Below are 128423 nucleotides of genomic sequence, written 5' to 3' on the forward strand. Positions count from 1 at the left end.
GATTTGATTATTTTATTAAAATACATCACCAGGGACGTCCCGGTGGCTCACACTGGTAGAGCGCTTACCACTAAGGCTGAGTCCTGCTGCAGCGGAGCCGGGTTCGAATCCGGCCTGAGCTCCCTTTGCCGCATGTCTTCCCCTCTATCACCCCCTTTCACTCTATCACTTTCAATAAAGCATAAAAATGCCAAAAAAATTATCTTTAAAATACATCACCAATTAAATGTTAGGGCCTGTATTCAGTAATCCGTAGTGGAATGTGTTTCTATATAGTTGGGCTCGGCTATGCACATAGGGTGTCAAGGGTGAAAGGCTCCTGGTGGGTGTGGGGATACTCGCGAGCCAGCGGCTAAGCGCTGATAGGTTGCACTTCTCCCCGGAGAATGAGAGGGTTGCCTCAGTGCAACTACGAGTCTGTGAAAAGAAAGACTCTGACTGCTGTTTGTGCCTACGCACTCCTTAAGAGTTGGTTTGCTAGTATAAAAAAATCTACCCCTTCTAACACTGTGGTTTGAATATTTTGAATTCATGAATAAATGAAATCAGAAGTTTTGTGTCTTGCACTAGTGCACCGTGGCCTCCTAAAGATGAAACTTTAAGTAAAATATTGTTGCTTCATATTTGAAATATAACACCTTCCCAAGATGATGAATCAAGCGCGCACACTATTAAATGACTTGACCCAATTTCAGCTTGGACTCTGCTAGTTGCTGTTTGCAGTGTTATTGTTTTTACTCTCTTTATGTATTGTGTTGTGTGATTAACTCGCTGTCAGATACAATAAGGTATTGAGCCTGAAAGTGGGTCTTGCTATTCAGGTTAAAGCAGGCTTCTTTATGCAGTACAATACTCGTGCACAAACATCATGTGTACGTACAAACAGATACACGCATGTCCATTGTAATGGTTTCAATGTTTATCTGAGCCTAAATAGGTCTAATTTGTGTCTGTATCATCTCTGTCTTTGTTATTTCTTCTGTTATCTCTGTGCATGAATATACAATGAGGTGTACGTGTGTGACATTTTATTAACACTGTAAACCACATACATGTGCACACTCAGCTGGAAGCAGAGAGGTGATGATATAGGTGGAAGTGAGAGGTTATAAAGGACAGGATTTACCAGCAGGCTGACGATTACCCTCACCATCACCCCTCTAACACATACACACACACCTCATTTAATCACTCCCACATCCCCATCTGTACTGAGAACACAGAAATAGATGCCAGCTCTGTGTGTGTGTGTGTGTGTGTGTGTGTGTGTGTGTGTGTGTGTGTGTGTGTGTGTGTGTGTGTGTGTGTGTGCATGGACTGTATGTGAATGCATATGTAAGTGTTGGGCTACATTTATACACGTGCGTCAGGGTGTTGCAGAAGCCTCGGTACATGCGGAGGCTTTGGAGCTGACATGCTCCTCCTCAGAAATGTAAACATGTTTCGACCACCATGTCATGAGGAATCCACAAGAATTGTGATTGGGTTGGATGCTTGATCTGTGGCAGAGAGATCGGAAGAAATCCTAGGCTGCGGTCGAATAGTCAAATTTGCTTAGGAACCTTCCTAACTGAGTGAAATGACCCGGAAGTATTATCGTAGCCGCCATGATAAGAGCTGTTCGAATTCTCTAACTGTTAAGGAAAGGAGCTTCAATGCTTCCTTTAGTATCTCCTTTAGCATAGGATACACCGGACCATCCTTTACGAAAGGAAAGGAGGTAATGCCGTCCCACAATTCCTTGCGGTAGCAGCATATAAGGCCGACATCATCAACATTCGCCGTCGCGTGATGACGTAGACTAAGTGTAAGTGCAGCCGGATTCTCTAAACACCGCGATCGTCTTCTCCTAACTCCTCATGAATTCTCCTTCTCATCTTTCCTTGACCTCATGACGTTTTCCATTGAGGTTAAGGAAAAGTGGTTAGGAAAGGACTTAGGAGCTGATTTTTTTGACTATTCGACCGCAGCCCTAGTGTGCTGCTAACATTTCATGCTAGTTACAGCAGGCTAACTGATCAAATGAACTGAGACCGTTGATCACTGCTGCCACCATCTGTAAAAAATTAAATTGCATTATTCAGGTTTCAAAAACAAGAAACAGGTGTTTATTGACATTTATTTAACATGCTGATGCTAAGCAGGTATAATGTTTATCATGTTCATCATAGCTTAGCAGTTTGACAAGCTAACATTTGCTAATTAGCAAAAAAGTCAAAAAACAATGTACAGCTGAGGCTTGAAGGAATATCGTTGGAAGTAATTGGTCGTAAACCAATGTTGGACAAATTAATGTTGGACAAATGCTCCAAATACACAGAAATGCTGATTAACTGTCAAAATTCTGTGCAACAGTTGTCCAACATAAGTTTGTATTGATTGGCTCAGTGGAGTTGGAAACTTAATTGCATTACGCAAAGCAAATTCAAATAAAACTTTATTTTTGGTTTGGTTTTTACACCAAACTCATTCAGAAACTTCAGAAAATCAGCAGCTGTCAAGAGGTGCATCTTCTCCCTCTGGATATGTGAGCAATCGATGCAAACTGCCCATTTTATTCTTGTATTCAGTTTTAAGGTTATGTATGTATTGTAATTTTGATGAATAGAGTTATGCCAAGGCAGTGTATATGAATGTTTTTCTTGTGCAATGCAGATAGAGAGGCCACTTGCTCAAAGGGTACGACTCTGTTTATGCAGTTGCAGAATTGATCGATGGCCTTTAGAAGTGAGTTAACATTTCTGAGATACCGAAACTTCAATATTTTTAAAATTAGATTTCTTGGCAGCACATACCTATATTTCTCCTGCTGGAAATTTAAACTCACTCAGTTTTGTGAGGCTGATTGGATCATTGCTACAGGTGGGATAAAGACGAATGAATTGGATAGCTAGCTGGAAACGTGACCACTGCTGCTGAGAAGTTACAGTATCTTAGGAAAAACATTGTCTCCTTTTATTCTCCGCTGGTCATTTCGGTTAGATATTAAAATTTGAGCAGCTGCAGCTTTTTGCTCCAGAAATGGACAAAAAGAAATGTGACAGTGGGTTCCTTTTATTGAATATTTTCTGTCCAGATAAAATAAACATTGTTGTATCGTCTCTCATGAGTAACTGTAATCCTCCTTGAAGCCCATATCATTCCTAGCCATGGCGCCAACAAACGCCCAGCACGTTCTAGTAAATGTTGTAAACATTATTGTGAAGACACTTTGCTTCTCTTGACACTCAACTTTTAAACTGACTATTGATACAAATGCTGGTTTGGTTATATGCTAAAGTCATGCTGGTTCAAATTCATAGTTATTCCTATTTTCTGACAACCCTTCTCGTGCCAGAACATTTTCATGTTTTTTCATAATTTTTCATGTTTTCTCAAATTTTTTTAAATGTCCCCTTCATGGAATGGATGGCTGTCACGAAAAAACATTTTGTACAGCAAAGCAAAGCAAAAAAAAATCAAATGAATCAATATACTGATTCATTCCAGATGGAGAATAAAGCCACTCCTGTTGCTTGGATTTAGTTTAAATGTGTTCCCTGATAGCTCAAAGCAATGAATATGATTGAATATCAAAATGTATTAAAATAAGCTGTCAAAGGCAGAAGTTTGACAATGACACCTTTTTAAAATAAAGTTTCTTTTACTGACCTCTACTAACATACTGTACCAACATATATTAGTTTAAGAAACTTTGCATAAAAACAAAATAGCTTTCCAATAAATCAAATGTGTAAAGTGAGGACTAAAGTGTGTGTGTGTGTGTGTGTGTGTGTGTGTGTGTGTGTGTGTGTGTGTGTGTGTGTGTAAATTACGCCCCTGCCAATTAACTGCATCCAGGAGTTCTTTATTTAGTATTTATTAGTACTTTGACTGTCTGAATCAGCTGTAAACACTTCTGTCTTTAGACGACGTGTCGTACTAAGTGGTTGTTTGCAGCGTACTGACACCTTTAGGCAAACGGGACGATTTAGGTCAGTACAAGCACACTGCATAACAGACCGACTGGCAAATAAATATTGCAAAATAACAACATATAATATTGTTGTTCATTTTATTTTACTGTGGAAAAAGTAGGTTATTGTAGCTTTTAATCAGTGTCCCTTTAGAATATCACCATTATAGTGAATGCACCAACTTGAATAAAAACAAGTCCCTCAACAACCTTTAAGCTTTTAACCCATTCTGAATATAAAGCTGTTCTACACTCATAAATAATGCAGGATGTGTAAAGCAGATGCATTACGTAGAGCTCTATTGTTCAGACACTCTGTTTAATGAATAGGCGTTGCTAAGAGCCATTACCTGAAAGCAAAGCCTTCCCCGATGTCTTCTCTTCCCTTGTGCATTAGTTGACCAGGGTTGTTGTGTTGGGAAGGCAGGGGCTCTGGCCTGGTTCTGACAGTCTAATGTTCATGCTCAGTAAATTGTGTTGGAATTGCTCCCCTGGGAGACATAGACGTGACAATGGTCTGTGGGTTATAAGTACTTGTTCACAGACAATATTGTGAGTCTGCTTGCCCTTTTCTTTTGAATAAGGAATTAATTATTCATCCGCCGATGGGAAATAAAGAGTGTGGAGGAGAGAAGAGGAGGTGTTTTTGTACACAATAGATTCTGAAATCTTTTTAGGCGTCAGTAAAGCTGAAATTAAGGCATCAGGATAAATGTGAACGGTGGAAACAGACAGAGGAGAATCTTTATTTTAAATGAAAATGTCCTTGTAACTCACTCCGGGAACCACATCAAAGCCAGCTACGGAAATTAAAAATGCCGAGTGTAAGCATTCAAGCCATCATTTCGCCCAATCTCCCTTCTGTAACAATAATCAGTATCAGATCAGTCACCTGTTGGATGTGTACCATATTATTTATTATCATCAGAAGCCTGAGGCACTACCGGCAGACCTCTAATTTTTGTGTTTGTTTTTTTTTGCTATGGCACCATGGAGCCATCTAAGTCCAGGGGTCAGACAGTAAGACCATTTATCTCTCTAAATCTGTGCACTGCTAAAACTCATCACCTCCCCTGTCTAAGACATCAATGACGTCAATGCTCAGAGAGGTTTGACTCATATGTTGAATCCTAAATCATCACAATTTAATTTAAAATGCACTTTACTTATCAAGAACCAATTAAATGCCTGTCATATGTGGTTGTAATAATTGTGTCTGGATAGAGGAAGCAAGATTCCCCCACTTTGCTTTTCCAAAGTGAGATGTGAGATAATTTCAGTTTATAAATGTTACCTTATCTCACCTGCATTGTAATCAGAAACAACCTTTTATTTTACTGGGACCCTTTCCAGCAAAAAAACAAGACTTCATTTCACCATAGCTGAGTAATTCTGACTGCGGGAGAAATCCCAATGAAGCAGAAGATAACTCACAAAATTTTATATCAGCAGAATCATTGATTTGCTAGCACTTTTCTAAATAACACCTAAAACTGCAGTAAATACAATTTTTGGCCACTTGAGGGCACTGCAACAAGCTGTAAACACAACCTCGAGATATTATCAACTAATAACGTTACAACGTATCCTCATATAATGGTTTGTATAATATCTTACGGAAACGTTTTCACAATGGTTTCGTATAACTCTATAAGATATTTTTTATTTAATGTTGTGAAACAGTTGCTGTTTTAAACACGTTTCAAGGCTTAATAGTATTTATAACTATTTAACTATCTAAATATTTAACATACAAAAGTTAACTTATTAATGTAAAAACTTTATACAATGTCATGTTCATCTACCTTTGCTCCTATCATAATTACTAAGGCCACTAGAGGTCGCCATTCGAAAAACAATGTCAGTATGGATGGTAGTACCTAAAAAATTAGATGTAACACATTAAAAAAGTTGGGGAGGACAGCAGAGTTGGATCATAGTTTGCATCACTACTAAAATAGAAACAGTACACAGTGATGTTTTTTTTTTCATTGTTTGTATAAAATGACTGGATGCAACTAATCCTAATAAACTAAAAATGAATTTATCAAACGCTGCATAATTATATCCTTGATCGCCACAGTCCTGAACACAGTCTTGACAAATTTTTTTGATCTTGGCCCCTCAGGACTGTACCCCCCAGGCAACACTTAGTGCACCAGCAGGCCATTTCTTGCGCTGACAGGAAGTGGTAAGTCGCCAACAGCGCCGTCCTGGAACACTGCGGATGCCAGGAACCAATTGTAGGAAAGGAGGGGCAGCTGTGTATGTGGGTGGCAGGATATCAGATGTAGGATCATTGAGACCAAGGGAGGTGAAGAAGGATAGAGAAGACAAGGCTGAAGAAGAGGAGGTGGAGGAGGAGGAGGAGGTGTGTGTGTGTGATGGTGGTGGTAGGGTGCCAGAGAAATTGCACAGCGAGGTGCAGGAGAGGACTATAAATACAAACCTGCTGCCAGCACGGTGGGCAACCTCCAGCCAGGTCGGAGTCGTTTCCATAGCAGTAAATGCCATTTATCTAATGTATTGGCCTATTACGACCTCTCCTTTATGTGTTCCTGCTGAGGGATCCCCTGCAGTCTCACAGCAGGGCCACCGACGCACAATTGATTGGGGAGTCGTTCTATTTCTGCAAGCAGACCCTCACTCATGCTTCTGCCTCATGCTCTTCCTTTATCCCATCCCTTCCTCTATCAGTCTTCCTGTTCCTCTTTATCTCCTTTCCTGCCTCCCTCTGTCCCTTCGCCTTTTTTTTCGCCTCTGTCGCTTCGCTCTCCGAGGACTGGCTACAGGCGCATTGTCAGGCCGCTCTTGCAAAAAAAAAAAAAAAAAAATCAATAATATCATTCTAATTCAAACTGATATTAAAAAGGCACAGGGCCAGCAAAGCATTTCTCTGTGGACTTATCATAAGCTCATGTTTTTCCATGCCGTTTATTTTCTGTCATTTGGTCCCTTCGATCTCCTCTTTAGAGAGCTCCTCTGGGCTTCACTTGCCCAGCATGTCTGAACGGAGTTAAGATGTTACATTTGACGCCGACAAATTTGGCAGAGCAGCCCTGAGTGTCCATGAGCACCCGTTCATGAGATATCCGTTTCTGTGATAAGTACCCCAGATATTGGCATACAAAAGCACTTGTGCATCAACACAGGCAGAAGTCTGCCTTAAACGTAATTTTAATCTTTCATAAGCTAGGCCAAGAATAAAACAAGTAATTATGAATTCTCAGAAGCCCAATTTCTTAAGAACAATGCAAGGGGGATGGGAAGCATAATGTAGGGGTGCATTAAGCACTCATGTTTATTCCATTTTAAGTCAGCCAGTATCACTTTCTTAATGTAATTATTGCAAATAACCAATCTCTCTGCCCCTCTGGCAATACCAAACCACTAATGGTATTCCACATCCCCCCCGAAAAAATGCATATCAGCATGTTTTGTCCAATCACAGAGTCATTTGTGAAGCTAAAATGCAGTCCAGTCAAGTGAGGAGTTGTTTAAAACCTCGAGGTGCTGTTACAGTTCAATATTAATGAGATAATTTGATCAAGTTAGCGCCAATGCAGACATTTTGTGGTTGGATAATTCACAGTCCATATGGCTTGTAGTTGGTTTACTAGAAGCCTTTTGGAAATGCTGTAAGCTGCAAACTTTTTAATGGGCAACGCAGCAGAAGAGCACTCTTAACTATTTATTATCGTGTTAGATGCCAAACATTATTTCTTCTAAAAGCATTTAGAATAAAAAAAGTGCTAATGGAGTCAGACAGTTTCATATTTCTTTGAAAATCGCCCTCAATGCAGTTTCAGAATGTTTTTTTTTTAGTCTAGAGGCACAGAAACCACATTATTCCACCTGTTTTAAGATATTGTCCTGTATTTCTTGAAAGCAGAGAACTCTATTATAAAATGATTTGCAGTTAACTGCTGCAGTTATTTAAAGAGTAGTTGAAATGTTCACAGGCAGTCACATATAATTCATTTTATAGGGAGTGGGTGCTGGAAGAGTTGCCACCTATTTGTCATTGTTTATATGCACCAAGTCAGCCTGACAGTCGGTCAGTATCAGTTTGTCACACTGTGAGCGCGTAAGCTATAAAAGACAGTTCAGTCAGGAGGGACTGGTCTACTTGTTTAAAGAGCGATCGATAAAACAAAGGTGATTTTTTGGCACAGACTTCATCTCGGTGTAATGACCAATTTGTTCGCCAGAATTGGTGACTGATTCAGTCTGATTGTTAATGCTGTACTTCTTAATGCTGGTGTTCAGATATCCGCATCAGGAGTTCACACAGGTGCATCTAATTTGGATAATTAAGAGAATTGCTGAATAATTATTGCCTGCTGTCAGCTTTACTTAATATATTGTGAACCACACTCATGTGATAATATTTATAGGCTGATGTGGAACGATATATTAATAAATAGTAAACAGAAGGACTGGCCCAGAATACAAACCCAATTCAAAAAAAGGTTGGGATGCTGTGTAAAATGCAATTAAAACAGAATTATTAAATAATGTGATAATCTATATGAGATATATATTTAATTGAAAACTGAACAAAGACAATATATTTAATGTTATCTTACCAGTAGGACGGATTTTTGTAAATGTATGCTTTTTCTTGCTTTGATGCCATCAACATGTTTCCAAAAAGTTGGGACAGGGACAACAAAAGGACTGGGAAAGTTGTGGAAAACTCAAAAAACACCTGTTCAGAACATTTCACAGATAAACAGATGAATTAGAAACAGATGATCGTATCATTGTTAGGTATGAAAGGTGAAAAGCTGTGTAGGGAGAGAATGCAACAGTTTATTTATCAGAACATTTATCAACACACAGTTGCGAGGAATTTAGGGATTTCCCCATCTACAATCTATAACATTAAAAGATTCAAAGAATCCAGAGAAATCTCTGCACGTAAGGGGCAAGGTCAGTAACCAACACTGGAAGCCTGTGACCTTTAACCCCTCAGGCAGCACTGCATTACAAACTCTCAGTACTACAGTATTACATGGGCTCTGTAAAAGTGTGGAGAACTGTTGTCGGTAAAAACAGTTTGTTGCTGCATCTACAAATGTTAGAAGTTAAGACTCTACCATGCTAAGTGGAGAGTGGGAAAATGTGCTGGGGTCTGACGAGTCTACATTTCAAATTATTTTTGGAAATCATGGGCATCATGTCCTCGGAGCTAAAAAAAAAAAAAAAAAAAAGGAACATCCAGATTGTTACAAGTGCAAAGTTCAAAAGCAGCAGCATCTGTGATGGTATGGGGTTGTGTTGGGTATCTTGCACATCTGTGAAGGCACTATTAATGCTGAAAGGTACATACAGGTTTTGGAGAAACATATGCTGCCACCCAGCCAACGTCCTTGCTTATTTTAGGGAGAAAATGTCAAGCCACATTCTGCACGTTACGACAGCATGCTTTTGAAGAAGAGTGCTCTTTTAGACAGTGTCCAAGCATTTCTGGAATTGGAGGTTGTACAAAAAACATATTTTGCCATACTGTATTCACACAGGAAGGCAGGTTATCAAAAGATTTTAGATTACGGTGTTTACATCCAATGCAGTCAGCTGGTTATGTTACATTTAGCTGGTCAGTAATCAGAATCCTACTAGGTCCTTTTATTTATTTTAAAATGAGACAGTAAGACAGTAAGACTGTCTCATTTTAAGTGAATTAGTGACAGTGGGAGTCTGCAGCCTTTTTGTTGGAACATTTGGACTGACAGTGCAGTGAGAGGACAGGCTGTGTAGTGTGACAGCACAGTTTTTCCTTACAGTGAGCACATGTCTGGATTCTACAAATGCTCTACTATCCAGACGAAGAAACAAACTGATTTTGATTTATTTATTTCTGTTTTAGTCAGACTTTGGTTTTATTTATTTTTTGGACATAAGAACACACTACTCAAGTAGGTATTTGTACCTCACCACACTGAAGCAGAAAAGTAGTTTGTTGAGTGGCTTTCTGAGGGGTTTTCACTTTGCCAGCTGATAAGACTTCTGCACGGGTTACCTGAGGCCACCAAAATACAAATCATCAAGGTGTAGCTCTTCCTTTCAGAACATGTGCCACAAAGCTAATGCGTTGGTTAGACAGATTTCAGTCTGTGCACACCTACACAGTCCTCCAAGGTCTAATCAGGCGTGATAATTAACATCACCTGCGTGGGTGGATCGTAGGTGCAGAAAGCCTTTAAGAAAACCAGGTTCCTCATTTACATCAGATTTCTGCAGAAAACCAATAATAGTAAGGTAACTTAAGTGCATGTAAACATTGAATGGGGTAGTTTCCTTGACACAAAGTCAAAATATATAAAATATTGGCTAGTCAATCTCTCTTCAAAAGAAATAGAAGAAATGAGAATAATGAGAAAGTTACTCCCTTGAATTCCTAAAAGAGAGGTGAGTCAGTGCAGTATCAGTCACGCAGCATCAGAATGACAGAAACCATTGCTATGATACCCAGACAGATCACAGTATACAGACTACAGGCTGTTTGACAAGCACACGAGACATTTGAACTGAGCTTTAGTCTGGACTGAGTTAATGCTCACCTAATGGTGCCAATATTAATATTATATCATATTAAAATGCATTGCATTAGTATTTACCAGTCCTTTGAAATAAAATGAGGTTTCTGTTTTAAAAGGAGACGATTGGTTTAAACTGATTTTGTGCCCTATATAGATGATCTAAAGCACATGATACTTTCGTGCATGTCCAACTCCACTTTTGCTAGTTAAATGGTGCACAATCTGGGCGCACTTTAATTAATCAAAGGTGTGTTTTGGGCGAAACATGAATTACACCAATCAGACTTTCATCTCCAATTCCCTTTATAAGCCAGGTGTGCCTGCACCTGGCTTATTACTATTTATATGGCAGATTCTGGCTGATAGAATTGAAGTAGTGAGTGGCTTTACCACAGTGACTTTGACAGTTAGCATTAGTCTTCAAATCATCTGACAGTAGATTTTAGATAACTGCTACAGCCTGGCGGGATAAACAAAGTTTACAGCCCCCATTGATCTTCGCTGAGAGACGGGTATGTGGTCCATGGTCAGTGGTCAGTGGACCCTCTAGGTCTCTTGGTCCAAAGCTCTTCAGTGTGTTCTGATGGACCACTGCACACTGATTCAATCCGGGCCAGACTTGGGCCATTTCATTTCAAGTTCTTCTCAGACACGATGTGCATTTATGTACGAGGCATAGCAGCTTAAGTTCATTGACTATTTAAATCTCCAGACACCAGTGGTGGTTCTACACAGGGGCCTCCAGGGGCCACTGCCCCTGTGAAGAAGCCCTTGGCCCCTGCTGTGGCCCCTGTGTTCTTACCTATTTTTTGTTCAAACAATATCTCATTGTACACAAAAGGAACTCATAATGTGTACATTGTATAATAGTTTAATTGTGCAATAAAAACTAAATATAAAGATCATTTTCACTGTACTGCACTTTCAAAATAAAAAAAGTAATTAACCTCCCCTGTTAATGTTGGTAAGTCTCAGTGTTTCAATCAATGTAGTTCTTCCAAATATGAGAATTTTTTCTTAAATATCAATTTTGACTATATTTAATGTGCCCCTCTGATTAAACACTGGCCCCTCCTTGGCCCCCACAGTAAAATTGGTCTAGAACCGCCACTGCCAGACACACCAACAATATTGGTCATAAATAATGTTTATTCATGTTTTGTGTATAGCTACACATTCATGTCACAAATGGAAAAGACGCATTTGACAGTCTATATCTTTTTAATAGAATAAGCTTAAGGACAGTAAAGTCTCTCCATTCCTACCTGACACTTTTTTTGAGGGATTCAGATGAAAGTTCTACATAACCACATCAAACACTTCTCTCCATAACTATGTCACTGATGTTTATTATTAAAAAACATGATATTTTCCTAATCCTAACCAATTAATTCCCTTTCACAATGTTAGTCTTTAAAACCGCGACAGTGTTACAACGCTAAATAGAACCGTCACATACCTTGATTTGGGAATCATTGGCAAACTTTCTGTCATTAAGGTATGAAGACGTGTTGCTCTGCAGATACCCGTCTGACATCTTGCTGTAAAGATCCTGATTCTTCTTCACCTTATCTGAGATTTTTTGCTTTGGAGAAAAAAATCTACACATCTCCTGAATAACATTGTATTATGTCCAGCGTATTTTCGTATCTTAATATTAAACAAACAATCAGCTACTACATCCTATAAAGAGAAGTTAGACCATTAGGGAAAATTGCTTTGAAGCTTGGGCATGTTTGTTTTTTATGTGTTTTCATTGAACTGCCTTGAAATGAAATCATGAATGTAAAAGTGAGAAGTACAGCAGTAGTTAGTGACTATTAGTAAAGAAATGGTTTTTTTTGAATGTCAAAATAAAGTGTTTATTTTCCACCTTGTTTGATGGAGTCGAGGAGCTGCCTGTGAATAGTGAATTAGCGGTCCACTCTGTCAATGTGCCTCTGTCTTCATATTGATAGCATCAAAGAGTCCCAGCATGTTTCAGGAAAATTTTTAGTTTTAGATGTGGCCACCGTTAATTATTACTGACAGTAAACATAGCACATTCATATGTTAATGATGTTCCTGTTTTTCCACAAACACTCGCCTGTGCCATTAGTTTGGCTGAGAAATGAAGATGAGCTGTACTGAAGGAAAATGACCTGCACAGACCATCATCATCCTGTAGACGACCCTGACGAAACAACGAGACAGACTGTTTATCTATTGTTTTACTTTTTAATCGTCATTTGCTGGAGTTCTTAGACATATTTTTCTTCATATTCCACAATAATTGGCAACCTGTTTTTAATTTGCATCAAGTCTCTAAGGGGCCTCTCTGAGGAACAGACAGGTTCTTTGGTTTTTGATTTTAAAAATTTTCTGACTGCTCACATTTGAGACAGCTTCTGTGAAAAACAGTCAATTTACTAATCTACAAGGAGCAATGTAACATCACTTCTACTTCAAAACTAGAGGGAATGTCTCTTGAGAAACAGTGGAAGCAGTTTTGCCATTAAAGCTATCAAATTGGAAACTCAGATGAAGTATGATTGGTTTAATTGGACCCAATATTATAACCTCTCAAATCTCACATGGTGTATGAGTGTTTGTATTCTCATGACTGGAAACTAAAGAAAAATATTCATTTCCTACAGTATATACACAGATATGAGGATTCTGTGAGTAGGTGGAATGATTAATGACTTGTTTACTACTAAGTAAATGCTACCTCACCTCCTTTTTAACCTTTTATTTTAACCTTCATTTAAATAGAATTATTGTGCAAGTCTTTAAAAAGCCATAATAATAATATCATAATTTAACATTTGATTACAATGAGATACTGTATTTTATAGCGTGTCCAGCGTACTGTCAATGCAAGAATTGTTACATGTGTTTTTGGGTGCATGTGCAAAATATAATATATGCTCCAAGGAAAAACAAATAATGACCAATCACAACATATTGTTTGCTAAGGTTCATTCAAGCAGCAACCTGGCAAGTGAAGACAATGGAAAAGTTTCTTAAACCTGCATTATTTCTACTGACCAGCAGGGGGCGACTCCACTAGTTGCAAAAATAAGTTGGTTTGTATATATGTCTATGAGAAAAATACTCTACTTTCCACTTTTATTTATTTTATTGATTTATTACCTCAGCAAACATTTTCCTAATGAGTTTATGATCTCAATTGCTAGTTTCAAGTCTTCCTCCACACAGCATGAGGTTGATTTTGTAAACGATGGTCCCATTTCGAGTTAAATAGACAATTACTCAGGGTATGCTTTAGATTGTGGCTGGTTTGAGTGTTGTCCATGTTTTCATCTTGTATGGTTTGTTTTTTAGTTCAAAATTAATTATATTATATTTCTGAAATTTGGTTCCTTAAAAAGGTCTTGTTCACGATGGAGACGGCCAAAATACCAATGGTAGGCTAACCTTAAACAATGCTGTGTTCCAATACCCATACTTTCATGAGTACACTTAAACGCAGTACACTATCCGCACTTACTAAGTATGCAGATTTCAGCAGGTGAGTGTTGTTCCAAATCTAATACTCCGTGATGCACTTACCGGAAATTATGCTCGCGACAGCCGCGAAAAACTTCCTGATTTGAACGGCAAAAAAAATGACCCTTTGTGTTGCTTAATCTTTACTTCTACAATCCGGCAATATGGCTCCATTAACACAGCAAATGTGGAGAATGCGCCGGCGTCGTCAGCAACGTTACCTACCGCTCCGCTGTTGTTTCGGCCGCCATTACAAACATTTTTTTCAAGCTGAGCGGCTCTGCCTGGCTCCGCCTCTTCCGCTACGTAGACAAGATGGCAGCCGTTGAGTGCGTATAGTGTACATCGTTCCACACTCAGCGTTTTGACCGTTATGAGGGCAACATCCGGGTCCTTTAGGTACACTTCTTTTCGCCGCGATCGGAATCGGAACACCCTGCGTATTCAAACTAAGTATCGTAAGTACGGGAAGTATGGGTATTGGAACACAGCACTTGTCATTTTAGTGCCTAAATCCTACCAGCACATAGTGTTGATCAGAAAACATTTTTATTTTTGCAACAGTCATTTATGACATTGTTGAATGATATTCCAATTAAAATATATTGTGCTGCCAATAGAAGCTGCTTATGTGTCATTCAGTAGGGCAGCAAATAATTCTTATTATGTATGTATTAATATGTATTTTGTTAATTAAGAGTTATAAAAATCTAACTTCTCTTTGTCAAGGAACTCTATTTCTATCCCATTGATGAATTATTTATTTTCCTCTCAGAACAGGCAGCTGTTGGTTTACCGGGCCAGTCAGTGGAGGTGAGGTGTGTGAATGATGTCAACACACACCCTGTACTCTCCATCCACATGCATGGTGTCTGTTGGATTATCTCTGCTAGCAGCCACCTCACATCACCGTTAATACTAAGTTAAGCAAATGCAGATTTCTTCCAAGCAATTCTCTCACGACAGCATTAGTTTGTCAGCATTTTGATGCTCTCTTCAGGCTGGGATTAAACCGAGGGATTAGATGTTACATTCACTCTCTGTGACTTTAACTCCGTTTTACCTTCAGGTTAAAATGAAGAACTTTATCATGTGTTTCACCTGAGCCCTTTTTCCCCCTCCCAACTTTCCCATTTATGCCATCGTGTGCATAAACATAATATGACTAGCCTATTTACACTCATGTGACATGTTAGGAAATGACAGTCGTGATGAAATCCTGCATGTCACGGCAAACTTCTCGCCCTGCCTCTGAGAAAAACTATTCAGAAGTATTAAATAGGTTTTCATTTTTTAGCGACGGAAAGGTGCTTACAGTCACGTCTTACAAGAGGCAGTTTGAGATATTTGAGTTTAATGTTCCAAAATTTAATTCAGCCCACAAAATCTGATAAAAGAACAGGCTCCAGTGACGGATGTCTGTCTCTCCCAGTACTTGAGTACCCTGCCGCCCCTATCAGCGATATGAAGAGCATTAACATGATAAAAGACTCCCATCTGCACAACAAAGCATGCTGCTGCGATACCACATTATGATCTACACATTGTCATGTCAGAGACCTCGAAATGCACACATTAGAGCCCAACTTAAAACAGATTCAGCCCATATGGGAAGTTTTTTGCTATAATTTAGCACTGATTTATATAACTGTCGTATCTCCCAACACAGATTTTTTTTTACCGCCTTTCCAGATCAATCATACCTGTGCTGTAACCAGCTACAGGTGTAGCTCTGGGCCAGTGGGCTCTGCGGTTACCATCTGTTTGGCTTCTTCTTAACCTCACTGCAATTTATTCAAAGAAATAAGCCTGTGCCCTTTACAGTGACAGTGTAATATCCATCCATGTAGCACTTTGCTCATACTTACAGATTAACACAGATGGCCTTAAAGCTGTAAACAAAAAGGAACATGGTCTCTTCCTTTCACACTGAATGAAAAAGGATGCTGCTTTAAAAACCATCTGGCTGATTGGATGCTGTTGATAATGACTACGCAATAAATTATGATAACCAATCACCCATCATGTGTTCAGTGATAGATTGCCTGGTTTCGAACTTATCAATAAAAATTGAGAACAGGTTTTAAATTGGCATGATGATAGCCCAAAAAAATCTAATGGCGACAAATGTTTGAGATTACTGTCCGTCCCCATAAGCGAAGTCATCAGGCAAGAGAATGGGTATGAGACTGCAATGTATGTGCTGCTGATGAGCTTTCTTTAATGGTCCACCAACAGCCATATGCTGGTTCATCTATCATCTGCAGCCCTACCTGACGGTCCTGACAGCCTCCAGAGTGAAGCGGCTGTTTAACCTGCAGACCTGCTGTTAAAAACCTCGAGCCGACGTAATTAGCAGCCCTGACTGCCTCTTCGTCTTCTACTTCACCCGTCTTCCCCCTGTTTCACCTGCCAAACCTTTACTTTCTCAAACCTCTATTAAAGGAAAAAGCTGGCAGTATTCTATATTTTTGTTATTGTCAACAAACCCCATGAATAAACCAAGGCAGTTTTAAAATCCCTGTCTACTCATTCTGTATAATAGACACTTGCCTGAAAGTGCAGCCAATATAGCAGTGCCTTAAACCTGCATTCTTTCTAATGGCCAGCAGGGGGCGGCTCCACGAAGTCCAAAAAAAGTAATCTTGTATTTAAGTCAATGGGAAAATGACCCTAATTCTCACTCTCACAACCAAGTGGTTTTGGTGCCTGACCTTCACCAAAGATTTAAAAAGGGCAATTATCAAATGCTTAAAATAACAGTTGTCAAATTTACAGTGTGTTGCGGTTGTCACGTGTTTGTAGCCTTTAAAGCAGAGGTCTTCATGTGTAAATTAACAGCTTGCAGCAGTTCACAAACATTCATATTCAACATATATATGGTTCAAAAATGTCGAAGTTCTACAGATCTTTGGATGCAGAAACATAAAATGCCAACTATTTTGGTGACGGTTGGACACAAACACTCTAGACACAAATGCTGTTATTTACACATCACACCCATTTTGCCTCCAGAATGACAGCATGCTATCTAAAATCACACACTGGGTCTGCATTATGCCGTTTGTTTATGCGTGTTTAGTGTAAAACAGTAGAGCAGAGAGTGTAATGGCGGATCTTTTTTACAGCAGTGTTGTTGAATCTCTGTGTGAAAGGGGCTTATGGCACCTTGGCAGTATATGTGGGATTGATTCAAAATAAGCAACCTGTGTGCCTATTTTATAAGATGAGGTATTGTTTCACCTGCACAAAAGAAAGAAACAAGGGGTTGGTTTTCATGTTACTGTAGTTTTCTGTTACAAATAAAGGTAGGAATTTTTTTTTTGATAATTGTGAAGAATCAAAACAAAAGTCAGAGTGAAAATGTGTCACGGTCACTAAGACTAAAGTCTTTTAATTGAGTAAAAATGACTCAGGCTTAAGAAAGAAAAACAAACAGCAAAGATTCAAATAAGACACTTAGGAGGAACTTAAAGTCAAACCAATCAAGCAAATTAATTAAAACCTCCCCCCTGTCCTCTGGGCTGCACAGTGTCATCATGTGGCCTCTGCTAATTCATGTAATCAATTACTTTGATCTAACACTTACGTTTGTCACTTTTGATACCCATAAATGCTAAATCACTGTCGCAGCGCTAGGGGACCATGAGCCCTGGCCATCTTACTAGTACTTGCTTGTATTGTTAAGGATCCACAAGTTTATTCTCCTCAAGGGACGTCGCTCTGGATAAGGGCTTCAGCTAAATGAAATGTGAAAGTAAAAATGACGGAATGCAGTTAAGTCTCTGCGCAGAGGGGCTTGATACCAAAACAAGCGACATGCTCAGTGGATTTTAATGCAAGCCACAATTTAGTGTGCATGTAATTGCTGTGATTATGTGGTGATTGGGTTATGTAGATTACACACCTGTTTTGGGGCCTCCCACAGGCAACTCGCAATTGACATTTGAGAGATGGAAATGATTGACTTTGCTTCAGGTTTAGTTAAGCTTTCTTGTGACACACTCTGGGATTGGCATTCTGAGTCTTTGGGGTGTTTGAAAACTACAATAAGTAAATCTTCAGAGGGGGGGATCAGTGGATGTTTTCTTATCTTAATTTAAAGTCTTCCTATTAGAGTTGGTATTTAGATTGTATGTATTTACCCAGACTGAATCAGTGAGTGCAAAACAGAATAAGATGAAAAATCACCAATATTACAAGTAATGAGAAATGCAGGCTGTTTAGTAGCCTGACAATATTCCTGAGACAGATGTTCTATGAATATATAAAGGAACAGCAAAGCTAGGTTAGGCTATTTCTTCAGTGAGTTAGAACAAGGAGGAAGATGTGGGTGGGGGGTATGAGATGCAGTGTGGTGATTCACTGGTTTGCTGACCCAGTTTGGAGGAACTTCAGCATGTGTTTCAACAATTCACCCTGACAACCAACAATATGACCAGCTCCAAACTGGTCATACTGTAGAGTTTAGCTGTCAGCGCTTTGAGTGTAATAATGTTCTCTGTCTCTGGGTTATGATGGATGGAGCAAGGCCAGGTTTTGGCGCACACACACACACACATACACACACACACACACAAATTTATGAACAGGTCCTTAAAAGTCCAGTTTCCAGGCAAGATCGGTGTTGTCAGTCCAATAGGAATTATTTTTACAGTTATGCTGTGTGTGCTGAGGTGGCAACATTGAAAAAGAGCAGAATGTTGCTGACGGTGTTGTGCCTATTTGGCCATACTGGTCATCATCTCAACCACTTCCCAATGGTGGTCTGAAAGAGGTTATTAAGCCTGGACCACCCTCTGGCCCAGAACAAGCCTGTCTTCAACAGGCTGTAGCTAGATTGATTTTAAAGCTACTGTGAAGATACTGGTGTCCTGTGAAACTAGAAGATCTAAGGCTTTTATTGGTAATCAGGTCATAATGTTGTTGGTAAGGGGGCTAAATAATGCTACAAAATTTGGCAAGACTGGTAAGGACTTTCACAAAGGGGACCTCTGACCTCTGACCTTAAGATATTTGATACCCATTTGCATCCCTTTTACATATGTCCACTTTATGACCCAATGCAGATTTCTGCATGCAGTATAAATGTGTTATGTGCATTTGATATAGCAACGTGATGCTGAGTACGAAGCCCTGGTCAGCCCAAAGACTGGCACTGTGAGATTCATTTGCATGTCCTCATTAAATAGGCTGTGATGTAATTTTGTTAACTGATGCATCTCAAAGTCAATGAAGGATCCTTAAACGGCTGAAGATGTCAAGGATTCCCAGAAATCTACAGAGGACAGAGTCCTTCTTTCCACGAATTTCCAAGGATGCTTGTGTATATCCTCCCTGTGCACCCATAATGCTTTGTGCACTTTGTGTCTCCCGGGAGTTTTAAAAATGGCGACAGACGAGGGGCTATGCTGGTGGCGCAGTCTGCTATTATTAAAAAATGTTTTTAAAAAATGTATTTCTTCCTCAATTTCAACAAAAATGTTGGAATGGAATGATGCCAAAATATCTGTGTTATTCGCTGGTTTTGAAATTATAGCACTGAATTGAACTTCTCCAATTATGCAATGACACACACCTGATCACTCGCAAGAACCTTTTTATTTGTGTGTTATACTGATAATTGGAAGGAGTCTTGTCTTGGCTCTGTATCACCTGACCCAGAAGGACCTGTCCTATCAAGGAACCATCCTTGTCTTTGAGAAGCACCAACAACAGTGACAACTTGCAGGGCTAGTTGGCTCAAATATGTGTCCTTTAACACTGAGTTCCTGCTAATTCTTTGTCCAATCACATATTTATAATCACATATCATAAGTGACACAGTGAACCCAGTGCACACTAAAGCTATGACCTCAAAGATACTAATCTCTTTTAACAGACATCTGCACATGAATACAGAAGTAGTAGGAAATATGAATAAATACATATCACAGTGAAGTAAGAGGTGTAGCTTTTTATATACATTTGGCACACCTTATTATGTATGAGCTTCTTGGTCCAAATACCAAAAGGGTGTGACTCAAAACTAAAAAGTTTAACTAAAGGTTTAATTATTAATATCAAATGATGAAATATTAACTGGGGGGTTCAACCTCCTGAAATTGACTTGATGATGAGCGAGAGAGAGGATACTGTTACTGTCACTGTGATAAAACTACATTTCTGATTATACAGTTACTGAGAGACATTTCTTCCCTCACAATTGATCTTTGGCTGAGTACAGACACCAGTTTGCAGAGAGCACCAAAACCCAACAACAGCCAAGCTTCATTTGGCCTATCATCAAGCTACTCCTAGAATTAACATTAATTAGCAACAGCTTGATATGACCTGCTGCTGGTGACATTTGGCAATGATCACTTTGGTTAAAAAAAAAAGAGAAGCTGCTGCCTGAATGTTTTGCACACTGCTATTTGCTCATAAGAGTGGAACGGAAATAATACATTCAGTAACAGATTTGGCACAAATTCTCCACTTTCACATTGTACTCCGCGTCTAAAAATACATAATATATTCGCCAAATACATCTATTAAATATATTATGTGTAGAAATTGTTGGTTCTTGTTTGGAAACAGACAGCATTCAAAGTTTGTCCCTCCTCTCTGTCTCCACGAGCTAGAGAGAAACAGAGCGGAAGGGGTCGAGAGAGGTGGACAGTAAATGAAGAGAGGGAGCGGTGTTCATGAATCAGAGGAATAAAATGATATTTTCTGTTTCAGAGCAGTTATATTGCAAATACAAATAAACACACACACAAGTCGGTGAAAGGGACACGCCAACAGAGCACATCAGCATGCTGATGGAGAGAGATAAGGAGTAGGAGACACTGACAAACAAACAGCGATGTAACAACCTGTTTGTCACCAAATACCGCTGCTGTGTATCATACAGACGATGTGGTGCTGGGTGTGCAGTTGCTCCAAATTAAACACGGCAACATATTAGGGTATTATACAACACCAGAGGATGCCACGGCAATGGGAAGAGAGTACAAGAAGGATGAAGTCACAAAAGACATGTAGGCCTAGCTATCATATTCTGACAAGTTGTGACTGATAACGTGGGAGTCTGCGTCATCAGATCCAAAAGTCTTTGTTTCCCCGGTCCAGACTAGTCTACATCATTTAAAACAAAGACAGTTTCTCCACAATGTTTTATTTTAGGGGACCGGAAACACTAGAGTAGTGTGGACTATAGGGATAAAATAAAATGATGCACTTTAACCTCCTGAGAACCTGCATCCTCATATGTGGACATTACATTTTAGGTTTGCTGCACCTTTATACTTCATTCTGCTTAACTATGACATGTTGTCCTCAGCAGTACACACTCTAGAAAATACATCAATGAGTGAAAAAATCAGATAGCAGCATCTTGGTAAAGTCAATCAACAGCTTATGCCCAGAAAAAAGTGGACCAGGTACAAAACCTGATCAGATTTTATGGTTAAAACTTGTTTATTTGTGCTTAATAATGTTTGTAGTTTGAGATTTTGTACAAATTTGAGTATTTTTAGCAATAGCAACAAGCTGCGACTCTGCTAATCAGGAAGTACTCATTTGACAACGAATAGATTTTGCTATCGTTCTTTCAAAGAGAGACTGTAAATGTATGGAAATAAACAGATTTACACACTGGTGAATTAATTGTGTTCCACAGTAAAATAAAGCTTAGTTTTTAATAATGCTCTGTTTTTAATAACGCTTAGTTTTTAATAATGCTTAGTTTTTGTACTTTTCATGTCCTTCTAATCCTAAATATCTAGGAGAAACTAACAATACTTACCAAACTAAAGCTGGGTCTCAGGAGGTTAAAATGAAAATGTATTGTGTGGATGTAGCCTCTGTAGGGTAAAACTAGTCAAATGAAATGACAACGAAACTGATTGATTCAGGGTTAACATGTCCTACAAATTGAGTACATTGAAAAAAAATTATAAGACCTACCTCTTTCTTCAATTTCTTGTTCATTTAATGCCTGGTACAACTAAAGGTACATTTGTATGGACAAATATTATGATAACAACAAAAATAGCTTGTTGCTATTAGCTTTGTTGTTATCATTATATTCGTCCAATCAAATGTACCTTTAGTTGTACCAGGCATTAAATGAACAAGAAAGCAAGGAGAAAACAAGGGTGGGCTGATAATTTTTTCTATGACTGTATATAATAGGGCTTACACAGTGGTGTAGTTGTTAGCGCTCTCGCTTCACAGCAAGAGGGTCGCTGGTTCGCCTCCCGCCTGCGGCTCTTCTACGTGGAGTGTGCATGTTCTCCCCGTGTTAGCGTGGGTTCTCCCCGGGTACTCCAGTTTAAAATTAACTGTTAGATAATGTAACTTCTTTTGTTTTTATTTTTATTTTTGATAAGGAGGAAAATAAAACATCTTTAGCGAGTAAGAGGATTTAGCAGAAGCCCGGCTCATGAACAAGAAAGCATTTTGAGGACCTTAAAGTTGCAGTCACTGATGTTTCAAAATAAACATAATGTAACAGATTTTGAAATTTCTGAAAGGCACAGCTGTATATTTACTGGAAAAGCTCCACTCTCCAGGGACCTTCGAACTACCAACTATGCACTCTGTAGTGCACTTGGTTAACATAATTTGAATCAGACAGAAAGGGAGAAAGAAAACGACATAGGGGAAAGAAAAGGAAATAAATGTAGGGAGAGGAGAAACATAAAGACACTAGAAAGATTAGAATGGACCAAATGAGACTAAATACAGATATGTTAGCATAGAAAAAGAGATGGGAGTTCAGGGGAATTGCAGAGTGCTGTTTACTCTCTCTGCCGTAAGGGCATGATGAAATATTGAAATATTGAACCAGATATTTTGCATGGCCAACAGGCTTTCATCAGTGCAGAATCTGTTCCCTGTAATGAGGCCAGAGTTAGTCCTCCATGGTAACACAAAGACAGGAACACAAGACTGATTGAGCTTCACCGAACATGGTCCTGTGTGATTGTGAGGTGCTGTGATGTGGGTCTTTGCAGGTTTGTTCCCTCCATGGGCTTTCTGCTAAAACAACGGAGACATATTTCCATAATTAGCAAGTTGAGTTTCCTGTCAAAACATTTTTTTCAATCATAATTATGATCACACCCACTCACTAGCTTAATTCCTTCACTTGACATTTATCGGCCACAACCAGAACACCACCAAACATGCAGCTATTGTAATGGGCCATTGTGCATCACTGGATATACTACACCTGTCCACCTCCTGCCCTCACCTCGTCCCACAGGTCTGCATATGATAATGGTCATTGTGAATTTATTTGCTGAAGAAGCGTTTGCAGCCAACAGTGCATAATCACGTCTGATTACAGGCGGAGAGCAGAGGGGTCTGCTAGCGAGGGGAATGGTACATTTGCATAATGTCCCACAGCATGTAGCACAGGTGAAAGAGCCAGTCATTTAAAATGGACGGAGCTGCAGTTCACGCCTTTGGAGTGCTGGATACTGTGGTTGCAGGCTGCAAAGCAAGAAAGATGGATGAGGGCTCATTAGGACCTTGCCTGTTATGTGCTGGCGACCACAATAAATGAACCGTTTTCTGTCATAATACAAATAATAATGCTTTGTCCCAATTCTCCCCTTAATCCTTCCCTCTTGTTTCAGAGTTGGCTTTAGTTTGGAAGATCCCTCTGGAAAAAAAAAGTTATGACTGGTGGAGATAAAATAACTCCACTAGGACTTTAATACATTTTTAGGAGCCAACAGCAAAACAGAAACCTTGTTTAATCACGAGTGTGCAGAATGCCATATTTGTGTTATGATCAGCCGCATCGTCAGGTGCAATGGTGGAGGAACACGTTACGTTTTCTTAGGACACTTTTTACATTATCATAAAAGATAACACAGATCAGCAGCAATAAGATACAATTAGTAGAAAATACAACTCTGGGAGAAAAAAAGGGGGGAGGGGGTGCCCAAGACTATACTTCATTAAATAATATTTAAATTATAGGAAGAATGGAATGGAACAGAACTTTTGTAATGAACTTGACTCTAAAAGTAAAAGTTGTTTTAGTGGGAAATTAAGTTCTGAAGCTGTCAGCTGCTGGAGAAAGTCTACAACGGGAATGTCCTTGCAGTGTCTTTAAAGCTTGTTAGAAGCCTTGCATCTTGCTCACCATTTGGACTTAGAGAGCAACCTTTGATTTAACCCCAGCTGCAGTTTATTGCAGTAGTATAAACAAGATGGGATAGATGTGAAGATGACAGTCTCCAGGTAACAAAAGATAAAAAGGGCATTCTTTCATCAAATATCTTCAGCTGCAGAACACAAGACTGAACAGCCCTATTTACTGGAAATGGCAGTTACAGCAGATGTATTTTTATTGACTGGCTTTTACTAAATGTGCCTAAATATGTGGTAAAAGAACAAACAAACATGACTTGTTGCGTATAGTTTTAAGACGAAACAGGGCTAAGAATTATTTCTAAAGGGAATTAATATCAAAAGCTAAAGATGAATAAAAAATGTGGTAAAGATACAGCCATCAATTGCAAAAAAATCTAACCTTTACAAGTCTGACAGGATGAAAAAGACAGTCTGCAGCATTGCTAGCAGCTCTGTGAGGCTGCCCTTAGGCATAGTGTTGCTTTGAGCTAAATGTTATCATCATTAGTTGTGTTGGGACAAATTTGGTTGTAATTAATATCTGTATCAAATTTAATTTTCCATCCAACAGCTGAAAAGATATGTCACTCAGAACCACGACTGTGAACCTCAGATAGTTAGATTGGTTTGCACCATAATGTGGTGTGGAAATTTTTTTGATTTAAGATTAAGAGTAAGATTCCCTTATTAGTACCACAATGGGGAATTCCACCTCTGCATTTAACCCATCCTTTTTATACACCAGTGAACACATGCTTAGGAGCAGTGGGCAGTGCCTTGCTCAAGGGCACTTCAGTCCTTGACCAGTCAGAATCCACCACTAGGGCAACATGAAAGTCTGTAAATATATAGCAATTTCGAACCTCCAGGCGGTCTGGAAACCAAGGCAGTTTCTTAGCCCTGTTTTAGGGATCCAATCACAGAGCGGGGAGGGACAGCAAGACGATGACGCGTACTACTCGGCACTTGGAAGCTTGTAGTTTTCTTACGGATCCAACATGGCTGCTGCAGACGCGAAACTCTCTTTAGCTGTAGATGGTGTTTTAAATAGTTTAGAGCGAAAGTTGAAAGGCGAAAGGTCTCTCGGCGGCTCCGCTGTCCCCCGGCTCGTAGCGAGATCACCGGTAGCGGGACTATTAGCGCCGCTAACACCGCTAATCACCGGCAATATCGTAACGGCGGTGATCTCGCTACGAGCCGGGGGACAGCGGAGCCGCTGAGAGACCCGCAGCAGCTTGTTTATTGCCCATAAAATCAGTGGATGTGTGTGGCTGAATGACATGAGGGGGAATAAAGCGTGAAAATAAATCTTGCAGAAAGCGAGAACTGGAGAAGCAACGCAGCAAGCAACACTCTCTCACAGACACACACACACACAACAAACATCCATTTCTGTTGCTCTACTACGTCATCTGGTATAACTGATCTGATTGGCTAAGAGCTACCTACAGACGCTTTGATAGACATTCTAAGCGCCCAATAAACGGCTCCGGAGGATCGTAAACCACGCCTCCTCTACGGAGAAATGAATGGCTGGTTTCCAGACCAAATCTCATTTGAGATTTGTCTGGTGTTAGCCAGGCTAGTATGCATGTGGCATTGAACGTTCAAATGTACATTAGTTATGTAGTGACATTATTAGTTATGTTGACAGCAATCTCTTGGGTCAAAATCTTGTGTTTGTTAGACCATCTATCTACCCTGTACTCCTCCATGTACGGATGTTCTTTATACCTGGCACCTGACTTCCGCCTTTGTTCACATCATAATTATTACAGATACAAGAGGTTGACGTTTAACGATAAACAAACAAATGGGTCTTAATAAGCTGCTTGTATAAACAGCATACAGTGTAAGGTTGTATTTTAGGGGGAGGACAGTCTCCATACATGTTTGTTGAAACATTTCACGAAAAAACTAAAATGTCAACCTCATCATGGTGGCACTACAGGAACAGTCAGGGATCACCAAAGAGGTTTCATCCTCTGGTGACAGCGTACAGAATTTCATATTAATCCATGTAATAGCTCTTGTAATAGTCTGACCCAATGCGATGCCACTAGCATGGCTTAAAGTACAGGACATTGGCAGTAGTGAAGGAGCTGTGTGTTATTTTAAATATATGTACGGCAACTGTATTAATGCTTTACTGGGGATAAAGTCCAATGGAGATAACAAGGATTTTATTTGAAAGATGCACTCTGTGTGAGATACACAAAGGAATAGTTTGGTGATTTATACAGGATAAATGCAGGAGACATTAAAGTGGAGCCACTGTCAGGTATGTGCACTGAACTTAAAATTTCAGACCAAAATGCAGTGTCAGCCAAAATGTCAAAAAAGTGAAAATAAAAGTAAGTAAAACGATAGTAGGGAGGAACTTCTGGTTTAATAGTACAGCACAATGATTGATGGTTTGATATCTCAACTGAATCAAAAAAAACACAGGCATCATGGGGCCATTAGTATACAATCTTCCCTTCTGTTCTTCAGCCCTGTGGCACTAACAACTTTCAGGATTTGTGAGTGCAATAAAGAGACCATAGATTCAAGGTAATTTGCTCCACAATGAGGTGAGACCCAGAGCGCTCGCGGAAGGCTTGCTACAATGCCAGGGCAGTTAACCTGTTCATCGGTCAAAACAAACAAGCCTCACCGTCAACTTTTATCAGCCCTTTATTTCATAACCTTGGCGGAGAAATGAGAGGCTCTCTGAGTGGTTTATGGGGAGGCCGTGTTGAATGCTGGGAGATGCGGTAGCCCGCCTGAGCAGCAATCGCTCTGATCTACAGCAATCTATTGATCCAGCAAGCTTGTCCAATCAATACAAGAGAAGAGAAGAGGGGAAACAACATTAGAGGAGAAAATAGCCTATTTAAGGAGGCTGAAGAGTGGGAGAGGGGGCTGCATACACATTTTGATAGGACAGGTACTGTATGTGGATTCTGCACGCACACATTGGGCAAGATGAAAGGAAATGTATTTTTCCACGGAGACCAATAGAAAAGCTCTTATTTCCTTAGGAGTGCCAGGAATGTAATGAGAAAACTAGCAGAGGGAAAAAAGCAATGGAGGGGCTGGTTGGGATGAGATATGAGATGAGGCAATGAAGCATCGCCGGCACGCTGCGATTGAGTTGTCTGAGTTAGGCGGACATTCCAAAATGCGTTACTGCACCAGCTAGAACAAATCAGGTCTGTCAGCTCTGTGTTCAGATCTCTTCATACTGGGCCACAGGATAAAAAGATATATAATTGTAACAGCACACATTTGACCCATGCAGCAGCAAGTGCTTCCATAAACAGCCATGTGTTCTGCCAGTGCAACCCTGAGCTACAAACAGATCCCCTTACTCTTCATTCCCTGTCCATTTCTCTGGAGAGGAGCATTGTATCATGCCGAAATTGTAACAGACAGATGCTGAGGATGGATGAGATATCACACCAATGTAAAGATTTCCATGTATCCTCAGACAGGCAATCAGATGAAGGATGGATGAGTTTTAGAGCACATGATCATGAATAAAGATTTTTATATGTGCACAACCTCGTGTTACTACATGCAGGGTATTAATATTGTTTGACTGCTGATATAAAGGGATTAACATAGTCAAAAAGGTCAAAGCAAGACATGGACTACAACTTTAAAATTTTATATTGACAGTTATCTTGGTATGGGTGTTTATATTCAGAACAACAAACAAATTAGGTTCAATTTCCTCTACACCATGCAGTGCTTTTTGTTTTTGTTTGACTTCTTTCTGATGGTACTTTCAAAAAACCTTAACCAAACCTTCTTTGCTAATTGGCTGTAGGTGACAATCATCTGTTTTAAATTTGGGTATGACTTTGATTTGACCCATTTAGGCCAAAAACACCTGGAAAAAATGCCTGGAAACCTATCGGCGATTTTGAATGAACCCCCTAAAACCTGAAGTTTTTCTGGAAATTCAACAGAAGTTTTGAAAAAAATCAACAAACTCAGCAAATGTTACATTTGACTGAATAAAAATCCTATGCATAATACAAATACATGCCCATTAGCAAGATGCAAACATGATATGACCATTGGAAGAAATAGACATAGTTATCATTAGCCTACTGTAATTAAAAAAAATCATAATGATAATCATAATAATAATAAATAATAATACATTTCATCTATATTACACTTTTCAGGGTACTCAACGACACATAAAGTCATGTAAGACATAAACAGTCATGACTTCTTATATCATCATCACAATCAATTAGTATTATTACTGTTATTATCTCCAGATGGCCACAAATCTGTCTGTTCTTCTGTGAAAATATGTCGTCTAAAAACATATTCCTCATCCATAAATCCCGGTCGATTGGTTCCGAGGGTTCAAAGTCCCGGCAATAAAATCGCTGATGCCGTTTTCATCAAGATCGATCTTCCATCACTTACTTCTGAGCTCCCTCCGCTATAGTCGTCTTCCGCCATGATTTCAAAGTTCTGGAAAAGTTCCATGTTGCATTGCAACACTCCTGCATGTATTCTGATGCATTTCATTGGCCAAGAGACGAAAATAGGTGGAAAAAAAAACTACAAATACTAAGAAACGACGTATCCGCTGTCCCGGCCTTAATGGTAGAATAACACAACAGCACTCCCGGTAGAAATGCGGTAATGCTTTCCTGGCTTGAATGGGTTGAAGGGAGACATCATTCTATTACCAAACACTGACATATCTGTCATGAGATTCTCACAGAATTGCCAGACATTAAGATAATTAAGTTTAGCAAAGAAAATGTTTAAGGTGAAAAGTCTGAAAAACTTGAAAGCATCTTAATTGATTTGACTTCACTCTATAATTTACAGTTTGAAAAGAAATTGGGTTGGATTGAGCTAAAGCTTGGGGCGTGCATGGGCAAAATTTCCCCAACAACCTTTCAGCATATTGTTATTCACGGTCAGAGAAAACTAGACTGCTGCACCATTTTAAAGAGGGTGTTCCCATCTGCTTCCCATCAAATGGTGAAAGTCTGATTCAATAGTGGAAAATCCATCAGGAAAAGTTATTATTAAGCTATTGAAGCATTGTCAACAACTGCCTCCACTGCAAAGTGATTCAAAAAAGGAAGACAGACCTCTAAAAAAAGAGTTAAACAAGGATTCTACTGATAAACTCATTAAAAGATGTGTCAATATCACTGAAGCGTTTCAGAGAGACAGAGAAAATGCTGTTAATAGTTTAGCCTTCTGCTAACGATAGCCAAAGGCTCAAGGCTGCGGCTTATTCAACTTCTTGTTTATGAAGCTTGACCCTCACAACACGTCATTTCAAAGTGTTTCACAGGCTAAACAAAGAAATAAAGATGCTTATTCTCATAATCAGGATGAATGACTACTACCCGTTCAACTCACTGTATGATTTCTTTGTGAGCGAGCTAACAAGCTTGGGAGCTGACATTTAGCAAGCTAGCTAACTTGTGCTCAGCATTACACAACCTTGGAGTTTAGCTTGTGTAACGGTGGTTGGGTGCTTACATTACAGTGACCAGAGAGCCAGTTTAATTGTGCCGCTTCCTCACATACCCTTAATAGTCTACCATGACCAGACATAAGCAATGCTTAACCTGTGCCATCCTTGAAATGCAGTAGTTCTAATATAGAAACTGTTGCAGTCTGTCTAAACATCCTCTAAAGAGAGCTTTTGAAATGTAAGGTACGGATTAATAAATGTTATATTCATAACATGGGTTTTTCAGTCTTTGTCCTCTTACAGTGTTTGATAATCATTAGTTATGTGGGAGAAGAAGAGCAGCTATGTCACTCATGCTGATTCACTTCCTGTTCTTCATGGCAGACCGTTTTCTCACTATTCCCCAGCTTTAAATGTGTTTTCGACAGTCATGCAGTTCAGTAGTAGTTAACTAGTCTAAGGAGAGCAGTGTTGCAAGGCATTGTGAGTTGTCCCCTTTAAAGCCTAAATAATTGAAGTTGATATATAATTAACACAGCAACGCTTAAAATCAAAACAAAGAATACTCTTGACACGTCACACCGATGCTGTTCACCCGAGAACCTGTGGAACTGGCACAGTCAGGCGGTGCACTATAAAATCCAATCCAACATGCTTTCTGTCTAGGAGGTCATTGTCAGTTCCAATTTTTCCGTATTTCTCTCTGTTGCGGGTAGCAGCGTGTGCAACAGAGCACGTTTTTCCATCTACATCACATAAAGGAGTCTTATCTGCTGGCACTAAGTATCAAAGTCAGCCGGTAGAGAGTTCAGGGCTGGGAACTTGTTCAAAGAGTTTATTTCAAAATGAATTACATAGAAAATGAATCAACACTCGTTCAACAAATCACTTTTCTGAAGGCTAGTTACTTAAGTCCTTGGTTGGCAAAATTATAATAATATTTTTATTATACGAATAGGATACTCTATCTTTTAGAGACATAAGATGGAGTATCCACTGAGCAATGAACTTAGGGTAAAGTAACTACAAGGAGTTTTTTAACTGGTTATGAAACAGTCTCAGTTTAATATTGATGACTCTATATGACCTACATAAGCAAACAAGACCTTCAGTGAGAATATTGGCTGATGCTATGCAGTCATTCTTAATGCAGGAGAGCAGCAGTGATTCCTCCTCAGTCGAGAAACAAAGCTTCACATAGCTGCACTGTCAGTAGCAACTGATCCTGACAGGACCGGCCAAAGGTCAAAAAGATCTTCAACATGGTCCAGGAAGACCTGTGCATCGTCTTCAGCTGCAAGTTTCTGTAGTGAATGCCAGCAGACATAGAGAAGCTGCATTGGGGTAGCAGGGTCTGTCTGCGCCTTCAGGACCTGGAGCTCACCACCCAATTCTGACAGCCCTGCAGTACACTGCTGGGTGCCCATGCTGGGCCCACTGGAGAAAACGGAGGCATGGAAGAACCAGAACGAGGCTGTCAGACCTTCCTGCACTTAAATGTGAGGTTTTCTAAATGAAGTCTGGCAGATGCAGATTTTTATGACATGAGGCATGGTTCTGATGGGAAAAACTATGGCTTTTTATGTCCAGAGGGGCCGCAAAAATGGATTCAAAGTGAAGTTGCTTGAACTGTCTTAACTTCAATGCTTTGATACATAGTATTTTGTAGAATTATACTACCAGCCAGCTTGGAAGGATACACACACAGGCATTTATAATGATGCAACATATGCTATCTAGGAATTGTTTTGTAACGCATTAGTAAGGCACTTTAACATTTGCGCAGCAGTTCATTTTCCATGCCATCCTGTTAGCCCTAATTTAAGACACACAATAAGGTTCCAATTCCACCCTACCCAACTGTGTTTGTCATTTTTAATAATTCATTGAATGTTTAAGCTCTCCAAAACCTTTTCTATTTGACATTTTTACCCTCTCAGTACAAAACAATACGGAGGCTGAAAATGTCTTCCATAAAAGCTTAAAATATTACATATAACTCTACAGCAATTAGCTCCCATTCTATGATGAGGGCCTCCATATTTTACATTGTCTGGGACGGAAGAGATGCAAAGCAGGCCATTGTATGAGGATCTCATTAGGCTACTAAGAGTTTCACTCCATCTAAATCATGCGGCTGACGCGTCTAATAGGGTCCAAATAAAGTCAGCTCATTTATGAAGCAGTTAATGTGTTCTGCAGAACTCCACTTGTAGGCCTGTGTTTATGGCCATTACGCTATTCAAGACAATGTTTCTCATTTTTCAACATGCTACGGGGAAAATCCTCTTCACCGCAGTTAGCTGGAGTCTGTGGAATAAAGAGGAGCTGCGGCTCTGAGCACATCTCAACACGAGTTTGGGAAAAAATATTGGCGGCAACTATTTATTTGGAGGATAAGGCATTAAACACATTTGCATAATCTGAGCAGTGCTGCAGCTGGCCCGCAACAACATCAACTCATACGGCCCTAATTTCACTCTTATCATTTCTCTGCTGAAAGAGGAGCAGCAAAAATCAACTATTCATCCCTTTTACATTTATTAGCATGACTGCATCCAGCGAGTCTCTCAGCTGCCACTGTTCATTTAGAGTGCGTGTCTTCTGGGAGAGATATCATATGTTGTTTTACGAGTGTGTTAAAAACCAGTGGCCATGAAAAAGAGCAGACATACTGTGGAGGCAACCTTTTAGATAAGGTGAGACAAGGCCCTCAGGAGTGCTTGTGTTCTCACAGTGGGGCTCTATAACGTCATAAAGACATAAAACCACATCTTCCAGATATGAGACGTGTATTGATGCAAGGTGCACATGGGCTAAAAACAGAGAGATCTCGGTGACCACAGGGCTGCATATGTTATTTATATAATTGTCAGTAGGATCATTAAAAACAGCAATGATCTGAGAGAGATGTGGTGTGCATTTGACAGGGGCGGGAGAAGTACTTAAGTCATTTTATTCTGGACGGATGATTGGATTCATTTATGTGTGAGCATTACTTCTATCCTGCAGCTGGTAAAGGTGGTGGTAACTGCAACTACTTTATATACTGCTGGATAGCTTAATGTACAATACAACAGTACAATACAATACATCAGAATTACGAGTTGATTATATAGTAATCATTTAAAAGTAGTCTGTCTCTATGACCTATCCAGCGTGTTCTCCGCCTTACGCTCAATGTCAGCTGGGATCGGCTCTAATGAAACTGTCATATATATATATATATATATATATATATATTTGGACATATATAACAAAGGATTGAAATCAACACAGCAGAACCAGAGATGTCTTTGTAATTCCATGCATTCTTCTTCCTTGTCAAAACTTCACTACTACATTACCCACAATGCAATGCTTCACCAACAGTTGGGTGTTTGATTTAGATGTGCTATGCTAGTAGCTAACTCCAAGCAGAAATGACTATTAACAATAAGCTTATAATTTAGTATACTTCAACACAATTCACTAAGACAACAACCCCTTCCCCAAATTAGTACACACACACACACACACACACACACACACACATACTTGTTTTCAGGACTTATCAGTACATATGACAAAGATGTGAAAAATGGGAACATGCCTTTCTCAAGGTCCTAGAGGCTGGGGAATCAAAGTGTTTCTTCCCCATGCTTCCAGGAATATGCCCATCTGTTGAGATTTTGGCTAGGGCTATCTTTTGGTCAAACCTTATTTTAATGCTACTTGTTAGGAAATTGTCAGGTTTATGTGACTTATAGGTGCAATAACATCACACACAGATATTTCATGTTTAGGTGAATTGTGAAACCCATGGATAAACACAAAATTTTCATGTATACATGACTTATAAAGACCAGGAAAGGGAAGGGTCTGTATTTTCACCTTGACTCCTGTTGCATACGTTTGAAATACCTATATAAGATATGTTAATAGTCATGCTCATCAGTCAGGTAACCTCTGACAGAAATGTCAGATATTCACATGTTAATACAACACAGTAACACTGAGCTCTGTAGAGACTTAAAATGAGACATAGCTAAAAATGTGGTCAGTCTACTTTTTGAATCTTATTATTGTATTGCATTAATGAATTTTGTAGTACATGTTCATGTGAATAAAAACATGGAACACTTTCTGCCATTCTTTCTTTTTTAATTGCTGGCAAAATCTGTAAATTGAAACAGAACAGACCACAGAAAATACAGAAATCTGGCCTCCTTCCCTCATGGATATAAGGCAGTGCAGTAGACAAGGCATGTTTGAACTGAACCAGTTTTGTATCTTTCTATAAAAAAAGACAGTTAACTCTCTATTGAAGCTTACAGCTTCTATGAAAAAGTATATTCAGCTAACCTTTCTAAATAAACTCAGAATTTACATAGCTCCCATTCCAGTGAATTGTCTAATACTTCAAAAACCAGATTCAACAACTTATGGGTAAGAACAACGCAATGCTGAAAACTTAGGAGATAACTATGGAAGAAACGATCTCTTTTAAGAAGTTTCAACAAGCAATAGAGAAAGTACTTAATCTTCTTAAACCCCATTTTCTAAAAGAAATTATGGCAGGTACTGTGAATAAAACCAGGAGAGTGGGGGTTGAAAGAAACATGCTCATTAATCTGAACATTTGGCAGGACTGAGCAACTCAGAACAATCTTTTACAAACATCGAATAAAAATAAAATTCAGTTCAACTGACATAGAATAGTACCTTGGCTACAGTTTGCATTATCAAGTTCTATCTATTCATCTTCCTTTTTAATGCTATGATTCTGTTGTGAATGTAGTATTTGATGGCAACCCAGTCTCTGTCTTTTAGAGCTACCGGCTCTGCTTGGAGGCAGGAGTCACAGTCCCTTTTACCTGGTACTCTGCAGCTCGTTATGAAATGCAACATGTGCTGCTCAACAGCCCTCACTTCGTCACCTGTCCACTTGCTTCTCACCTTCCCATCTGTCATAAACAGAAACAAAAGAAAATAATTTATCAATGGAACAATGGCTCTGCTAATGTAAAAAATGCAAGATAGGATAGAAAATATTCTAGTTAATAATGTGAATACAAAATGCTCTTTAACCTTGCTTTCCATTGGAGCACTTTGAGGATGCTTGGGATGTACCCACTTGAAGTGCTGTGCTCTGCTGGGAATCTAAAAGGATGAAATAGAATATGTATTATGATAAAAGCACACATTCACATACTGCCATGCCTGAGGAGACTTAACTTTTCATCACATGTACATTCACTTCAAACATTCTGTATTTGGCTGCATATTATATTTTACCATTTCTTGGTTCAGTGTTGCCGTTTTTGTTGTCCGATGTGGCTGAAGCAGAAGTGCCCTCCATGTTGTCCAAGGTAGTTGAGTCAGAAGTGCCCTCCATGTTGTCCAAGGTAGTTGAGTCAGACGTGCCATCCATGCTGTCCAGGGTGGTTGAGTCAAGTGCATGGCTTGGATCCCCAGGAGTCTCAGTTCTTGAGCCTTTGAAAAGTAACAATGAAATGTGTTAAATGGATCCCTATGAAAAAGGCTTTCCTGACTTGCTACCTCCTCTTTACCTTCCTTCTAAGTTGCTCTGCCCTCCAGTGTACTGCTAACTGACTTCTTAGCTATTATTGCAAAACATAAATTCCCTTTTTGTCATCTAATGTTGCTCCATTGCTTTCTTATGTGTCTTGTATCCTTCACTAATTTCTCTTTTTCTTTCTGTTGTCTAGACCTAATAGGCTTCAACCTGTTCATCTTTCTCTCAATGTTTCCAGATCTTTCAGTACAATATTCAATATTCATAGATGATGTCTCCCATCCTCTCTAATGAATATACTGTTGTTCCTTAAGCCCATCTAACAAGATTATCACAGTACCTATTAACAGTCTCCAGTCTCATAACTTAAAGATGTTACCACATACTGTGCGAGTCAGGATACCTTTGTGTTGATGTCGGTCAGCAATGGTTTCTTCGCTGGAATCATCATCACTCGTGGTTACTTCATCTGGTTGAGTACAAAAGTCAGGCCAAAGTTTTTAAATTAAAAGCCGAACATGCATATATGTTACATTTAAAGCTTTATAAACCATGTTTCAAACTAAATTTTACCGTCAGGATTGATCTCAATGTCATCCAGCCCTTTCCCTTGCAGATCAGACAGTTTTCCTTTTTCCATTGCCATCAACAGTTTGCTGACTTTTGCAAGCTGCAGGGTACTCTCTGGAAGCCGGTAGAATTCTCTGTGGACACGGATGTTGTGTCCGAGGAAGGTGGCAAGTTGATCCATTTCATTTTCTTTAAGGTTTAGTACTGTGGACAAAGTGGCGACTTGTTTCCGCAATCTTGTTGAGGTGAGGGCCTCTGGGTACTTTGCACCACATTGTTTAGCATACTTGCGAAAGCAGTCAGAGCCTCTGTAATGGGAAAGGACACCTGGGCGTGCAAACAAGTACACATTCTCTGTGCAGACTTGACAGTCATTCCTGTTTGTCATGAGGAGGTCCATTGCAGCGATCATGTCAGGTGTGAGAAGCACAGGTACCATTCTTGACCCTTTACCACGAATCTCAACTCTGTCAAAGTGCCTTGCAAGCTTCCTTTCAAACTCAGTAAGGCCGATCATAATGTCAGGATTCAACTCTGTGCGATTCCGGGATGTGAAAACCTGGAGCTCCATTTTTGAAACTTCCCCTTGCCTTTTTCTGTTAAATAGTACTACCTGCGTTAAAGTCACTTTAGCAAGATTTCCGAAGGTTATGCTGTTGCGGTTTTCCTTCAGGTCCTTCATGCACTTAGCAGATTCGGTGGCAAGAAACTTGTGCAGCAGCGACACATCCTGTGTAAATGGTAAAACCTGTGGTTTATTCCATTTGGCTTGTTTAAGTGTACCCAATGCAGCAGCTGAAATGGACTCTGTCCACTTTTTCTCATACAGAGTGGCAAATTGCTTGGCTAACTCTGCAACATCATGGCGATTTGCAATGATGGCATCGCACTGCACAATGCCTGCAACTTTGGCCAAACTGTGCCCCAATTTCAAAGCCAAGGATGGGGTTTTATATGAGTTGCTTTCCAACTCATAACCAGCAACAGCTCTGACTGCTTGTATGACCTGGGGAAAGTTACTCGGCATAACAAGGTCTTCTGTGCTCTTCAAAGGTGTCATAGCTCTTGCCGTTATCAATAATCTTGCCATCTCTCTCATTTTTTGCCGTATGTAATCATTCCTTCTCTCATGTGGTTTCCTGGCATTGTACAGTGACTCACCAAGGCTTAGAATGTGTCTTTCACTCCTTACTACCAAGGAAATGTCATCCTGGTTCATTTCACAGGCAATCTTCCAAACAGCTTCATGAATTTGATTAGGTTTTGGTAATTCCAGTTGGATCCGTTTTCGCCCAGCAGGAGGCTCTCCCTCAATGGGCTTCTGAGGGCAGTTTCTCACATGTCTCCAAAGGCAATCTCTTGCATATAGTCCTTGACAAAACTTGCAATGACGATAACCATCAGACTCTCTTGCTGTAGTGGGTCTTCGACAAGCAACCATTTCTCCAGCACCAGAGGTTGCCGCGGTAGCATTATGGTTAAAGTTTCCCCTCTTCTTGATAGAGCGTAACAAATCTCTTCTTTGGCGGGACCTTTTATTAAAACCGAAAGCCCTTGCAACATCAGGCTGATTCCCGTGGGCGGATTCAAGGTGTCTTGCCAATTTAGAAATGGCCTTTTTACAATAAAGACAATATTGCTTCTTGTTGTACTTGCTTTGTTTTGCTGGGTTTGGCAATGGAGCGACTTTTATGGAGCTGTGATTGTGTGATGTATTCCCTGATGAATTGGCACTGCAACTCATCACTGAAGTGCTATGACTGCTGCTCCTCAGTGGCGAACTAAAACTTGTAGGTTTATCTGAACCAGTGATCTCCCCACTGTGTGCTGTAGCTATCCCCACTAGCATGTCCTGTAACAGTTTTTTGGGAGCATGAGAGTCTGTGATTTCCAGTTCGTTACTACAAAGACTTTCATCTGAGGAATTGCCACTTGAGTCTGGAACATAGTCAATATCTTCATAATCTGTACAATCTGAAGATTCATCAGTAGACATCTGAAGAAAAATGGAGAAAAAAGCATTGTTACATTCCTAAATAGCCAGGTTATCATTCCCCGTACAGTACCATCACATTGTGCATAACACGACTTGAAAATGATGAGTCATTAAAAACATGAAATTTAATTGAATCGGATTCCTTAATACAGTTGTTTTTCTATTTCACTACTGTGTCATATTCATTAACTGGTCACTTAAGCTTGCAGAGTTTCCATCATGAAATCCACCATCATCGACCAAGGGATGTTCAACCTTTAAAACCATTATTAATACTGTAAATACAATTCACTGAATAGACATTTCCCCCCTAGTTATATTAAAGTGGAAATGATTAAATTATTTAAATAACACTTTGAAAATATTTGCCTCACATCCCTACCTATGACATACTATTAGGACAATAATCCCTAAACCACAACACGTCTCAGTGGGCGATTTGATTTTGATGGTGTATGATATAAAGGAGAACAATGCATAGCATTAAGTTTTGCATTACTATGACTCACCTATTGCATAAAAATATAACAAATATTTTGAGAGAAAAAAATCTGTTGCAACTTTGTCATTTAAACATGGTGCATGAACTGGAAGCAACAAGTGAATGAGAGAAATTCTGCTAGGCTCATGGAGGTTCTTGTAAAATAAATACCTTGAAAATAATTAATTTGCATATGACCAAATGTTTGTATTTACTTTGATTTGCATACTCACAGAATTATTCATTCTTGTGAACAGAGTCAAAGTCATCTGCCTCTCTCTCTCAAATATCTTTTTCTTGGCCTCATCGTAACGTTCCTCACACCGAGCATGATGTCGCTTTAGATTTTGCAGACGACGGCATGCTCTTAACTGTCCATATCAAGAATCAAATGTAAAGAACCTTAGTCTTAGTGAAGATTCTACAATATTCCCTCAAATAGTTAATATCCCCAGTCAAAGAACATGACATTTTTGAATGAAGGAGAAGAAGGCAGCTGTCTTACTTGCTTTGCAGTAGCTGTCTGTTGGAAGGGGACACCTCCAGTGGTCTGGCTGACCTTAAATGAAATGACAGAGATTCATTGTTTGTTTGAGATTCCACAGAACAGTAACTGGAAATTATGATGCAATTAATTACACTGTAAATGAAAATAACTTTCTAACTTTTTCTATTGTCGTCAAAAAAAGCTCTAAACCCCACACTGATGTAAATTGATCTACTTCCCCAGAAATCCAATGTTGCTATTGATGATATTGTGAAAATTTCACACAAACTGATTGTTTTAATGCAGTGAAAGGGCATTTCATGTATGCACTGGAGCCAACTGAGACATATACTTAATTCCAAATAGAATAAACTAATGTGTAATTACCTGTTGGAAGGATGAAGTGGATCTCTCGCTCACTTCTTCGTCTACAGAAGATTGAGTCAGGATCTGAACACTTGGTGTCTGCAACAAAACACAATACAGAGTCAGACATATTCTGTACTATAAATCCTGACTAATGAACAAATGATCATACTTGTTTCAGTGAACATAATTCACAGGAGGATCTAGGCTCATTATGCCAAACTCTATAGAAACTGCTAACACTGTACAGCATCTGCTTCCCAACAATATGAGGACATGTAACACACACTCTACAGTCGATGGGTCAGACAATATGAGGACATCACCTCAAACACACTCAGGTCTTTCATAGCCTTAAACAATATGAGGACATGACGACTGAACACATGTAAAGTCCATGTTCCTGACTTCTAACTTCTTCTGTTGTTGTCAAAGAAAGCTCTAAACCCCACACTGATGTGCACTGATCTACTTCCCCAGAAATCCAATCATGTAAACTGATCAGCAGATATAAAATGGACAAGAACATTAGCAAAATGATAAAAAATATATAACATTTAGTGAGAATAAAGATCTAGTTGATGCTTTAAGGAGAAGTTAGAGCTAACAAAAGATATAGCCAATTTCTTTCTGCTAAACTATTCAAAAACAAGTAATGCTAACATTGATATTGTGAAAATTTCACACAAACTGATTGTTTTAATACAGTGAAAGGGCATTTCATGTATGCACTGGAGCCAACTGAGACATATACTTAATTCCAAATAGAATAAACTAATGTGTAATTACCTGTTGGAAGGATGAAGTGGATCTCTCGCTCACTTCTTCGTCTACAGAAGATTGAGTCAGGATCTGAACACTTGGTGTCTGCAACAAAACACAATACAGAGTCAACATATTCTGTACTATAAATCCTGACTAATGAACAAATGATCATACTTGTTTCAGTGAACATAATTCACAGGAGGATCTAGGCTCATTATGCCAAACTCTATAGAAACTGCTAACACTGTACAGCATCTGCTACCCAACAATATGAGGACATGTAACACACACTCTACAGTCGATGGGTCAGACAATATGAGGACATCACCTCAAACACACTCAGGTCTTTCATAGCCTAAAACAATATGAGGACATGTAACACACACTCTACAGTTGATGGGTCAGACAATATGAGGACATCACCTCAAACACACTCAGGTCTTTCATAGCCTAAAACAATATGAGGACATGACGACTGAACACATGTAAAGTCCATGTTCCTGACTTCTAACTTCTTCTGTTGTTGTCAAAGAAAGCTCTAAACCCCACACTGATGTGCACTGATCTACTTCCCCAGAAATCCAATGTTGATATTGATGATATTGTGAAAATTTCACACAAACTGATTGTTTTAATGCAGTGAAAGGGCATTTCATGTATGCACTGGAGCCAACTGAGACATATACTTAATTCCAAATAGAATAAACTAATGTGTAATTACCTGTTGGAAGGATGAAGTGGATCTCTCGCTCACTTCTTCGTCTACAGAAGATTGAGTCAGGATCTGAACACTTGGTGTCTGCAACAAAACACAATACAGAGTCAGACATATTCTGTACTATAAATCCTGACTAATGAACAAATGATCATACTTGTTTCAGTGAACATAATTCACTGGAGGATCTAGGCTCATTATGCCAAACTCTATAGAAACTGCTAACACTGTACAGCATCTGCTACCCAACAATATGAGGACATGTAACACACACTCTACAGTCGATGGGTCAGACAATATGAGGACATCACCTCAAACACACTCAAGTCTTTCACAGCCTTAAACAATATGAGGACATGACGACTGAACACATGTAAAGTCCATGTTCCTGACTTCTAACTTCTTCTGTTGTTGTCAAAGAAAGCTCTAAACCCCACACTGATGTGCACTGATCTACTTCCCCAGAAATCCAATCATGTAAACTGATCAGCAGATATAAAATGGACAAGAACATTAGCAAAATGATAAAAAATATATAACATTTAGTGAGAATAAAGATCAATTTAATGCTTTAAGGAGAAGTTAGAGCTAACAAAAGATATAGCCAATTTCTTTCTGCTAAACTATTCAAAAACAAGTAATGCTAACATTGATATTGTGAACATTTCACACAAACTGATTGTTTTAATGCAGTGAAAGGGCATTTCATGTTTGCACTGGAGCCAACTGAGACATATACTTAATTCCAAATAGAATAAACTAATGTGTAATTACCTGTTGGAAGGATGAAGTGGATCTCTCGCTCACTTCTTCGTCTACAGAAGATTGAGTCAGGATCTGAACACTTGGTGTCTGCAACAAAACACAATACAGAGTCAACATATTCTGTACTATAAATCCTGACTAATGAACAAATGATCATACTTGTTTCAGTGAACATAATTCACAGGAGGATCTAGGCTCATTATGCCAAACTCTATAGAAACTGCTAACACTGTACAGCATCTGCTACCCAACAATATGAGGACATGTAACACACACTCTACAGTCGATGGGTCAGACAATATGAGGACATCACCTCAAACACACTCAGGTCTTTCATAGCCTTAAACAATATGAGGACATGTAACACACACTCTACAGTCGATGGGTCAGACAATATGAGGACATCACCTCAAACACACTCAGGTCTTTCATAGCCTAAAACAATATGAGGACATGTAACACACACTCTACAGTTGATGGGTCAGACAATATGAGGACATCACCTCAAACACACTCAGGTCTTTCATAGCCTAAAACAATATGAGGACATGACGACTGAACACATGTAAAGTCCATGTTCCTGACTTCTAACTTCTTCTGTTGTTGTCAAAGAAAGCTCTAAACCCCACACTGATGTGCACTGATCCACTTCCCCAGAAATCCAATGTTGATATTGATGATATTGTGAAAATTTCACACAAACTGATTGTTTTAATGCAGTGAAAGGGCATTTCATGTATGCACTGGAGCCAACTGAGACATATACTTAATTCCAAATAGAATAAACTAATGTGTAATTACCTGTTGGAAGGATGAAGTGGATCTCTCGCTCACTTCTTCGTCTACAGAAGATTGAGTCAGGATCTGAACACTTGGTGTCTGCAACAAAACACAATACAGAGTCAGACATATTCTGTACTATAAATCCTGACTAATGAACAAATGATCATACTTGTTTCAGTGAACATAATTCACAGGAGGATCTAGGCTCATTATGCCAAACTCTATAGAAACTGCTAACACTGTACAGCATCTGCTACCCAACAATATGAGGACATGTAACACACACTCTACAGTCGATGGGTCAGACAATATGAGGACATCACCTCAAACACACTCAGGTCTTTCATAGCCTTAAACAATATGAGGACATGACGACTGAACACATGTAAAGTCCATGTTCCTGACTTCTAACTTCTTCTGTTGTTGTCAAAGAAAGCTCTAAACCCCACACTGATGTGCACTGATCTACTTCCCCAGAAATCCAATCATGTAAACTGATCAGCAGATGTAAAATAGACAAAAACATTAGCAAAATGATAAAAAATATATAACATTTAGTGAGAATAAAGATCTAGTTGATGCTTTAAGGAGAAGTTAGAGCTAACAAAAGATATAGCCAATTTCTTTCTGCTAAACTATTCAAAAACAAGTAATGCTAACATTGATATTGTGAAAATTTCACACAAACTGATTGTTTTAATACAGTGAAAGGGCATTTCATGTATGCACTGGAGCCAACTGAGACATATACTTAATTCCAAATAGAATAAACTAATGTGTAATTACCTGTTGGAAGGATGAAGTGGATCTCTCGCTCACTTCTTCGTCTACAGAAGATTGAGTCAGGATCTGAACACTTGGTGTCTGCAACAAAACACAATACAGAGTCAACATATTCTGTACTATAAATCCTGACTAATGAACAAATGATCATACTTGTTTCAGTGAACATAATTCACAGGAGGATCTAGGCTCATTATGCCAAACTCTATAGAAACTGCTAACACTGTACAGCATCTGCTACCCAACAATATGAGGACATGTAACACACACTCTACAGTCGATGGGTCAGACAATATGAGGACATCACCTCAAACACACTCAGGTCTTTCATAGCCTTAAACAATATGAGGACATGTAACACACACTCTACAGTTGATGGGTCAGACAATATGAGGACATCACCTCAAACACACTCAAGTCTTTCACAGCCTAAAACAATATGAGGACATGACGACTGAACACATGTAAAGTCCATGTTCCTGACTTCTAACTTCTTCTGTTGTTGTCAAAGAAAGCTCTAAACCCCACACTGATGTGAACTGATCTTGTAACTAGAAATTACAATCAATAATTTAAGTTTAATATGTATCTTTTTTTTATCTCCTAATACTTAACAGATACTTCAGTGTATAATCTATGAAGAAGATTTACTCACCAGAGCTCGCCATGGCCACTGAGATTTTCCATAGTCATAGGTTATTTCACTCTCTGCTTGGATTTCTTCAATAGCAAACAAGCAAAGATGAGGTTTACCCTGGACTGTCATTTTTTTCACTTTGCAGTTTGAGGACTTGTGGCCATCATTAACCAGCCGGCCCAGTGAGTCGTCTTCACGGGAAGCATCAATGCTAAAATTGAATAAGGAAACATATCTAAGTTTTCTACACTAAAACCATGATGTTGTAAAGAACAATTAATCTTGTATACTTTACTTACCACCATGAGCTATTGTTCCATTTAAAATCAAACAGGAAAGCATTTTGCTTCTCTGTGTACTTTTTCTGCCGCTTGTCCCGTTCACATGGTGAGATCAACTCCCCACGGTACTCGACCACAAAGGATCCCTTTTCAATTGGTGCACAGGCAAATACACCACGTCCTAATACACAAAAGTTCACTGATAAGTGTCAAGTAATACAATCCAAATCAGGTTTACTAACTGCAGCTGATCAGATATTGACAAAACATATGCAGAACAAACAAACATAAGACTTTCTAACAGTGAGAAAAAGATCTGAATGATGTTTGGTGATGTCTGGAATTGATGGTTAGGGCTTCAATCAATAAAATCACTTACAAAATTCTTATTAAAATAGATGGCAACAAATTTCATTAGCAATTTGTTGTGTTGTGCGATTATGTTGTCATCATGTCTAGTACCATTCACGCAGTAAACATTTGGAATGATATCCAACATACCTTTATAGTCATTGATCCACTGGACCTTTAAACAAGGCTTGTCACCTCCAGATAAAACAAACTGAGTAGCCTCAGCCTCAGGACGAAGTCTGGCTCTTCTTTCTGACATGCTCTTTTCTTGGCCATTTACTCCTCAACCTGCAAACATCTACATGGGATGATGACAAAAAGTCAACGAGACAAGTACAAAAAAGACCAGTACTTATTTTGAATCAAAGAGGACTTATAAAATGGTATTATTCATAACGCATTTGCTGATAAGGCTAATAGATCAGTGTAAACCCTGGGCAAATGTCATTAAACATTAAAAAACTTTAATAAATAATATTAACCTACCAAAGCACCAACAAAGCAACTTAAAAGATACATGTACTCTACCTGTACTGAATAACTAGTATCATCAATTTGTGTTAAAAAGGAAAACATCATCTAAATTCCAGAAAAATATCTTGTGCAAAAAAAAAAAACAGTTAAAAACAACTTTGACGTCACTGCGGTTGAAGATGAAACAGTTTGTTTGGAGAATCGTCCCTTTAACTCAGGTTTGCATTGTTATCAGTTATATTTAGCAAAAACTTCTACTATCTGTTGTTAAAGATTAAGCAAAAGTAACTAATTACCATTTATGATACATCCCTTCCAGTTTGTTTGAGTCCACTGCCCGTTTGAATTCCGTTTAGCTAATTAGCTAGCTTTAGCTAATTAGCTAGCTAATTAGCTCACTTTACCTCATGCGGTGGGTGTCCTGAGCGCTGAAGGTCCCGGATGTGCCGTTCACCGAGAGCTCCGCTGCGGTCGTATCCGTTTCAGAGGCGTTGCCTCTAGTTGAGTCTTTCGCCAAATCAGATGCTGAGTCACTGACTGACTTACTGACTAACCATTCAACGCTGATCTCAAACGCAATCATTGTGTAAAGCTGGTTCAAGCCGCGGTTGTATAACCAAAAGGAAACAAAACTGAAACCTAGTATAAGACTGAACTGTGTATAAAACCCAAGGGGGCTTTTATTTTGAAAGAAAGGAAGTGGTTAATGCAGGAACTTCACCAGTCACGGACTTCCCTCGTGTTTACATTCGAAGCTCAGCAGCACGCACCGGAGTTCAGGTAAGAACAATGTTTCTAAGTTGTTGAGAGTTGTCACGATAATGTTTTGCAAACTGCTGTTACAGTTAATTTGGTTCCGTTTGCATGGGAAACTGTTCTTATACACACGTAATAGGCATGTAAAAATGTCTTAATTGTTCCAAGTGTCCTGATTGTGGTGTGTTATAGGTATGTTGTTTTAAAAATGTCCTAATTTGTCATGAAAACAAGAGAAGCACCTCTGGACCTCCAGATGAAAATACAGATGATTTAAAAAAAAAAAAGTAGTATAATGTGTTGTTCTGCACTTTACACAAGGCTATATTGTAAAAAGGCTAATGCATTTTAATTTAAAATATAATTAATGAAGTGTTGGCTATGTCAATCAATACTTATAGGTGTACAAAGGGAGGAGAGACTGACCCTGATGATGACCATATTGAACTGGATGACAGCAGCAGCAGCAGGAACCTCCCAGTTCAACCTACTTTTGCTGTACTTAAAGGTTCCTAAGGTAGAATACTAATTACCTAAAATGTTACTAATCCACCACATAGCAATATGTGAATTGCTCTTTTATATTGCTTGCCTGTTGGAATGTTGTTGTCTCTTAGAATATTTTGGGTGACAACAAGTAAAGCTTGACCACCTCAGTATGTTATTTCAAAGTTGTCAATGCTTCAAGATCCCCTTCAGACATGTTATGAGATTGAATAAAATACACTAAATTCTTAATTTCATTTTTAAAATTATTGCCTAAATGATATACTTTCTTTTATCCCTGTGGCATCAGGGAGCATCACAGACACAAAACACAAATACTATATTTACATTATTAATATATTTAATATATTTACATTACTTTGGAGTATTTTATAAATGTATTTAACAGGGCTGAAGAGCAATACACTTTGACACACTCAAAGGGATTTTGTAAGGCCACAGTACTCACAGGATGTCTGTATTCAAGTTCAATCAGTTTGAGCACATGCTTCCTGCCTAAACTAGTGAACAAATAAGCATGTATCAGTTGTTTATATCCTTAGCCTTCTCCTATGGCGTTCCAACGTTTACATTCTAAAAAGTAAGATATATATTATGTAGTTATTGCAGTCCAGAAAATATGTTTACCATGAAGGACAGTCCACTGCACTAGTTTAGGCAGGAAGCATGTGCTCACATAGAATGAACCTGAATAGCCCTGTCAAATACAATTACAAAATACTGCAAAGTAATTGAAAATCAAGGAACAGAAGTACCATGCAGAATGATGTATGTGCAGATTTTGACCCTTGAAGACTGTTTACATACAGCACATACACAAGCTCAAACATACAGTTGTGGGAGCAAGAGGAAAAACACATTTTTGATTTTGGAATTTCAGCATTGATCATGAGGATTAACTTCCAAAGACTAATATTGAAACTTTTTATATTTCCAGACATTTCTCAAACAAGAACTGCTGGCCCTGCACAACAGATCCTGAAGACCTTCCCTCGCACTTAGCATGGTCGGCGTATTCAGCTTATACATTCTCACCGTGAAATTGAGAACAAGAACAACAATATCCATACTCTTATTAAGAATATAGAATGTTGTTGTTATTGTTCTCACTTACACTGTGATAATTTGAGTGGTGCTTATTCTGCTTAAGACTGATTACTATACAGAACACCAAGATGTTTACTGTACAGAGCTGAGCACTAACTATTGAATGAGAGTGTAGAATATTGTTGTTCACTGTGAGAATTTATGGTGCTGCTTATTAGGGTTGCAAAATTCCTTACATTTTCAAAGTTGGAAACTTTCCATGCAAATCAATGGGAATTTATAGGAATTAACAGGAATAATGGGAAATTTGCAATATATATATATCTGTGCATAGCATGCATTAGCATTTTTTTACAAACTTTTCTCTCATCTTATTCTACAGAACAATGTAGAAACATTTTACCCCAGCTAATGTAGAAGGAAAGGCTGTGAACAATTGCGTGCATGTCAGCTGATGACAAAAGAATATATACATATGTATATATATACATGTTTATATTTATGCTTGCATATGACAGTTTGTAAGAATTACCCCAACTTTCCCATTAATTCCCATTTATTCCCATTGCAAGTTTCCAACTTGGAATATTTCCGAATTTCCCCAGTTTAACTTCCCATGGAAAGTTTCCAAAAATTTACCGGAAATTGTCCACCCCTTTGTAACCCTACTGCTTACTGTGCGTAACACTTGTTTACTACAGAGTTGAAGAGTATTGATTATACTTATTAGAAATGTAATAATTCTAATAAATATTGCAATATATGATTATTGCCAGTGCTGTAAATAGTGTTGTTCCTTGACAATACATTGCACCCACTTAACCTGCCTTAGGCTACTGTTGATGAGATTACTTATTGCACCTAAGACCCAGATGTTGATGAGAAAATTATTATTATTATTTGACTCTAATTGTATGGAATATGTATTTTGCAGTAATGCTTCAAATGTGTTTGTGTGTCTGAACAAAGTGACATGTGAGGACCAGCAGCGTGACGTCACCGAAAGTGTGTTAAAAGTGTGTTAAGTTCCAAAACTGGCCACTAGTTGGCGTAATCGAAAATGAGCAAAAATGTTAAACACACTTACACACTTAATTTCTTAAAATTGTGATGTTTCAGGACATTGGAGATTTTTGGTCTGGGAGCATGTTGGAGGGGTCTAGAACACTGTAGAGAGCTCAGAAAAATGAGGACGTCAAAAATGTCCTCATTTTTCAGAGTGTCCTGATAGTGTAGGTGTGTTATCATAAAAATGTCCTGATTTGTCATGAAAACAAGTACACACACACACACACACACACACACACACACACACACACACACACACACACACACACACACACACACACACACACACAAAAACGGTAATATAAAGGTTTGTAAACTCAAAAAATAAGTCACAAACAAGTCAACATAATCCTGCCAAATTGTGATATATGTCATAACAGGAAAGACAATGCTGAAAACCACCAAAAAAGATTCAACTTACTAGATGTAGTAGGAAACAGTGATTCAGCCTCAGCTTGATTTCTATCCTCTGCTCAATTGTTACAGTTTTCCGATCACACTGATCTCCTTGTTCACTTCAGATGTACAAGCCACAAAAAAGGAGCTAAAAAACCTCTTTCAACTGAAGGCTGAATGAAAATACTACTCCAACCTTCACAAACATTTCCATTCTGGCCACTCCAAACAGTTCCCTCTAGCTTGTTTCCCAGGCCACGCCCCTTACACCTGGGGTACGTTCAGACCCCAAAAAACATAGCAAAAAGTTGGTTTAAACAAAAATGTAGGCGCACTGAACACCCTGTTGTGTTATGCAAGTGTACTGCCTTTATAAAGGTGAGGTTTCATTACAACTTGTGTTTCATAAGCCCAACATTATTTAATTTTCAGAGTCATTAAACTGGAAAATACATGTATACATAAGATTTCTGTAACAGTTTTTAAAGTTTATATACAGATTGCTGCTGAATGGGTAACACACATGACACAAATGAAATTGAAGGTGCTGTCATGGAGGAATCAGATCACCTGACTAGTGTTGGCTATGTGAGATTGAAACAATTTGGCTCAGCTTTGCAGCGCTTAAAATACAAGAAGCAGTACATGATAGTGGACTAAACTGGTTAGCACCGAACCATTATCACCACCTATTTGGAGCAGACCCCTTTTCCGAGACACGTTTCTTCACAAATATTAGTTTGAAACCTTTCATCGTCACTCCCAGAGTCTCATGATGCAAAAATGTCCAACTGAAGAAGTAATGTATTTTTCCCTTAGCAAGATAAATAAGGCCAACCTTGATGTAAGGTGTAATTTTTCTTCTTTCTAGCTCAGTTGCTAATATCAAGAAAGTTGGGGTCAATAGACAATTGTGTGAGATTTCTGTGTACCTCAATTGAAAAAAAATTGATAGAAATTGGTTCATGTACCCTTGAGGGAAGGGGAATCATTACACTCCAAGGCTCATTTTTCACTCATTTTAAGGGGAAAAAATATGATTTCCAAAACTTACAATAAGATTCGACTTATTCTTTAGCAACTTCTCCGTGGGTTGCCTTCCCATCTCCTCTGCCCCCCTCCTCGCCCACTCTACCTCCATGCAGCTTCACACTCCATAGAGCCCCAGCCCTTAGGGCCCAGCGCTCCATCCTCATCCATCATCCTGAAGGGGGTAAAAGGGAGATTCACGTTTCCTTAGGGCTGGAGCCGTGGCTGGGGCTGTCAGCCAATGGTGATTGATGGGCGGGGTTATGACAGGGCACCTGGGCCAATGCACACAGCTCATCCAGGGAGCATGTTGGCTCCTCAGCACCAGCTGGGCACTGCTATTCCCTCTACAGCACCGGCAGATGTAGCAAAGTGGTGGAGGCGCCTATAGGAACGGCCCCGGGGTGAAAGTTCTCCGTCAGAAGACTGATTCTTGTCAACAGCAGTCTAGTTTCAAGGCAGCAGAAGTGGGAGAGTCGTGCAGACACCCACCACTGGGAGGATGACACATACAAACACAGACACTGACGCTGCTGTTGCAATACAGTAACTAAGCAACAGGAAACCTCACACACTGACCACTGACACCACATAGTAATAGAAATATGGGTTAGCATCTCTCTCTCTTTCCTTTCTCTTCCTCTAGATTTTTTCTGTCAGACCCAGCAGACGTGACTCTATTCCAGACTGGAAAACAGCTGAACAGAGCCTCCGCTGCAGCTTTCTCTTCCTCCACCTACTCCTTCCCTGCAACAGTATTATACGCCTCCTCTTTCTTCTGTATTCTGTACCTCCCTCTCCTCTCTCTCTATGGTGTTCTACACCCCAAACCTTTCTCCACTTACAATCACCTCTTGCACTGTTTCCCTCCCTCAGCTCTTCAAGTGTTTTCTTTCCACAGTATTCACCTCCTTATTGTCCTCCTCCTCCTTTGGCCCCTACAACACTCCTTCCCTGCACCGGCACCTTGTCCTCCTTTTCTACAGAGCCCCGCACCTCCTCGTCCATCTTCATAGAATTCACCTTCTCCTTCACCCTTCCTACGAGGCTCAGCAGACAGGTGTGCATTTCACACGCTATTTGTTTCCCTGTTTTGTCATTCTACCGAGCTCCAGCGGTCATCATTAATAACCCCGAGTCCCTCTGGCTGCGTGTTTCTGTGTCTCCGGGCTGATGTTTCCTCCAGCCTGTTGGCAGCGCTGCCAGGCTCAGTGCCTCCGGTGCACAGAGAGATGGAGGAGTTAGATCAGTCCAGACACAAAGGTAGCAAAAGCTGCACACAGCAACACAAAAAGCAAAGGGGGCTCTCAGAATACTAATGGGTATGATGAAGGTCTCACATAAAGTACACAATGATAGAAAATATGTATAATGTAGGGTTGTAGCATTTAATTGTATTGTATCACACTGTACTATAAATGTGTTGCATCTATTATGTGAGTTATAATAGGCTGCTACTGATAAATCACACTAAATAGGTCAGGCAAAACTCCATTGGTTTATTTAGTTATATTGTACTTTTATGAAGCTGAAAGTTATGAAATAATAAACACATTTTAGAGTACATTCTCCAGCTTACCTTGTTTTTTGTGTTGTAACATTGTTAAACTGTGACATATTGTGTCACATTACATGCATTACACATCACTTTGTACATTTTGTGAAACACCAGATACCACAATCTCATGGGACACACTGGGTTAGTGGCTAGTTTTGTGGTTCAAATGCATGCATGATGACTCAGTGGGGGGGTCCATCAGTGGTGCTCTATGTTAAAAAAAAAAAACACTATCAGTTGTAGATAAAACACGATGAAGTGCCCTGCAGGGAGCCTTTTTCATGGCACTGGTGCTCCACCACATACAGCAGATGTCATTTTTATTATTTTCACCCCTCAAACATCCTGAGTCCGCCAGTGGTTGGTTGGTTAAAAGGGATGGTTTGGATTGTATGAGGTACTTATTCATGCAGGAAGCTAAGCAATGCACTGCTGTGGATGGGGGCAGCAGAAAAATGTATTGCAACCACCCTCAAGAAGGCGCACCTAAAAAAAACACAGCAGTTTAAGTGTATGCTATATTTAGAATATTTTCCCTCTCTACCTTGCCATCAGACTGCCCTTTCTGATGGGTAACTGAACCCATATATGCTCTTAAAAGCCACCAGATTCCTTTGACAGAAACAGTAATTTTACCCTGCAGAAGGCAGGAGTTGCTGTGCTACCAAGCTCTTATTGCTTGTCACTTTTTTTAAGTGCAAAATGTTTCAATGTAAAATTAGCAGGCTTCTCATTTTTAAGCAGATCTGATCGCTTAAAATGGCAAGCATCACAAGGTCACGACTGCATATCATTCATTCATTCATTCATTTATTCACCTTAACCGATTATCCGCACTCGGGTCGCGGGGGGGTGGAGCCGATCCCAGCTGTCATTGGGCGAGAGGCGGGTACATCCTGGACAGGTTGTCAAACTATCATAGGGCTAACACATGGAGACAGACAATCACGCTGTCATTCACACCTACAGTCAATTTAGGCCCCGTTTACACGAGGACGCTCGCGAATAAAAACGACAAAATACTTTATGTGAAGTGCCTTTCGTTTAGACGGTGACGGCGTTTTGGGGGCTTAAAGACGAAAAAATCTGAAACCACCTTCCAAAGTGGAAAAGTTAAATACGCTCCGCCGTAGCGTGTCCGTCTACACTGACAAGACGCAAAACTCTGATCTGATCTGCTCACGTCACGTTTGTGTTTACGTCACATACATGCTCCAGTACAGGAAAATAAACAAACGTGGGATTATTTCCATGCGTCGGACCTTCAAGCTGCTCTGGCAGCTCTAATAAACTTACAGGAGTCTTTCCACCAAATGTACAGGATATGTACAGATAGTATTACTGAACAGAGAAGGATCTGGAATTACCTCCATCACATTTTGGATGCAGCAATTCGTTGGAGGCGAGCCAGACGGCTGTGAACGAGACCTGGGAGATCTAGTGATGGTGGAGAACTTTGTGGAAGGAGAAGCTGATGAAAATGTGCGGCGTGAAAACTTCTGCATGCCTAAAGATGCTCTTATCGCTTTAAGTGATGCCGCCTGGCTGCATACAATCGAATTTCACACACTTTTGCGTCACCGTATGCAGCAGATTTCCTCCCGAAAATGCTCGTCTAAACGCGGAATAAAAAGTGAAGACGCGACGCCACTTTTGCGTCTTCTGTTCAGACCGTCCTCGTGTAAACATAGCCTTAGAATCACCAATTAAACCTAAGTGCATGTTTTTGAACTGTGGCAGGAAGCTGGAGTACCTGGAGAGAACTTGCAAATTCCACACAGATCCGCAGGCCGGAGTCGGAGGGGGAACCGGCGACCCTCTTGCTGTGAGGCAAGAGTGCTGACCAAACACCACCGTGTAGCCGGACTACATATCAGCTGCAACCACCTTTAACTTCGGTTACTGGTTAAATTAATTGGATTCAATAAGGTATTGAATACTGGATCAGGACTCAATAAAAACAAACTTTGGCTTGAGAGAGGTCAGTGTAATTCGTCCCTGGATTTGAATATGTATGTGTGTTTATCTGTGTTAGCTCCATAATGGACTGACGGGTCATCGGGGTTGTTTCTATTTTCTCTAAACAATGTGCAGTGGGACAGTCAGGAGTCAATAGTGTGGGCTAACACTGCGATTTGCTGCCAACCTTTGATTGTCTCTTTGTCTAATATCATTTCCTGCGCCGGGCAACTGTTCCCCTACGGCCACAGCAACAAATACAATCAACAGCCCCAAGTAGTTTATTTAAGGTACCACATCTTCACTTGTGGCAATTCTGCACCTCCCACACAAGGACATAGTTTCCTTTCAAGAGAGGCTTTTGTAATGCTCTGGTCTATTACATCACAACATTTTCTGACTTTAAAAGGAAGCAAAATGCTTATCTGATTGGTCGTGACTGAAGCCAGACGCACAGTTAATGTATTTGTCTAAATCCAACCTCATTTCCAGCTGCGCTGTTTGCCTCTGGCCTCAAAATTACCAAAACTGAGCCGCCACACCCTGCGCACTCACATCCTGCTCTCACATCCTGAGCCACTGATTCACAGAAACAGAGCCCACAGTGAGATACTGAGGAAATGTGTCTCTCACTTTATCATCTGTTTTATGACAGCAGCCTTTCTTCGCAGATAAACTGTGCTCAAACAGGGTCATGCGCTCTTACTTTCTTCCTCCTGCGCCTTCTCTTCCTCCATCCTGTTAATGCTCCACTCTGAGTCTGTTCTCCTCTACTTCTTTCTTTTAGTTTCCTTCCTCCACATCTTCTCTTTCTTCCTCCATCCCTTTCTTCCTTCCCTCCTCTCTATATGCTCTCAGTCTGGTTCAGTGAGGTCATGAAGGGATCTGTGTCCCTTGGCCTCTGCAAGGCAGTGTCCGGTTGGTGTAATTATGATGGATGGAGTAATTTCCAGAGGCGCCTTTCGCCAAGAGGGTTGAACCCACCATGCTTTCTCTCAGCTTTAATGACTTTTTAATAGAGCTCACTCCCAAACCTACATCACAGAGTGCCAGTAAGAGTCACCAGCGAATCACTGCTGTTAAAGCAGGTAATGGCACAGCAGGACATGGGTGGTCCGGGCTGAAGCAAATGTCCCCTTAGGATCCAGCATCTCTCTGTAGATGTTTGTTGTGCTCCTGTTTACAGGGTCCAGACTCAGCTGGACTCCTCGATTGCAGAATAACCTGCTGGAGGAGCTCGGGCTGACAAAAAAAAAGGACTTTTTCAAACAAAAATAAAAGCAGTGCTCCTATCTCGAAGTGAGCATCTGGATTGGAACTTCATTAATGAGTGGGCCGATTGTTCTTCAACAGAGTTTTATACAAAACGGCTTTATAAAAAGACACACTGATTAAACCAGAAGGGAAACAAACACAGGACTTTCCACTGTTCTGTGTGAAAACGTAAGTACATTTTGTTATTTTAAGTAATGTAACTTAAGTGCTTCACAGTTTTACATCACATCACATTACAACTCACTTCCATTAAGTTACATCGGCTACGTAAATCCTTCATTATTATTATTATTATTATTTTTATATTATTCAGCAATAACATGTATTTATTTTACATTTTGTCTTTAATAAAGTTTAACCAGGTCGCATTTTTGCCCCAACCTTAGGGAAGTACTCTTCAGTGATCGTTATGTTTAGGTATGAGGACATGTTGCTTTCCTGTCACTAGAGCAGTAATTAAAAAAATTTGGAGGTACAAATAACATATGTGGTCATATGGTTTGAAGCACATAAACACATGGTTGACATAAACACGTGGCTAATGTTCAGGAATAATCATGGGCATGCGGTAGGGGGGGAAATTGAGTTGGAAACAGGAAACAAAGAGCATATTTTATTAAATGATTTGTGTGTCGTTGTTTTTAAGCCCATCCAGAATTCCAAACAGCTATGGATTACCTTTTCTGTCATTAGAGTACATATGTAGACTAATTATACCCATTATACTGACTCTGAAAATCATCAAAAATGTGTATTTTGCGAATTTGTTGTTATGACAGTTCCATTAGTCAAATGTCAAAAGAGTTCTAGAATATTGTCGGTAATAAATAAATAATACATTATGTAAATAAATGTAAAAACATCAATGTGCCACAGTGCTCACTTCAGGTTTCTGTTCTCTGTCCTGTGAGCCCAACATTATCTGTATCTATTCATCTGTTTTGTCTGTGTCCATACTTGTCTCAGAATTGAACTTAAGATCTTTTTTTTCAATCACAAGAGTAATAATTGTATTATTTCTATTTACAGAACACAGCTACCAATGAAGATTTTTCTTCCTCAGAAGTATGGATACTTCCATTTTTATTTATTTATTTATTTATTTGTATTTTTTCTTACTATAAGTTATTCCTTATCTGATTTCATTTTATTTTATGTATTATTTTTATTATTATTATTATTTTACTTGTTACACTTGACACTGTTTTGACTCTCGTAATGTCATCTCTTGATTTTGTTATGTCACTGAAAAATCAATAAACAAATGTTTAAAAAAAAAAAAGTAGTAGAAGTAGAAGTATGGATACTGACACACTTTACTCAGATGGTACTTAAAAAATCACATTATCTGTATTGAATACTCATTTCATCCCAGTACTTGGCTTAACCCTAGTAGTTGTGTCGTCTGAATTAGACTGAGAACATAACTATTTTTTTGGAGAAGAACATGACAACAGTCTTCCCTGTGCCGCTCTGACTCATGTGGTAGGGGTTTTCAGGGAAGCTGCCTCTGGACCTGTTGGCCACCTCAACACTATTGTTCACTAACGGCTGCTGTTCGCACCCTTCACAGCCCCTTACACTCAGCCAGCGAGCGTACACATTGAACTTGTATCTCAGTCTGAGTGTCAGCTGAGTGCAGAGCGTCTCCTCTGTGAAGCTGTGCTCTCCTGCAGCCGCAGACACACCAGGAGATCCTTCTCTGCTGCAGCTGTTGATTTATCTCCTTTCTTTTGTTCCTTGCTCACATAGTTTATCATGAATTTTTATGAAGAAGCCATTTGAAATGCGGTGAAGTACCATACTTGTGATAGAAAGTACCTATAAGTATACTATGCAGGAAACCCCAGATTTACTCTTGTTTCTGAATTAGTTTTGTCTGCTTGGTGTTTCTCTTCACTATATTTGCATTATTTGGTGCTGCATCACCATATAATGCATTTTCGTAGCTTTGTGGCTTAAAGCTGCCGTCGCAAAATGAAAAGAAAAGAGAAAATACAGGCAGATGCAGATGCCACACACTTCTAACGGGTCATAAGTGGTGATTGCATAGTATACCTTTAATTAATAATAAAACAGACTTTTGAAAAATACTCAAAAGTATCCAAATTCTGTCATTAAACATCAACTGCCTGTTATTGGACTTAAAAGTCTGGAGCTTATTTTTCGCTGTCAACTATTACAGGACATTTAACAGAGCCAAATACAAACTTGAAGAAAATCTTCCATTTGGAGCTTCAGTGTCTGTTTCCTGTGTCTGTGACTTCATCTCAAGCTGTTGTCTGTGTGTCATCGAGGTCCAGCACACTGTACAGTGGCTTCATCCTCTTCATTGTACAAAAATGTGTTTGCATCTCTGCTTCTCTGATTGAATACAGCGAGGTGAAAATGTCTCGCTTTGCCTCTATGATTTTTAATTAATGCTCTTATTTTGGCGGGCTCAGACTTGCTGATTCAACGTCACGACAGCAGGAGGGTCACCCTTCGTCATGTCAGTAGATTTTTCATCAAGATATCCTGTGATTGATGTCTTTGTGTTGTTGAGTTGTGCGTTGTCCGCTGATGTTTCTATAATCTGAAAGAGATGGAGATGGCTTGAGGTAGGACACACTGAGTGTCACAGAGTGATTCAGTGAATTCTAGCAGTGGATTCAAGGCCTCCTTCACAATCTCGAGCGCAACAAATATGTGATCTTCTTGTCACCACTGAGCACTGAGTGAGATGACCTTGTGTGCTTCAGCGTCATCTTTTGACAAGTGCTCCACCTGGTTTGCCACCAGCTTTAGTATTAACAGGTGATGTTCTTCCAGAGCAGCAGCACAATCTCTTTTGTATCTCCAGACGTAAGAAAGACCAATTTTATTTCTCAAATACCAACAGTTCAAGGCATCCTTGTCTTTGCCTGCTCATTGAGAGAGGTGAATGGAAATTAAATTGTGAAATAAAATTAAGTCCAAATAAAATGTTCCAATGGTAGAACGCTGAATGAAATGTAATTTATCTCATGAATTGTATTCAGTTATCAAACACTGCCTTATCTTTTTTGTAACCGATTAATTCTTTCAATTTAGGAGTTATCACAGTTTCTCTGTGCAGCCGGGTCCAGCTGTTCGGTCAAGAACCCTTCACTACATTTTATCCTTGGTTGTAATGCAGACTTGTCTGTTTAAACTTAACCCAGAGGATGCCAGTGCTTCACTCAGTGTGACAACCTCACCTATGTGCTCCTCTACACAGAGAAATGGCCTTTAAAAAAATACTTCAGTCTTCAAAAGTCCTGAAGTCTTTTAAATGCAACCGATTCAGATGTTACCAGACGATTGAATGGGTGTATATCAGTGGTTATCATCTTTAAGTTTCCGATCAAGGGTAGTACTACACTCAGACTACGAGAAACCACATTTACTTTTTTAATGTATTTAATTAGTTATTTTATTTATTCTTGTTTATTTGTTTTCTCTCCTTCTTTCCTCCTCCCTCTCTTCTCGCGTTAGCGCTTCTTGCTTTGTTTGCCTATTTATTTTCATTGTGTTATACATATAAGTGAGCCATGTTATTTATATTTATATATATGTTGTAGCATCTGCCCCTCATCCACATACACACACGCACGCACGCACGCACACACACACACGCACACACACCTGTGATGCCTCTGTGCAAATCGTTTGTCATTTATGTTTTTCTTTGTTGTTGTTTGTGCTGTATGTCTACTGTCTCTACATGTGGTCCACATGGTGTAGTGCATTTGTCTCTCATGTCACCTTGTTTGTTACGTCATTTCACCAATAAAAAAAAAATTTAATTTAAAAAAAGAAACCACATTTGCAGTGTGAACATGTGGTGAATTCAAACAAAAACCTTGGTTAGGTTTAGGCAACAAAAAAAGCTTGAAAAAAAGGTCCCTGGGTTAAAATTTAGGCCTACGTTTCTTATGACTTTTTATACTACGTCACTGATGTCACTTAGCATCTAATATTGACATGGCTTCATTTACATTGGAGGTATTTGAAAGCCTGGTGCATTAGATACTAAAGGTTGCCAAATACATTCATGTCAATGTATTTGTGGTTTGCAGAAACATTTAAAGCCAACTTCTACTTTCTGTGACAACTGGGCTGATTCATTACAACGTTTAGCAGCTCCAGGTGAGCCTGCCAACTTTCATGGCAATATACAGTCATGGAAAAAAATTATTAGACCACCCTTTCTTTAATTTCTTGTTCATTTTAATGCCTGGTAGCTGATATCTAGCCATTTTCCATGTTTTTTTTTTTGATAGTAACCAAAATCATTATCAAGAAAACCATGGAAAATGTCTAGATATCAGCTCTTAAATTAAACTCTTATGAGCTATTTTTGTTGTTATCATTATATTTGTCCAAACATATGTACCTTTAGTTGTACCAGGCATTAAAATGAACAAGAAATTGAAGAAAAAAATGGTCTAATAATTTGTCCCATGACTGTATGATTGGCAGTGTACCTGACCAATACATGAGAAGCAGAGCAACATTCAGATAGAATACCTGCAACACATTTATTTGTGTTTCACAATTAGCTCTTTGCCATTCTTTGTAGTGATGATGATTTTTAAAGTATATTTGTATACCTTTTTAACAGACAGATCAGTTTCGAAAGAATTATCTTTGAGCACAAGTAATGTTGCTATGGGTAACAGTATTTTAATATAACCTTTGTATCTCTATCTAAGGTTTTCTGTTGTACAAATTTAATACATATAAATACTGCATTTTCTCATTTTCATATTGAGGATTTTTTTTAAAGGACAATGTACAGTGCCCCATTAGCTATGGCTTTACTGTCTCATTCACGTTTTGTATTTTTAAATAAAATAGGATCAGTGGTGGTAACCAGTATTCTCTACCGTTTCCTTTACCTCCTTTGTTTGTATCTTAATGTTGAATGCAAATAGAGGCATTCCCGGGCGCAGTAATGTGCTGCCCACTGCTCCTAGCATGGTGTGTTCACTTGTGTGTGAAAAAGGATGGGTTAAAAGTAGAGGTAGATTTCCCCATTGTGGGATTAATAAGGTAATCTTCTTCTTCTTCTTCTTCTTCTTCTTCTTCTTCTTCTTCTTCTTCTTCTTCTTCTTCTCCTCCTCCCCGTCCTTAACTCCATGCTCTCCTCTTCTCTGTGTTATCTTTATCATCCTCCACCATCACCATCACAGATGTTCCCTCTCATTGGTTGATTCCTGTAAACGTCGGCCTAGTTTGGTGGCTTCACCGTGTCACCATTTACACCACTTACGCCACTTCCTGACATAAATCTTTCATGAGCCTGTTTCTGTCTCTTCCAGTCACCTACGGCGGGACACGAATAAACCACAGCCATCAACTCACAGTTAGTTACAAATGGAGATGCTCTTTAAAACACCCTAAATCCACCCAAACCTCAGCGTGGTCAAGTAGCACGGCGGCGACCCGAGACATGAAAGCAGCTGGTCAGCAAACTGTCTGGGCCCTCCACCTCCTCTCTTCATCAGCTCCTCTCCTCTTCACCACCACAGTGCTGAGCTGTGGACTTGTGGCCTGTAAAGAGGTTTAGGTGCAAACAAACAGCCCATTTAGTAGCATCTCGCCTCCATTTAGGCCGTCATTATGGCCCTCAAGGCCCTGGCTCAGCACTGAATTATGAATTAAGTTGTCAGGAGAGCCTCTGCTTATGAGCTGAGGGGGTCATTTAAATTTAATTTGAAAAGGGATTCTGTTAAGAATGTATGCTCAGCAACCTCCTGTGGAACTTCTCCATCAGAGTGAAGAGGGGTAAGTACTGACAAGGGCAAATGAAATAAAAATGGCTGGAAGAGCATCGACCAGCTATAATAATGCATAGTGCATGATGGGATGAAAGCTACAAGACACTGACATCGCCAGAAAGGGTATTTGAAATCATTATCAAAGGCGGAATAAATGCCGGGAGTTGATTTTTTTGTAGCCAGGCTGTTTTTGCCCGCAGATGATTTGTATGAGGTGTTGCTTCACCTCGGAGCGTTTAAAGTTCTGCTCAGCTGATAAATAAATACGTTGAAATAATGTTTAAAAATTGAAAAAAAAAATAAAAAAATTACAGCTTAGTTGAAGAAACTATTAAAAGTAGTCCGAAGACATAACTCTTTGGTTTTTGTGACTCTAAATTTCCCGTAGGAGTGAATGAGAGTGTGAATGTTGTGTGTCTCTATGTGCCAGCCCTGTGATAGGCAACCTGTCCAGGGTCCAAATAATGAATGATGTCTCTCAAGTAACTTCAGTAGTTTAAGGTAGGTTAGAACTGTTTTAACCCAAAATCTGTCAATAACACAAGCTTGGTTTAAGTGGTAGAGAGAGAGAAAAAAAAACCTTTTAATTGTACTGACAAGAACATTTTGTGGAAACGGATGTTGGCCTGATTTTTATTCATCTTGACTTTTGAAAATGCTTCTGATTTGGATTATTTTTGTGTTTTATGGATAAAATTGGCAAGCATTTTTCTCACTTACAAAGACAAATTGATCTCAACACAAAACACACTTCTATAATATCACACTGGCAAATTAAAAATAAAATTTAAAAAAATGCAAACTGTATTCTGTTATTATATATAGATCAAACAATGAATCGATTCATCAAGAAAAAAAATGGCAGGTTAATCAGTTATGAAAGTATTGTTGGCTCCTGCCAGATTTCTTTTATTTTGTAACTCTATTCTGATGTTCAGGGGGGTGGGACCCTGGTGCCTTTGGGAAGAGTACCAGGGGTCTCATGCAATGGCCCTTTTCATTTTATACCACACAGTAGTAGGACAGAGGACACTGCATAAAGGCCTAAAAATTGTGCCCAATGTTCTAAGGCAATTTTTTAGCACTGTATTTGTTTCTGAAAGGATTTTCTGATTTCCCATGGGCCCCTGATTGGTTTTGTTCCCCCTTGTGCCACCTTGTTTAAAAAATCCTGGAATTGTCCCTGCTGATGTTTCAGCATTTTTCTATTCACTGGTTGTTGTTTTTTAATCCTGTTTCTTTGTGCTGTTTTATGTGTTGTCATATTGGTGATGTTCATTTGCTTCTGTTGAACCTACAAATGTGTAACTACATTTGACAATTTTGTGCAGAAAAAATCCAGGATTGTGATTGTGGCAAGATCCAAGAAAATATTGCAAGTACAGGTTGGATTTTTTGTTTATACTTGTTATATACTCGATCTCCCCTTGACCATCAGGTGCATCATTCAGGTCGCCTTACATTCACAGATGTTATTCACAACAAATTACACCTTCTGTTTGGTAATCTGGGGAACTCATACGACCATATTGACTCAGATGTGGACCTAAAGGTGTAAACAACCAACAGAGATTAAAATACATTAATGAATTGGATATTTAGACTGTATTCAGATTAATTTTTAGAAAGTCAAAAAGTTCATTAAAAATTCACATGAAATGGGATTTTTGCTAATCAGATCTAGGCCACGTGCAGATGATTTGAAATCCGATCTGATTTCTACTGATGCTTCTATGTCAGTTCAAATCTGTTTTCAGTGTGTCTTTTGTGTCACTTGGAAAAATTTTTTCCATTATTGGGTGTCACATCAGACAAAGTTAAGCTGCTATACATGATGTTCAGCGCATCACGACTGATAAAATGATGATCCATTTCTCATGCTTTCTCACTGAAAAGCTGTATCTCCTAGCTATGTAATTACTGATGCCTATGTCGTTACCATAACAACCTATGCAGATAGGTTGGTGATGCAGTCTGGACACACAAATCTGACCTGATCACTTGCAAATAACATCGCAGCCAGTCCGTCTTAAAGATCTGATTTGAGAAACAAATGGGATTTCCTGCAGTCTGAACGGAGCCGAAGTGTTCCACGCTGATGTCTCGCTGGAAAGAAGCTGAAGTGCAGCAGTAGTTCAACAGGCAGGCAGTAAAAAAAAAAAATGGGGCTGCACCGGCTGCCACCATGCATGCACTATGCAACACAGTCTAACATAGTCCCTCAGGCCTTCCTATCAAAACCACTGTGTCTTTTATCATTGCAGAAATGTTCAGCAGCACTTTGAAGGAAAGAAACAGATGAGTCCTCCGTCTGGGGACTTGTGTGCCGTGCTGTTTGCAGTCCCCGTTAACGATGACAGCGCCGTCTTACATGGTCCTCTGTGCCACCGTCTCTCCTAACAACCACGCGGACAAGACTTTGACTTTCCCACCTTTCCACCAGATGTTTGGTCCTGCTGCAGCAGCTGTTGTCCCTCCGATCCCAGGGGACGTTTGACGGTAGCTGCTGCCAAAGCAGAGCCATTCAGGAATCCCTCAGGGACCATTGATCGTCATCAGAAAGGTCTTTGGAAGGGGACTCGCCCCTTCACGGGCTGCTGCCAACAAATTATCTACAGCAATCAATGAAGCCACTGCATGTGAAGGTTTCCTTATTCATAATTATCCAAAGGCCATTCATCTGACTGGTTTTATAATATATTTTGTCTGCAGTTGTTCTACATTTGTAGCTCTTTGATCACGTTCAAATCAAACACTTCTGTCTGCTCTCTTTATACATTATTACACAGCTCTGAACCAGTCGGCTTGTTCCAGCCTTCCTTCCATATGCTACCGCTGACCTGGAGGTGTGATGACGCTCCGGTCAACCCAGTGGTTGGTGGTGAACTGCTAACCCCAGCAGCCAATCAGACGCCAAGTAGGCTAGAAGTAGAGGAGGGCGAGCTGTGAGGGGGTGACAGTGATGGAGGAAGTCGAGGTCAGCGAAGGGGCTCGTCCACCCTGACACCATGCCATCTTACCGCGCAGTAGGATGTGACCTTAACCCTCCTGCTGTCCATTCACACTCTGTTTTTCCGCACCCCGCCTCCCACCCTGACAACCCATTTGTCATCTATCCATCCTCCGCCTCCCCCCAATCCAGCCCACTCAACAGTCTGCTGTGGATTGACAGCTCCCAGGGAAAAGGGGGAAGGATACGAAGGAGGTGGCAGATCCAGACAGTCAGAGGAGGGGAGGAGGACTCAGCCTGCAGGCCGGAGGTCTGCCTGCCAGACACAGTATGAACGGATCTGTGTTTTTGTGTGTGTGCGAATGGCAGTGTGTGTTTAGGAGGGGGGGAGGCAGAGAGGGAGGAAGGGGAGATGGGTTGGATGAGTTTCTGGAGAAAAATGGAGAAGAAATTAGAGAAGCAAACAATACTTAAAAAGATAAGAGAAAACTGCATTATCCACAAATCAACCATCTACTAACACAAAATCGATATATAAAAAAGACAAATTACATCACATTTGCAGGGTTTATAAATTCACAGCAAAAGAAACAAACAAAAATCTATGATATATTCATAATGAAAATGACTGAGCAAGACACAGCTTTTGATGGAGGGATGGAAGAAGGGATGGGGAGGAAGAAGGCGAGAAGGACGGATAGACGGAGGTGTGGAGGACTAAAGCTTCTTCCTGCAGAGTGGAGACTGGGACAGGAGGAAGCAGGAGCGGCGTCTGCCATCTCCAACTGTTCCATCCCAACAACATCACACACAATCTCTCGCTTTTTTCTAATACATGCAGATTCACTCGAGCTGGACTTACACAAAACAGGAACAGCCAAAAGTGGAATATGAAACATTTAGTTTGATGATTTAATGCGTTGCTTCAACTAAAGATACAGCATCACAGTACACTAACTCTGTCACGTACAAATCATCTCTCATAAATTCACACATTTACATTTTTCAACATTAAGCTCACCCATTCGAAAAAATATACACTTTATGGTCTAGAAAAAATCCCATTTATCACTGATATGAGTCTGTATCTTTTCTCTCTGGAGTGCTGGATCATTAGAGTGCAGTGACCTCTGCCTTGCTACCTCCTTTTATACAGCAGCTGGTTTTAAAAGCGTGAATATGAAACTTTTCCTGTTACTCTTTCCAACAAGCACCCCAACCCATACGACCTTACAGGTCATTTGTTCCTGAACTGTAACTTCAACCAGTGTTACTTAACCAAATTTACACACATAGTTAATGTTGTATCATAGTTTGGTTACGTTAAGGCACAAAACTACTTTTGTAGGGTTAGGAAAAGATCATGGTTTGGGAAAAATAAGTATTTGTTACCCAGACTTCTGGGTTAATGTCCTGTGATTATTTCCAACCTGACCTCATCCCTATGTGGTCTTTGTCGCCCTTAGAACTGCATCACCTGACTTCCACCTTCACTTCTACCATAATTACTACAGCCATTAGAGGCCGCAGCCTAACAATAAACATAAATAAGGGTCATAATAAGCTGCTTATTCATATAAGATATGGGGTAGTTTTGGGGGGAATCAAAGTCTCTTCATTTCCCAAGAAAGTTAGTGGCTAGCTGGTGAGCATCGTGGACAAATTAGCAGCTAATGAGCCAGATAGTTCCTTCAGGACTTAATGGAGACCAAACCAGAGCTAAAATTAAACTTTAAATTAAAGCTTATGTCGTCTTGTATCTGCTTCATGTGCTAACAATCAACTTTTTAAAGTGACAATATGATAATGTTGGGGTTTACTGCTTGTTTCTGCTACCCTTTGCTAGCCAAAAAATGTATTTAAAAAAAATACATTATGTTTATCTGTAACACGGTAATATGCAGTGTAACAGGAGCACACATAGCCAGCCATAAGATGACTCATAATGCCAGTTATGAGTCATCTAGCTAAAGTTTAGCAAGAGTGCTTTTAATCGCTTAGGAATTTGTAAATGTGTAAAAGTGTGTTATTTTTTCTTTCAGTGGATACATTCACTTTAAAAAAATGTTTTAAAAAACAGCATTCAAACCTATTTTAGCATTAGTATATTCAGCCAGTGTGGTTAAGTTTATGCACTGGTTTTGAGGTATCTCATTGGAAACAAAATCCTGTGTATAACTTCCAAATTGCAAATTGCATTTTTTTTTCCATTTTCAGGTGACCAGCCTGAACAAATATAGTTTTATTTCAGAACACTATTCGTGCAGGAAAGAAATCCCCAAATAAAATGAGTGGCTTCAGTGTCTTACTAAAATATTCAACACATATTGTGGAGGCCTGTTTCAAGGATGAAACCTGTAACTCACCTCTCAACCCTTTCCTCCACACTGCCCCCCAGATGACACCTCAGCTTTTTCATTCAGGAAAATAAACTCGACTTTGGCCATCTCCTTAAGATTGGAGATGAAGATGTTTATCTCTGCGACAGGACCAAGACTAGCAATAGCAACAGGCCGCTGCAAAATACAGCTCCCTCTCCCACCTCCTCCTCCTCCTCCAGTCTGCCACCCTGGCTGTTAGAAAGCCTTCAGCAACACAGCAGGTAGTTGCTGCATTTGTTGCATTTTCTCTTAACACTGCCACAGTTAAAGAGTCGGCTCTCACGGTAGAAATACTGGGTTCTGAGGTTGTAAAATTGGCTACTGGGGTAGAAAAAGTGGGTTCTGGGGGTTTTGTTGTCACAGTGCACTGAAAGAGAATATCCCCCTGGTGGAGCTCCTGACCGTCACAGTAGAGGAGAAACACAAATTGAACACATCTCTATGTGTTAAACTCTTAGTAATATTGTAGTTTGTTGTTTTTCTGAAATTTTACCTTTGATTTTTGTTTATTTAATCATGAATATGAATATAAAATAGCTCTAAATTAAAAAAAAAAGAACTACAATATATTTTTAAAGCACTTCAATGTGCCATTTTTCAATCTGCTCATTTAATTTAATTTAATTTAATTGCTTATTGTTTGTGTCTATTTTTCCCTAGTATAAGACCAGATATTGTTTTGCAGTGGTAGGATTTTTATTAGTTTCATGAGATCTTACCAAGTCCTGTTTTCTTTCCACCCTGGTAGATGTTTTGTTTGATATGACCATATTGCTGTAGATAACAAAGTGTTGTGCTTGTTTGTAGAAAGCCATTGTTTGCAGTGTGGTTGCTAGTGTAAGCTGGCTGCGGGTGGCCGGGGTAGAAGTGTGCACTTCTGTACATTAGTTTATCTTGATATACTTTACTCTTTTACTGCTGTTTTGCGCTCTCTGGTAAGATGTAAGTATTGGTACTTGGAGTGTTCAGTGACAATAAAAGTGGATCTATTTCAATCTGTTGTTTAGTGCTTAGGTAGTGGCAACATTGGTGAGAAAATGCTCTTGAATGAGAGTTAACAAAAGGCAAAGCTCCCTTGGCAGACTTCGGTTTCACCGTGTGCAGCTATATTAAGGCGAAGCAGGATGGGGCTGAAACTGTGCGTGCTTAGCTGACTGTCACTGAATGATTAAGGGTAAGAAATATAGCGCGGTGCTGGTAGCATTGCATGCTGGGAGAGTGGAACTAAGGCGCTTAAGGTGGTCCGGCTCCGGATCCAGAAGCCCTGCTCTGAGCCACACTCTTTTACCTGTGTGTTATTGTGTATTACATAAAGAGTTTTAATAAGCTTCTTTATCAAATGGAAGCTTCTGTGGACGAGTGGCCTGTTTACATCCCTCCTAGTCATAGATTTGCATAAAAATTTTTAAAAAGGTTGCAGTGTGTAAGCACAGTTGATGAGGGGAAGGGGGTGGGGGGCACTCCTTTATTTTCACTAAGTCAGGTTGGCTCCACACAGAGCTGCCCTGTTTACTACAGCTGGCTGCTGTCTTCTGGAGTCAGCCTTTATTTATAACCACAGATGACACTGACAGGTCAGAGTGGAGAAGTTTGACTGTGTGCTCTTTTGCTCTGAGCCCATTCTCACTGAACTGCCAAATCAATCCTGGCTCCTAAAAATGATGAATACATTTTTAAAAATAAAATTAAACTACAGCAAAAAAAGGCAGTGACGGTCTTGTGAGCTTTGATTAAAATGCATTTGTGATTCATCAACAACAAAATATACAGTCATTGAAAAAAATATCACACCATTGTTTTCTTCAAATTCTTGTTCATTTTAATATCTAGTACAAAGAAGGTCTGTTTGGAAAAATATAATGATAGCAACAAAAATAGCTCATAAGAGTTTAGCCCTCTGGAGTCCATGAAAACACCTGCATATTACTTCTTCATGACGTGAAGACATAAAAATGAAGCAATATTGAGTCTTGTCAATCAGCTTCCCTCTGATCTGGCTTGAAACTCCATGCCAGATTTTTTTTTTGATGATATTCGGCCAAGTAAAACTGGAGATATTGTCAAATATATTTAGTATAAAATATTGAACTAGATATTATCCTCATTTTGCCTGTTATATGTTATATTTGCAACCTGTATTCATATTTACAATATTTAAAATTCTGTGTTTTGAAATATAATTTTCAAGATCAGATTTTATTTTTGTTTCCTTTGTTTCTTTTGGGTTCAACATTTTGATCAAGTAAGTCAAAGTTAAAAATGTATTATCAGGACATATAGGTGAGGTAACGCTGAAAAAACTGATACCAACATGGCATGGTGAAGATTTTTAACAGATTTTTTAACAGACATAATAGCCGAAGATTTCAGAGTGTTAATTTAAGAGCTGATATCTGGCCATTTTCCATGATTTTCTTGATAATAACCAAAATCATTATCAAGAAATCAATAGAAAATGGCCAGATATCAGCTCAAATTAAACTCTTACGAGCTATTTTTGTTGTTATCATTATATTTGTCCAAACAAATGTACCTTAAGATGTACCAGGCATTAAAATGAACAAGAAATTGAAAAAAACAAAGGGTGGTCTAATCATATTTCCATGACTATATGTTACCCTTGAAACATAACTGACAATATTTTGTTGTATGTTAACGTAGCCTAATTTTAAAGCTGGCCAAACTTCTGCCAAAATGTGCATTATATTTTCAAAATATTGATGTAAGAATGGTGCAATATATGGATATAAAGCTGCATCGACCAACAATGTGACTGTGAGGGAGGTCCAGATTACCATTTGGTGGAAACCTGTACCGCTGATTGTGCCCAACAGTGCCATAAATGAGAGTACTATTATTAGCAGCGGACATCCTAATGGAGCTGAGCCCCACAGCCTGGCAGTGCCTCACTCATTGCGTTGAACTTCAAAGGATCACAAGAATAAGGTTAAAAAATTCAGCGGCTGCTTTAAAATCATTCTGAAATCCCCAGTGAGAACGAGGCCAGTGTGAATGTGACAGTGGAGGGGTGGTAACATCTTCCACTCTATGTGCAACCGTTTCCAGCAGAGTGTCGTGAAAAGCAGCCATCAGCCACCTCCAAAACTCTTCCTCGCCATTTACAGTCTCTCTTTTACCCTTTTCAGTGGCGAAAAAAAGCAAGACCTTTCCTTTGACATTTGTTATCCTGGTGCTATCTAATTGGATGAAGTGGTGGCCTGTGGGGCCAGACTCTGGCAGGAAGGGGAGGTGAGATACTTTACTCAAGTGAAGCCGTGATCTTCCACCTCCACCTGTCCCGACCTGTTCAGGTGTTTTAGCATGGACAGGTCTGTAACCTTGTATGATACATGACAGTTGATCTTAGAGAGGGGAAAACTCAGAGAGCAAACTAATAAAACTGACTGTACAAGACTGTCCAAAACCAATTTGTACACGCAGTGATGGCCAAAAGAAGTTTCATGAAGCATTTTATTTATTTTATGAGCACACTAGATGACACTCAACAAAGGTTTGAAAACACACTGAATTGCCATTCTTTGAGTCTTTTTCTATAAACCAAGAGTCCCATCTAGTGAGGTCAACAAAAACAAATAAATATCTATATATTTATTTGTTTTCGCTTTCTGGGGGTGGGGATTCTGTTCTGAGTGTTCCTGTATGTCTGTGTTTTATTGTGAAAAAACTTAACAAAGTTTAAAAAAAAACAAAAAAAAAACAAGTAATGATTCATGAAACTTTATTTGGAGTCGAGTCTAGAAGGTAACCCCAGATTGGCTAACACTCTTGCAGGACTCTCTACCTCATGACTTATTCTCACCTTAACCATTCAAGGTCAATGCCTTACTAAGCATCATGTGAGAGTTTCTTATTTATTGACCTACCTTGTAGACACAACCTTAATTTGGACACCACTATCTTATTAGGACTCTATAAAAGTAAGTATGTATTGCTCTACTACGTCAACATAATTATTTTAACACAAATCATGACTTTTTCCTTAATCGATTCAAGTTATTTTGATGCCTAAACCTTACATTTAGGTATGAGGATGTGTTGATCTCCTGTCACCAGTAGAAGCACTCATTCCGTAAACGCTCCCGTGCCTCATCTCAGAAGGTTGGATCAGATCAATGACATTTATAATTTTTGTGCACAATTACTTTCTTTTATTTTGAAAGCTTCTATTGCACAATTAAACTATTGTACAATGTACACATTCTGGGTTCATTTTGTGTACAATGAGATATTGTTTTAACAGAAAAATAGGGAAGAAGAGTTCCGTTATTTTATTATTAATTTGACACAGGGGCCACAACAGGGGCCAAGGGCTTCTTCACAGGGGCAGTGGCCCCTGGAGGCCCCTGTGTAGAACCGCCATTGACTTGGACTGTACAGACATACAATTGTATCTTCAGACTGTCAGAAATGAATGGATTTTTCTAATAGACAAGAAAAACATTTGACTTTATTTCTTCATCAATGGTAAACTCATCTCAGTGTATTCATGAAGAATACAACTCATCCTGTAAGAAATGTTGTAAAGTAACCCTGGTGATGTCATGTAGCACAGTAGTTCTCAACCTTTTTGAGTTGCGACCCCCAATTTAACATGCATGTTGTCTGCGACCCACGTTCACTGAACAGAATCTCACACGCACAGTTCAGATCACCCAAAAAAGAAACAAAACGACCAAAAAAAGGAAACATAATGACCAAAAAAGACACAAATTGACCACAAAATGATCAAAAAAGACAAAAAATGACCGAAAAAAGCCAGAAAATGACCAGAAAAGACACAAAATGACCAAAAAAGGACACAAAATAACAAAAAAAAGACACAAATTGACCAAAAAAGACACAAAATGACCAAAAAAAGACACAAAATGACAAAAAAAAGACACAAAATGACCATAACATACACAAAATGACAAAAAAACAAAACACAAAATGACCAAAAAAAGACATTAAATGACCAAAAAGACTAAAACACATGAACACTTTATCACAGTGGAGACAGAGCTGACTTCCAAAATGATTTGGTGACCCCCAGAAATCATCTTGCGACCCCAATTGGGGTCCCGACCCCAAGGTTGAGAATAGCTGATGTAGCAATGTCATCATCTCAGCTTTGGTTTGGAGACTAAAAGTTTGTAATGAAATGCCTGTATTTCAACTTTGGCCATGGATGTTGGAAGATGTGGGCATTTACCAGGCAGTTGTATTATGGGAAATGTAGGATCTATTATTTTTTGGTGCTTGACCCACAATAGGGACTAAATGTAATGTAAAGTGTCGCTTCCAAGTCCCCCGACTATATTAAAGTGTACATTATATTACTGAAGTACACCTTTAACTACAAGTGACAGATAATATTAAGGGGGTTAGACAAAGAACTCTTCCTTTCAAAAACGTTTTTAAAAGTAGGCTACTCAAGGGGTTTATCATAACACTTTCAGAGAACTTTTCAAAATGTTAGTCATTAGTCTACAAGTCCCATAATGCAACTTGATAGTGTGTGCTTGACCCTCCCTTATAGCGTTATCAGGATCAGTTTCTGAGACTTTGGCTCCCCCAAAGACATTTTATAACTAATTTTACAGTCAAATAGCACTCCCCATGACTATTACATTTACTTTAATTTTAATTGGTAAAATGCCACTTTAACGTTTATTTATTCAAGCGATGAGTTGCCGAACATCCAATTTTCTCTTGTTTTCCACTGAGCAGTTAAACAAGAGCAAGTTGTTAAGTGCCTTTCTCAGAGACACCTTGACATGTTTTCCATGGACACTAGAGAGACATCTGGTTACGTACAGCTCCCTGATGGTTGCAGAATTCACACTGGCAACCTTCTGATCCCAAGCCAATTTCTCTAACCTCTTAGGCCTTTTCACTGTAAACTGGGTAAAAACACTTTCATCAGACTCCCCTCGGAGATGAAAGCAGGGACAGCTGCTCTTTTTGTACCTGTGATTACACCTTGATTTGACGTCTGGTACCAGAACCGGATAGAGGGCAGCAGGAGGGCAGCAAGAGGCCACTGCTGGCCGGCAGAAGAGCAAGCTCTGGTTTTGTGTGCAAACCAAAGCGTCTAACAGTTAGAAATGGCCTTTATTAGCTCGCACTGACCTTCACATGTCAACTGACAGAGCAGGGCTGCATCGCACTCAGCCAATCTGACAAACAGCTCAGTCCACAGGCTTTCAACAAACCCTGAAAATAAGGATGGAAAAAATCTAATGCCAGTGTCTACAACATTAATAACTCTTTGTCCTAGCAGACACAAATAGAAAGAACGGGCTGATCGGAGAGACTGGGTCGGGAACATCAGCATTACCTAAGACGAATTATCGTAGATTTTTCAGAGGAACATTTGCCTGCTATGATGGATATTTTCAGTATGAGTAAAAGGAAGCCAAGTTGATCAGAAAAGCTCTCTCTGCAGTCCCCCTCTGAGGTCACCACACAGGCATAATTACACAGCTTCCCACAGTGCTCCTCTGTGGCTGATGTGCAAATACTGCCATCTACTGTTAGACATTGAGAACATGCCGGCTACTGGAGCTCAACAGTTCATCTCCAGCAGACCTGCCAGGCCCACACAGTTCAGGATTAAGTGGGCGCAGCAAAAACATTTGTTTTTTTAGTGCTCGATGTGTACTCATTAACTGCTGCACTTCTACAAAAACCAAAACACTTTCAGCAAGACACCTGCTCCTCTAACTTAATATGAGTTGTTTTAGCTCATAATCATTTTTCCTGGAGAACGTCCTGATATGCTCTGAATTTATCACTGATGAATACAATCCAATGTTCAAATAAACGCCTCCGTTTCAGAAAATCAGAGGCATTTATACATGAAATATTTTATTGGACCTTCACGGATGGTTCTCCTGCTAAATGTTACTATATCCTTCTTTAGCCCATTTAAGATTTTTACAATTTTCAAAGGAATTCACAAATATATTATCGCAAGAATTTTCAGAGTAGTGCATTTTGCCATATTTTTGGTAAATTAATTACACAGAAAATTAGTGGAGAGAGATGGAGAAACCATAACCATAACTGCAAAGCAAGCCCGGTATTATTAACATGTCAATATTTCACTTTTTTGGTATATCATGACAGTCTAAGTAGCAGATAGACATTGCATACATAACTGTCAGGGAATCATCCAATAAAAAAGCTCTCCTCTTGCATGTTTCAGTCTATTGAAGTTTTTGACACAATGCATGATGGGTACTCTTAATCATGACAAGGTTTGCATGACGCTGTGATGCAGCTTGTCACCTTCTGATTTCAGTACCTGGTCTTGGAGGGCATTGTGGGGAACTTCATGTTAACTAGTAGTACGTGCTGCAGCTGCTCTGCACAAAGTGCATACTGTTGCATGCAGTATGCATATAAGTGGGCCATACTACATCATAATGCCAGATGCAGAAGAACAAACTGGTATTTTTGGCATACTGCATTTAACACACTATGTAACGGGACATACTAAATCTTTTTCTGGCATAGTAGAATAGTATGGTAGTATGAGTATTGGAATGCACCCACATGATGTATATCGTAGTGCTATGACACACAAGTCTCTGTGCGGCATATATGAACAAGAGGGTCAAAGCTCACACACAATGTTATGCTGTCCATTCTGTTTGCATAGTGCATGCAACATCACACAAACTTGGAACGCAACAAAGGTGCACTGCACATGAAGCAGCTTGTCATCCTTTGAGGCTTGCTATAGGGTCATTCAGTGCTTCAGGCACGGTATTATCTAAAGATAATTACAGTGCACTTACTATTTAAGAATCACACTTTGCTAGAAGTCATTTTTCCTATTAGAAAACCTCCAAGTATTTTGACTCATAGGTCAAAAGTTGAGAACAAACTGTAAGATAATTTCGAAAAGGTTATATACATAGCGCTGTAGATATAATTTAGTCATGGACGGTGTAGGTGAAATCTGAACCCCACACAGTTTGTGTGGAAAAACAATTTATTTATACAATACATATATTGAATGATGGACATTTTTTGCTGTAAGACGTCACATAAGAGACAAGGGTAACTTTCTGGGCCTCATAAATATCGTCCTGTAAGTCAGCGTCCCTGTTCTGTGTTTGGGCGTCACAGGCCGAGGATGAAGCGGTCGACCTTCATCTTATACGCTGGCTTCAGGTAGTGCTGCAGTTCATTTTTCTTCACCCAAAGGAAAGGAGCATTTGGAGCTGCGGGGGGACCGCTGTCTGACAGAATGGCTTTGAAGAAGAACACCTTTGCTCCGACCGAGCTCTCCGTCCGAACAGCTTTAGGCAGTTTGTACTTGTATACTCCGCAGGGGGCGTTGCCAAGGAAAGTCGCCTTGAAACCAGCTGCTGCAGGAAGAAAACAGGGTGCGAGTTCATTCAGCTGGAGACGAAAGGTGAGTTAATGTGCAGATGTTCTGAAGTTTTACGCAGCGGTACAGATCACAAGATGCTGCCCGTATTTAGTTTATAATTAAGTGTATTATTAACCTTCTACTCTGTTCCTCATTCTCCGCAGTGACAACAACACACTTCTCTCAATTAAGTTTTAATCTAATTTCATGTTGTCTGAATCACATGCTCCCAGTTGGCTCAACATGCAGAGTGAAGCGACAACACGACCATGTTAGACATTCAACTCCCACTGAGTCCGGCTATATTAAAAATGAATTGACTCGTGCTACTGTGAGGCACTTTAAATAAAACCCTCCACAAAATGGCACATGTTAATGTCAAGTGGAAAGTCTTAATGGGGAGTGATTGATGGAGTTGGCACATTAATAGTTCATGAGCGGTGTTGTGAAACAGTTTAACATACTCAATCACTTTATTTAAATGCTTAAGAGCTAAAAGGCTTGATTTCCGTGGGATGCGCAGAAAGGGGAAAAATAAGAAAAAAAGCCGGTTTTACAGCTAATGTCACATATCTAGTGTGGGGGATCGTTACAGGGTCACTGAAACATTTGTTCCATGTGTTACCAGCTGTGACCCCAAACTTCCCTCCTGTCATTTGCCGACTGTCGCAGATCTACGAGCTGAAGCCTCATCTGCAGCCGACATCAGTGGAGGTCTAAGTGGATGTGACAACTTGAAACCAACTGCTTTGGTAAAATGCTGCATGAATAAATGAATTGTTGGTTGGGAGATTTATGAACGGCTTGATCCCCTTGTTGTGGTTAATATGGATGATTGTACTGCAAGTACCGCGCAGCTATTTTAGATAAGATCACATCAAACTTTAATGATCCTGAGGATAAAACTGGGTCATTACAGCTAAAGAGATTAGGATGTAGATACAGTAATAATGCAGCAAATGGAGTGTGTAGACAATAATACAGCCTATAACAGATGATATTAAGGATGTTGATAGTACCTTATATTCTGCCGTGAGCAGAAGCTTCGAGGTTAATTGAGATACATTTTAACCATTATCCGCATGCCCTCCTCACTCTTTAATATCCTTTTATTTATGGTTATTTTTTTCCTAAAAAGATGTAGAATTGACTGTGAATTAAAGGTGAGGCAGTAAACAACAGTGCTCTTGTAGTAAAGATGAGAATAAAGCACATTATCCATCATAACGTAGCAAGTCTGTCAATAGTGATTTTAGTTTGGATTTTTTTTTAAGTGGGGTTATATGAGGTATTTATCCAAATCAGTGTGATGTCGACAGTAGACAGCAGTAGACCAGAAACTCCTGTGTTCTGCGAATGAAAAATTACTGTTTTTTTCAAAGGAGTGTGGTGGCTTTGATGTCTGCATAGATAACAGCTTCAGCTCCCAGACAGAAAGCGCTGTCTGACACTAATGTAAAGCGTTAAAATATTCTAAAAATATAGTGCTAAACTGCAGGGTTTCCACCAGTGGGCTACGAGCCAGGGGCAGCTACGTTTGAAACATAGATATAATGGTTAGAAAGATCATCAGAAATATCTGTTGGTTAAAACATACCGAAGAAAACACCGGAGAAAAACAGCAGGTGTGAGATCAGTGTGCTTAACGCCCACATTTCCAACTTCCATAGGCAAACGTTACCTTAGCTTGTAGCCAATTTGTCAGTACCTGATCCTCCATGGTTCTGTCTGTGATTCTGTTATTAGTTATCATTTTTTAGGCCCTCCTAAAAGAAGATACTTGGCTAACCCTCATGGGCCTCCGGTCAAAAGACACTTGCCACAACTTTCCTGGAGGAAACTCTGAACTGGTTTAGATTTTTTTTTTAGGTGGCTAAAATAGGTTTGGCTGCTTCACCTGTCCACAGCTGTACTTAGAGTCCGTGTCAGTACTGTTTCTCCAAACTGGGAACATGCCAACAGCCCTCTACTGTAATACACTGACTACGGATAAGTACCTCATACAACCCCACTTCAAAACATCTGAACTACCTCTTTAAGTATCATTAGTGCATTGATAATTGAAATACAGTACAGGCCAAAAGTTTGGACACACCTTCTCATTCAATGTGTTTCCTTTATTTTCTTGACTATTGACATTGTAAATTCATCAAAACCATTAATGAACACATGTGGAATTATGTACAAAAAAGTGTGAAATAACTGAAAACATGTCTTATATTCTAGTAAGCAAAGGGTGGCTACTTTGTGGAATCTAAAATACAAGACATGTTTTCAGTTATTTCACACTTTTTTTGTTAAGTACATAATTCCATATGTGTTCATTCATAGTTTTGATGCCTTCAGTGAGAATCTACAATGTAAATAGTCGTGAAAATAAAGAAAAACGCATTGAATGAGAAGGTGTGTCCAAACTTTTGGCCTGTACTGTACATAACATATTTTTGCAGCATGATAATCAGTTCCTCATAATGCACTGACGTACAGTAAATGTAAATAAATAAATAAAGGAAATTGCACTCATACAGTTTTACATGGAAAGCTACAAACTTCTTGATAAGATAATATTATACAAACATATTTGCATTTGTGTTCTGATTACAGCACCCTGGCCAGAGCTGGCTTTGCTATGATTGGCCAGTCTATGTGTGTGTAGGGCGGGACTTAGCGAAGGGTTGATTAAAAAGATGATCGTGTAACCACATAAAAACTCTGTAAATGGCGACTTTTCATTTTTGATATTGACCAGTGCTGTCTACTTGTCTAATATTTTTATAGTAATTTATTGACAAACAGACTACATTTCAAAGTCAGTTAATGGTGGGTCTCAATGAGTTGCATTAAACAATAATGAATCTCTACACTGTCAATCAATATGTGCTGTGTGTGAGTCTGAGTGTGTGTTTGTGTGCGTGCATGACTAAATGTGTGTGTGTGCATGTTTGTGTATGTATACTTACAGATGTGTATGTGGGGGAGGGAGGGGTGGGTTTTGTCATTTTTATTGTCAGTTTTTATTCTTATTTTTTGTAAAGCACTTTGTGTTGCATTTTTATGTATGAAAAGCGCTATATAAATAAAGTTTGATTTGATTTGATGAATTAAAAGTGGTTTCAGTGCCATTATTACTGTGATGTACATGATTAAAGTACTAATTTAGAGGGTATAAAAACAGTGGTATGAATATCTGCCACTTATTGATTGTGCCAGCCTTTAAAAACTTGTGTGTATGTTACCTGGCAGGGAAGCCAGAGCTCTCTCTGCAGTCTGCCGGAGTGTTTCTCCTTCCTGCCACTGAGCCTGAGGCAGCAGCCACAGCTTCTCACCCCCGACCTGCTGCTTGGCCAGAAGAAGCAGCTTGTCGGTCAGGCAGCGCTCCAATGAGGTCAAGTCCTTATCTACATCAGCTAAACAAGAGACAGGACCGTCAGCTGCCTCACAACAGCTACATCTCTCCGTGACTGTGGAGCGAAATTTACACAAACTTTGGAAATGTCACGGGGAATAAAATGCAAATTGGGACTGCTGGAGCGAATAGATTTCCTGAATGTCAAAAAAAAATTAGAATCCTGCAGAAAAAGTAATACAAGTCTCTTTCCTCCCTGGTAATTTACTTTTATCTAAACTTTTTAATTATGTTTCACTTGATTATTAATTGGAGCTGTAACATTGAAGTAGATTTTCATATTGTGTTATTCTGATTTACACCACTTCTCCATTCCCTAAACTGACCTGAGATCCTCGGCGCCAGCTGGAAGCTATTCATCTTCTGCTCCCAGGAGTCTTCCAGGTCCTGAGCCAATACGATGTCCTGGTCCCCGAGCTCGTCCTCTTCATCAGAGTCATAGTTTCCCGACTGCTTACGACTCATCCTGTCAGCATCCTGCAGCAGCCGCAGCTCGTGGTCGCCCAGTACGCTTTTCTCAAACTCCAACTAAAAATGAAGCCAGAGCAGGTCTCCATCTCAAACTCCAGGACACTTTGCAGACCTCTATTTACTGACACAATTTGGAAATAGTTGCTGGTTGTCATCCGATGATTACAGTGGAGCAATGTGACTGTCATCTACCTCATGTGCTTCTGCAGCTAAACGTTATTCTACAGCTGGGGTAACAAATATAAGTCCACAGCTGCAAAAATGCGTAGAAGCACAAAGTAATATGGACAGAATATTTTTAATGATAATTCTAAATAACTATACTAACTCTATGGTAGTCTGACAAAACTTTTTTCAAAGTTTGAGACTGCCAAAAATGTTTGCCTTTTTATTATTCATTCAGTACGACTTCGTATTTCAGGAGATGGTTAGAAAGGATTCAAATTAAGGCTGCACAATTAATTGAAATTTTACTGAAATCACAAAATGGACTAGTGCAATATGCAAATTGCAGGATGAGCAATTAAAGGCAAAGGTTAAAGGCAAAATATGTTACAAAACACCTTTCTGCATTAAATGTTGTCGTGCGGCAAAGATGTCCCGGGCTACAAATCATATTCTTTAGACTTAAGAAAAAATCTTGTCCTTGAGCAATCACACCATGATAATTTTAATATATATTTCAATGATAATGACAAGATTGATGCATAAGTTATCATTCTGTAAATTATCATTGTGAATCATATCCCAATAATAACATCAATCAAATACATTTACAATTCTATATTTATTCTAAACTGTGTAGTCTCAATATAAATAAATAAATCTGATTAATTGTTTGATTTTAAGATGTACATCGGTTTTTGCTTGATGGTTTTCTCTCTCCAGAATGCACAGATTCCCAAATTGTTTGTCCTGGTAATAGCAGCAGACCTCAGTTGTTCATGGAGAGTGAGGAGTCCCATCAGAGACTGGATTCACATTGAAATTACAAATTGCCAAATCATGTATTAACTCTATGTATTGAAAAGACTGTTTAGTAATCTTAGGTGATTAATTACAATATGCTGAAATAAAATACTTCCCCACAAAAACAGAGGGTTTAAATCAGTTTCAGAAAAGGTTATCTTGCACAAGCCACGTTATGAAAAGGAAACCAGGTGTTACACTGGCTTCTGTGACCCATTAAGAGAAGGAAGATAGACAGACGTGTTTGCATCATGGTCACATGCTGTTTGGGTAGTTTTCACTAAATAAAGTCGCTGCCTTTTCAGTATTTAATCACGTGTTGTACAGCATAGATACCAGATCATTTGTCTGGTGTCTGCCCCACTGTTTACACCTCTCCGTGCTCACCTGCTGCTGCATCTCAAGGAAGCGCCTCTCGATCGGGCTGTAGTCCGCGGACACGACCGGGAGCCGCTGCAGACACACGGCTGCCATCAGAGTCCACGGAGAACGGCCTTTTTCTGTCACACTTTGTACCTGCACAGACGCGCGACAGACTCCGGTACTGGAAAGCTGCCGGAAGCCTGAGTTCCCGGCCGCTGTCCTGCTAAAACAAGACAGAAACTGTAGGACAGACCGACTCGCCATCCTTCTACAGGGCGCCGCCATTGATTTCTGCTACCTTCAATGTATATGAAGAAAATACTGACGGTGACCTCTACTCATGAAAACAGTCTGGGAGAGGGAACTTTCAACCGCGTCGCTCCCTTGGTGAAAGCAGGATATAATATTTAAAAATAACCCAAGTGCCCGATGTGAAGTGTTTTCTTTTCGTTTCTCTAAAACACGAGGCAGATTGACTGCTATTTGAGTGCTTCAAGCGATTAGTCACCATGGGAGTTCCATATTTACGACGATTTATGCAGTACATGAATGCAGCATTGTTACCCACAATCCTATGCAGAAAACGGAACGTTCTATTCAGATGAAAGTTGGGGAGAAGTATATTAATATAAATTGAAACAAGAACAAAATGCATTTAGGGTCGTAAATAAATTGATTCTAAAATCTATTAGTATAATTTTGACATTTCTAAATCAATTTTACAAGTGATACTTGTATTTGTAATAGTAATAATATTGTTGTTGTGACCTTTCCACCCCTCTAAAAATAAAGACTTGGTCTGGACTTCTAGTACGTTCAATGTCACATTTGTTGTGTGTAATGTTGCTTGATGTCTTACAGAGAATTACATTTTAAACGTATCAAACATGTATAAATTAAATTGTATATTAGTTAGTTCTGTGAGTAACGTATGTCGACGGCTGGCTGTCTCTCCAAATACAAGTGGAAGCTCTCTGTAAGTGTTGTGTGGCTATAGTTTACTAGCATGCTTGTTAGCTTACGGCTAGTTCTGATGGAATCATGCATGCTGAACGTAATGCATCATGTATTTAATTGTATAAGGTGTCAAGATGACACTAGTGAATGAATGAATGAATAAGTGAATTGACAATCAAATGAATGAACTTATGTGTTTATAGGTGTGGAAGCATAGGGTTGCGGACCCTATGTAGCAGTGCTGACGTACTTGAGGAGACCGCAGCACCCATCAGTGCCTCAAAGAGATCCTCTGACTTCAGGTCAGACAACGCCACTCCTGTACATGTCTGTCTACTGACATCTTTTTTAGTTTCCCTTTTACATAGGTGTTTGCCTACTAAAACGAAGCACATCTTCCTGCAGCATCATATATACATATATCCTTTATTTAACCAGGTGAAAGTATCTTTGAGATTAAAAAAAAAATCTCTTTTCCAAGAGAGACCTGGCCAAGAAAGCAGCATAAAAGTGACAAGTTACAACATTTAAACACAGTTAACATAAACAATTAAATACAAATACAGCCATCACAACAACACTGAAGGAGCCTCAGTAGAGACTTATAATGAGCAGTCACACTGACCAAGAGAAATTCTTTCTTTATCCTTTAGAATCGATTTAAATTCACCAATTGTGATCAGCTCAGACAATTTCAATTAATTTTGCAGATTGTTCCATGATAAAGGGGCGGCGTAACTAAAAGCTTTCTTACCTAACTCAGTTCTCACTCTTGGCACCAGCATCTGTACAATATCTTGAGAGCGTAGACCATGTTTAGTTTGGTTTGGAAACGTCATAATGTTGGTGAGGTATTAACCCTGGATTTTATCCTTCAGCGTGGTGCCTCCACTGCCAGGCCAGGACAGTCCACTAAGATGGGGTGGGAAGAAGTTTGAGGAGTTACCAATCGTTCACATTAAAGCCACATACAACAAGTAAGTGAAAACCTGCAAAAGTCATAATAAATCAAGTGTCACTAAGATCATTAGTCACTGCATCCCAGATGGGAACTGAATAGACTTTTTTGACTGCAAAAATACTGACCTGTCAGACACAAGTTCAACTACTAACATCACTGATTGCTGCATTACAATAATAACATATACACCTTTATGTAGACTCAGCACAACCACACCCAAACCTTGTCCCAGCTAACACATCATAGCTTATATACGTGTATATGCTTTTTATTTGTTAGTTTTTCTCTGTGTGCGTGCATGCCTGTGCTTCGGTTCGTCTGTCTTTTCTCCTCTTGTTTGGATATGTGCTGAACCTATCCAACTTTACTTCTACTGTAATTTGTTAGTGATATTTACAAACAGTATCAACCATCGTCTCTTTGTTTTGACCATTTTATGTCTATAAATACATAAATATTCCATAAATAAAAATAAGAGAGGACTCCTAAATCGAGTGAAGCAGACCCCTGCAGAGTTGATGAATATTTTCTTTACTTATTAGCTAAGACGTGATGTAGTCAAACCTGTTATGAGGAACATATAACTTGTCATCAGTGCAGCAGTGTGTGATATATGTATTTCTCACTATTAACAATAATCACTGTGAGTCATTGTGTCAGTAAACTGTCCTCTTCTGTCCCAGCACACACGTCCAGCTGACAGAGAGCTCAGGACAGTCGCTGGTCAGGACGTCCTGCGGAACAGAGGGCTTCAAGAATATCAAGAAGTCAACGCCCATCGCTGCTCAGACTGCAGGCCTCTCTGCTGCTGCAGTACGTACTCATATGTTACTCAGTACTAGTGAAGACCACATCCTGCTTCTCTACTCTGTTACATGTAATTTATTTATATTAAATGTTTGTCACAGTCCTCCGAGAGGGCGGCTTATTTACATCAGAGACATTAGACTTTATATCAGCCTGATTTATGAAGGCTGCAGGCCAACAAGGTTAACATCACACTGATTTGCAGTAAACACACTGCAGAAAAATGAAGTGCTTTATCATAGTGCTACCATTGTCTTTTATCGCATGAACAGATACGTGTGATTTAACCCATTGAAGCCTAAAACGCCTGTAAAACCTCTGGGCAATTTTAAAATAAGCCTCTAAAACCTGAAGTTTTTCTGGAAATTCAACAGAAGTGTCAACGCTTCTACTAAATAATAGATTTTTCAGCCTCTGTAGCAGATAGAAATGAAATTCAAAAAGTATTTGAGAGCTTATAGAAATACTACAAAACGACTTATCCGCTTTCCAGGCTTCAATGGGTTAAAAAATAGAAATATAGCAGTAATTGTGACATTTAATAGGAACTAAGTCCCCAAATAGATTAGACAAGTCAAGTTATTCTATTCTACAGACAACAAGAAGGGCTGCTACGGTTGGTTATTTTTATGATCTATTGACCTGTTCATTTTCTAAATAGCTAATCATCAGTCACTCACACAGCATAGAAAATGTCTGAAGTATTGATGAAATGCCAATAAGAGCCTGTGGTGCTTAAACTGAATTATATAATCATCTTACTGTCACAGTAGACAGAGAAAAGCAGCAAATTCCAAAACTTTGAAGCTAATTCTGGCATGTTTGGTATTATTTTAGCATTTTAGCTCAGCAATCCACCACTTACTTGGATGCCAGTCTGTTCCAATCATGTAGATGGCTAGTAAAACACAGAAAAAAGTTTCAGCTGAAGTTTTGCAACAGCTAAAAGTATTATACATATAAAGGTGATTTCTACTAGTGTTTGTACAGTGCGGTGAGGTCCAGTCTCTTAATACTAGAGTTCAGCCAAATTAAACTTTTGTTTATCTCCTGTGAACAGAAAGCCACAGCGAAGGGATTGACGTATGTCCGTGTCGTGGTCAAAGGAATTGGTCCTGGACGTCAGGTGAGGAGAAAATCACCCTGTGAACCTGTTACAGTGTATCTGTAGGCCTCCAACCATCTTAAATTTTCAATCGTAAATCTTATTGTCCAACCTTGAATGTGCTGTGTGAATTTTAGTAACTGATTATTTCATTGTTTCGTCTATAAAGTATAAGAAAACCATGCACATCGCTCATTGTTGCTCAAGGTGACGTTATTGTTACTGAGCTTGTTTTGTCCGACCGGCAGTTCAAAATTCAGCGTCTTTCTTATTAACAGAACAGATTATAGCAGCGAACACTCACAGCTGAAAAGCTAGAACCAGAAAAACTTGAACATTTTTTCTCATTTAGTGACTTTAACACTTTAACACAGTTGTCAAAATCTTAATCCACAAATGTTCTGTTAATCTTAATCAATGAAACTAAATTACTCTTTGTTTCAGCTCTGCCTAATATGTCTATATAAGTAATGCTATATATTTTTTAAAGTTTGGTGTCATTGAATATGTTTAATATTAAACAAAAATAAGAATTTGAGAATAAATAATCATCTTAAAAGTAAAACTTGCAAATGCTGTGTTTATGCATGCTGTATGTCTGTGCACTGAGCAATGTCTGGGGCACGGAGCTGTCTCCAAAATGTGCATCCCCATTAGCTAATGGGGATGCATCTGACACCTGAAACCTCTCGCATAGGTGTTTGGTTTTTGTAGCTAATGGGGATGCACCCCTGGAGAAAAAAAACAACCTACGCGAGCGGTTTCATGTGTCAGAACTGCAAAAAAACAAGTCAGGCAGTGCAAACGAGTGAGCTGGCAGCGTGACCACGAAGCTGACAGTGAGGGCAACAGTCTGTCGAGGAAACAGTAAACAAAACAACGTATTATCGAAAGACATCTAAGAGTGCGGTTCATCCAATTACACACCATTTGTTAACAAGTTTTACTATTGAGACAACTTTTGTTTTGCTTCAGTGAGTTTTATTCTCTGTCAAATTCATATTTTTGTGTCATCATTTGTTTGATTATATTGACACTAATCTGATTCCACACAAAATTAACCTCATATTGCAAAATCAGGATATCACATGAAAGCATGTCAAGTCAAGTCAAGTCAAGTCAAAGTTTATTTATAGAGCACATTTAAAAACAACCTCAGTTGACCAAAGTGCTGTACAGTTATTAAAATAGAATAAATCATACACAAATAGGTATAAATAAAAACAATAAAAACAATAAAATACTAAAAAAAAAGCACAATAAGATAAAAGTGTGTTGTGAATTGTGCTTAAAGGAAAAAATTCAGCTGTCCCTGCATGAACGAAGACCTCTAATGGATTTCAGTGTTTTTATAACGAGGATCATTTGAGGCTGTTCAAGGAGCCACACACATCTTGCTCTGTTCCCATCAGCTTTGTTAATAAATGAATGAATGTTTTTTTTTCTGTTGGGCAGTCTGCGATCAAAGGCTTGACAATGGGAGGTCTGGAGGTGGTATCGATCACAGACAACACCCCCGTGCCGCACAATGGATGCCGCCCACGCAAAGCCAGAAGGATTTGATCCCTGCCAACCAGAATACACTGCGACAGGAGGAAGTGGTTGTAAAATGTTAATAAAGTGTTTTGTTGTATCATTTCCCCGGCTCGGAGCTGACCTTACATAATTCATTAGTGGAAATAATTGCAGATGGTGTTATTAATGAGCGGGACGCAGGTGTCTCAGTTCTCTGCTGTGACTGTTGACACATGAACAAACCTTCAGTTTCACTGCAGGCTCTGTGATGTTCATTAGCAGACTGGTGTTTGCAGAAACAGACCGATGACTCTGTGTGTGCAGACAAACGGCACAAGGTTTCACTGCATCAATGCTGCACACGTCTTCTGTTTTGACACAGCTGGTAGCCATGGGGACCGAAGCTGGCCGTGTCAGAGCAGCACGACAACACTGAGCTCACAGCACCGCACAACTACTTACAATAATAATCTGTAAGAACATAAAGGTGGAAATATTAAGAGGAATAAAGGTCAAGGTCAAGGTCACGTTTATTTCTAGAGCACCTTTTATACAACCAAGGTTGACCAAAGTGCTTTACATAACTGAATAACAACAACAAAATCCAATCCAATACAAGATACATAAGTGAATAACAATAAACTCACAAATAAAAATAAAAGACAATTTGATCTAATAATATATTACATGAGATGTGCAATACAACATACAGAAACAACTGTCTTCTCACACAGGTTCGAAAGCCTGGGAGAAAAATTAGTTTTAAGGGGATGATTTAAAATTGTCCAAAGTTTTTGATAAACTGTAAACTGTTCCACAACTTCGGGGCAGCCACTGCAAAAGAGCGATCGCCTTTTGTTTTTAGCATTTAGGCTCATCCAGGTTTGACTCATTTGCAGACCTCAGAGCTCTGGTTGGTCTGTGAACCTGTATGAGTTCTGTCAAATAAGCTGGAGCCAATCCGTTTAAAATTTTAAAAACAAACATCAGGATCTTAAAATCTATTCTGAAAAGGACAGGAAGCCAGTGTAGAGAGGCCAGAACTGGGGTTATGTGTTCACGTTTCTTTGTGCCTGTTAAAAGACGCGCTGCAGCATTCTGCAAATTAAAGAACAAATAAGTACATTTGTAAAAAATAAAATAAGACAAACAAATTTTAAACAAGCATTTTCATTTACTTTCTTTTTAAAAGTGAATTTATTGCATATAAATAATTTAACTTTATTTTAGTGTTATTTCTATCCCTTATTTTTGTCTTAACGCTATCCATTACTTTTGCTTTTCCTTGAAGGGCCAAGCTAAATAACTGTTAACAGATATATGGAAATAGTCATTTACATGCTAAAACAACTAAAAATTTAAACAATAATACATAAATAATGGGAACATAAATGAAAATGTTTATATTCGTTTGTTTTATTTGTCTTTATAGTTCCATATTTTCTTTCATTTTTCTTTTCATATTTCCACTTGTATTTTCCATAACAGATTTTTTTTGTTCTTTTTTCTGGTAATCTTATGACTCCATACACAACACACACCCAAAATGAACACCGGAAGCAAATTCAACAAAATTATTTTAATATATTTTACTTGAAGTACATTAGACAGCCAAACATCTGATATAAATACATGATTGTAAAGCTCTGAAGAAAAAAAAATGGCATTTACAGATCAATCCAGTACAAGTGGTGTTATAATGGATTATATTAAATGAGAGACAAACATGCACCAAAGTCTTTCAGTGCTGTGGAGTGTCACTGTGTTTCAACACTGAAAATGACAACAAAACCACTTAACCGATTAGTAAAAATGACAACACACTTTTCTTTATGTATTTTTCCAGGCTTCCACTGACATTCATTGCACCATATGCTGTTTCTTGCCTTAAACTTGGATGGTAAATGTTTTTTCATAGAGTTTTAACCTTTGAAATACAAGAAAACTCATGATAACTGAGAAAACCACAGTAAGACTGCGACCGCAAATGGTAACAAAAAACAGCAGGCTGCTCTAGTTTAGTGCAAATGTTTCGGGTCATTTCCCTTCAATTGTACGCTCAAAAAATGAAGTTTGACAAATGGAGAAAAAAAATAAAATCACAACAGCTCATATGATCTAACAGGTCAAGACATCAGTGTCAACACAGCAGTTTGTTTTTGCAGCAATGTGTTTCACACACCTTCACACTGAATGCAGGTGTCCCCACAGCTGCTGGAGCCGACATGAGTTGAAAATACAAAACAGCCTTGCTGAACTCTTAAAGAGACATAAATAATCACAAGCTCCTGTCGTAAAATGTGATTAATACCTTTAGCTTAAACTGTAGCTAATGGGTCCTTATTTATACTGTACTACTGATACGAGAAACAGAGGTTATACATCTAAAATGTGTCAGTTTCTTGTATAACTAAAGACCCATAACTTTACACATAAAGCTAAAGAAGAGTACCACTGGTGTGGGCAGACGTTGCTGCTACAGTACCAGGAGGTCAGGTCACAGCAGCACAGTGAGAGAATAAATTGTTTTCTTTCAGGTGGAAAAAAAAAGGTTTTGCAAGGACAGTCTTTCTCAGTTCATTTTTCCTTTTTTTTGCAACAATTTCAGATTGTGTTACAATTATGTGTCTGAGTTCCTTGTTAAAAACAAACAAACGGCTAAGCAGGTGTGGAAAAAACTGTTGAACAGTTTGTTTTTAACAAGGAACTTTGAAACATAATTCTAGCAAAACCTTTTTTTGATTACCGGTAGTCATAAACACATGAGAGAAAACTAGAAAATGGATCACCTATTTTATTTCCCACTTGCCTCTCAGAGCTTCTGTAGCAGTGTGCTTAAAAAAAAAGACTGATAGTGATTTACTGCACTCTCAGATGTTAAATGCTTAATTTAATAGCAACACCCTTTTACATACATAACACACAGAAAGAGAAAATAGCCCTTTAAAGGTGACGCGTGACTCCGTTACAGCTGGGGGGATTTTGGATCCATTCTGAGTTCATATGTTATATACCAGAAACTAAAGAGTATATTATACATCGGCTGGGCTTATGTGTTCATCCATGCGTAGTACTCCATTTGTTGTAGAGCCTGAGATGTTATTAAAGTAATAAATAGCAAGGGGATTTAAACTAGTATGAAGGTTTGGTGAGGCTTTCCATATTTCTGTTTTGTCAACACAGCATTGGATTTTCTTCAATATCCCAACTAAAAGAGACGGCAATTTTCTCCCCTGATCTTAAAAATCTGGTGCTCACGCTGAGCAAATACTTAAAGGCCCTATCTGTAATTTTCCAATCATACAAATTACAGACAAAGCATTGGAGATACCTTGTAAATAGGCCGTCTGTCACACAACATATCATTTTAAAATGGCCCCTTTTTTTGATTCACCAAATAGACAAGCACATTTTTTAAAGGACACAGAAGCTCAGATTACAACACACACACACACACACACAATAACTCCGCTAGGTCTTTATATAGCAAATGTTTTTTTACTGCTATATTAACGTTTTGAATGTTGTGTACAGCAGCTTTTACAGCATTGTAAAACATTCACAACAGATTAAGATGGTGTCTAAAGTGTATCTGTCTGTTTAAAGGCCTGTCAGTTACTGAGAGTTATTACACTGTGTTCTGCCTTCAGTTTTCCCCCCATCATTTTAGCTGTGCTAAAAGATAGTTTGGACATTTTTTTAGTGGGGTTGTATGAAGAACTTCAGTGTATCAGCTACAGTAAAGGGCAGACAGGAAGCTGAACAATTTACTGCTGTGGACGGGCAGCAGAAAAACATATTTTAGCCACCTAAAAATCTAAATCAATGATGGGGAACTGAAAGTATTATATTATGCTCTCCTCATAGCCACCAGACTCCATTGACAAAAGCAGTAATTTAACCTCACAGAACATGGGAGCTGCTGGTCTACGACTTCAGTTCCCCATCAGAAAGGGCTGTCTGAAGACAGCTGATACAGCCTACACCTAAACTTGTTTTTCTGCGGCCTGTGACCACAGCAGGACATCGCTTAGCTTCCACATTGGTACTCCAGCCTGTTTCTCCAAATTGGACGACCATCATTTATTGTAGGTAACACACTGACTATGGATGAAAACCTTATACGACAGTCCAAACTGACTAAATGCTGGAAATAAGATGAATGAATATGACAATTACAGGAAGCAGCACATCAGAGCTCTGATGCTGCACAACAGGGTGGTTTTAGCCAGTCAGGCTAGCTTTCACATTCCCAGCAGGAGAACACACAGTTTGGCGCCTTTTGAGCAAGAAACACAGAGTACTCACGCAGTAATCAAACGCTCAAATGTCAACTATTTTCCCAGTATGATGCAATTGGATGGATGAATACAACTTTCAACTGTCACTCATATCAGAACAACAGGGCTGCTGCTAAAAATAATCCCCACCACCAGATTTGTAGCTCTTTCTAACTTTTGACCTCCGAAGAGGACAAGAAGCAAAATGACGAATAGGAAAACATCAAGCCTGGTATTTACATGTATAGAATAATTCTGGGGAAAAAATTAAATAATGCACACGAATGAAGACAAGAAGTAATCAACGGACGAAAGTATAGATGATTCATTTGTCTGATATGACTTAAAGCTGACTGACTAGAAAAAAAGGTGCGGTAGTGAAAATAGAGATTTTATACACACTAGCTTTACAAAAATACACCGCTTTATTTCAAATCGCATTGAAGTCCTGCCTTCACATAAACATCATAACTCTAGATCAGGCAAAATCAAATCACAAAGGTAAGATATTGTTAACTCCAACCAACAGTCTGTCAGCTCTCCCTTTCTGTCTTCCCTCATCTGTGAGTCACCTGACATCAGCCACACATTCAATGACACGGCAATGAAACAAAACTTCAAAAGCGCAACGCTGCTTTAAAACGACCACAAAACATAAATAACAGGGCGGATTCTATTACCGTAAATGCAATACCACAAGCTCGACACGCAGCAGAAAAACACCAGAACAGCTGGAGGTTAATGATAAACACATAACAAACAGAACAGTTTGCTTTACTTTAGGAGAACGTAGGAAGCCTTTTTATCAGGACTGGAAGATGAGTAAACAAAGGTTTACTAATGATCAGGCTTCCTGATATTTCCCCCTGACTAAGAAGGACAACGTAGTGGGATGATATTAGTGGACAGTACAAAGGATCTAAATTAGGCCACATCACTCTCTACATCACATCACTCATATTCTTTACAGCAGCAAATTTACAATTTGTAAAATGACAATGGTGTGAACAACTGCATTGGCTGTGAAGGCATTTGCACTTTCAGACTGTGCAGTGTCGAAGTGTTACAGTGACTGAAACACGACTGGAGAAGATTGTCTGTCAAGATCCCTTCTGGATGGGTTAAAGTGAACAAAGTGAAAGAGCCCTCAACACATATTGTTGATGTTGCCTTAACAAAGGCACTTAACTGCAGGCTGTCCCAGTAAACTGTGGACTGTGTTTGAGTGTGAAGCACGGCAGGGCTGAAGAACAACTGCAGGAGTATTGTTGTATTGCTGACCCCTTGGCAATCCACAGACCCGCCAGCAAAACATCAGATTCTTTTGCCCTTTTCTTTCTTTCAGGGGCTGTAATAGGCTACATTTTTCAGGCCATTGAAAAGCTACTGATAGATGAAACTAGATGACCATGTTATGATATAATGTCAGGAAGGGGGTCAAATAACGTGCCAAAGTTGGCGCAAAAATCTGATGTCCCATTGGTGGGCCTTCGGATTTTCCCCTTCAAAGGCTGTCACTGGTTCCCGGTATTTGAATGAAAATGGGCTCTATGAGTAGCCACAAGTGTCCTCTTTACATACAAGCTTAATGATGATAAAATGCACTTAAGGCAAAAAACACTGTTTTTCTCATGCATTATTTTCACCTTTTGCATATGAATATTTCTGCATACTGAATTGAGTATGAATGGAAAGCTGAGAGTCTTGTGTATTCAATGAGCCCAATTTAATTCAATAGTGTGATGATGTTAGACCCCACAGTAGCCATTTCATTTCATTGAGAGCATTTCTGCAACTTGACCTCACTGTATAAAACGACTTGCTGTGACCTCTAGGATAATCACACCCTAGTGAACCTTTACAACCACAAACTAGAGCATTCAGAAAATGTATAGCTATAGAAATCTCTGATTTTAAACCGAATCTGCAACTCAAATTAATCTTCAGATCCACAGCTTCCAGATGATGTACACCACTTCTATGTGGCATCTATTGTCGGCCTGCTATCCCCCTAAACATCCACTGCCAACAACCCCCAATTCTCAGTAAAAAGGGGCAGACTGAAAAGGGGATAAAAAAATACAACTCAAGCATTTGGTGCCTCTTAAATATTGCACTTGAACAGAGGGAGATGCAGCATGTAAGTTAAATCCTAGAGAGACGTGGAGTGATTGTGCATACAGCCCTCAGATTAGGAGAGAAAAGAGACAATGGGTTGGCACTGCCAGGTAAAAGTGCAGGAGTGGATTTGGTGAACTGGGGGAGTGTTACTGAAACGATGCCCTCAGTTCCTCTGCATCACTTCCCCTGGAGGTTGCTGAGCTCTATGTCTTCCTTGCGACGTTTTTGTTGGGTGAAGAGGGAGCTGAAAGGGTAGAGCTTGGCTTTGGCTGGATAGCGCTGGCCAGCAATGTCCACCTCGTAGTCGCCACGGTTGATGAAGTCTGGGGTGATGGGTGTGGGGAGCCCCTCTGGGCCTGGCGGTGGGGATACAAAGCCAAGGCAGACGTGGCGCTCCAGAGTGTAGCTGTAGGCGCTGCTGGTGGTCGTCCCGGCTAGCTGACCGTTACGGTAGATGGGCTCACCCCACCACGGCCAAAGGTCCAGCTCAGTGTCATGGTCCTCCAGAACCAGCATGACGAATCGACGAGACGCACCGTCCTGACGCTGCTGCAGCAAGGCCTCACGACCGAGGAAATCTGTGTCCTGATGGAGGGACAGAGACATGACAGATCAGAGGGAAGATGTAGCATGAAATAAAAGAAATAGGTGAGAAGGAAAGAGAGGAAAAAGTAGGAAGATAAAGGACGGAGCACTAGTAGGTGTTATGGTCTATAAACACTGCACAGTTCTGTTGGGAGCAACAAAAAACAGCTTTTCATTTCATACATTTCGTCGATAAACTGTACAGTTAAGACATCGATTCTGCTGATGAGCACTCATCTGAAAGCAATCTGTGAAACCAATTTTACACTGCGAGGTCCAGCCATTAATACTGTGCTGACATTATTGCTGCGTGCAGGAGCAGGCGCACCCGATGTTCCACACTGTGTTCAAAATGAGACTGATTGCAAACTTAATAACCGCTGGTGTAAAGTGCCACCTGTTGTGTCCCAGCAAAGACTAGAACAGTGATGTTTTAAGTTTCAGCAATGCAGATTGCATAGTAACTTTAATTATTCTGGAATTATTCTCTCATTTTTTTTTCAACAAAGCAAGACCACTAATTGTGAATCCGGTCAGCGAAGTCACAGTGTAATAATGAAATACACAGAAATACAATGTATATAATGTATTAATAGTAAATACTTATTGTTGATTTGCTTCTTGATCAAAATTCTCTCGGTAAGAGAAAAGAGTTGCTGTTGACTGAAACATGGTAATGCCAATAAAAAGGTCAGAAAGCAGCAGTCCGAATGCACGCTGGCTGATATCACACAGTTTGATGTGCTCACACAGCTGAACTGGCAACAGACCTTGTCAAATTTAACCCTGAACTCTCGTCCACACTCCAGCGGGGTTGTGAAGGCGTCGAGGTCTTGACCCCAGAAGGCAAAGAATTTCTCGATGCGTAGGCTGCGCAGTGCGTAGTAGCCTGCATTACGAATCCCATACTTCTGACCCACTGAGATCACCTCGTTGTACACATGCAGTGCATACTGTGGAGAGCAAAGGGAAATACTGATGTTAGAGCTAATTCACTGTGCAGTACGCATCACCTTCTTAAACTTTACCACGTTACTAAACATCCTGAATTCAGAATGGTGACTGGATACATATTTTTGTGTGTGCTGATGTGAGCAGGATGCACCTCTATAGGTATGTAGAGCATGAAACCTGGTTCTCCAGTGTGAGTCATACTCATCACTCTGATCCCATTGGCATAGCCGACACTCATCTCCTGTAATCACACATGCACATACAGTTAAATACTGTTTTTGTCAATTTGAGGTTAATAACCTAATATAAACAGTTACTTGTGCTTCTGTTCCCAACACTGAAACAACCGCAGGTGCAACTGTTTCAGCTAGTAATATTACCATTCTTCCTGCTGCTATCAACACTGTTATCATGATTACTCAATGAATGTTAATGAAACCAGATTTTGTTTCCTACCTTACAGAACATAGAAGGGAAGTGGTCAGGTGTCATGGAAACATACGACAGCTCAGCCAGAACATCCATTGCACGAGGTCCAATCAGATTTAAAGCTGTGAGTAAAGAATCAGAGTTAGAGAAACTTGACCAACAAAGATCACCTCAAGTTAGGCAGTTTCACCCGGCAGGTTTCCTGACTGTGTTCACAGTTAATATTAATACAATAAGTAATAATAATAATCATCATCACAATTATTTTGATATTAATTTTTTTTAAATAGTAGTACTAACTAATAGTAGCTCTTGTGGGTGTGGTATTACTGCTATCAGTAAACTTTCAACACAAATGAGAAAGGTTTGAGATGGCTCACTCATTTGCTACTTTCATTACTGAAAAGACACTGGAGAGCTCCTTCAGCGACAGACTGCTTCACCCAAGGTGTGTGAAGGAGCGATGTCGCAGCAGTTAGACTTTACAACTAGCTCCCAGTAGACCGCACACACCAAAACAGACAATAAATGCACTATAATGTACACAAACTGTGCAATATCAGAACTTTCCAGTACTTCAATCAGGTGCTTTATCATTCCACTGTGTAATTTAAGTACTTTTCTCTGTGTAATGTTGCACTTTCAACTGCCGTGGCTGTCTGTATTGTATATATTGTCTCTAATGTATATAGTTTACTATTTATTGTGGCTTCTTTCCATTTTTGCTGCATACTTATCTTAACGTCATCATCAACAAAAATGTTGATCAATAGCATAGGGACATACTAAACAAGGTGATCGGTATATAGTGCAATAAAGTTCCTCAGCTGGTGGACTGAGGAAAAAAAAGAAAAGAATGTAGGCCTGGAGTTGGTTACACTTCAGACACTTAAGATAATTTCATTACAAATATACAAATTACATTTTGGACATGTAATTAACCACCATGTTGGTCTCCCTCCCAAGTGTAATGTTAAAACCAGGCCACTTAAATAACAGAGTTAAGAGCAGAGAGTGGATGTGGGCACTAGATGGCGACATCACAGCAGGACCTTAATATTGGTGCTGTGCACTTACCAGTGTATTTCCAGCTGACGTCCTCTAGGTGGAGGTGTGGGTCATTGGGCATGTGTTTCTTTATCCAGGACCAACAGTGGACCTGCTGGTCTGTCGGGGAGACAATGAAGAAGCTGGAGAGGGGAAAAAAATGTAAGTTATTTTGAATGCTCAAGGCAATATGAATGTAATGTGAACTGTATTATTGCCTCGGCATTATAAACCTGTTCTTGCTGAGGCGGACGACGCTGCAGTCGTTCTCATAGCCTCCCCTCTCATTCAGCATGCCGGTGTGGACGATATGTCCAACAGGAACATCCAGGTCATTGGCACACAGATGCTGCAGCAGGTCCAGGGCCTGGTCGCCCGATGACTGGGACATCAGGACAGACCACAAGGTTCAGCATAAATTACTTAATCACAGCGGATGCATTACTTATCAACTGCTGGCAATCAGTGGCTCTCAGTTGACAAAGAATTGTATAATCCACCATTTACAAACATTTTGCTAAATTCCGGCATAGACGAACTGTAAAAAACACATGTCCACATCCAAAAGTCTGACCAAAAGAGCAATGTATGGTTGGGGTCTGAACACATTAAGAGGGAAGTGCAGCAGTAGTTTTAATGTGATCCAATGCTGATCAACCGCTCCAAATTGTCCACAGTGCATTGTGACTTACAGTCAGTTCAAATTTGGTGAAGGAGGACATGTCGATGACACAGACGGCCTCTTTGCAGCATTTCACTTCTGCTCCAACAATGTCAAACCAGTCCGGCTTGTAGAACGTCTTACTCTGGTCCAGAGAGAGCAAATCTACACACAGAATCAGATTCTCAAGTCAATCAAGATTCTTGAGTTTTAATGAAGACATCAGGATAAAGAAAATGCAGTGTGTTGCTAGTGATTAATCTGTACCTTTTCCATGAGGAACAAAGTATTTGGGCCTTTCAAAACCATGTTTCTCCATCCAGCGAGCTCCCTGGGTGTCCAGACGGTCATACAGAGGGCTGGTCCGCAGCTGACGGCCAGTCTGAAAGTCCCAGCGAGGAACCTTTAATTCATAGAGCAGGGCTGGACACAAACACACACAGACACATTAGAAACACAGACATAATCCTGCCAAAGCAAAACCGATAAACGCCAGTTTTCAAATGATCACTTTCTGTCTTATTTACATTTTAGACATCGTCGTAACTTTTCTTGAATCAAGGTTGTATGTCTGGTCAGTTAAAAGATAGATTAAATAGTTTACTAGTAGCATATGTACATTAACATTTTTATAATCATGCCCCTTCTCAGTTAGCCTGGGAAGACCATCCCTATCACATGAGCTAAACATTTCTATTTGCTCTACGTGATAGTCTGGCCTTTCACATGTTAAACCTAATTTCAAGAAATTAAAATGTACCCGGGCCAATCAGAGACTGCACCATAATTTACAACATAAATGAGCAACCAGGGGCTGCATTGTAGATGATGAAGTAAAATACAGGCTGCTGCTTGCCAAACAGTACTGGTGGCTCCTGGGGAACCAGTGCTAATGCTAGTGTTAACTCTGGTTCAGTTATTTATGAAATAGATGCAATAACAACCATTAAAAACTGAATAAGAGTATGACCTTACCAAGTGAGTTGGAGGCAGAGATACTTTTGCAGTTCTACCAACTGGATTTGTCATAGCTTATGTAATCCTAAATGCTTACATTTATCGATAGTGTTTTATCCTCTGTCACAATGGTTTTATTCCTAGGTGGGCGAAGCAAAGGTGGTGGAGGGTGGGTCATGCCTTCAGCTACCTAGGAATAAAATGTTTCATGTATCCACTAAACAGCACCATCAGACACCATCAGGTCGTGCTGTTTTTGTATGCTGATTGGCTGAAGAGTTTGTACAAATACTCCCACCCAGCTCCCACCTACTGAAAGTGTTTGGAAAGGGTGAAAGGCCAAACTATCATGTAGAGCAAACAGAAATGTCGAGGTCACATGATAGGATGGTCTTACCAGGATGCTTCTCAATGCTGGTCATAAATACATCATAGCCATGCCTGCAATGGAGGAAAAGTGGACAAAACCCACAATCCGCTTCTATGCAAAAATGCAAGTTCAACACAAGCTAATATGAGGCTTCTGCAGTTGAGGTGGGAAATACCAACTTAACTGGTATTTAAAGCGCAACATTCTTCAGACAGTGTGTCCTACGTAAGCACATGTGGAAGTAAAGTAAAAGGAAGTAAAGAAAGGGGAACGACCACTAACTCTTGATGCTCCCTATATCGGCATGTGAGTATTGTTCTAAGATGCACCAAACTAAAAACCTGTAAGAAGAGTTTTATACTCACGCATGACCTCCATTACTCTGTGTCGCAGGAAGGTTCTGCTGCTCTGCAGGTTGCCAAAGCGTTTGATGTCCAGTGGCCAGACATTGGCAGTGGGGTAACCATAGGTCATCCACTCTGCCAAGTACCTGAATACAAAACAATACAACATGCCATCTGTGTCTCACTGTGATGCAATCAAAGCATATCCAAATCACAAAGCTGATCAATGAAATGACTAAACCAAGGCTGGATCATTTTTTCGAAGTGAAAGATATTTGAGTCACCCTCATAAATAATGTATTCAGGTGTAGAATTAAGTGCAGTGTAGTCTTTAAAACCATTTGTGACCTGCTCCATCAAAATGAGTCACATTGACCCCGAAACACATTTTGAAATTTTGATGTGTGTGTAAAGAGGAGATTCTTAGCTTCATGTCAATACCAACATTATGTTTCTACACCAAATATTCCATGAGATATGCTCATCCAAAGTTCGACAAACATTACCAAATTTTGGTAATGTTTGTCCTCAAAAATACTGTAGGCTATCAAACATGACCAAATTTTGGTCATGTTTGTCCTCAAAAATACTGTAGGCTGTCCTCTCGAAAAACACTTGGATCTAAACTTACTTGCCAGCTCCTCCAGCGAAGGACAGGCCCGAGGAGTTCATCCCTGCCAGCACGTAGTAGCCAGAGACACCCGGCGTCTCTCCCATCAGGCAGCGCATATCAGGGGTGAAGGACTCCGGACAGTTGACCAGCTGATGAATCTCAGCTGATTCAAGACCTGGCATTCTCCTCAACAAGGCACTGAGCATTGGCTCTGGACACATAAGACAATAAGGTTTATTTTTCATCTCTATTAAGAAATTCTCTGAAAGGATGTTATGTCAACATCAGCATATAACTTTTTCAAATCAGTGCTGTTAAATATAATAAACATAAAAACTACTCCATAATCAAGAAAAATGTTGGCCTAAAGCTTTGTGTCCTGTTAAAATTTTCCTTTAACGGCAGCTATGTATGGACAGAGGGACTGTTCTTTATGCTGGAGCAAGTTTCATGAAGCATGCTAAGTGACCGTGTTTTTTTCCAGCATCACCCGGACTCAAATTAATTACATTTTTAGCATTTTCCCTAACACTCAGATCTCATGTTAGTATTTCACAGCATTTAAAGCCACATTTCTAATGTGGCTTTAAATGCATAATGCAACTCTTTTCTGACACAAAAAATGGGGCTGCTACTTATATCCTTGGATCTGTATTCAGTTTTTCTAACTTTAACCTTTTCCCCATGTTATGCTATAAACAATCTAGCAGGTTTTCCAACATCACAGCTGACTGGTGGGTCAAATATGACAGTACAATGCAAAAATTCACTGCCAGTAGAAATTCGAGGAGGAGAAGGACTCTTGTTGGTAATCGCTTATGATACCAAAATGCAGCAGACAAGATCTAAAACTTGATTTTTGTTTTTATATTACAGACATGTGACCCAACATGATAACAGGTCATATATAATAGGTCACATTTCCAGTCATACCTTCAAGTAGCATAATAACACTTCAGTTCAATCCAATACATTTAATTTATATATATATATTCATGGGATATATTCTTATTTTAAATACTACTTTAAAAATACAATATACAAATGTTAAGTAATGTGAAGAATATTTATAATTCCAACTGCAGAACACCCAGGGGCAGATAGTTTGACTCTCTGCTTTGCTCCACTTCAGGGCTGGCTGCTGATATACGGCTGTCTTTACGACAACCCCGTCAAGCTGCATGAGAAATCTCAGATTACCAGCATAAGGCCAAAAGACAGGTGTGAGTGTTTACATGTGAGCTGTACTTTGTACTGACATGCTTACAGTAAAACAGCATGCATTAATGAAGGACACTTTAAATGAAAAATAAATAAGTAAACTGAATACCATGACTTAAACCTTGCCGCAAAAAATCTGAAATGCAATGGAAAAAAAACTGGGGGCATCAGAACAGGAACTGAAATGGGCTAAACAGGGCAAAAAATATGTTAGAAAAGCCATGACTACAATGTTCAACTGCAAATGTGTAAGTAATGACTTTACTTAGATAAATAAATTACAACTGAGAGACCATAGAGTTATGCAAAATAAAACACATCTTGTGTCTTTGATACATTTCTGACAGATGAGTGGATTAACTAATGTGCCTTCCTTTTGATGAGCTGAATACCAGTTAAAGATTATGAGTTTATACAGAAAACAGTTTTTTCTTTCAAAGGACTGACACCCTTAGAGTAAACAAAAAAAAAGAGTGGACTGGCAATCTGGCATACAGGGCACTATCCCATTGGCACATCTCATTGCTTTATACCAGTAGTTCTCAACCTTTTTGAGTCGCGACCCCCAATTTAACATGCATGTTGTCCGTGACCCCCGCTCACTGAACACAATCTCACATGCACAGTTCAGATCACCCAAAAAAGAAACAAAATGACCTAAAAAAGGAAACAAAATGACCAAAAAAGACACAAATTGAACACAAAATGATCAAAAAAGACACAAAATGACCAAAAAAGACACAAATGGACCACAAAATGATCAAAAAAAGACACAAAATGACCAACAAAAGACACAAAATGACAAAAAAAACACACAAAATGACCAAAAAAAAAAGACATTAAGTGACCAAAAAGATTAAACACATTAACACATGAACACTTTAAGACAGTGGAGACAGAGCTGACTTCCAAAATGATTTGGCGACCCCCAGAAATCATCTTGCGACCCCAATTGGGGTCCCGACCCCAAGGTTGAGAATAGCTGGTTTATACAATTGTCATTCACTTTTGGGCTGTCAATCACTCAATTGCTGGCTGGGTTGAGCTGCCAAGAGCCATGTGAGTACTTGCAGGTGGTGTCCAAATGAATGGTAGTGGGCCAGTCTAGGCCAAAAATGCCAAGGCTGATATTTTGTCCCTGTCCACCCGTGCCAAAACCTTTTACAACATTTAAGATTAATTGATCACAATTTTTGTCTCCTATTCAATGTGGCTGCAAAAAAAATAATGTGGCCATGTGATATCACATTTTAATTTCAGCAACAAAAAAAAATCTAGCAAACGAAGAGTTGTGCTCAGGAATTCCAGTGCATAGCAAAGAGACATTTTTGAAACAACGTTCATATAAAACTAGCTTCCTCCCTTCCATCACTCCCTCCCCCACTTACCAAAGTGGTCCCAGTCCTCCTGCATGTTCTGGATCTCCAGCTGGTTGCGTCCCTCAGTGAAGATGGGTTTGGGGTTCTTCTCAAAGCCCCCTGACAGAAGCCCTCCCTGCCACGGCCGTGCATATATCCTGCCATCCATATCGATCACCACTGGAGAGAAGACAGAGGCTCAGTGAGAATTCTTCCTCGGTGCCTCTTCTAACAGGCATGAACATACAGCAAAATTAATTCAATAGTAAATAATATTGATTTTCCAAGGTTTATTTAAAGAAATTGTGTTTCTTTGGTCTATACATGCATTTAGCATTGTCAGCACTGACATACACTCCACTGTAATGATGCTGAAAATATTAAAATTAATTCATTAAATTGCAAACAATAATAGTATAAAACCACAGGACAGACATTTGTAACACTTGGAAAATAAGAAATATCATAGACATGCACTGTCAACTAGGAACCTGACCTCTGAAGAGGAAACAAGGGGACAGGCTGAGAGATTTTTGTTGCAGTTGTATGTACTGTGCAATGACTTACACTACAAACCTAATTACCAAAAAAACAATCAAGATGTGGATGTTCTTCTCTATTTCAGGTATCTTATTTAGCTGACATGGCAGTAAAAGTGACTGGAATTCAAAATTGAATTGCAACTATGCCTGCTGAGAGAAAAAGTTACTGAAGAAAAGGTTGTTAGACCTGGTGTGTTGGGTGAAAGTTGCTCCTGGAGAGGTTTGGTGAGGAGGTAGAAGTGTTCACAGCCATGAAGAGGAACCGACACCTTCATCTCACTAGCCTGGCCCAGCTCATAAGCCCACTAGTGTAGTAACAGAAAGAACAAATACATCCATCTTCTACTCTGAACATAGGCATATCGCATCTCAAATTGGATACACTACAGTTTGTCCTGTATGTCAGTTTGTTTTGTCATACTATGTTTATTTTTTCAAATTACATAGGTAAAAATCAGGCCAATAATTTGATGGTATAAGAGCAGAATCCTCTCCGGTTTGTTTCCCCGAGTTCCACTTTGAGGTTTACCTGTCCAGCACAGTTGACGAAATATTCACACTCAATTGAGCCACGATCCGTCTCCACCGCCATCACTTGACCCTTCTCTACTAATACCTGCTGAACAGTGGTTCGATCCAGGATCTGAACCCCTGCATAGGATGAGAAAGACAAGATGCAGGAAGAGGCACACAGGAGAAAACGGAGGAGGATGGAAGGAGGAGATACCAAAGAAGAGGAGGAGAATCAGAGGGAGAAACAGTAAGGCGTTAAAATTAAAGGTAGAATATAAGTACTGCTTGTAAAACATTTTGTTGTAATTATCCATAAATATTTATCATGGGCAAGTTGTGAGTTTGAGTATCTTACCATGTCCAGCAGCAGCCACAGCCAGTGCATGGTTAACATCCGGTGGAGACACTACAGCATCTCCAGGCAGGTGGAGCGCCCCCACCAAGTCGTGAATGTTAACAAGAGGGTGTAGTTTGGCCACCTCTTTAGGTTTAATAATGTTACAGCTGATCCCCATTACCCTAGGAGAATAATAAATAATATATAAATACATTTTTATACTTTAAAGACCCTGTGTATCTAACCTGGTTGCAAACCTCTGAATGTTTGAATATCTGAACAAATCAGGGACAGTATGAGATCAACATATGACATATCATGAAAAAAATGAGAGCTATCATTATTTCACCCTTTGATGTGAAGACAGTAATGTTAACCTCAAGTTGAGGCAGATGAAATGAGAGTTGAGTGTAGAGGTGATTTTCTACCAGTTTTAAATTGTGCAGCCAAAAGGATAAAAGTAATCTTGCAACATTATGCAACCACCAGGCAAAGTGAGTATGTCCTGGAGTGGCCAAGTCAAAGTCCAGACCTCAATTAAATCAGGAATTTGTGCCTAGACCGGAAAATTGTTTTTTACTGATAGGTCCTTGTGCAACTTGACAACACTTGAGCAGTTTTGTAAATAAGTATGAAAAAAGTTTCTGTGTGTCCAAGTGCAAAGCTGTCACGTCCACAAGCAATCAAAAGTATCTCTAAAAAATATTGACTCGAGGTTTAGGGGCCTTACTTTAGTCGGGATGCCAGGCGCTTCAGAGAGAGGAAGCGATCCTGATTTTGGGCAAGACACAGAGACCCTGTCTTCACATAACCTGAAACAGACAAACCACATATTATGTAACTCAGCAGGTCTCATATTACTCAAGGCTCATCCCAACTCAAATACTCCACTCAGAAACAGTAAAGCCGAAATGATAATAGAACTAAAAACTGAAGGGAATTATCACTTTAGGTGCTTAAAACATACAGGCAGTCTTACGGCTACTAGTGCATGCCTCATGAGGAGGTTTCAGGTACATTGTTGTAAAATGACTGCAATGAAATACTATGAGTGTGCAGAGACTGCTTTATGAAAAGCAGGTCGAACTGCACACCTCGAGAGAGAAAGTACAAATGGTAGTAAAATAGATTAGACATGAGATCAATATTTTGAAAGGACAATAATAAATAAAATAATTCAAAATTAAATTATCAAATCTCACTCTTCATTGGATCAAATTTTCATCTGGGAAATGTTTACAGAAATGTATTAGCAGCAAGGATAATATTTAGTCATATAGTTCACCTCCAACTTCAAGAATAGCATCAGATTAAGCTAAATATGACTGAATGCAAAATATGTCAATGAGGCTGACCTGTTTTGACACCAGTCTCCTCCTCAAGCTGCAGATAAAGACTATTGGAGTAGTTTGCCATTTGACACTCGATGGAAATAGGTTTGGCCACACTGACAATACCAGCACACAGTCTGGTTGTTCCTGCACCAAGTCTGCAAACAGAACAATAAGACAGGCAATTCAGAATGAGCAGAACAATATCCTACTGACAACTGTCTCTACTGACCCTCCATTGCTTCCTAATGTAGAAACTACCGATATTCCCACTGTGCGTTACTGCCGATTTTGTCCAGGATGATTGTAATTTACAAATGTATCTTGGGTTGTGTTGCAAGCTGTTGTGGTATTTCACTGATTTACAGTTGCTGTGAGATTTGCATTGTAGATTTGAAGAAGCTTTGAACAATTTTGTCACACAGTCTTATTTATTTTAATGTTGTTGGTACTTTTTTGACAATAGTATTTATTAGAAGTATTTGTATTTGTATACATCCTACTCATATAGGTAAAGTTTCTTTTTGAGGGCTAAAAGCATAAAATGTGTAAGTATTTTATTAAATCTAAATAAAGCCACTCTGTTGTGTTGTTGGTTGATCTATTTACTATTTACCTACTTGGGACACCCCTGTTAAAAAGTGTGAATGTGCCACTGACCCCTCGACCACAACTAAAACTTTAAACATTTCCAATGAACAAAATCAAAAACATGTATCTCACCTGCCCTGCTCCAGCAGCACTATATCAGTCCAGCCCAGTTTGGCAAGATGGAAGGCTACTGATGTTCCCACAATACCTCCTCCACAGATCACCACACGGGCCTGGCTGGGCAGTGGAAGCAGCTGGGAGTCTCCATTGGCAGTCATGCATTGTGGGGAGGTCCATAGTCCCCTTCCGCTCGATCTGTACCCCGTGTGGGGAAGCAGCAGCCTGGGGAGCAGAACAGGGGACAGAGCCCTGGAGCTCCGCACACAGCTGCACATAGCTGTGCTTTCTGCAACCACAGACCCACAAACCAATGAGTTTTAGTATCCAGGAATGTAAGGTTACCAAAAGATTGGGTTCATCTTAGACACTGCAAACAACATGATGTCAAGTTACATGAAGATGTTTGTGTTGTTCTTTATTAAGATGTAGTTTCTTTGGATGCCTTACGTGTGCCTTTTATCACGTTATTCTGTTTAATGTTCACATTAACCCTATAAAGCCTGAACCATGAAATAATTGCCAGAAAATTCAATTTTTTTTTAAACCAAGTGCTTATTAATTTGCTGACGAATTTTAAAAAATAAATAAATTGCATATATGAATTCTAATTTGTATCATATTTGATACATCAGGTCTTTTTGTGCAATTTGTTGCTCACAGTTTGTTTTTCTTGAACTAACAAAAACATCAAACAACAACATTTTTAACTTTTCCTTTTTCCTCAAACATGCAAAATACATATTTTTTCCATATAACACAACATCATACATCTGCTGATATGAAGTTTTTTAATGCAGAAATGACTGATCCACTCGTGGAACCTGCATATCATTTTTGCTACATCTGGTATTTTTGTGCAATTTGTTGCTCAGTTTGTTTATCTTCAACACATGTATACATCAGGTTTTTGATGATGTAGAGGTCTCAAAAATTACTGTATCTAATATGATACACTTGGCTTTATAGGGTTAAATGCAGTATTTCACCCTCCCAAGCGAAAATGGGGCCTGGGAAGCTATGAAGGTTAACTTACAATAGTCCTTCAGCTGTCACAATTATAATACAGACTAGTGTTAGCTCCAGTCATGTACTCTTCTAGCAGCATAGCTAGCTTTAGCTTAGCTGTTAGTGTCACTATTATCCTGGAACTTGGAAGGAATGGAGTCTTAGCTGGCTTAAACATTCAACTTTCCTACTAGTGTATTGTCATTTTGTGTTTTTGGAGCTCCTGTGATTAAAGTTAGTGCTACAGGCAGCTAGCGTACATAGCTTAGGCTACCGAGAAGCTAGCTAACGGTAAATGTTGATAATTTAATGTTGACGTTACAGTAAGAGCTAACTGAATGTAAACCGTGTTCAGAATACTTCCCTGGCGCTTCCTTTTTATTGTTTGTAACGAAATAAAACTCACCTAATCAGTCCAGTCAAGGTGCTGTGTTGTTCAAAGGACAGGAGTAAATACCAATATGACAGAAAGTGTTGTTTGGGTGCAGCAGTCAGGACAAGCGTCAAACTGGCTTCAATCACAGCTGGCACTTCCGGTATAAACCTTCAAAATGAAAGTCTTCTGCCTGTGACTTTTTCTAGTTTTGTTATGAATTTCATTGGCTTTTCAAAGATAACTTTAAGGCAACTGGAATAAATGTTTTTATTTACAATGGATCACAATGCTTTTTTATCATTTTACAATGGAGCACACATGCTCTGATGATGTCGCAATTTATATATATATATATATATATATATATAATATAAGTCATATATATATATATATATATATATATATATATATATATAAATCATTTTTTGTCAAAATTGTTGTTGTTTTTTGCCTAAATCATCTCCTCATGACGCCGGCCACCTATGGTGAAATCTCCTACATCCTCAGTTGATCAGATCATGTGATTTTACCCCTTTAAGATCATCACGTCTTTGACAATTTGCCACATTCATAGGCATCAGATAAGAACCCAGCAAAGAAGAGCTAGAGGGAGATTGTTTAGTTATCAGTGTTTTATAGTTGACACTAATATTGGTAACATTTTACTCTAAGGTGTCTACGTAAGAGTGACATGAGCGTGTCATAAACATGACATGGGATGTGTCATGAACATTAATGACACTTTGAAGTAACATTAATGCTCATGATACTTGTCATGTCATGTTTCTGACAGGCTTGTGTGACTCTTATGTAGACACCTTCAAAATAAAGTGTTACCATATCTTGCTTAAGTCACAAATGCATGTTCAAAAAATTGCCTAAGTCATTTATTTCTCTTAAGTTACATAATTACACACAGTGTTATTACTATGCTAATAGCGATCCTTTGTTACATCCTTTTTGAGTGAAATGATCAATAAATGACATATGTTACACTTTTGGTGAAGTTGTTGTGTTTCCTGCAAAACTTGAAAAAATGAGTTAGGCGATTATTTTAACAGTGTGATGATATGTAAATGATGACAATATCCCAGGTCGCAGACGATAAGCAAAGGCATTAAACAATGGTTCGCTGCAGTTAGTAAAGTTAGTATCCTGCACATTGTGATGCTATCGTGGTGATAAAAACTGTCCACTGACAGATGTACAGACCAGGCGGCAACCTCCGGGTCTGAGCAGGCAGCAAATTCCAGCAGGGGGTGCTAAGTTTGGCTGCAAAAACATTTCTGTCCATTAATTTCAATGCAAAATGAGAAAACTTCTCACTCGATTTATTAACTCAGAATTTTTTTTAGGACAACACTATAGTCTCAATCGCTAGTACAAAATCTTCTTCAAGACAATTTGATGTTAATAGTTCAAATAATGGCCCCATTTAGTAGGAAATAGAAGGTAAAGAATCATATGATTTGGGGCGTGGCTACCTTTGATTGACAGGTCACTAACAAGGCGAGCCGCCATCAGGAGAGAAGCAGAGCAATGCATATCAACGGCACTGTGTCAATAAAGTTATATATAACGTTATATAGATATAAATAAGGACGTTTACCGGTTTGGTCTCATAACTTTGACCCTTTCACACTGTATCTTCACTTAATGACTTAAAAATGTCTTGTTTAGCGTTTGGTTGGACTAACAGACACTCCGAGTCGCTGTTCATTTTTCTGAGGTAAGTAACATACGTTTAGTTTTTGTTGTTTGCTAGCCAAATTTAACATCCCGGTTAATGCTCCATCCATCCATTCTCGTCTGCTTATCCAGGGCCGGGTCACGGGGGCAGCAGGCTAAGCAGGTCATTCCAGACACCCCTCTCCCCAGCCACAACGTCCAGCTCCTCCTGGAGAGATTTATTCCCTCCACCATGTTCTGGGTCTTCCCCGGGGCCTCCTACCAGTTGGACGTGTCCGGAACACCTCTAACAGGAGGCGCCCGGGAGGCATCCTTACCAAATGCCCAAACCACCTCAACTGGTTCCTTTCGACGAGAAGGAGCAGCGGCTCTACTCCGAGCTCCCTCCAGATGTCTGAGCCCCCCACCCTGAGGCTGAGCCCAGCCACCCTACGGAGGAAGCTCATTTGTATCCGCGATCTTGTTCTATCGGTCACTACCCAGACTTCATGGCAATAGGTGAGGGTTGGAACATAGATGGACCGGTAAATCGAGAGCTTTGCCTTCTGGCTCAGCTCCTTCTTCACTAAAATAGTCCGGTACAACTCCACTTACGTCACGAAAAATTCATATTCCGTAGAGAAAAGTAATAGCACACCGATCCCGATCAGGTAGTAGCGGGACGAAATTGTGTCCGGAAGAGGAAAAAGAAAAAATCCACAGTATAACAATAGTGCTCGGTGCGATTGCCCCGTGGCCCTAATAATAGTATTTTAGCAGTTCCTGTAAAACGCCTAGCCGTCCGTGGAGAATGGAATGAGATAATTAATGAATAATAAATAATTAATATGATTGGGCTGGTTGGAGCTTGTTAACCAGACTGACTGGAGGTCAGCTCTTTGCACAGAGAATGAAACTACTGATGTCTGTGTTAGAGATTATTAAAATTAGTAATGGTCTGCATTATGACCTTTAGTAAAATGCTGCTCAGGGGTGTATCTGGCGGGGCATGGAACACACATTTTATGTGCCAGGCACAGCACACAGAAATAAGGAGTATCAAAAGAAAGGACATACTGATAACGCTTTGCACATCGCCACATTATTTGAGGGCAAGCAGATAAAAAACTGAAGCACTCTTTGTGCTCCAATTCAAGGCCACGGGCCCAGGTGGAGATAGATACTGACGAACACTAGACAAGATACAGAAGTGTGCTGTTAGCTTTTTCTTTGCACAGGGCGCTGACCGGAAGCTGAAGCACCAAGAGGCTAGGACTAGCCTGTGTGCCAACGTAATGGGCGGGCCGAGTCTAAACCATGGTGCTGCCCCAACAGTTTGTAAAAGTAAGTTCGGTATCCTTTTCTGGGAGGTGGTTACTGCTTAGCAGCCTGTGATTTCTGAACAGAGAATGTCCATGTACATGCTCACTCTTTCATTGCTGTCTTAAATAAATAGTCAAAAAGATTTTACTCTCCTCTGTGCTGCAAAAAAACGAACTCTAACATCTGCAACGTCCGTTTCACCTGGGGATACCTGTGCGCTGTAGTGTCTACAGTCTCTGGTTCATTTGTGCACCTGCCCGAAGCAGCTGACCTCCAGTCAACCAAAACAGAAGCTCTGACTCTTACTTCTTCCACTATTGAAGAATGCTTTAACCCTTTATCAGGCGAAGAACTATATTTGGTAACTTCCGTGGATATCAAAATGGGGTCGAGAAAAAAGTTGCAAATTTACTAGATTAAAGTGGCAAATCTGTGCGACAAAAGTCGCAGATTTACGAGATTTAAAGTGGCAAATCTGCGTGAAAAAGTTCCAGATTTACAAGATTTAAAGTGGCAAATCTACAAGAAAAAAGTTGCAGATTTACGAGATTTAAAGTGGTGAATCTGCGCGAAAAAAGTCGCAGATTTAAGAGATTTAAAGTGGCAAATCTGTGCGAAAAAGTCGCAGATTTAAGAGATTTAAAATGGCAAATCTACAAGAAAAAAAGTCGCAGATTTAAGAGATTCAAAATGGCAAATCTACAAGAAAAAAAGTCGCAGATTTAAGAGATTTAAAGTAGCAAATCTGCGAGAAAATAGGTTTCTTTTTTTCCCACTTCTTTCTCTTAAATCTGCGACTTTTTTTCTTGTAGATCTGCCACTTTAATCTCGTAAATTTGCAACTTTTTTCTCTAAATGTTTTTATTTTGGATATCCGCTGAAGTTACCAAATACGGTTCTTCGCCTGATAAAGGGTTAAAAGAAGAATCGACATGTGGTTAACATAGGCTTCTTCAAAATATCAATGTCTGAACATTACATAAGGATGTCATTTTGAATCTCTTTGTAGTAATTTTATGTCTCTTTGAATTTTTTTTTGCTTTGTTTGTTGTCATTTGAGTGGCTTCCTGGTGGGTACGTGTAGTGAAGGGACAATGAAGTTTCATGAACCACTGCTTTAGTTTATATATATATATATATATATATATATATATATATATATATATATATATTCATAAATTATCTACATTTATAACTGCTTTTTTAAAAATAGAAGTGACAACCACCAGTCAAAGGAGCATTACACAACCTGGCAACCTTTATGTTTTTCTTTTCTTTTTTTTAATCAATGTTGTAGAAGTTCCAAAAAATAAGTAAATAAAAGAAGTAAAGTAATTAACATAGCTCAGCCCCATTACTGGCTGTACTGTTAATAATGAGGAAACAACAAAATACTTCAAGACACAGAATCAGTTGCTGCATAACAAGCCACGAAGGAAATAGTAAACTATTTTTATTGACATGTTTAAATTCAGTTATTTACAAGTTCTCATAGTGGGAAACAATTCACACCATTACAGTTTGAAGAAAAAAAATATGAGACATTGTTTGTACATACAGGAATCTGGACACAAGAGTCAGTCAGAGATGATGCTCACTTGTACATAACATCAGTTTGGCAGACAGATCAGTAGCATATACACCTGCATATTGAATGATATATTGTCTTTCACTTCACAATTGCACCAGATTGAAGGAGAAATCTTTTTTCATAAAACCTGCCTTAGTTGCCCTGTCTCAGCTGTGTTTGGCATAGTGATAAATCATGACTTCTAGCTGTGTTTTTTCATATTTTTATTTATTTACCACAAATCACATACAATAAACTCTACATCACTGCTGACATTACCCAAACCATAATGCCAAAAACAACAACACTCTTTTAAAAGAGACTGCATTTGGCCACAAGATGGTAGTATAATAAAGAGAACTGTCCTACTAGACATCCTACACACTTTGACCCTCCAAAGCCAGAGGACTCCATGTAAGAAGGTTTGGCACTTTGCACAGATGACTAAGCACAGTAATCAATTGGTAATTAAAACTATACAACACAGGGAATCAGAAAAACAATACATATGCCAATGTTACGACATTTCAGAGCAAAATAATGCCTACATTTTACTGCATACCACTGCAGGACTACCAAGAATTCCTGTTTCTTTAAAGCTCATGAGGACAAGATCTTGGGCACCCAAATAAAATGAAATATGGTAATTTAACTGGCAGGTCCCACAAGGGGCAGCAAAAGGGAGGTCTAAATGACCCACCACCTCTTCTACATGGGAGAAAGACACATAGACTTTAGAGTTGTTGATCCCCTTTTGACACTCTTTGTTGTCATTTTGTGTCTTTCTTGTGTCACTTTGTATTCGTTTTGGTCTTTTTCTAGTTATTTATCTGATTGATTTGCCCCTTTTATAGAGTCAAATTGTGTCCCTTTGTTTTCATTTCGTGTCTCTTGGTGGTTGTGTCTTTTTGTGTCACTTTTCAGCTATTTTGCTTCTGTTTGTGGTTGTTTCGGCCCCTTTGTGTGCCTTTGTATTTGTTTTATGTTTTTTATGATCATGTAGAGTCTCCTCCTGGTTGGGAGATGTCTCTTTGAGTGACATTTTGTAGATGAAGGCCAACACTTTGGGCCCCTGGGCCTGTGCCTGATTTAAATGATCCATCCATGCCAGGGAATATGGAGTCCCACAGCTCTGAGGGAGTTTTTATGAAAATATATAAAAGACTGATAATTAAAGGCAAATTGTTTGCGTCATGATTAAAAGAGATGGAAAACTTAAAACAGTGTGAGTAGAGTAGAGTAGATATCAGGCTTAGCTTTCACTTTTGGTAAATTACTTAGCTTCATTGGTGACCAGTTAAGGTTTGACATGTTGGTGAAATAAAAACCAAAATCAGTGAAAATACATCGATAAATAGTTTTATGTCAGTAGCGTAAAGGTGGAGTCTGTTAAACTTCATTCTGTTGGGTGAGGTCCTCTGACACACTGTTGAACTCAGTGGCTTTCGTGCTCATCCCCAGATACTGCTTCAGGAACTCGCTGAAACGTTTTTGGTTGTTCCACTTGCGTGCAGACTTCCGGATGCCGATGAAGCCACCATACCTCTTCTGGTACGATCTTCCTGGAGACACCAGCTTTCTGTAACCGTGCCTCCCTTTGACGAAGCCGCCGAACCTCTTGGAGACGCTCAGCCCGACATCTCCCTGTCCTCTTGCTGCCATGTCAGCAGCCCCTTCTTCCTGCCCAGCCTCCTCCTCATACTCATCATCAAGAGACAGGGCAGCCTGGGAGTTGTAGGCAGTGTTCAGCTTTCCACCCAGATCCCTCTCGTCCATCCCGAGTGCCCTGGTCACGTGATCATACCTCTGTAACGCAAAGGGCAGCAACAGACCACCCTCCACCTGTTCCTCCTCCTCAGGAAACAGGGCCTCCACCTCCTCCTGAGATCTTTTCTGTAAGGTAGCAGCAAGTGTGGAAATTGGCGACGACAGCACCTTACGGCAGAAGTCCCAGGAGAAAGCTGGGGAGATGTTGGCTTCACACTCAGTGAGACACACCTAACAGAGACAAAGACAAGAGATTGTCTTCATTTTCTTTCTGAAATCTGTTCATTCATATCAACTCTGCAGCGTTACTCAAAACAGCTTTTATTTCTATATCTATATTTCATTACATTACATGTCATTTAGCAGACGCTTTTGTCCAAAGCGACTTACAATAAGTGCATTCAACCTGATGGTACTAGACATAGACCATAGGAATCAAGTAAGTACATAACTTTAAGAGCTAACTGTCATTGCTAAAGGAGTGCTATATGTTAAAGAAGAAAAGAAGAGAAAAGAATAAGAGTTGTTTTTTTTATAATATATCTGTTAGGTGACCATGACTTAACCGAGGTATTGTTGGAAGAGATATGTATGATATGTATGTATACATATAAAGTGGTTTATATGTATATGAGCTTGTATATCACTGGTAATGTGTGTCTGTTATTGGCAATGTATCTTTCAGAATACAGCTGAAGATTGATACTATGCATGATAAAGTACCTTCGCTTTGTTAATCAAATTGATTTGAGCATCATCCACTGTTTCCATGAAGCAGACTAATCATGAAGGCTCTGGTTCCTTATTGATTTACAAGTAAAATGCCTTTCAGCCATGAAGGAGAGATGAAGATAAAGTAGAGGAGAGAATTAGAGCAAACAAAGACGACAGGGGTTCTAAAAAAAAAGGGGGCAGGAAGTCAGTCGATGGTATGGGGCAAGACTGTCTTCAGCAGTCCTAGGTCTTAAAAATCATTGCAATCATGTCCAATTCAACAGGTTCAATTAAGGCCCTTTTAAATACGACTGACCTAACACTAACAACATTAACAGTTTTAAGTTTTTTTGTATTCTTAAATGTCTTCTTGTGTTCTCTGTCTGAGATGTAGACATGTCATTATGCAGAAAGAAACAACCACCAGGCATTACACTGGGAGGAGAAACACACATCTAACCCCAGGAATCAATTAGCCACAACAAATTAAAACTCAAATGCCAAAAGGGTAATTTGTTGAGTCAGGACGGGAGGATAGGATGAATACAGGAGGGGGGGTTCCACTTATTTTATCACCTAATTAAAAGAGCCCAGTGGAGGGATTTTTGTCTTGATGAAGGATTTGGTAATATTTCAGAGCAAAATTAAAAAAGAAATATGTCATGCTTGAGTTATGGTTGTTAAAAAATAAATGTAACATGAAATGTCAGGGACATTTTCAAGGTATACTACAAGCCAAAGTGACTTAGGAGCATAAGGCAACACAGGCTATTTAGTGTCACAGGGGTTCGTGGATTTATGGTAAGCACTTGCAGTATGACATATAAAATTGCTGTGGGAATGCTGGATGCTGAATAGCTGACTCTATGCTGCCATGCTGGTGAGAATGTGTGAGAAGATGTTGAAATAGGAATAGTTTGTAATAATAATAATAATAATAATAATAATAATAATGCATTTTATTTGATAGGGCGCCTTTCAAGTCACTCAAGGTCGCCTTACAGCATGCATAAAACAAAGCAGAACATCATACAATTTGTTAAATAAAGATGAAAATAAGAACAGAAATACATTAAACAAAATACAAATGTAATGTGGTATTATCGTAATGAAAAGTTGAATAATACCAATAATGTTTAAAAAATGTGGAACCATTTTAGGTTAATTGAAGAGCTGAGTATGTAGAGACAGAGGTCCAAAAAACATCGGTAACACTTTACAATAACCAACTAAGTAATGTTTATAGATGGTTTATAAACCAATTATTAACCATTTTCAAAGTGCTATACAAATTTAATCTTTAAATGTTTTCAACCAATTTCTTAAAGGTATATGAATCATTTCAAAATCATTAACATACCTAAAATGGTGTTTAAAATGTTAAAATGAGTGCAACTAAAACTATTAATGAACTATTAATTATAATTAAATTGTTTGTTAATGGTAAAGTAACTATAAACTTACATTAATATACCATCTATTTGTCATTTATAAATTATGTAGTTAGTTAAACATTAATAAATTATATAATTACCATTCTAAATGGCCTATATATGGTTTATAAATGATCTGTTTATAAGCTGTTTAACATAAATGATGGTTATTGTAAAGTGTTACCAAAACATCTGAAGAGCAATGTACCAATGACAAACAAAGAAAAAATTATCTATTGATGAGATTCGAAAATGAAGACACCAAAAAAAAAAAAAAAAAGAACAGTCTTGGCTCTCATCTGTAAAATCAGTATTGAACTGTGGTTTTGTGTGTGTGTGTGTGTGTGTGTGTGTGTGTGTGTGTGTGTGTGTCTGGACCCCTCACCAAAGTATTGAAACTGAGCTGTTTGGGCAGGATGTTGCTGCAGGACATGCAGTCTGCCTGGCAGTCACTCCGTCCAGGATCACAGAGACAGAGCAGCAGCAGAGCCACCACAGTCTTCATGGTCTCACCGTCTGCTGCTCAACACAGGACACAGCAAATAAACAATTTCATACATTCTACCTACTCATACAATTTCAGTAAGCACTGCTATGTAGGGGTATTTATTTCTATTTAACCTTTCAGCATTAAGAGCTAGTTTAGCACTAAGACTGGACACAGGACGAAACAGAAGTTTCCTCTGAAAGAAGGAAGTACGTATTCCAACAGTTCTCATAGTGTTTTATTTACATCTGGTATTTTCTTAGCTAGTAAGCTAGCCACCAATACACCCAAGAACTGCCATAGTTTTGTACCAAGGTCCAAAGGCTTCTGAAATGCTACAAGCAGTTATTCACAGCTGGTGTCGATCAGTAAGAACATTGGTAACCTGCTCATAAAGCCCCACAATACGGCTGCTTTTAAAGCCACTATGTAATTTTCTATTTCTGCATGTGTTAAATATTCACACACAATGTGTCAATTAGACTGCTGAGGCAATAAAAAAAGGCACTGAGACCCTGAAGGACAAAAAAGTCCCCATTGAAACCCATAAAAAAAACATAATTTTTGTTTGAACTACCATTACAGCATAAATCATACATTCTATTATATCAGGGTTTCAATCTAGAGCTGTGGCTTCAAAGTTGTAGTTTTTACCATTTTTCAGTAGATTTAGCCATTTCTTCATGTTTGCCCTAAGGGGCAAATAAATTACATTTACTTTTTTATTGCTGTTTTACTGGTTTATTTGCCCTGTGCTTTTCCTTCTACGAAGAGTAGAAGTCAGCAAGCACATATCCCCAAATAGTGGATTATTCTTTTACATTTGTTGCCTCTGACACGGGACAGAGAAAAGGAGCACATCAGCTATAATAGTGACAAAGAAAGACTTAGAGAAATTAAAAAAAAAAACAGGAAAATAAATATTGTTTGACTTTATTCTGTTGGGAACAGCCCAGTCTGGTGAGTCTGACGTCAGAAACACAACCAGAGTTTTCATCTCATTAAACAAACTCGTTAACTCCTTTAATTGATGCCTCAATTAATGCCTCTGGCAATGAACTGAGTCATTGTTTGTTGCTGGCAAACACACACGCTTAAAACTCAGATGCCAACACATACACAACACTACGACACACAAGCAAAGCACATGAACACATACTTAATCTGCGCACTGTGTATGCCTACTATACAGTACACACACGCGCACGCGCACACACACATGCACACACACACACACACACAACTTTAACTACTACTACACTGGTCTTTTAGCTGTAGGTTGTCATTATCTGTTAAACTAACGTAGCCGAAAGTAAAACTAATTTGTCTTCAATCAGGCAACACTTTATAAGTGGTGTTAGAAATTTGGAATTTATTCAGAGTAATTAAAAACTGATAAAAGTGTGATTGCACCACCCTTCATTCCAATCTCTAACTACCCTTAAAAAGACAGCTCTGCAAAACTAATCAAAATTAATCAGTCTTGTAGTGTGCAAACAATAAAAGTGTGTGTCAAGTCTGTCTTTCGTCTGATAGGGAAGAGGATGGGTTTGTCAGTGAAGGACAAAAGAGCAGCGCATCCATTTTGGGCAGGAATACTGAAGGACAGCTAAAGGCGGGACGAGATTGGCAGATGGCAGCGGATTTAGACAAACAGCTCGGGTGTATTCATTTGGCCAAAATGAATCTCATTCTCCAACCTCCTGTCACTGTCTTTGTGCTGACTTGGCTTCCAAAAACTGAGCTGCCATCATTAAGAATAATGCATGAAGGAGACATCACATCTTCTCAGTTATGTGGCCAGATGATGCATACACAAACAGATGCTGCATCGTTTATTTAGAAATATGTGAGGACAATAAAAGTGGAATACATTCTTACCTTTATACTATCAAACTACTCTAAGGAGAAAAGTATATGTAGGATAAATCCATAGATAAATCTACATTGAAAATATATGCAACCTAGGTACACAGGTGAAATATATTTTAGATATTATAGATTCTGCATTCATTATATGTCATCTCTTTAATTGTATACATTGCCCATTTATACCATTTGTTTTGATTAGCTGTTTCCCACAGTTGATCTGCTATAGGTTGTATTTTTCTGTGTCGTGGTTTGACTAATCTCCACTGGTCCCTGTCTGTAATTACGTCATCTAATCCTGCGTTGTCGTCATTTGTGTCGTAATAGTCCAAGTCTTTCTCTGTTGTAGTTGCTGTGGTTGTTCTTAGTGTCTTTTTCTTATGTGCTGTCATGCTGTGAGCTCTGAGGCTGAGCTATGAGGCAGATTTACCAGGTTTAATGTTGTAACATATAACGTTTGTTAATTAAAACCCAAAGTACAGCTGAAGCTTGTGGGAGATATTAGTTCTGTAAGCATTTGGTCATAAACCAAAGTATTGGAGAAATTAAAATTTTAATGATGGTGCTAAACAAAAAGTTAAAGCTGCAGTGAAGGATATTTACATATAAATGAACGTCTGTTCCATTAAAGCCCTCGTCAAACCAGTTCACATACTGCTCATCAAGCCTTCCACCGCCAGGGAAAGCTGTCTGTATTCTTCAGTGTACCAGAGTTGTGGTGTCTGTGGCAACTTTCTTGCGCTTTAGCTAACTGCTCTTGGAAAGTTAAGTATTTGTAAAACACTAATGTAGCACCAGTTTAAAATAAAGATAAAATCACTTAATAAAGCAAATAAAAAAACAGTGCTTCTTAAATGCTGAGGGGCAGTTTGTACCACCCACTTTTCTTTGCTTGCCCTCAATCCACACATAAATGGACACAATTTCATGGGATACCTAGGAAATTCAATGCATTACTTTCATTGTATAAATAACGAATACAGTGCATTGTTTTTTGTAAGAATAGCCTGAAAAGTAACATATTGCGCCTTTAAATGTCACATTAGATGTTTGTATGATTACTGCAAGGGTTCAGAGAGGAAAGGACAATGCTGTTCCCCTGTGGGGATGATCTTTTCATGATAATCTTGAAACATGAATTAACATGAACCAAAGAATACGTTTTGACAGCTGTCTTTAGAGGTTTAAGGAACAGTCCAAATCCTACTTGAGGGTTACTGCAGGGAACTATTGTGGTCGAGTTGAGTATCTATAACTTTCTTTGAAAGTCTGGAATTTTTTTTTATTTTGGCACACAGACTGACTGCAGTCATTAAAGCCTCACTCAGGATATTACAGATATGACATTCACATATGTACGTACGCACTCCATTGACTACAGTCTTTATCTGTTTTTCTGTCCTCTTGTGTGATACTGTGTGCTATTAAAAGCTCTGTTAAAATGAACCGAGCCTCTCTACAACGCATCTTTTCTGTGGTCCTCGTCTACTGACGTCTGCCAGGTTCTCTCAAGGGCCCTGAAAACCCAATTACTCTGCTTTTAATTAACTGATTAACCACTAAATAAACCAGTTAATTAAGTCATTACTGTCTGGTGCTGCACTGAGGCACTGCTGATGCAGGTCTCAGTCCAAGAGATGATTTATAATAAAGACCATCTTTCAGATGAAAGGAACCCCTGTCCATAGAATATCTCTGTGGTATTTCTCATCCAGACTCAACCTGTTACCTGTTCTGAGTTTAAATTCCCCATATTCACAAGGCAGCCATTTTCCTCTGACGTCATACTCAAGGTGGGAAAGGGTATACGAAGACTATTATCAGTCAGCTATTAATGGTGAAATTGTCCAAACCTTTGACTTGTGTATCCGCACTAAGTGTAAAACAGTCCAAACATTGGCAGATAAGTCTGTAATGATCCCCAAAGGAATCCAAACAGAGAGATACAGCAACTGGATTGAGGGATACTATCACGATATTGAAGGAAAATCCACAGGCACACAGCATAACATTGTTACTGTTTGACATTAGCTGAGTAAGGCTGGCACTTAGCTAATGTGTTAGCTAAAGTGGTCCTCAGGAATCACTGCCTTGGCTTGCAGTGTTGATGTTAGCTAACGCTAACGGGTATGGTGAAAACAAACAATGAACAATGAAAGTCATATATTAAAGCACTTTGCTCAGCTGTCACATTACTGATCTATCAAACTAATACAATAACAAACGAACATATACTGCATGTATGTATGTGTGTATGTGTCATATATCAAACTAATACAGTTAGACATTTACATTAGCTAACATTAGCGAACATGCTACAAAACAAATGCTAGCACACTAACAAATAAACAGAATAATGACAGTAAAACGTTAAAGCACTCAACTCAGCTGTCAAATGCTTGGACCATTTCACCATCACTACAACTTTGATTCCAAAAAGGTGGGGACATTGTTTCAAATGTAAATAAAACAAAATGCAATAATTTACTAATCCTTCATGAAATATATTCAATTGTAAACTGTGCAAAGACAATATATTTTATGTTCAAACTGATATGACTTTTGATTTTGTAAATATAGACTCTGAAATCTGAATTTGATGTATTTTGCTTTTATTTCCATTTTACACAGTGTTATACTTTCTGGAATTAGGGTTGTAGCTGACTGATTGTAGTTTTCAGAAGACTTTTTCCCACCCTCACGTTGTCAGAGAAAAACGACCACCATGTAAATATGGTCTATTCAAAGTCAGGATAAGGGTATTTGGAGTCATCCATGTTTTGTAAAAACATAACTACTATTCAGACAAGTAATAAGTGAAATGGCACTTCACTAATGCTCAATTTCCACTGCATGATTCAGCTGGACTTGACATGGCTTACAGGCCATTTTCTCTACTTCGTTGTCTCCTGCAGATACTAGGCCTACCCCCTCAGGGTAGGTAGGATTCTCAGATTGTCACCATAGCAATGCCGCACGAAACTGCTGTGATATCATCTTCAACGCAACAAACACTGGAACATCTTCACTTTGTCAGTTGTGCTGTGTAGTTTTGCGAGCTAGAGTAATTCAGAAAATTGCTATTACCGGAAGCTCGGCTATTTAAAAAACACAAGTTTGTAGAGACAGTCTTGTGTCATGCTAGTGATGATTTAATAGTGGTCTGAAGTATTTTTAAATCTGCCTTTTACTATCAGTACACCTTGCCTGGAACCTCGACCGAGGTGGTACTAAAAAGTTCCAGCTACTATCTACAACTTTTGTTTCTGGGGAAAAAGCGAGTCGAGTCGAGTTCACTAGAGCCATGCTGTAGCCTGCAATGGAAATGTGGTATAAGTGGGGAAATCAGCACACAGTCTGTCGTCTATCTCCTTGGAAAGTATCGTTATGTGTAAACTGTATGTACGCTCGACAAGTTCCCTCAGGTTAAATGAAAAAAGTCCAAACATCGTGACCATCTTCAAGTTGTTGATTAAAAAGTGTAGTCAACCACATATAAATACTGTTAAAGTTACAGCAATGTTCAAATGTAGGTTCTGGTCTAATTCATAGTCTCATCATCCGACAACTCACAACCAGCTCACACTGTGTTATCAACGCTTTTCACCATTATTTCTCTCCATTATTGCTATTTTCTCATCAAGAAGAGGAAGTACAAAATAAATTACTCCGAGCCTGAAGAGGGACTTAAAGCCGGATTATTCACGCATGGTTGAACGGAGGAGCAGTGTGTATCCCTCCTGCAGTTTTTCTTTATTTTTAAAACCTGGACTGCAAATTATTGTGTAACTCAAGTGTGATAACCACAATATTGTCAAATTCACATCAGTACATGTAACCTCTGCTGTAGGTGGGCGAGGAGGTGCTTTCTAAATGCCTAATTTGTATTCTGTGGTATGGTATTTGCATGAACTCATAAATGGGGTATTTCATGACACAAGTAGAATCTAATTTAAAAGTTAAATGTAGTTCAAACCTAGTCTCTATTAATATGCAAATTAGTTTTACTTTACCGACTTTTCATGTACAGTATGAAACGCCTTTATCTGTCCAAAAACTATAGGACTATGAAATGGTAGCTGATATTATTAAGGATTTAAAGATTTTCTAATGCTAAAATGATTGTGCACAACCGAATACTTGCCCAATAAACTGCTGCTCTAAACTTGATATCTTAAAATTTAATTAATAAACAATAACTTCCAAGCCTTAAATAAGAGAGAACCAGCATATTAATGAAAACAAATATTGAATAATTAGAGCATATTTGTGATGTTGTCTTTGTTAGTTGATGAGTCAGTTTGACAGGTAATTAAATGTTACTTAGTCTTCTGCCTGGAGCCAGACGGCAAACTACTTTAACTGTCAGAAAAGTCACTTTGATTGACAGCTTGTCTAAGGCCCACTCAAAATACATTGTGCTCTTTGTTTTAATATTGATAGCAATCTGACAGAGTGGTCACTCATGTGAAACATTAAAGGACAGTGGATCTATATTACCAGTGAGCTTGTTTGAAAAAATAATCAATATATTATTGCTCTCTGTTACTACCGGAATATATATTCATCTACCTACTAGTTTATCTGTCATTACTTCACTCTAACTATTTACTTTCTGCATTCAATTAAGTCTCATTCACACCCACTCATGATTCTCCCTCTTTTCCACCACCACACATTCTCACTCTTTGTCTTTCACATCACACACACACACACACACACAAAAACATGATAAAACTACTACTACTGGTATAAATGTTCACAATGGGTTTCAATATTCTCCACAATTCATGTGGCAAAAACTGAACGCTTAAAAGAATCAAATACATTTTATTTTGTGAAAAATATGAAGCCATTTCACACTTATTATTTTACCTATTTCTTGATACAAGAGAAACATCTGCCTTGTTTTTTTATATCAAGATAAGTATATTGCACATATTTGCACTTCTACTGCCAAACATATACTTCTTTTATGATCCTGCTCGTTGTCTCCTGGTCAGAGGTCGTGTCAATTCACAGATGTGTCTGCAGAGTGGGCGTTTTGACATATAGAAGAAAACCTTTAGTGCATTTACAAGATGCTCGCTGTCAGTCAGACTGTGTGTGACATGGCAGTAGATTACAGGCTGAAGCCATTTCAGGCAGACACGCTAAGCTAAATCAATTTCCCTTTTCAATGCACCTAATCACTTAAGGTCGATTAATGGCTGGGAGGTGTGCTCACATATACTTACACAGGGGTCACATTGAGCTCATTTCATATTGATTTTTTCTTGTTCATGTTTTGAGATACTTTTCTGTTTCTATTTACAATAAACATTTATGGATTTGTCGAGTTTTTTACCCCTTTTATTTCTGTAATATGAGTATTGACTTGTCATATACATAGCTTGTCAATTGTCATAGCAAATAGCCCTTTATCAAACATGGGTGAAACAAGCACCATTAAAAATGTCTTTATGTCCATCACCATATTGTTTTTTTTGCAACAAGTGCATACATTGAACAAATCAGGGCGGGAATAGAGAGCAAACTAAATGACATATTTTTGTAGGCCAACCTGGAAGTAGCATCGCCATGTGGTCTATTAAGAATAGCCTATGGAATTTTTGCACTGGATTTTGGATCATTGCAGAAAACAAGCTCTGTGGCAAACACACGATCCTAACACGTTTTGTTCAACAGAATAATCTTCACAAATGAACACCACTGTTATGATGTTTGAAGCATTAATGCAGCTGACAGAGGTAAAAAGCTAACGTTATGCTATATCGCTAACTACACCACGGTAGCCCTGAACGTCACTACCCTTTTGCTTCCTACAAGCTAACTAGCGGTTTTGACAAGCTAGTGAAACCGAAGCCAAATGTAATGATTATTAGCCCTCTAGAGTCCATGAAAGCACTGGCACATCACTTCTTCATGACGTAAAGACATAAAAATGAAGCAACGTCAAGTCTTGCCATCAGCTTCCCTCTAAAGTTCTGGCTTGAAACTCATACCAGATTTTTTTTTGGATTATATTCGGTCAAGTGAAACCAGAGTCAAATATATTTAGTATAAAAATATAGTACTAGAGATTATCCTCATTTTACCTGTTATATGTAATATTTGCAACCTGTATTCATATTTGCAATATTTAAAATTCTGTGTATTGAAATATAATTTTCAAGATCAGATTTGATGTTTTCCTTTGTTTCTTCTGGGTTCAACATTTTTATCAAGTAAGTCAATGTTAAAAATTAATTATCAGGACATATAGGTGAGGAAACACTGAAAAAACTGATTTTTTAACAGATTTTTTAAAGGACATAATAGCCCAAGATTTCAGAAAAATATGACTAGAGGTTGTGAGGTGGACTAGTGAGAGAGTTCTCGTCCGTGCCTGGCATCATAACTCTTAATGTCCACAACAACCACTGTAGCAACCGCCTTTGTGTGGGGGTATTTGCTAACGTATTTCATGTTGTACAGCAAAAAGCGAACATCTCTTCAGCTCATGTTAACCACAGACCTTATTTAAGGCATCTAACCAAAAACAATTCAAAATCCTCGTTGAGTTTGCGAGGTTAGACCCCATGGCGCTAAAATGCTAACTACTTCCTGGTTTAAGAACTACTTCCTGTGGCACCCTTTTATGCTACATCATCAGCTAATGCTACCATTTGCTAGCTTGGTTAGAAAGAATGCAATCCTTACTCAAAATAAACAGCTGACTCCTTAGAGTGTTACTGAACAACATGACATTATTAGACAATGAAAACTTTAGAATGAAGTTTGATTGAAAACACAAAAGATAAAAGTTCCAAGATAAAAGCATACAATCAATCGTAAGGTAGCCAGCCCTAAAGTAAACCTGCTTTCCTGTATATTTTACTTGAAAAACAAGACCGTAATTTACAAAATGAACATCATGTCATTTTGAATTGAGGTAATAAACCAAGTGAGAAGCAGGGTCATTTTCCTATTGACTTTCACACAAACAGACTTCACCTCCCGCTGGCCAGTAAAAGAATGCAGTCTCCTCTGAATTGGCTTTACCTTCAGAGACTTTGATGTTACGCAAATCTGGGCTCTAGGAAATCTTCTAAGCTGTTACTCCTCTGAGTTTAGAATTGAAAAAATAAAAGCTGAATCATTTATTCTCACTCTCTTTGATGATGACAACCAATGAGGAAAATGCTTTTGGGGCTGCAAGGACTTTCTTTGTTACAGAACAGTGGTGGGACAATTGTCCGCAATCATTTAAAGTTTTCTTAAGACACCTCAATTGCAAAGAGGTTATACAATTTATCTAACTGGCACTTATATCAACTTTCGGTTCGGCCTTCCAATACATTTGCTTTTTAGATTCCCAGGATTGTAAGAAAACAAGCCATAAAATCATATAACAAAAACGGCAAAATTAAATGTATATATCTGCCCTTTTAATTATAATGAGTGCAACTACACCTGATAAGAGTCAGTTCTCTTCTGATATATTCAGGCAGGGACAAAGAGGAGGACACTGGGGGCAGCAAGGACACGTGAAGAAGGATCCCAGTACAAAGGGATGGACAGGGACCCTGCCGTGTTAGGAACATTGTATCCTTGGATTAACTCTCCACATTCACAGCCAATTCAGTGCAGCCACCAGAGCTGTACACACCAGAGTGAAGTGTGATCCAGCGCTCCTTATCCTCCTTCCATTTTCCCCATCCAGCCTTCGAACGAGAATGGTGTCCTGAAGGTGAAGTGTACTGTGTTGTTGAGAAAAGCAGCAAATTCACAGAATCTGAGGAGCCTGCCTGTAATTCAGTTAAGTGTTTCTATAATGTTATGAGCGGTCACTTTGTTATTTTTTTCAGTTATGGTTAATAAGGACCACTTTATTTTTCTGTTTGTTTGTCAAGTAAGAGTTTTTGCAGGTAGATTTTCTTTTTTCTTTTGCTATACGCCTCAGTATCTACACTCTGACTGCCAGTTTCTTCATTGATTTATCTCAAACAAACTACCGTAACTGTTGCAAAGCACATAAACTTCCTGTATATAATTGGTTCATCAGCTAACAATGATTTCCAGATAAGTGACAAACCTAACAGGCCGCTTTAACTTGATGCATTCATCTGTTTTGCGTACAGTAGGAGGACATAATGATGGCAAACAAGAGCTGGTACACAACTTGCCTTCTTGTTTTATCACAGCTTCTGATAGTCTGCTTCAACACCAACACCTTGTCCTTTGTTTCTGAGGAACTTGCACCAAAAGGTTCACAAGAGTTGTATTCAATATTTCAGAACTTTTTTAGTTGAAATTCTATTACGAAGGGTGTCTCATCTCACAGTCCCATATGTCGTCTCACAGTCCCATACGTCATCGTCACCTCATCTATGTTTGGCCAACTATCCACAGGAACACAATGATTCAGCAGCTGGTGTGTCTGACATCTATTGTCAGAATACTGACGTCTTTTAACCTAAAGTGAGTGACAAGTCACAGCTTTAATTTCAGCCTCGATGCAATTAAGCAAATATGGCTCTCAACATTAAAATATTACATTTTAATGTGACATACCGTATCAGACTTAGTTTATTTGCTCTGGCTTTTATTCCCTCTGTACAACCTCACTGAAGAAATTACTGTTTCACTCAGCCAATACAGAAATGCTAGAACATAATACAAAGCTTATTGGAAAATAAATACATTTCACAGCTACCAAGAAACGGGAATGATTTGAGTGTCTGCCCTAAGGTATGAGAAAGCCTCTAGTTTTCTCTGAATCATTTCAAAACAATGTTGTTTGAGCCTGAGTGGTATCTGTACATCAGCATCAGCTTATTTCTGCTACACAAGAATCTTTAGTCCCTCAGATAATCAGAACCAGGTACGTTCACTTTCAAATCTGTTATCATCAGTGGTTGTTCAAAGAGGTTTTTAATGTAGGAGCTTGCTTGAAGTAATCAATTTTGAACAGTGCCTTTGTTTATGGAGTTTCTTTCAAGGTTAAAATCAAAAGGGAGCCCCAGGCTAAACAGAAACACTGTGGCAATTATTAAACATGGAAAAAGGTGACACCCAATCTTAAAGGTTGTTAACTTTATAGTTGTTTCCTGACAGCTTAAAGAACACTAAATTATTAGTTTAATATATATATACCTGAAGGCAGAGGGGAAATAATATTACTATGTACTATTATAGAATCAGAAACGCTGCTACTACTATTTCTACACTACTACTACTAGTAATGCTGATAACGTTAAAAAATAAATAAATCTAGCTTTCATCTCAAAATCATTGCATAACTGGGCTTTATAATTCGCAATATGGACCAGTGAGATATCCAAAGCTGAGGAGGCCTACAAATCGTGTTCCACTGATTAGGAAGAATCTTTGTTACAGGTCCTTGCTAAAAAATATATGAAACCATGATGATTTTAATATATTTTTCAATGAAAATTAGAAAAATGATCATGTCTTTCATTATTGTGAATCATATCGCGACTGTAATATCAGTCAGAATAATTGCAATTTGATTTTTTTTTTTCCAAATCGTGCAGCCATAGGGTTGGAAATGAGCAGCAGCCACCAGCCAGTTGCTGGTAAAATGGTGGCTGCGATATTTTCTTCACTCATCAGCCAAAAGAAACAATGGCAATCACAGTTGAAGGTGGCAAAAAAAATATTTTCTAACCCTGGAGACCTTTTGCATAATCTTAATTCCAAATAATTCGATAAATTATACTGTTATTGTATTGGTTTTATAATAATATTATAAATAGATTTCATATATTTTTGTATTAATCATGTTTAACCTGCTATTCGTCCATTAATCCAATCTAGGAAGAATAAGAGGGTTTTGGCTCATGAAGAGAAAGGGAGTCTGCAATATCTGTGGCCAGATGCTTTTCAATAAATTCCATGACATACAAACCTTAAGAATTTAGTATTTTTTTTATACTTATTAAATTGGCAGGGTTTTGGCTTTAGAAATAAAGTGTATCCAAAATTGAGTTATTTTCAGGTATATGCCTTTTTAAAAGAATCTTCTAATGAAGTGAGCCTGAAAAAAATCTGATTCTGTTTAATCAACGTGCACTTACCCAAATTACCTTCCATTACTCTTGTTTCTTAAGCAATAGTGTAAACACGAACAGCAGCTTTCTGCAACGACTCCCCTTTCATTCATGAAACCCATCAGAGCGCTGCAGTAAGTCAGGCCTGAACGATTAATGACTAATCTGGACAACCGATTTATGACCTTTCTCTGAGACAAACTGCATGTGTACTCCTCTACACCACATGCTCTCTGCAGTGTGTACATACCTCCTGCCTTATGCTTTTAACTCCTTCAAACGTAGCCTTTAAACTTCGGAGAAGTGTACTAATAGGATGTAATTGTCTGTAGTTGCTCTTTTAGAGGTGAGGCATTGATGCTATGACACACAGGATCAATGGTTTGTTAACGAAAGGGACCTTAGACATCATCCTCTGCTTTAAAAAATAGATAAAGCTTAAATTCATTGATCAGCGGTATTACAAGCTTTCAGACGAAAGAAGCTCAAAGGTCAGAGGGTCACGGCTCCGTGACAATGGCTGCAACAGTTAGGCTGGAGCAGGCACGGATGGCAGACAGTTGATGGAGACAAAGACGGATTGGGGGAAATAAACTCTTAACTGTGCTGAAAAAAGCATCCAAATAATTCTTTTTTTCTTTCTTTGTGCCCTATTTAAAGCAATTAAAATGGAATTCACATCTGGATTGTAATGATTTATTGGGCTCTCTAAATCTGCTACGTTGCCCACATTGGAAGCAACTAGTAAGGAGGCAAACGTATGTAAAATTCTACCTTCACTCTCTGGAAAGCGTGTCTCCAAGAGCACTTTTTGCACCATAAAAAAATTCCTGCCTGACAGTCAGTTAACAAAATGTCTTTTTATGACACATGCAAAGCATTCTGTATCAAAGGTCAGAGGTCAAGCCAATTCATTTCCTCCTTCATCTGCCTCCTTCTCCCCACAATGTTCTTACCTGTTTTCGGGTGAGATTGTGGGTGCCTATAGGGGTCCCTCGGGTGCAGGTTGAGGTTCGTCTGCGTATACGTTTCCTTCCCTCTGTCTCAGCGTGGTTTTTCTGGCTACGTGGAGGCTGGAGGCAGCTGCTCTTATAGGGACCCACCCCTCCCCTTCAACCTCCTCCTCTGATTCCCTCTCTCTCTTTCAAAACTCCCATTTTCCTCACAGAGAGAAAGAGAGGGAGGGAGAGGGAAATCAGAGAGAAGGACGGGAAGAGAAAGAAGATGAGGGAAGAGCAGGAACAGGGCGTGAGGTAGGAAAGAGATGGTGAGATGAAGATAGGAGTTAGGATAGGAAGAAAAGTAAATGGGGGGAGGAAGGATGAGAAAAGAGGGGGGCAAAACAGAAAATGACAGGATAAAAAAATTGATTTAATATGACTGAAAGACAGAGGGAGCTGGGAAGAGGGAGAAAAGAGGAAGCATGATGGAGTGGTGTAAAAATTAACATGGGTATGATTAAGGAAAACAGAAGGATTGGGAATATATGCATATATATCTTTAATGTGGGCATACAAAATATTTATTTATTTATCTTTTTTTGAGTTACACAATGAAACAAGAGTTATGGTTACAAGAATTAACACAAATTAAATTTGAAAAATGCATGAATATGCAAATCATCATGTCAGAGGTTAAACTGCTGGACACAAGATATCTCCTACTTCAATAAAAAATCCGGCTCTCAGTATATGTGAACTGGAAGTTTCCAGTTGCCATATCACACTTGTGAAAGTTGCATACTGGACCACATGGTACTTACACCAATGAACAGTGATAATTTGTGGATAACCCGTGTAATTGTAAGCCAGAAGGCGCAACTTTCAACAGCCCAAGTTTGCTGTTGGTGTTAGATGTCGCCCTCTAGTGGCAGTAGCAGTTATGACAGGAGGGTGGAAAGTGAGGCGACATCGTATAAAGACATAAAGTACATTTGGGCAGAAGGGAAGTGTGATGGATAAGTCTTGACTTTGACGCAAAGGACAAAGGTGTTTTTATCCCATTTAAAAGTCAATGTTTACTATTTTAAGTTACATCAGTACATAAAGCGTCCAGTAGTTATGGAAGAAGGTATTTTAACCCAAACGCTGTTCATTTTTCCAAAGCTTGATTAAATAGTCTTGGTGCCTCAGTCAGGAGTCACCGACCACGGCTGAATAAATCACATGACTTATTTATGACATCACAACGTAAAAATTAAGCAATGTCGAGCCCTGCCCCCCTCAACAGTTTTTGTTCGATGATGATAGAAAAGTGAGATATGGAAAAATATATTTTGTATAAAAATATAACTTTACAACTAGATGTTATCCTCATTTTACCTCTTGTACTGTATGTTATATTTTCATCCAGTGTTCACATTTGCAACATTAAAAATTCTTCATTGAGCATGATTGTGTTTTGAAAGTTAAAACCTAATTTTCAAAATCAGATTTGATATTTTTTTGGTTTAAAATGTTGGTCCAGTAAGTCAATGTGTAAATATATTTATCAGGTCATATAGGTGAGGTTGTACTGAAAAAAATGTACCAACATGACATGATAAACAATTTTTACGTGGTATACAGGCAGCATAAAGAGGATTCAAAAATGGCAATAAAGAAAAAGCCCAAGACTCCAAATGGGTTAACCTCACCTTATTTTAAACAGACACCATGCTACCATTTAACAATGTTAAATGAAACGGTCATATTCTCCTGACATACAGATGACAAGCTTCTAGTGTCAAACTCTGCATATACATTGGGGCTGAAACTCGACTTCTAAAGGTTAAGACTTTGTTTAATCCATATGACTATATGTAACACGCTGTTTCTGGATATGATAGTGCAGACTGCAAAATGGAGGAAGAGAGACAAAATAGTGAGTGGCAAAGAGAAGAAACAGACATGAGAAAACATGAGAAAGACTCCACAGTCTGGGAATTTTAAAGCTGAATCAAAATAAACACTCTGTACAGTGTATCTATTACAAAGCTGAACTAGCTTACCACAATAGCATGATGCTAATGCTTAGCATCTTAGTAGCAAGCATCCAGTCCACAGGGTGGACCCGGCACAAGGTAACGTATTTATAGGGACTCTTTGCATCACTACATGCTCACTTAAACTGAAAGTAAGACACAGGAAGGGAAATTTTGCTGTAGCTGCAATGAGAGCATAAATCAATATGATTATCACACACATGCAAACAAATTCACCAATCCAATGCACCAGGTACATTCAGTTTAGTTTGATTGCAGTTAGTAGGTTCTGCAGGTGTAATGTTGTTCCCTAACTGGAACTGCAACATCTGTAGAGTGACTTTTTAAAATCACCTTATTGTACTGGTCATTACCCCAACATATTCACAGAATGCAAGAGTCAGAACCTTTATATGTGTTTACCACAGTCCATTTGTTTTTGTCTGCATTACATTTTGAAGTCATAAGCTTAAATTTGAAATGGTCTATAATTTAAACGGGTCACTAAGTCTCATTTTTTTATTCAGCTGTGCCTTTAAGCTGATTATTCCTTCTACCTATATACCAGTTATTACTCCCCATGTTAATATACTCATGCATATACTGTTACGTCTCTGTAAAAAA

General features: G+C 39.1%; 5 protein-coding genes and 2 long non-coding RNA genes across 11 annotated transcripts; 2 read left to right on the forward strand and 5 right to left on the reverse strand.

Annotated features, from left to right (window-relative positions):
- Positions 1 to 22379: 22379 nt before the first annotated feature.
- LOC131993188 (uncharacterized) lies at positions 22380 to 48525 on the reverse strand. The gene is made up of 3 exons (XR_009396294.1): positions 48347 to 48525; positions 23234 to 23475; positions 22380 to 23019 (listed from the first exon to the last, which is right to left on the reverse strand). It is a non-coding gene; the product is annotated as an uncharacterized LOC131993188 (long non-coding RNA).
- On the reverse strand, positions 33698 to 45645 carry LOC131993167 (uncharacterized). 3 transcript variants are annotated; one of them, XM_059358948.1, is made up of 16 exons: positions 44952 to 45645; positions 44224 to 44371; positions 43741 to 43903; positions 43460 to 43652; positions 42808 to 42885; positions 42040 to 42117; positions 41248 to 41325; positions 40480 to 40557; positions 39783 to 39860; positions 39015 to 39092; positions 38646 to 38699; positions 35667 to 37659; positions 35497 to 35562; positions 34853 to 35050; positions 34646 to 34717; positions 33698 to 34521 (listed from the first exon to the last, which is right to left on the reverse strand). In XM_059358948.1, the coding sequence occupies exons 2-16, from the start codon at positions 44330 to 44332 to the stop codon at positions 34307 to 34309; spliced, it is 3531 nt and encodes a 1176-aa protein (XP_059214931.1). In that variant the 5' UTR covers positions 44333 to 44371; positions 44952 to 45645; the 3' UTR covers positions 33698 to 34306. The 3 variants fall into 3 exon arrangements, with proteins under 3 accessions (XP_059214931.1, XP_059214942.1, XP_059214923.1); XM_059358959.1 differs by lacking the exon at positions 44952 to 45645 and adding an exon at positions 44844 to 44909; XM_059358940.1 differs by lacking the exon at positions 44952 to 45645 and having other exon boundaries at positions 44224 to 44903.
- LOC131993182 (uncharacterized) lies at positions 45188 to 47579 on the forward strand. The gene is made up of 3 exons (XR_009396289.1): positions 45188 to 45327; positions 45705 to 45820; positions 46748 to 47579. It is a non-coding gene; the product is annotated as an uncharacterized LOC131993182 (long non-coding RNA).
- A 24691-nt stretch (positions 48526 to 73216) lies between the features above and the next one.
- mrpl46 (mitochondrial ribosomal protein L46) lies at positions 73217 to 79402 on the reverse strand. 3 transcript variants are annotated; one of them, XM_059353795.1, is made up of 5 exons: positions 79178 to 79401; positions 78876 to 79071; positions 77375 to 77576; positions 76879 to 77049; positions 73218 to 73637 (listed from the first exon to the last, which is right to left on the reverse strand). In XM_059353795.1, the coding sequence occupies exons 2-5, from the start codon at positions 78960 to 78962 to the stop codon at positions 73390 to 73392; spliced, it is 708 nt and encodes a 235-aa protein (XP_059209778.1). In that variant the 5' UTR covers positions 78963 to 79071; positions 79178 to 79401; the 3' UTR covers positions 73218 to 73389. The 3 variants fall into 3 exon arrangements, with proteins under 3 accessions (XP_059209771.1, XP_059209778.1, XP_059209763.1); XM_059353788.1 differs by having other exon boundaries at positions 73217 to 73634; positions 78876 to 79402; XM_059353780.1 differs by having other exon boundaries at positions 73220 to 73637; positions 78876 to 79400.
- A 196-nt stretch (positions 79403 to 79598) lies between these two features.
- On the forward strand, positions 79599 to 84319 carry mrps11 (mitochondrial ribosomal protein S11). Its single transcript, XM_059355055.1, has 6 exons — positions 79599 to 79827; positions 80012 to 80110; positions 80687 to 80785; positions 81453 to 81582; positions 82637 to 82702; positions 84137 to 84319. Exons 1-6 carry the CDS (start codon positions 79739 to 79741, stop codon positions 84242 to 84244), a joined length of 591 nt encoding a protein of 196 aa, XP_059211038.1. The 5' UTR covers positions 79599 to 79738; the 3' UTR covers positions 84245 to 84319.
- A 1441-nt stretch (positions 84320 to 85760) lies between these two features.
- pdpr (pyruvate dehydrogenase phosphatase regulatory subunit) lies at positions 85761 to 104137 on the reverse strand. The gene is made up of 18 exons (XM_059351479.1): positions 103982 to 104137; positions 102583 to 102856; positions 101884 to 102017; positions 101259 to 101340; positions 100547 to 100710; positions 100208 to 100329; positions 99866 to 99983; positions 99167 to 99316; positions 96576 to 96768; positions 95966 to 96090; positions 94541 to 94696; positions 94305 to 94438; positions 93846 to 93994; positions 93643 to 93755; positions 92593 to 92687; positions 92288 to 92377; positions 91953 to 92135; positions 85761 to 91182 (listed from the first exon to the last, which is right to left on the reverse strand). Exons 2-18 carry the CDS (start codon positions 102843 to 102845, stop codon positions 90775 to 90777), a joined length of 2679 nt encoding a protein of 892 aa, XP_059207462.1. The 5' UTR covers positions 102846 to 102856; positions 103982 to 104137; the 3' UTR covers positions 85761 to 90774.
- A 4214-nt stretch (positions 104138 to 108351) lies between these two features.
- On the reverse strand, positions 108352 to 125894 carry pnoca (prepronociceptin a). Its single transcript, XM_059353328.1, has 3 exons — positions 125794 to 125894; positions 112812 to 112945; positions 108352 to 110510 (listed from the first exon to the last, which is right to left on the reverse strand). Exons 2-3 carry the CDS (start codon positions 112929 to 112931, stop codon positions 109902 to 109904), a joined length of 729 nt encoding a protein of 242 aa, XP_059209311.1. The 5' UTR covers positions 112932 to 112945; positions 125794 to 125894; the 3' UTR covers positions 108352 to 109901.
- Between the last annotated feature and the right edge of the window lie 2529 nt (positions 125895 to 128423).

Source organism: Centropristis striata, chromosome 2 (assembly GCF_030273125.1).
Source record: "Centropristis striata isolate RG_2023a ecotype Rhode Island chromosome 2, C.striata_1.0, whole genome shotgun sequence".
Classification (NCBI taxonomy): Eukaryota; Metazoa; Chordata; class Actinopteri; order Perciformes; family Serranidae; genus Centropristis; species Centropristis striata.

Excerpts from the sequence above, each read along its gene's own strand:
- LOC131993167 (XM_059358948.1), bottom strand. The coding sequence starts at position 44,332 with ATGTCAGAAAGAAGAGCCAGACTTCGTCCTGAGGCTGAGGCTACTCAG. Across the intron at positions 38,700-39,014 it reads CCACTTCATCCTTCCAACAG|GTCAGCCAGACCACTGGAGG; the intron begins GTAATTACACAT and ends ATTTCATTTAAG. Across the intron at positions 35,563-35,666 it reads CATTGAGATCAATCCTGACG|ATGAAGTAACCACGAGTGAT; the intron begins GTAAAATTTAGT and ends GTACTCAACCAG.
- mrpl46 (XM_059353780.1), bottom strand. The coding sequence starts at position 79,136 with ATGGCGGCGCCCTGTAGAAGGATGGCGAGTCGGTCTGTCCTACAGTTT. Across the intron at positions 77,050-77,374 it reads GCTGGCGCCGAGGATCTCAG|CTGATGTAGATAAGGACTTG; the intron begins GTCAGTTTAGGG and ends TCTCTTGTTTAG. Across the intron at positions 73,638-76,878 it reads AGCTCTGGCTTCCCTGCCAG|CAGCTGGTTTCAAGGCGACT; the intron begins GTAACATACACA and ends TTCTTCCTGCAG.
- mrps11 (XM_059355055.1), top strand. The coding sequence starts at position 79,739 with ATGTATAAATTAAATTGTATATTAGTTAGTTCTGTGAGTAACGTATGT. Across the intron at positions 80,111-80,686 it reads AAGAGATCCTCTGACTTCAG|CGTGGTGCCTCCACTGCCAG; the intron begins GTCAGACAACGC and ends TTTATCCTTCAG. Across the intron at positions 82,703-84,136 it reads GAATTGGTCCTGGACGTCAG|TCTGCGATCAAAGGCTTGAC; the intron begins GTGAGGAGAAAA and ends TCTGTTGGGCAG.
- pdpr (XM_059351479.1), bottom strand. The coding sequence starts at position 102,845 with ATGTGCAGCTGTGTGCGGAGCTCCAGGGCTCTGTCCCCTGTTCTGCTC. Across the intron at positions 96,769-99,166 it reads GGAGGACTGGGACCACTTTG|AGCCAATGCTCAGTGCCTTG; the intron begins GTAAGTGGGGGA and ends TTATGTGTCCAG. Across the intron at positions 96,091-96,575 it reads TTCGCTGGAGGAGCTGGCAA|GTACTTGGCAGAGTGGATGA; the intron begins GTAAGTTTAGAT and ends TTTTGTATTCAG.
- pnoca (XM_059353328.1), bottom strand. The coding sequence starts at position 112,931 with ATGAAGACTGTGGTGGCTCTGCTGCTGCTCTGTCTCTGTGATCCTGGA. Across the intron at positions 110,511-112,811 it reads AGCTCAGTTTCAATACTTTG|GTGTGTCTCACTGAGTGTGA; the intron begins GTGAGGGGTCCA and ends TGTCTCTGTTAG.